This window comes from Chelonus insularis, unplaced genomic scaffold (assembly GCF_013357705.1).
Source record: "Chelonus insularis isolate UGA/USDA-ARS -01 unplaced genomic scaffold, ASM1335770v1 contig_332_pilon, whole genome shotgun sequence".
NCBI lineage: Eukaryota > Metazoa > Arthropoda > Insecta > Hymenoptera > Braconidae > Chelonus > Chelonus insularis.
The window spans coordinates 34980-162393 of NW_023276501.1; the positions used below are offsets into that span (position 1 = coordinate 34980).

A 127414-nucleotide genomic window follows, 5' to 3' on the forward strand; every position below is an offset into this window, starting at 1 on the left:
CGCCCGAACGCCCACACGGTCCAAGTAATAGGGAAGCTGTCTCACGAACTGAGCAAAAAGCACCAGGCGAGCGACACGCGACCCAGATCTGAGAGTAATAATAATAGTAGTATTATTACAAACAATAACGATTGCAACAATGAGGATCGACTTGATCATTGTCAAGATGCTATTTATTCGCGTCAATCTGAAAAGAAATTTGATCATAAAGATCGTCTTTCGTCACAATGTGTACAAATATTAAATGATAGGAATCGACAACTTGAACGTGAACGTCAGAAATTAACTGCTAATTGCGATTCTCATGGAAATTCTGGTTCACATCGTGATTCATCTGAAATCAAATCTGGTAAATATTTTTTTGTTTGCTTCAATCTACTGGCGATTTATTTTTATGACTTTATTTAATAAACATTTTTTCCAACAGATATGAGCACGGAAGATATATATTATGGAACAAGTGCTACCATTGAAATGACATCTAAAAACGTTCAACTATTAAACTTCCGAAATGCTCTTCTGCAAGAGAAACGCCACTCAACAACAGCCACTACTATGGAAGTTGAACGAGGCTCAAATGAAATACTTGATGAAAGCTGTGATAATGAATCATCTTTTGCTGAGAAATCATCATCACCACCGTCACTATCACCTCCAAAGTATTCAAAGTTCTATAAAAATGAAGATAGTGGTATATTGAGATCAAGAGGAGCTGTTCCTCGACGTTCTGGAAGTTGTTCAAGCTCCAGTTCTTCATCAACTAAATTATCTCTAGAGCAAGGACAAGTGAATTCGAGATATTCACCACCAAAAGTTTACTCCAGCAACTCACTTGGTAGAAATGATGATAAAAAATCCTTTATAGAATCCGACAATGCCAAACAAATCAACTCTTATCAAACTATCAATTCTCGGAGTAAAGTTTCAAGCCCAGCACAGACTGACAGTTCTTGGATTAAATTTGAAGAATCCAGTCAGACTGAGAATATGTTCACAAATAGACTGCAAAGAACGTGGTCTTCAGGCTCAAGATCTTCATCTCTATCAAGTGTCTCGAAAATATCAAGTTCATCATCCTCTTTGTCACCAAGATATTCGCCAGTAGAAGCTAAATCGTCTCCATGTGTCTCACCACAGCCTGGTATTGAAGGATTAACTTTAGTACAAAGAACTGAAGTTGTGCTCAGAGTAAATACAACAACGATTGATGTGGCTTCTCAAACTGAAACGTTAGACGATCAAGAGACGACTAAAGGTCATGTGGAAAGCCAACGTCTCCCCGAATCGCGGCCTAAATTACCTGAAGAAATTGAATGTGAAAAACTGAGCAGGGATTTAGCTAATCAATTAGGACCCAATGATAAACTTGTTCCTATTCTAGGTTAGTATCAATTTCGTTTTTTTAAATTTATTTAATCTTCTAAAAAAAAAGATTCATTTGAATAAATAATTAATTCAAATAAAAAAGTAACTCTTTAAAGCCGTTTAAGAAACAATCATTATTAAAGTTAAATTATTTTTCTCTTTTTAGTGCCAGCACCAGAGCATAAAAAACCAACAGACTACGTTTCAGGCCTCTTTAGAGTAGAAACAACTCTACAACCCCGTCTAAGACGACCAATATCAACAGAGAATACATCTTTATCGCCGTCGTCTCCCGAGGACGATACTGAAGAAAACAAGAAAAAGTAAGTTTAATTAGTCTATTTTTATTTAACCATTCATTTATGGAGATACAGTTAGTGACGTTGATTCACAATAATTAAATGAATACACGAATTAGCACTGATTAAACTCTCTTACGGTTGCTAAAATTAAATTTATTAATATTGGTATTGGAACAAATAGTAGTAGTTATTTATGAACTGTGTAGAATATACATATATATATGTATGTGCTATAAGTTAACGGTAAATGAAGTGTCTTTCTCTCTGACTTGATCTACTCGGATAGTCGATAATTCGTTTACGACAGACCTTCAAGGAGAGAGAAAGTACACTGCCAACAGAATTGCATAATCCACGCCATAAATGATATTATCAACTACTGCTTTGAACGAAGGTGAGAGTTTGTTCCTCATAGTCATTACACAGAGACATGAATGCATGTAGTCTATTGAATAAGTAAGTTTTGTGCAAGACACCAAGAACTTGTTAAGTCAGTCGGTCTAAATTTGCTAGATTGATCACAAGCATTAACTGTAGTTATAAATTTTAAAGAATGATTTGACAATTGGAAATATTTCTTATGGTGTGTGTAGTTGACAACATTATCTTGTTTTAGTTCTTAATTTTTTTTTTAGATATTTCTTCCGTATCATTTTTTTTAACTTCGTTCTAATCAAAAAGTTCATTATTGTTCTTTTCGAACAAATATTGAGTCAATTTTTTATTGGATAATTCAATTTATGGAATTTTTCAGGATTGAAATGCCCTCAACACAACTTATATCATCGTCTAATGTTGACTCCAACAATCCATTGTCTCCAACGTCAGCTTACTTTACTACTTCTGAAGGTAAAGCCAGATTTCTCACCCAATACTCCCAGGATATTAGTGAAAAGGATGTTGCCAACGGAACTGAAGAATCTTCTGAAAATACACGTACTGATAATATTGATCTCAAACAAAAAAAGGTGAGACTCAATTTTTACTGTTCAATTAAAGATAGCTATTCTGAACATTTAACTATTAATTCAATAATCATCTAAGTCAGTGTTATAAAAATAATAAATGATAATTTTTTATCATTATTTTTTTCAGGAAGAATTAGTTCTTAGACTAGATCGAAAAGTGATTGTTTTGAGAGCAGAACAAGAAGCTGTTAGAGAAGAGGGTGAAATGAATGAAGCATTGGGTACAAAAGTAGCATCAAGAATTAATGCTGTTGCAAGGCCAGCAGAAGCATCTAAATATCGATTGCATGTTGAAGAAGTTGGAAAAATCACAAGTCTACTATTGGGACTGAGTGGACGACTTGCTCGAGCTGAAAATGCTCTTCATGGCATGCCACCAGATCATCCAGAAAGAGTAAGTATCACATTTAGTGACAATATTTCATTATTATATTTTCTTAAAACGCTAAGGAGGATTAAGAAGACGTTAATCTTATGAAATATTATTTGAGAAATAATAAAATATGATATTTTTTGTTTAGAAAATTTTGGAAAGTAAAAGAGATAAATTGTTGGAACAACTAGAGGAAGCAAAGATTTTAAAAAGTAATATTGACAAGCGCAGTGTCAACGTTTCGGCGATACTAGCCAAATATCTGAATGATGAAGAATTTGCTGATTATCAACATTTTATTACGATGAAGACAAAATTAATCATGGACGGAAGAGAAATTCAAGATAAGGTGAAGCTTGGTGAAGAGCAACTGGCAGCCTTAAAAGAAGCAATTGGCTAGTGATATATAATATATAATGTATAATAATAATATCAATAATAAAATTACGCTGTGACAATTTTTTTATAGACAACATTCAGTCAGACTGGAAATTATCTGCTGATGTAAGTTTTCTATTCACTCTTAAATATTTAATTATATTATTCTCTATATTATATAATAATATTTTAATAACATATAACATAGGTTTAGGTAGTACAACGAAAAGATTATTTTTCTGCTTACAAGATTTTTTCAAGAAAAATGTATATCTTGAAAGAGTCTTGAGTGCCTAGTCCTTATTAAGTTCGCGTTACTTTTTTTTTATTTTAGGAAATAGCCATTTCCATTATCCTCCCTTACGGTCAAATGTGTCACCACCGATAGTACTTTTTGCATTTATTTCTGCATAACTCTTATAATAAAAAATTAGAGAAGAAAGTAAAGATGAAAATACTTTTTTTCAAGCATTCGAAGAAAAATATTTTTTTCAAAATGCTAATAATATTATTTATACATCTAGCCTTTAAAAGTATGTAAATCAAAATTTCATTGTATCATTACATGGGCTTTTTATGATTACTTCATTTTTGTAATTAATAAAAAAAATTGTATATTTATTAGATTTTTAATAAAAAAAAACATAAATAAATAAAAGACAGGAAAATAATGATAAAATAAAAAACCATTAAGTAAAATAAAAAAAGATATGATATTCTGCCATCAAAAAAGACATAAATTAAAAAAAAATATATATATATATATATTTTTTTTTTATTAACTAATAAACTTACGTTTATTTATGTATGAAAACTTACTGCCTTTCGATTTGTGAAATGTAAATTTGGTCGAAGTAAAATAAAAGTTTCTATACAATTTATGTGCATTATGTCATTGATAAATAAATTAAAATTCATCGAGTATAATAATAGAAGTTGCAGCTAAATATAGTTAAAAAAGCAAATAATATTAATTGCAGCGATAAAATCAGTGATTAATTAATAATTTAGACGATCAGGATATGCGGTAGAAATGAAGAATGGTCATGCATTTTTTTGCGAATTATTCCAGTGTGTTCCTACGTATATATATATTATTGACTATACAGCACGTTCTATACTCACAATGACGACGACAACAGCAGCAGCATAAACGATAATTGCTGTATGATTCATACAACTATGCAGCCGTTTCCGATGCATTTATATGCATCACAAATAATGGCGTCCCTGTACAGCCGTCGCGCGCCACTGACGTTATATTCACTGCATTCTCTTCCGCTTATAATATTACATACATATAAATACCCAGCATAGCTGCATATACGAACACGACGATCCCAGTTCTCTGTTTGTCCTCCATGATCGCAAGAGAATATACAGATATATGTATACATACATCTACAATACAACTACAGGACATTTTTGCATCGTAATACTAATGCGTCTGGCCGGCGGTAGTCGTATCTTTTCTACTTCCTACTTCGCTCGACTCATCCTTTATTTACTTTACTAACATTTTTTATTTTTTACTTGATTTTTTGTTGTCATTGCCGCTGTTTCATTTTTATGAAATTTCCCACTCTCGTGTTTATCGAGTCGTACGTTGGTTGTAACTTTATTTTTTACGTGAGTGTTGACTGTAAAAATTGTCTACATTATCCTCTAGGCAAAAAGAAAGCTATTCAAATTTATTCGACGAAAAAATTTTTTACGCGTTTCACGTTCTTTCCATGATGCGTCTCCTGACGCGGCTTCAACTTCCTCTTCTTCTGCTTCCAGCCCATGCTCACTACTCTGATCCTGATATATGTATATATATATGCCACTATCATGCCACAACCACACCACTACCATGATTGCTAAGAGAACTAAGCGTACTCTGCATTTTTATTGGCGTATTTACGGCGCAGTCGATCCTCTAAGCCACTCTAAGCTTACATTGAGCTCTTTGGTATATCCTCCATACTTGTTTTTTTCTTTTTTTTCGTTTTTCTTTTACCTTTCTGATTCCCACGTTTACGGTTCAGTAATTGTGCCTATTTCTCCTCTCCGTTGAAAATTTTTCAGTCATTTTGGTATTTAATTAAGGCCTTGATTAGATATCAAAATCAACTTCTAATTAAAACCATTTACTGCAATATTTGAGGAATTTTTTCAAAATATCCACTTCTTTTCTGATTATTAAGACTGTTTGATCATTTTTATTTAAAACTTTAATTAAATCAATAAATGCCTGAAAACTGTCTACTAGGATGTTTATTACTACTGATGCATTCTGTTGGCGCTTGATCGGATGTATCTCTAATTGAATTTATATGCCAAATTGTCAAACTAATGTGATGAAACTTTCCATGCATTAATCTAGACTGTAGCTGAGAGCTGAAAATTACTGGAATCTGTACATGTTATGTGCGTGTCATCTGCATCTATTGATTTTTTCGTGTTCCATAAAATTGCTGTCTCGTCACCGATGCTGATGATCAAATGTTGTTGTACCTTTATCCCCATGTACAATCTATACAAATACTACACAGATATCTCACGGCAAAACTGTAATGCTCATATCTCTTTTCCATGATCATCCATTATAAATTGATAGCAAACTGGACCAATAACTAACATTAAGCTCAAAGCTACTTTCACGTATAATATTATTATTTTAACTATCAGAAACTACGAATTTATATACACATGTGAGAGCTTAGCCGAAATATCAACAGGAATATATTCATAGAAGTAATATAGCTATCATAACACTACCACTATACCTGGTGCGAGTTCTCGCCTAGGCTTGTTCTCTCTTTCTGGTGATATCCAACCATTTTGCAAACAACACCGTTGATGTGCAGTCATTTTTATGCATGAACGCTATAGATATTCCAACTTTTTTCTACCATTTGGTCCTTTTGGATTTTTACTCGCTTTTCAAGATGGTCTATCTATTTCAAATGTGTTACATTTACATGTGTAACGATCCCAGTTGATATTACATCGTTTGCCAACGTATCCAAGAGATCGACATATGCATTGGCTTATAAATATGTAACAAAGTAATCTGAAATATCACACAGCTCGTCAAAATTCTACTTTTTATATTTTTGCATCACTGTCTCTATTTTTTTTTCATAACAATTGATTTAATTAATTTTCAAGCCGTTCTCGTTATTTTTTTTTCTTTTTTTATTTTGTTATTTCAATATTGAAAATATTTTCTTGATAAATGATTAAATTTATTTTATTCCAGATTTGTTTATGCATAAAAAAGTATTTTCGTGCTAGATGAACTGTTGAGCATTCAAGCTGGCTGCTCAATACTAATTTGTCGTTTGTAAATTGTTTATATTTTATTGTTATTATCAAAATTAATTAATTTAAAAATAAAGTATGAAACTTTTAAACACCCATAAATCTTGAATTCTTGAACAAATAAGATATTAAAGATTCTCGATATTTTGCAAGGAATAAATTGAGAACATAAAATTTCTTATGATATTATTGTCAATAAAACTTTGTTGGAGACAACTCAAATTCAATTGGGATTAATTTTTTTTCTCAACATCTTAATTTTAAATCAAGTTTTATTATTCCAAACAATGTATTTTTTTCGATCAAAGTTGAAATGATTTGTTTATATCGATAATAAAATAATAATAATAATAATAATAATTGTTATAGGCAACTTTGTGTAAAAGGATAGAAAAAAAAGGAAAAATTTTTTTACATAACGTTGTAGGAATTTTTCTTGGTGCTCTTAACACTTCCGTGTTTTTTTTTAGATATTTTTGTCCTAGAAAAAGAACCCTTTATCAAAAAAAAGACAGAGATGGAATGCGGAAGTAACTGTTGTCTTTTTCCGTTATCTTACACGATTTGTTTTTACCTTTCTACCCCTCGTGTGCTGCATCTACGTCTACACTACATCTCGTTGTCCCAGAGGTAGTGAATTCGCGTAATAATAAACGTTAGCTTTAGAACGATAAAGCAACGTCGAGGCGTACACCACTCGAAATCCGGGGGACCCGGCCAGTAGCTCCTCTCCCTCTTTTTCCCTCAGTACCTCTTCTCCCTTCCGTGATTCGTCGTCGAATATATATTACCGTCGAGAAAGTGAGATAGAGAGCAAAGGAGAGCTTGAAAGCAGCAAGAATCGATAGTCGAGTGCCGGAAACTCTGAGAGCGCTTTTACCCTTGCTTTTTTATCCTCATCGTATCACCCTTCCTCATCTAAACAGCTCGTACTCTACTTGGGTACTATCGTTTCACCAATTAGCATATTGGCCTTGATTAAAAATACTTGAAAAAATTGTTATTTTACCCTAGTAATTTTATTTTACCTGCAACACTTTGGCATTTTTTCTGGACAACATTATTTTATTATCCTTATTGCTTATATTTTAGTGAAATACAACTTAGATTTTTTAAATATCATTTTTTTTAGGATGTGAAAGCAAAATTTGTTTAATAAGCAGTAATAAATTACTGAATGGATTTTTTTGTGGAAGAAAATAAAAAAAGGTGTGATAATAATGAGAAATTGTGTTTTTTATTCAAGCGTAGTCAAATTTCAGATTTATGTAACAATCAAAATTCAAATAGGAAAGTATTGCTACATTAAAATAAACTCGTTCATAGATAATTGACAAATGAATTTTAAATATCCATCATGCTTTTACACGAAATACTCCTTTATTAAAAGCTACTAAAAGCTGCTTTTAAAAATAACTTAATCACTAAGAAAAATATTGTGAATATTAAAGAGCGAAAATAAACAAAAATTTATGCATAATTCATAGGATAATCATTTACCACTACAGTGAGGAAAAAATTTATGTTAAGAATAAATGTTTCTTTAATAGATACAGAGTAAAACTTTATCAATCTTACACTTGCATTTTAGATTTATAAATCACGAAAAAAAACATTCTTTAATGGGTGATAAAAAATGTAATTTTTGTCAAGTTTTTTAGCAACATTTTTGATAATTTTTTTTTCACAGTTATTGTTAAATAATCAACTGTTTTTAAAGTCATTAAATCGCAATCATTTTTAAAAAGACTTGAGTTTTTCATATTTTTATAAAAAGAAGTAAAGTCTTTTTATTACACAATCAATATCAGCTTGAATAAATCATCAAAAACATTATCACAAATTTGGAGAAACTTTACTCTGAAAAGTCTTTCTTTAACAAAATGACTCTTCTTTCAAAGTGTAATAGACCTAGTTATTTCCAGTGCTATCAATCGTTTAGTTCGCCATAATTAGATGTATTAACATAAAATATGAAATGAGAAATGTAATTTATCTCAAAATCTTCAGAAAATATGGTGGTAAATATTTATCGAGTCATGTCGAATCGTTGGCGTATTAAAGATATAGGATATGGGATATAGGTTCTCTAGTGGTTTGTTGACTGGTGTGCAAATGTCAGTTTGCTGTCTGTGTCCTTGTCACACATGAGTGAGTGGCGAACGGGAAGTGAGTGATATAAAGCTATATTCGGATATACGCAACATCGTCGTGTGCATCAGGTAACACGAACAGAGAGTCGCCTAGGCAAGGACGCAATGAAAAAAAGTGTGAAAAATTTGTCAGACAGTGATAAATACATCAGCACCGAAAATTGTGTGACTCACGATAATTGAATTTATTCATATAACAAGAAATATTCTTTTTATATTCTTTGTTATATTACTAAATTATCATGAAATTATATTATTACATACCATTAATGCAATCTACAACCAACTGAGATTGATCGAAAAACTCTCTAACTAATTATTATTTCATTAGTAAATAATTAAATATACAATTCTAACTTATTGGTTTAAAAAAAAGTTATCTTTGATGATAATAGTTTTAAAGTTTCTAAAAGAATTATTTAAAAAAAAACACACATTACTACTACAATGTATTAATATCAATAATGAATTATTAATGATATCACTTGATTAAGAAAAAAATTTGCTTGAATGAATAAAACATGATTAAAATCATCATATTAAATTTTTTTAGTAATTCAATAATATGACAAATCATTCTAAAATAAAATCAATTTAATAATTAATACTGATAATTAAATGAAATATTTTAATTACGTTTAATAATTATTTATGATTATTCAAATAGTGTCTATTAATATTTTTTCATTGATAATAATTTTTCTCAGTGCATAAATTAAAAACATAAGCTTTTCTGAATTTAAATCGCGTAAAAGCTTCGTGTACTAAAATGTTTTGCAGTTGTGTACTTCATAGAGTTCAGTGCCTTCAACAGTCTACAGCATAAAGCCAAGTTTAAATTAAAAAGTATTCTCGACTTATAAACAGGTGCATGATTTTTCCAGGTGTAGGTTGAGTGGAAGGAATGCAAAAAATAGATAATTCACATGACCACTTCGCATACTTGTACCGTATGATAATAAAGGTCGTTTACAGCTGGCCCACTGTCTTACATAACTCTGTGTTATGCATCGAGTGATTTTCTCTTGTGATTATACTATATTCGCAAGGACGCTTGAATGCACAGAAATATTACTGTTGCTATAGTCATGAATTATGCTATTTATCTGCTACTTGACTACCACGGCTAGTTTGGTTTCAGTTTTTTTTCGTATTATTAATATCAATTAAAAATAGTAAATAATAGTACTTTTATTGATCTTGAACAAAAAAAATTTATTTCATTTATATTTCTAAAATTAGAATCTACAATACTTTGAAAAATGAGTTCTTATGCAGAGATGCATCATATTTAAAAAAGAATCTTGGCTGTCTGCTTCATAGAGGCCATATCTATCAGGCAATTCTGATCATAAGACTCCCAGAGATCATATTTTTCAAATCTATCAGATTTCTCGAATAAAACGAATCTTGATTTTTCTTTTTTTTATATCAGAGAATATTTTCTCTTCTTTGAAACTTGATGTCCTGCATAATACTAAATTCTATTTATAAGAAATTTATCTCTATTTTTGCTGTTAAAGTGAGTTTCAAGCTTTATATAATACTGTCATTTTTCGACGATGGTCGTATTGTTAAACTTGACCCGTATTTTCATCTCGGTCATTGACCTATCAGCTGTAGCCTGTCATCACTTTTCATTTCGAGCCTGTGTCGCTTGAATGCTTATACACTCCATATATACTAGTAGGTGGGAATAAAAGTCCTCTTAGCGTACAATTAGCATTACATATACTATTACTATTATGTGACAATCGATAAATAGAGACGATTTATCAACTGTAATATATCACTATAAAGCATTTTCTCAAAATGACTTTAATTTTAGGTAAACATACTAATTGGTGACCCTGTACTTATTAGCGCCGTTTAAAAACGCATCAAACAAAAGCACCAGTATAGTCCTTGTCCTAATTATTAAATACAACAATTCGAATTTTATTTGGACGAGAATTATTTTTAATAATCATCATCAAGAATGTTGACATTATCAGTTGAATGTCAATTGCTTGGAATTTATTGTTGCTTAAAATTATCCTCAATGGCATCATTATCGTTTGGGTGAAAATTTTTTCAATAAATATAGTCTTTAGTTTATTTTTTCAATGAAATAATTTCAACATTTATTATGATAAATAATAAATTTTTCAACTCTTATTTTATAAATTAAAAAATGTCTAAGACTTTTTTACTTCTCATAAATGATTCTTTGTGTATTATCTTTCATTAAGAATTAATTTTAATCCATTAACAACTACATGAGTATGCAGAAATCAGTTTTACATTAATACACATATGTGTCATAAAAAGTAAATTAATTCTCACCGGATTAATTCCCATAAATCGTGTATGATGCATTGTAAGTGCTCTAGCTGATGAGTTAATATGGTTGAAACTGATCCCTCTAAAAAGAATTTCATGTGAATCGAAATAAAAAAATTTCTGTGTCAAACATTTAGAAAAATTTAATACTTTTCTCAACTGAATGTTTTTTTTTCATGTTATATCCTAACATGAAGTAGGTCAGGGTCTGATTAAATAGCTAATTGGACCATTTACCCTATCGACTAAAATTTTTTTATTTAATTCATTCCATTCATCTACTCGGAATAGTTCTAGAGTAATAAATTCAGAGTAGTTTGACTTGGAGATTGAGGTTTAAGACATTGTCCTTTAGAAATAAACTATCGACAAGTCGAGAAGTCTTTAATTACAGAAATGAAATGGAATAAAATGATTATATGTCTTGTTTATAGTTGGAAAGTTTGATAGAAACAGCGGATGAACTTTTTGGTAATTGTTATTGATTTAGAGGCAATGAATTAAACTATGTGTACTACGTAACTAGATATATACATATACCCTATGTTATATAGATGGGTATAGTATAGCGTAGAAGCTTTGCGTCAACCGGCTGACTCAACGAAACTTTAATTGACTCGTCGAAATTACAGTCTGAGAATGCGAATGAGAATGAGTAAGGGATAGAATAAAAGACAAGGTGAGTAGTAGATAGTTTCTCTACTCAAACTATATAGCCAACGATGTCTCTGACAAATCACGCGGGCGACATGTCGTTATCTCTAATTTCCACTCGTCCGTACACTAGTCTCTACGTTGTACATCCGAAAATGTAACCTCTCCAATGCCTCTGCACACATAAATACTACAATTAAAGCAATCATCTTTTTATTCTTTATTGTCATCAGCTCACGTGATGCATTTCTCTCAAATAATTACGTATAGCTAACCAATTGAATCTTATGTCCACATTTTTAAATTCATTACTTATGTATGAACCTGCTTTGATGTGCAGTCATTGTTAACTCATAGAGTATGACGGTCCTTTCATTTTGAATGTGATTGTGAACATTTGATAATTACTGAAAGGTCATTCTGGTCGAAATCACATAGAATTAAGTAATTTTTTTTTTTTAGAGTAGATGTTATGCACACTAATTTTCAATGGCTTTGTATTTCGTTGAACGCTTTAATGAGTTAGGAAGTTTTTCAAAAAAAAACTGGTTTTTAATTTTTTTTTTTTTATTAACGATTTTTTCATTATTTTATCTATTAAATAAATTTATTTTTAATCTAGTAAACTTAGTAGTGATAATAATGTTTAACAAACCGAGGATTTTAGTCAGTAATAATATTTAAAATCTGAAAACTAGTAAAGTATATACAGAAAAAATTATACATATTTAAAAGTTATTGTCGTTTTTAAAATTGAAATAATTTTTATTTCTATTCTATAATGAAGATAAATAGTTTACTATAAAATATAATTATAGTTAATAATAAAATGTTACTTTTGATTTATTTTTAATATAACTATGAATTGAATTATTTTTTAAAGTAAACTCAGTAAATCATCGATGAGTTAATAACTTGAAAACTATTGAACTTTCCCTTTCTCGATCTTTTTAAATATTATTCAAATCAATAATTCTTCGTTAATGGTTTTCTACGTCTTAAAAATGTATTCAATATTTTTAATAAATTATAAAAAAAGAAGAAAACATAAACAAACCAATTCATTCTCTAAAAACGCATATTCACTGATTGAGGTTGTTTCAACTGATTCATCCTACTTATTTACATTCATTAGAGAGTAAAATTACAACGCTCACAAGAAATTTCGTAACTTTTATACATTATTAAATTCCATTCTATTTACACATTTCCAGTGATAAATATCAAAATAATAAAACAAAAACAAACAAAATGCCCTATTTACGACATAAACAAAATTTTTTAATAATTCTTGAGATTCATTTCCGTTATTTGACAATTTTTCTTTTCGTCACTGACTGCCTCGGTTAGTGTTCAATTTTCCATCAAATTCCATTGCAAATGATAAAATTAAAAAAAAAAAAAAATAAATACGAAAAAAAGTAACTTGGAAATCACGAGTTTTTTTACCGTCGATGTATGCTTAATTACAATTGTGTTTGCGACTCTATAATATAAATCGATTGCATTAAAGCGTGTACTAACGATAACTCTACATAGGCAAGTTAATTGCTCGAGTAATTAGTAATTCGAATGCAAGCTTCAACTGAGAATAAGAGAGAAATGGAATCTGTAGATATATACAGTTACTACATGAGGGACTCAGATTCATGCAGCTGGAGATCTGATTCAACGGCTGCAAGTGCTTGGTTATGATGCATACACATGCTCTTCTCTCTTATTGGTATATCTATATACTGCACGATCAAGTGACTGCAGTCGACCTATTTGCAAATTGGTTTTCCTGACTACGTTGAGCCGATAACTATGCACACGTTTCTGTGTGTTGCAGTAGTACTTATATACAACACAATCTACAACGTCCGACGGATGAACGATGCTGTGCGTTTGCTATGTTGCTTGCTACATCGTCTGATTGAAACTTGAATGCCGTCGGACGTGTATCGATAAACTAGACGGAATCGGGATGGATTTATATTCTGACGTCATTTCTCATATTCTGTATCTTACCAATCACGTCTCATTCGCATAATTAATTCATACGCTTCAATCTGTATATGGAAATATCCCCTATATTCCTTATGTTATAGTCTCCACAGAGAAAGATTTCTCTCTGATAAATTTATTGAATTATCGCCGTCTATTTTCATGAGTTATATGGCCTGCTTATTTATTGACTTTATTGAAGACTATTAATTGTTTGCTAGTGGAGATAAAGCTATTGCTTTATTTGGACACATCTAATTTTATTAATTCATTATTTCACTCTGAAATAGACGAATAAAAGGGAAAAAACTTGATTTTATTGATAAATTTAATTATAGTACTTTTTATGTATGATTGATTACTATTTATTTGTGATGAGAAACAAATAAATTCATTAGTCTGCGTTATTTTAGTAATTTATAAAAATAAGTTGAGTAAGTTTCTTTAAAGATTTTCTGGTTTTCTGTGGCATAGTGCTGTTTGAAAATAGAAAAGTTAATTTTTTGATGTTGTTTGTCTGAATGTTCGTTGAAGAATATTTATAATATATTATTAGTATTATATGATAAACAACGCATTAAGCATTCATTAGATTTAAGTTTAATAGTAAAACTCATTGTTTCCAACAAGTACATCATATTCTTTCTCGTGTTTCATATTTCTTCTTACTCAGTCTGACAACGAAAGGACGCTACTACTATATGCTCTACCGGAAAATTCTAGCGGTTTGACTCAGAATTTTTTTTACTATAATTACATGAATATAATTAATTTCTAATTTAAAAAATGTTCAAAAAAAATAATGATGATAATTTTTAGAGTTGCATCAATAATACTTTATATGAAATGAAGATAAATTTTAAAGTAAACATCCAAACTAAGACAAATATTTTAATTAAATTAATGCCAAGATTTATTAATGGAATGTAATTAACTTATTTATTGAAAATAAAGTTGTTTAAATAATTTATACAAAGTACAAATGATAATTATGTCAATAAATCAATAGATAATATTCATTGAATAATCTACTTTTTATGCATTGAAAATTAAGTAATTAAATAATCGTTAATATTTAAATAATTATTTATTAATAACTGAAAAACTGGCTTCCAGGAAACTAATTAATTCGATAATTATTAATAACATTCACTATCAATTCTACAAAAATTTTTTAGTCATTTCATGTTTCACTTGTGACTAATGCGTCAAATAAAAAATAATACGTATGTTTCTATTTTACTAAAAATAAACATCTCTTCAAAAAAAAGCAATAATGATTATCCATTCTTTCTGTTGTTTCCCTATCTACCATAACATTTATGAAAAGACTATTATATGCACATATGTAATGATATAAAACATAAGAATGAATTTAAAATCGATAATGAAGAGAGAAAAACTGAAACATATGACGAAGTGACGTTTCGTATTATTTTTTTCTTTCACAATGACTTAGTCATCGTTGAGATGTGGAATTTAATCATCATTATATTGCATGTACAAGAATCTACGTCAGATACTTAAAGAGGATGTGATTCATAGGTAGCTCGTGATGATTATAAACCCTAAATGTCGTGATTACAAATACCACAATACAATTTACCCACAAGTTTTAAGATATATTCAATATTTGCACGTATGATATACCACACAGTCGTCATGCATGTTATCAATTTATCGCGTCTTATATATTTTCGAATACTTGATACCCATAATGTAAAGTCTTGTGTGTTGTATGGAGTAAACATACTCGAACATGTCACTGTAACACAATTTACTCCTTTATGAGATACGCAAGTGAAATGATAAGGATGAATAATTTTTTTTTCTCATTTCAATGTTAAGAAATTATTACTCATTACTTACTCATCAAATACTCAAACTACGGATAAGGCTTTTATTTGTATTGGTTGGTTTATATAATAATATGCAAAAGACTCAATTAATTGCTATACTTAAATGTGTGTATTTATCCAAACTGATTATTAAGTCTATTTACCGTGGGAAATTAATTCAATTGAACTGAAATCAAAGACCACATTCTTATTCTGATAATAATCAAATCCTCTAAATTGACTGAGTTGAGAAAATAATACGCATTTTATGGTTGGTTATTTATATAAGATTAATTGATAAAATTATTCCATAATAATGTTGGGAAATTAATTAAAAGTTTGAAGATGTTATTGGTAATGCCATTAAAAGTAATGGCCCATTGCTTCAAATTACCCATTTATCGGGTTTTCGTGTCTTATCAGCATCCTGTAAATAATTATTGTACACACTCGCCTCGACAATTAAAAATAAAGAATTTCTGAGGATTATGTGAGTCATAGATTTGTAATTTTTGTAAAGATTCTTTTTTAAGGTATATAATTGTTATCACTTTGAAGGAAATTTAGTTCTGGTGAATGATTAAATGTATTTAAACAAAAAATTTCAAGGTAATATTTGTTAACTGTTGATGAATTAATAAAATTATTAAACTTATCATTGAATGTAGATTAAATCATTTAAATAAATACATCAAATACTGGTAAAGTTTAATTTTCATTTAGTTTGCGGAATTTATTTTTTAGTAATAAATTTAATTTTATTCACTGAATTTTAATCACAGCATTTGTATAGAAATTGGTCTCCAAGCCACAATAATTTTATGTATGATTTCTTTCCAGAATATTTTATTTGTAAAATTAATTATTCACTATAAACAATCAGATGAATATACCTTATACTATTCAATATTATTTGAAGTAATAATGGAGATTTATATTTCACTTTGATTGCATACAATCGATTAGACTTTTTAGTTATAAATTAATGACTATTAATATGAAAAAAAATTATTTTCTGTTAAGTGGAATTGACAATGTATAAAAAGTGTAGTATTTGAATAATGACATTGTAATTCATGAAGTAAGCAATTATTCACAGATGACAAATAAATAATACTCTTAAAATATTTTTTACTTATTTCATTCTTGAAGTAACTTTGAAAATTACTTGACGAATAGCCGGCATAGTTGCGTAATCTACACATTTATGTATATAAATACGTATAGAAATAAAGTTGTAATATACTGAACTCTTCAGACATTTTTCTTTCCTCCATGCTTTTTCTGCATATACACATAAAACAGCTACCATAAGTATGACTCAATCATGAAGCACGTACCTACAATTAATATAATGGGTTAAAAGAAATCAATTCAAAATAAATGATTATCTTAATTTAAAAATTAAAAAATTCATTACTCCAATACTAATAATAATGAAATATTTAGTAGATTAATAAATACCGATAATTGAGTACGAAGTAAAATGACAAAAACGTTACTGGTGTGGTGTAAAAAACTGATGAAATAAAAAGGAAAAAATATAAATCAATTGAAGCAATGTAATGTAACGTTAAATGGTCGGTAAATGAATGAATGGAAAATATGAAAGTAAATACATGTATATATATATATATATATATTTAGCAGATCGTACATGTACTACATGTGTAGAAATACGTACACAGTCCAAACCTAGCAGCGATTATTTCATCTCATTCAGGAATGTAGTCATATCACTGGTTCCAGTATATACGTGATTTTTGCTTATTAAAGAGAAAACATGTGAATAAGTAAAAAGAGAAAAAAAAACTCGAGGTCACGAGTGTTACGGATGAATGGACGGTATAGTAAGACTCTTTTTATACCTACTACTAAATCTATTTTAGTTGTGAAATATTTTTTTTTCTCATGACGGCATAGTCTAATAACAACATACCACCATACAGAATAAATAACAGTGTAGACCTCATTTCAACCCTGCCTATTATTATTTAGTAGCTATTGAAACTATTTAACACTAATTTCTTTTGTGTTGGATGAAAAACGAATTTTTCCCATTAAGTAATTTTTTTGATGAAGTTAAAAAACATTGATAGTTATTTTGATGGCTACTTTTGATTGAGAGATTTAATTTAATTGGAATTCAAATAAAAATGGATGAAAGAAAATTCAAGAAAAATTTTCTTATTGATTTGAGATAAAAAATTTTCAAAGAGAATTTTTCAGAGTATCATCTCTTTAAAGTTGTTTGGATTTAAACTTGGTAAACTTCCTAAAGACATCTACTTAATCTAATTGATGTATTAAAACTAGAAAAAAATATGAAAACCATTAAAAGATGAAGAATCTTGTCAATGCATACATAAGGTATACTTAAATAATTTTTAGCGAAATTTTCATCACTAATAAAAGGAAAAATAAAAAGAAATCAGAACATTATTATCAACCCGCACACAGATTTTTGCAGACAAACTCTAGGGAATAGAAGCACAATACCAGGATCTGCGACACTAATTTGATTTGTGGGAGAGGAAAATGTTGGGAGACGTTTAAGTGCAAGCAAAGACACGGTTTGCTCCATTTCTATTGAAACTCAGTGAAGAAAAGCAAAGGATCGAACTGTCCCTTTTGTAGTTCTACTTCCAGTAGCAAGCGGAAGACGCGGATTAAATAATGGAAGAAGGAGAAAATCCAAGGGTGGTAGAGAAAGATAGATTGAGTTTTAGCGCAATGCTGAATTTTCCACGCCGATTCTCCAAGACAGACTATGCCACATTGGCTCTCTTTTACGTCAACAGAGAAAGCGCTATATTCCGAAGAATAGGAAATGGCACGAACAAGCAATGGACGTGCAGATCTTTCTTGGACGTAGAACTGCCGTTAAACGGCCGTGCCTTGGCGCGCATTTTATACATAAATTTGCGCTTCTAACCTAGAAAAATCTCATATGTTTTCCACTGAAATATTCGAGCTCTTGTAAAACAAATGACATGAAATCTTTATATTGAAGGATTAAAGAGGGTAAATCCTCTGTGTGGAGTAAAGAAGGATTACCTTAATGTTTTTTTAGAAATAAAGTCCATCCGTGCATTTAATTTCAGTTACTAACTGTGATAAAATGCGAGGATCTACTGAGTTTCTTATTTGTAGCTACTTTAGTCATTGAAACGATACTAATTCATGTTTAATCTAACAAAATTATTTTATGTTACATTTTTTAATATTTATAATGTAAGCGATTGATATTCAATTCTAGCAGTATTGTAGCTTACTTTGGAATATTTAAATATTCTTAAATAATTAAATTTGATAATAAATATCACTAATTGTGGATAACCTGTTCAACTTTACACTATTTCCAATTAAAGTAATTCAAATATATTAATGAACATATTAAAATAGATTAGAATCGAATGATTATATGATGATAAATGGGATACAGACTTCTTTTGTTATCTCGAGAATTTGAAAAAAAATTTTGAATCATTAGAAACCGTGGATCATTTTTTTACACGACAGTATATAAAAGATAAAAAATGATCCTTTGCTCCCTTGGCATGGGTAAATATTATTCAGTGCACACGCGAGTAGTTAACCAAGTTTGGGTGAATATGCTACTCACGTAACAGGCATGTATCCACGCTTATTCGCTTTACTCCTGTTTTCCACAGGCTGCTCGTGGAAATTTCCAAATCAGGGATTCAACTTTTGGATATTGTTAACAGGCTTCACGTTTGCCTGATGAAATAATTTTGGTATATTTATAGATAATAAAAAATGTGATAATTTTTTTTGTCATTTTAGATTTTAAACGGAATTTTATGCCATACTGAATAAAAAAATTAATTTGTATCAATGAGGATAAGAAATATATAATAGAAGAGTAAGAAAATTGTAGAAATCATTGTCAGGATTTGATAGACCCTCGAGGAATGATAAAAACGCAAGAAGTTAGTGTTTGAATGACTGTAGAAGAAAATCGTGCCCTATGAGAGTGCAATGTCATGCTCAATTCGCATAGTCCTTGGGGAATAAAATCCACTTTTTTTCCTCTTCAATTTCTGAGTCTTCTCTATTTTTCTCCTTCAACTTCTTGTTGCTTGAGCTATAATGCCTATTCTTTTTTATCCCTGGCCAATGTTATTTTAAAGTGCTTCCCTTTCCCAAGTCTTTACTCATTTTACATATTTTACTTTACGTATTTATTTCGCTCTTAACGATTCTCTTAAGCTGGCAAAAAAAATCGTAAAATCCCATTGTTCATGAACTGCAATAACTTTAATTTCTGCATTATAAAAAATTTTTTAAAATTACAATTCACATTGGATTTATACATAACTTTGATAGAAAAATGATAAAAAGTACTTACAAAAAAAAGAAAAGATACATCTATCATCAAAACTATTTTTCTATAAGTTTTCATAAATCCTACTTTTCTATATATTATTCACCTGAAACCTATAAAAAATTTCTATATATCACCTGCTATGAAACTTTGAGGATTTTATAACGTTTATGCTTTAACTACAGAAGATTAACTTTTTTTATAAAGACATTTATCGTGTTTCCTGTTGTGATGCAGTTATAATCACAGCAGTAAAAGTATATTTATGCTTTTCACCAGTGTATATACAATGTGATAAACTTTATTTTGAAATTATTTCTGTACGTAACAATTCAGGTTGAATAACACTGATCAACAACATTGTTGCTTTTTTATTTGTTTCTTTTTTGTAGCTTGGTCTAAATATTCCTGGAAAATAATAAAAAGTTTTTGCCATTTTGTATTCATAAATTCTCAACAATTGTTAATTATAATTTGGGAATTTGCACATTGGTAAAACGAATGTGATTTTAATACAAATTCTCTTATTGTAGTACTTGATATTTGGTTATTATTATTTCATATCATGGTATAAAAGTAAATCATTGAATATGTACTTTTTACAGTGATAATGAGAGAACTAATTAAACAGTTATCGTTATAAAACTAAAAATCAGTGAAAAGTTAAAAGGAATACTTTTTACAAAGATTATAAAATTAAAATAAATTCACTGCTTAGTAAATAAAAAAAGTATTCCTTAAGATGAGGACATGAAAATTCCTTACGACCACCAATATAATTTTAAACTTCACTTAAAGCATCAATAAAATTCAATATTTCCGATTTTACTCGATTATTACTCATAAACGGTTTATTATGTATAACACAACTTCTCGTGAGCCATATAAGATCATGGGGACTCCTTAATTTCTCTATATGAATCGCCATTCATAGCGCCCACTAAAAGTGACACCGAATTGACTGAATTCTATGGCATTTGACCCGAAACGTTAACCTTAGTGAAACTCAAGTAATTGTACTTATTGCTTCAGGCTGTCAGGCAAAAAAAGAATATAATAAGTTAGGCAACTCTCACTATATTGTCAGAGTGTTTAAGTGCGATTCAGGGAGTAAAAAATATTATGTCCCATTTTAAATAAATTATTATAGCTCATATATTGTTCAATATACTATCGATTAACAAAGTGATAAAAATATCTCTAATCATCATGCATATCTGGCATAAAAGCTGTATTCAATTATAATAACAATAAAACTAGTGAATTTATATTTTTCCCTCTGTGATATGTAATTTATTCTATTCATGTATGAAGGATGTGATCTGTTAGACATACCTCCATATGCGCAGCTGATGTTAAATAATATGGTTAATTATTAATTAAATTTTTAAAGTGTTAATTACGTTGGTATGTCCGACAATGTTACAATACGTATATACTTTTGTTCTCTTCATGCAAGAGTACTCATAAAATACACGATCCAGCACTAATAATGCTACACGGTGGTATTTATGTCATTGTCAACTTTTGCATCTTTAATTTAATCGCATTTTTTATATGATTGTTAAATGCATTCTTTGATTTGTTGATAAACCGGTAAAAAATACACTTAATATGGTAAAATGTTTATGTAATTGGTTTTAAAAGAATTGATTTTATCATTACAATAAAATCATTTATTAGTTTATGGAGTTAAAATAATTCTATTTTTGCGGTAAAAAACATTACTCTTACAAGTGAGAGACAAAAAAATTTATTTTACGAATAAAAAAAATTAAAAGTAGATTAAATGAGTGATTGCAATATGAATGTGGAAAATTTTTTTTCGTCATACCTGTGTAGAAAGTTGACTTTTCTATTAGAGAAGGATTGAACTTTTCACACAGGTATGACGAAAAATCATATTCATCCCTAGAGAGGACAATTAGACTAGCTTAAACCACGTGTTTACTACACTCGCCTCCGGCTCAGGTTGTAATTTTACACGTGATTTGAGCTACACTACTTTCCCTCCCTAGGTGTAAAATGTACTATTTGCCATCGCTGTTTCTTAGTTGCGGACGAAAAGCAATAAACCGTTTCAGTTGCGGACAGGGTCCATCCAGGTTGTGATCATTGTCTTAAATGTCATCTCCGCCTACTAAGTACAAAAATCTAAAAATAGGGAGGAGTAGGTAAAATAAGTAATGCTCATTGGTTCGAAGATTACTTACCAATTTCTACAATTTTGTAGAACCATCTTATTCTTCGGATGCAAATTTGCGTTATATTTACCTGTAGGGTGGGACATATTTGTTTGTAGGCGGGGCTAATTTCTTACTCTGTTTTGGTACCTGACTATTTTCTTATTGACCCCGTCCGCAATTGAGACTACTATGGTTAAGACCCCGTCCGCAACTGAGACATTTTATCACACTATTTTTGGGCCTCGTCCGCAATTGAGGTGCAGCTTTTGTCATAATCCCCCCCCTCCCCCCGAAAGTTAAAATTCGTCCCGGTTCGAAGATCCGATAGCGACCAATCTCCTCCCCAGCAGAAGTCAGAAAAATTGTCTGCACGCAAGCGCATATGCGTGCTGTCTTTCTCTGTGAGAGAGGATAGTCACTTTTCTAACCTCAAAACTGGAAAGAAACTTTAACTTATGGGGACGTTCTGACAAAAAAAGTATACTCACCTGAGGAATAAAGTGAACTATATTATACCACGTGTTTGCCACCCTCACCTTCGGCTTGAGTTGCAATTTTACACGTGGTATGATATAGCTCAGTTTCATCCCGGGGTGTGTAATGTACTATAACATACATCAATAAAAGAAATAGTAATATATATATTAGAAAACGAAGGTATAAAATTTACAAAATGGTCTGATGAAAAATGGTATTATGTAAATTTTTTAGTCTAAAGTCTGATGAAGTTTGGATAAAAACTAGAAACATTGCTAACTGATAAATGATAATACACATATGTACCTTTTTTGCGTTAATGTTTATTTTCGACATTTTTATTGATAACAATCTAATGGCTTCGTATAAAAAAAAGTATTTGTAAAAAGTCAAATATAAAAAGAAAAGCAAAAAATTGGTAAAAAGAAACAAATCCTGTGGATTAAATTCTACAAGATGAATAAGGGTTCAATTCTTTTCATGTAAATCTATATGGAAGAATGCTGATAGGATACGTGACTTGGAAAAAATTGTTTTCAATAAATAATGATACTTTTTACGTGTTTAGACATTAAGAATGAGAACACCGGCGTTGAAAAATCTCGAAAATCTTTATTAAAACTCTCACAATAAATTGGTATTGTATTCAGGGGTCTTGTTAGGAAAGTCATTTCTTTTTCCGGAAACTAAATATTATCAACCTAAATAACCAACGAAAAATCAAGTAAAATTATTTCAACAAACTTCATTGAGAAAATTTAGTTCAGCGTAAAGCTTTTCATGCAGTCACTGCAACAGTGGTGCCCATGGCATGATGTCATATACCTTTTGTGCATGACGCATACGATGATATTTGAAACGTGGTAAGCCGCATTATAAACCTCTGATGAAACTGTGTTATAAAGCAACATGTAACTATTTTATGCGAAGTGCATATTATAACGCAAGAATAAAGAACAATTGAATGAAGAATATACATATCGATAATATTAATATAAAAAGCCATCGTGTCAATAAATAATCACTTTTATATCATCAAAACCAAACAATTGACCTTCGAAATAATAGCAACAACTAAATATAGATAATATCAATTCATTATTATCTATGAAATATTTTTAAGATTTATTTTAATATATTTTTTATTTTCAATAAACAATAGCTATTGGCATTTTTGCGTAAACTTTATTGATTTTATCGGCCTACTTAATCTGTGAATAAGCTATGCTTCAGCTTTTTGCAAAGCTGAGTAAATGATGGTGAGCTCAAAGAAAGAACGATGATGAAAACGAACTTTTTTCATAAGAGCTAGAATAAAAAAGTCATTTCCGAGACAAACACGTGTAGTCATTGTGATTCGTATGCTCTTCTGCTGTCGAGATATAACCATTCCAACAAGGACCGCTTATTATAGGATAATCCGGGTATAAGATTATAGAGATCGAAGGTCCTCAGTAGTCTTTTTTGTACTTTTTCTGACGAATTATTATCCTTAGCTCCTGTCATTACACTTGAAAATGGCGAATATTAGTTTTAATATTGATCAAATTTACAGGAGTACTGAATAAATTTTTTATTGAGTTATTTGGTGAGTACAGAAACCCTTTATAGCATCCAGATGGATGTGGATGAAAAAAAACTCTTTTATATGGTTTGGAGTAAGAATCTTTTTAAATTATTAATTCCCAAGATATCTATTTGAATTTCACAAGTTTTTGGAGTATTAATTTTAATTATATCTTTCAACATTAGAAAATTTACTTAACAAATAGATTTTCTAAAGGAGAAATGACAAAGTTGACTTTAAGATAATTCATAAAAATGTATTTTTACTGGCAAACCAGTAGAGTTAATTTCATTTGAAGAAAATAAGACCAAATATAATCTCATTGAATCAATTTTTATCGTAATAGCATCAATCAACGGGGTAAAAAATTAATGTTATCATCTAGTCTTTATGTACTAAATAGCTGACATCTTGTTTCTATCTATATTATATCGACAATATGCAATATTCATGTAGTTATAATACTTAAGAGTGTATACAATTAAGCGAGTTAGTAGAGAGGCAGTAGTTGGTAGCAGTAGTTGCAATAATGGTAGTAGGAAAACCAACAGAGAAGTCTAAGCGTTGGACTTTAAGTGGAGTCTTAGATCCCAGGCTCCCCATTGATCCTATATACAGGATTATCGTAACAGTCTACGAAGGTTTAACGTACGCTTTTGGGGTCATCATTTCATGATCTCAACGACTAACATTTTCATCTTTACTTAAACTCTATCGTCACCTTTGTCGCTATAAACTCTAGTTAATCACACATGAGTCACGATCATTATTTCTGTTAATGAATTAAATCAATTTAGAATTAATTTTTAAGATTAAAATTCCTTTTTATTTCACTTAAATAATAATTAATCAAAAAATCCTAGTGGATTTCCATTAAAATTAACAACGGCAATTTTACATATTTGAAGAGATGAGTATTTTTCAAAAATAAATCATGGATCATTCGTCTTACCCCTCGGCATTCCATTTATTTGTTCAGAACACGACGGCTTCGTTACTTCCGTAGGACACGTTTCCGGGGAAAAATGGGGGATAAAAGTATTGCAAAGATCTACCACGTTTTTCCTGCATCCTCAACTATTTCTTCTCTTTTTTTATATTTTTCTCTGTCTCTCTTTTTTATTTTCTTATTCTTACTTCGTCCTTCTTATTCTTCTTTTTGTACGTCTGATACTTCCATTCTCTCACTCCTATTCTCCCTTACTTCGGTTAACATCGCAAGTCACGTCGTGTCGGAAGGGTTTTTCGAGCAACCGGATGGCTGGCTGTAGATGATACGTCGCTTTCTTGCGTGACGTCATCACGAAGGAAAAAATGAACGAGAACTACATACAGTGTGCGCTGTGAACAAGACGATTGGTTTGTCATCGTTCAAGTCCCTATGGCATATGTAACACTTATGACACATATCCATTTTATACATATATATATATATATATACATACGTTCATAAGACAATATCTTCTTCAATTACTTGGGGAATAGGATTTTTTTTTATTCTTCAAATTATATTTTTATTTAACAATTGTATATTCTGGTGTAAAGTTTTTTTTTAGGTTCAATGTAATTGAAAATGATAAATAAAATATATTCTTTAAAAATGGAATTGAAGTAAAGTGGAGTAAAACGAACTACTTAAAACATGAAATTATTGAAGACTCTAGAAGAGAGTATCTAGGTACTGTTTACTCATTTTTTTTAGGTAAAGTGATAAGAGCATGTGTTGAATATTGAATTTGTTATTGAAAGAAGTTTTTTATTTATTTACATGATATAAAGTTTTATAGAAAAACGATGAGACAGTTTTTTAAGGATATTGTGGATTTATAGGAATATTGTTCAATTTTATTGTGAATGATCTAACAATACTTTTTTTACTACCCCAATCAATGGTTTTATTTAAAAAATAAACAAAGTCACCGTACAATAACAAGTGAAACTTTTTTTTTATACATTTATCTATTTTTCGAAGAGAGTTTTTGTCAATATTATTGTTTTATTTGAATAAATATTTTAATATTATCAAATTTATAAAATCGTTTAAAATGAAAAAAATTGTAACAATTAATTTAATAAGAATATTTCAAAAAATAGTTAAAATCTGTTAATATAATTTCTTTAACTAATTTATAATTAGTGTTTGTTGATTCGAGTTATCGGAAATTTTTTTTTTCTAAATTTACAGTAATATTTTCGAGTTTATATATTATTCAATGTAAATATCATAAATAAATTGGTTAATAAAAGCTGTAAAAACATAAAATGGGAGTGGTTTTTTTTATGTGACGTCACATGTATTTAAGAAGAGAAGAATAGTTAGCGATTTTTTCATCCCCAAATGCACAGTCTAACGGAGGGAATAACACTACCATGACGACGATGTTGATGTCAACTTTACTGAGGTGTATAAGGGCCATGGGGGGTGAATAGCAAAATTAACCGTTATGGAAACATTCTGTGGAGAGATTCTCGACCCCCCAAAATGTGTTTGGCCGAAGAGAGTGAGAGAATAGCTTTTCTTGGTAATGGTTATGAGTACCGTAACATCCTATGTTATAGCATGTGCTATGTAGATGAAAAAAAATTTTTAGTTTTCATCTTTATATTGATATATTGAAAAATATTCAAATGTTCCTACGAAAATTTCTTTTTATAAAATTTAAATATTTAAACCCTGTAAACCACTTTGATTTCAAGTATCAACAGCCTAAGACCAACAAACTTTTGCTTTATTTATTCACAAAAATATTTATTCATGAAAAAACATTTTTACACTGAAGGAAAATAAAGGATAGAAAAGTAAAATAATTATCAAGTGCATAAAATTGTATTGAATTTTTTTATATCTATTTATTTTTACGTTATTTTATTTGAATAATTTGAATAAAAAAAATAACTATTATATATTTTGTAACAAAAATATTCAATTTTACATGTAAAAAGAGCATACAATTTTAATTTTATAATGTATAATGAATTAAACTATTTTCTTTTCAAATAAAAGTAAAAATAATTTTAAAAACATGATCCTAAAGTTCAATTAAAAATGATTACGAAGCAAAGTAAATCAATATTTCATTTAATTCACAAATAAAAACCAATATTTTCCAATTAAAATTATAAATTATAAACATGAACTACGTTGGTGAAGTGTATTTCCATTTTATTTTTCTTTTAATGTGTACACAGAGCAAGAGAAAGAGAGTCGAGCTCACCCTCTGAATATTTTTTTTCTCTAACGACGGAAACTGCGGGCAGAATTTTGTTAGAGAAGAAAGAGAAGGAAGGAGAATTCTGTAGGTCTTTCAAACGAGAGTCTTGAAAATGCGCCAAAAGAAAGACAAAGGGCAAAGGGGTGAAAGTCGAGGATGGCGATCGCGTTTGCATGCAAATGCCATGGCGCGGTAAATGTTTCCGCGCGATAAAAGTCTTGTACGCGGCTCGCGTGAATTTACGTGCTTTTTGGGCTGCCGCATGAGGGTTAAAGTGCACGTACGTTCATGCACACACTTGTTTTTCCCCTTCACCCTCAACTTTTTCCTTTTTCCTGGAATCATATATGTACTGCTGTGTACTTAAACACAATCATTCTTGTTATACTGCAGTTCAAGTGTATGCGTATGAATTATTAAGGAGTTTACTAAGTCACTCTACTCTTTATTACATATTCCGTCTACAGTTTTACTTGTTTCTCCCTTTACCTTTTTTTTCTTCTCTTTTATACCAAAAGTTTAACTTTATTTTTAAATAAACTCTAATTTAAACATAAACAAACATCTTAATCTGAATTTTTTTCTTCATATTTCCATGTAATATGAACCTTTTAAAAATTCATATCTCGACGACCATTGTAGAAAAATATTATTAATAAAATCTACTGACAATGTGAAAGAACAAATAAGACAAAAGAAAAGTATGAAAATGATCGTTGTTATTTTTCCGAGGTCATAAGAGCTGCGAAAATAAAAGCTTGGGTAGGGGGGTGGAGGCAAAGAAAAAAAGAAATAATGACAGAGACAGCACAAGAAGAGCTTCTATGTAAAAGTATATTAGTGTGAGGGTAACAGCGATATGAAAACTGCGAAAAAGTATAAAAAAAAAACGGAAGCAATATCGTACCGCGTGGCTGGAAACTCGTTTTGTCCATTTAAGCACGATTTCTTTCACAAGTATTCCTTTTTTTTCCTTCTTTAGTGCACACTTTTGCAATCGTAGGAAAAAGCAGAAAATGATAACTCTATATATGATATCACTTTTTGCGTCACATGCGAATATCTATCTGTATTTGATCACAATAAAACGTACATTAACACCGATAATAATAATAACAATAATGATAATCAATAATATGTATTGCATGTGTTTTAATATCTCTATTATTCTCGTCTTATCAAGTACACACGAAAAATAATAAACATGTATTTCAGTGATTTTTACGATAACATTTCACGAAATATTCCTGATCTACTATATAACTTTAGAAGCTGAAAGTCAAGAGGATGAGTTAGAGTTCTAGTGGGTAGGTTGGAAAATAGGATGTTATAGAGAATTTACGATTCGGCACAAATACTGAACTGTAAGAGCCAACATTTAGCCGTTGGCACGTGTGTATATCCAAGGATACTACTAGTAGGTATAGACGTACATGTACTTACTTAAAGGTCCAAGAACTAGGATGTTGTGCATAAATTGTACATACGAACCAACGCTACTATTTTTCTGACCTTATGCATTTCTGACTCATATGTTTTATGAGATGCTGGTAAAAAGTGCTACATCATTAAACTAAAAGTGACGCAAAATTTAACCAAATTTTAAATAAAAAAATTATACAGACATTTTAATGGAATTATTGCATCAACAAGATGAATAATTGAAATGCAGATTAATTTTGTTTTCTTGGATTATCTATATTTAATTAGGTTTATTTTTTGGAGTAATAAAATCGTCAATGAGCTTTTGGGAAATGATTTTATTTATTTATAATTAATAAAATGGCTTATTTTTAATTATATACCTCATGAATTTAGCAAAGATGTAAATAATTACATTTAAATTTCATTAAACTTTAATTAAAAATCAAAAAATTTCTACGTCGCTTGTCTCTTTAAAGAGATGTTTGAAGTAGGAAATTGAAAAAATTAACCGGAAAATCGAAAATCTCTACTGAGTGTACACTTTCCGTTCAATTATTAATATTCACAGACTTCAGAGAATATGATAATGAGACTATGTTTGTAAATTAAATTTGACTTAAATCAACATTTTTAATATTTTTATTAAAAATTTTTAATTTTTTTATGATAAAAAACTAATTTGTTATTAATCTACTATTTTCACGTATCTTGAATAAAATTTACTCCTTTTAATTAACTGTTAGTTTATTGAATAAACGATATTTTTTCAGAATAAATATTGAATTGTTATTGGAAAAAAAAATAGAAAAAATCGAATATCAAAGTAAAACTACCCTTTAATATGTCCGCTAAATAAATATTACTCGAAATTTATCTAATCAAGATCAAAATCCAGTTTGACGAACTATTTAGGTCTTCGCTTCATTTATCGAGGAAAAAGTGACGGGAAAATCAAATAAAGTTTTACGGGGCTGCGTCAAAAAATTACTCACACACGACAGGTGCATTTAAAACTCTGGGAATCCTCCTATCAAAACCGTTACATCCGTTCAAAATGATTTCCTGTATAATTTTTCATAGACAATGTTGAAAGGCCATTAATTATTATAAAACGTAAAAATAAAGTAGACATTACTTTTGAAGAATTACATGAAGAAATCGTAAAATCTCCATTTTATGTTCAACGACATTTTTAGTATGCATAGAAGGAATATAGATTTTTTCACAGTGCATCGAATGATTCGTTTCACAGATACCTGTACATATAGAAAGTACAGAAACTCGATTTTATGAGTGTGCTTAACACGGCCGTATGTAACGACATGATCGGATTATATGAGATTAAGCCATTTTGCACTAAAGTTTTTGGCTCATTCGAAATAACGATTCTTGGAAAAGCTCATGAAATTTAGATCATTCTAGAAATTTAATCATTGAATAAATAATTCTTATCCTACAAGATATAATAATTTCTCTTGATAACAGACTTTTCATGTACTTGTTTGCCTCATTTTCTTCCATTTTCTAAGATACGCATCGACCATCATATTTTTCGTTGTTTTCTTCACTGTAACATTATTTTGTAAATTTTCACCAAGGTTCAGAGCGAACTTTTCCATGTATCATTCATGGATAATGAAAATAGACGCGTAAAGTCGACTCCTCCGACCTCGTCCCACAAATTCCTGTGGCCTCAAGGATGCCAGTATACACCGCCACCACGACACAACACCAGCAACATCAGCAACAGCAAGCAGCCGAGCTCAGTTGTGTTGTCATGTGTTGTTATGTGTATTACGAAGAGCATAGAATGTGCGTTGTCGTGTATACTTGATGATGGAGCTCTGCTAGCTGGGTCGTTGGTAGAATAATAGTTGACACGAATGGTTCACACGCGCAGGCACAACTAATGTGCCAGCGTGTCAGCCCATTGCTATGGCATTATGCAACCGAAATTACGTCAGTTAAACTATACATTTCTTGTTGTCGTAAAATTCTCGTTCACACACGTTCAGTTTGATGTTAAATAAATATTTTCCATTCCATGTTGTTACTAATGAACACTGTAATAATATGTTATTACTGTTAATATTTTTATTAGGATCCTTTTAGCAGTTATCATATTCTGAGATGAAAAATCAAGGTTTTAAGTATTTATTTTTATTTTAGCAAATTGGAAATGAATTTTAAAAAAATGATTAGATTTTGAAAAATATTGTTTTATCAAATTCAAAATAATTCCTTTTTGAAAATTAATTTTTAAATAATTATTTGCTTTACCAAATCGATATTAGATAGTAATGATAAGAAGAAATTAAATGATCTGACAACAATTTTGAAATTTAATGTAAAAGTATTTCATTCAAGGAAAAAAAAATAAATGAGTAATTTAGTCTTTTTCAACGTCATCCTATGGCATGTCCTTCTTTGACTTGAAACTCTACCTCAAGAGTCCTTTTTCTCTGTGTCAATATTAGACTACACAACGATGGAATTTTCCACAAAGGATTTTTTTGAAAATTATTATCTAGAAACTATTGACTTTATAAAATCAAATATAATGAATTATTAATCTCAGATTGTGAATTAAATTTGTCTTTTTTTCTGTTTTACATGGCCGATAATTGTTTTTTAAATTTTTACTCTTGTTGTTAGTAAATGTAAAAACAATTTATGTAAAGTTTTTAAAAATAACCTGAAGAAATATCATTTACATAACAATTCCTCTAACAGCCATGAATATAAACTATTATGTTATTTTCAGCAAAACATTTTCTAATTCTCTAAACTGTAAACATTGAAATGGTTTTCGCAATTCAGGTGCCACGGACTTTGATGATTCTTGAAGAAATTTTAAACATTATTGTGCTATAAATAAACGTTCAAGGAATGACTATACAATTGATGACAGTTAACTTGAATCAATTGATGTCTGTCGAATGGTGAATTCCATCAGAGGATAAAATGTCATCCTTTTTTTCTTTATTATATACAAGATTTATTTTTTACAGCAAAAAATTTAGCTTCAACAAATTCTTTTACAATATTCATGATAATTAATAATTACTTTAAATAAATTGTTCAATCCTAACACTCGAATTATGTAATAATGATTTTAAAAAAGTAATAAAAAGGCCATTTTTGAGATAAGAATCGCAATTTAGTGTAGAAATAGTAACGATAATCTCCTGGTGAAATTTTCAACTATTAATGCATCTGTATATCTTTGTAACGATAATAAATATGTGAAACTTTTTTTATAGGCTGCTTCCTTTGACTCTTTTTCGGTGGTTCGTTCCAAAATTATACGACGTATTTTTGCATAGTACAGCATTAGTATTTTTTTGAAATGAATTTCAATACATATTTCAACGCAATGTTTCTAGAGAGGTATATTTGGCTCAAATTTCTTCAGCATGTTCTGCTTATTCGTAGATTGAGCTTGCGTTCATTGTCGAACTCTCAAAGGAGGAAAAAAAACAACAAAATAAAGCACAGAAAAAAAGTAGAGAATGGAAATTGAAAACACGTACAGTTTTCGAGCAAGCTCGGCATTGTTCCAAATGCATTTGAACACAAGAATGAAGGCAGAAAGGGTAATATTTATGGCGCCAGGCATTCTAATCCAGTTGCAATACTTACAAAAGTTAAATGAACGAGGAACATATGAAGATGTGGAATACTATTAAAAATTTCTCAGTAAATTATGTTTTTTTCTATCGTTACCTTAGATTATATTGGATATAAACTAAGCAAAAACAATATTTTTCAAAAAAGTCAATAACATATGTCGTACTTGAAAAAATTTATAACTATGTTTTTTAGTTTTCTTAACAATATTGTTTTTTAATGTACATTGGCTAAATAGTTACTACAATAGCGATAAAATTAAACGTTGAATCACTGTACTGCTATAAATTACCCGATTTCACCGACATAATGACAGATAAAATTGAAATAAGATATATTTTACGTTTTTTTTCTCAAAGGGTTAGAGTTATGTGACTATTCAATAAAATTTCAAATCAATTAAATTCTTTTAGCCTCTCAATAATTTCGCGAAGAAATAAATTTATTGAATAGCAATATAATATATGTTTAACAAGTAAAATCTTTTAAAACTATCCCATTTTGTTTTTCTTTATTCCATTATTTATATTCTTGAGAAAGTAAAGTTTGAATATATGTCAATAAAAAAACTTTACCTCTAGATATGGTTGCATTAATTTATTAACATCTGTATTGTTTTGTTTAATCATCCATCTGAAGCGGTAAATGTTTGATTATCATAACTGCACGTGGGGTTTTATTTTAGCTTGTATCCATACTAAGTATGAATCAGTTCGCTACGCTAGAAATACATACCAATGGATGTGAGTTTTTTGATTAAAAATACAAGGTAAATGTAAAATATTATTAATTAATGTTAAAATAACGTTAATATCAATTTTAAAAATAAAACAGAACAAATACATTTTATTTAAATAAATATTATTACGCGTTATCAAAATAATTTGATTGCATGAGTTATTTTTATAATGATGAATAAGATAAATAAAAAAAAAGATTAAATCAATTTCGTAATTCTGTGCATATGTCAAAGATAAGCACATGAATTATAAAGCCCGGTCAAATGTAGGAGGGAATTATCGATCTTTTAATTAGAATCAAATGACTGGATAATGCAATTTTAGAGTCTCTAAAATACGATATGATGCATTCAACATAATCTAACGGTTGATAAAAATAATGGACTAATATAAGCGTCATCATCGACACAAAAAAGAAAATTATTGACGGACAAAATGTCCTGAAGGTAAACTAACTGTAAAGGCAATAACAAAAGTGAAATTTAAACGATTTTATTTTTAAAAGGAAAAACATTTTTCCCTTAAGGAAAAGGAAATTCTTTTAATGCCTGTTGATTTTATTGTATCCAAAAATTTTCTTTGATATTGATCTTTAGCCTTGAATAGACCTATCTATTGATCAGTTCACATTAAAACAGTAACTAGTCAAGTAACCATTTAAAATCGAATTCCTCAATTATCTTTAACTTTTTTTATAATTAAAACAACCATCGATTGATTGTGTTACATCAACAAAATGTTTACGCTGTCATTAAAAAATTTTTTAATTAATAAATAATCTTCTTTGCGGACCTATCCAAGTAGAAATTGCATGACATATGAAAAAAGTCTGTAAAATGTAATTAAAAAAAATTGTCAAAGTGAAAGTATGATGTCCATATGGCTATTAATTTATTAACTGATAAATCTAAAATGAAAATAACATATGAAGGCAGTTGGATTAGTCACAGTGAACAAGATACCTTAATGAATATTTAATGTACATAGTTTAGTACAAAATATGATGATTATAAGGTGGGAATTGTTTAGAAAATGGACATTCCATAGTGGTGATTGCGACATTGAAAATATTGTGTACATCGTTAACATATCGATGGTAATTATGGTGACAATGAAGAATGAATAGGCCACATTGAGCCCTACTAGTCCTACTATACGTGTACCGTAGTGTACCGTAATATTAGTATAGTTAAGAATAACCGTGTGACAGTGTACATACAGTGAGGTATAGTGACTAAAAAATAGTGTGGAGGTAGGCAGAGACTGCTAGTAGTGTAGTGGCTGGCAGTGGCTGGCATAACAGCTATAGGAGTATAGCGGAATAACGTGAATGCGCCGGCGACGCCAGCAAACGATGTAGAATAGATAGATCGGGTGTTGTCGGGAATAGTCGGTTTCCACGAAGCGCCATATCGTCACTTGGAACGTCAGTCACTGTTCGGTGCTCGGGCAGGGAAGTTTGTAAATGAAATTTGTTAGAGGATCACCATTAGTCGTATACTTTTTACACGACATTCACACACATTTTATCCTTCTGATTGTTTGCTCGTCTATCCAAAGAATACTAATAATTAATCGAGTCACAGTAGAGTTGTTAGTGTTATTGACAAGTGAATTGAATGAATTTAACAGTTGATATAGTCGTGTTGATGTAAGAAACCACTCGATTTTTTTGGTGATGATACATATTGAAAGAAGTGAAATATTATATTTAAGCTGCAGATACTGTTACAGCTATTTATTTTCTAGAAAATATTTAAGTAATACCTGCAGTACCAGAGAGTGATAAGAGAATTTATTTTTATGAAGAATTTGAGTAAATTGAATGAGTTAAACTGATTGATACTGTGTATTAACAGTATTTGGAATTGAGAAAATCATTTATTTGAGTAATTTAAGATAAGCTTTGGTATTATTTGTATATATCTAATTTTATTATTAATGCCGAGAGCATTTTAGTGATACATATAAATATATATACATATATTTATATATATATGTATATCTATATTTCATGAATACAGTGAGTAAGCTGAAGTTGATTGAATTTGGCATTTGTTTCACGTGGTAGTACTAACAGTAAATAGTAAACAATAATACGTCAACAATTCATTCATTATGTGGAATATTTAGACTGGATTGATAAAAATTGAAACGTGTGTAATATGATGGATGCTGCTACTGTTGAGTATTGCGCGCATATGCGTCGCTACATTAGACAGACAAAACTACACTGTGGATACTATTTTGCCATCGTTCATCGACTCTGATTTATTGTGATTATTCAATCAAATAATTATATTTATATTCTACATCTGACAAGTGTGTTGTGTTGATTGTGTTAAATGTGTGTGGTATTATGCTCTGCATCAAGTCAAAAAAGAGTCAAAGATAAACAAATTATTTTTCTTTCCATTTATAACGCTGCAATAATTATTATCTCAAGTTTAAATACTTGATAAAGTAATTCACCTGTGGCCGTTTGCAATAAAATCCAAATGTCTATCATCGATCACGTGTAAATAGGGACCAGTTTCGATGATAATCATCATTACATTACCTATGCGGAGTATTACCAATCATTTTTATTGTTATTTATAACAAGTGTAAAGTCATCAGTCATCGCGGTTGTCAGTTTCAATTTAGTTTATTCACTTAAATTACCTGCAAGGAATTTTCTACCTCGTGTAAGTGAAATAAATTGTATTTTGCTCGTGCAGTAAAAGTATAAGTGATACAGCTGATTCAAGTATAATATTGTTATCATAATCTGATAACGAAATAGTGTGTGTTTCAAATTATTATTAGGTATTGTCTTATATACCTAAACCAATATTTAGATAAATAATTTTTAAAAAGTCTTACTTAAATAAGAAAGAGAAAAACAAGAGAAAAGAAAAAAACAGAACAATCATGGATATCTTACCAAGTGGGAATATATTTAGAGAATTGCAGGACATTCATGATACCGGATATTTTTCGGCTCAACCGTCGCTAGAAGATCACTGGCAACAGGTAAATAATATAATTTCCATTTATGTATAATATTAAATGCTCAATATTATGTATCCGTGGAATGCATTTTTTTCCTCTGTATGTTATTATTTTTGATATATAATCAGGACTTAGTCATTTATGTAGCTAAAAATGTGTCTGCCGTATTATATCGGTCTAGTCTACAGTGAACAAGTCACGCTACGTTACTCGTACGTGAGAGAGTTGGGATGTGCGTGGGTGCGTACGCATGCATTCATCGAGCACGCATACACTGCAGATTATAGATGATATAACCATCTATATATATATACATATATATCATGAGGGATACATTGAACCGGTCTGATACAATGTCAATGTGTGTGTGTGTGTGTGTGTGTAAGCATAGAGGGAGCAGGGGCAGAAGAGGGGTAGGGGGGATATCCTCATAATATAAGATACACACAAGTGACCGTCATAATAAAAGGTTTGGAATGCGGCTATAGGATTAATAGTTAATATCCTAATGTAGTGAGAAAATACGTATAATACTTTAAATTAAAGTATTTTTTTGGAGTACAATAATAGTTGATGTTTTATTCAATCATCTACTCACTACTTTTACTATTTTTTCTTTTATTTGAGAACTTTTTTTTCATTTCAAAGTTTACTCATATTATAACGGTATCTTGTCGTAGCGTGGAATACAAGCATTGAGCTTTAAAATATTAAAATAAATTTTAGCGCTTATAGAAATTTTGAAAAATTAAAAAATACTTTAACTCAAAAATGTTTACTTTCTACATTGAATACAAATAAAAATTTGAATATTGAATTTTAAAATAGTTGGGTTATTTGATATTGGAAAAAGACCATTCACTTAAAGTGAGTTGATTCTTCAAACTTTCCAGGATAAAAATTTCATTTTTTTTATTTTCTTAGGCTTCAAAAGGAAATGATTTGAAATAAAAATTAATTATAAATGCATAAATAACACTTTCATAACATAATAAAAATATTCATTTTAAAAAATAATAGAAAAACAAAAATATTCTTAACTTGTTTACAAGAGCATAGCTCTTAAGTAGTAACAGTACAATCTAGCAGAGCCTAGATTAGACTATCAACTGCTAAAGAATTTTTACGGAGGTCTTATTATTTATTGACAAGAAAGACACTAATATGCCACTAATATATTGCTATACCTGGCTACAGTGTCGCGACAGGAGTCTTCTTGACTTGAATTGGAATTTAATATTTATATGCAACTTGCACACATACCAATTGCCTGAACATACCACAGATTTCTCCATGCATGCCCCATATATGTGCATATACCGTACATATATGCATTGCTTGTTGTATATTCGATATGGCCGGTTTGTCGGCATGAATTTGCCAGTGTGGAAATTAAAGTTTTCATTCTGTATGTGCATAGAACAGTGATACAGTAGATCTATCTATATATATATATATATATACAGATGCATCTACTGCAAATTTCGAATAACAAAGAATAAAAAAAAAAACAAGTGAGATGATAGCACTCTTGTGCAATTCCATATGCAATTTTCCAGATTTAATCCATACCGTGTCAGATCTATACTCAACACTATACCATTTCTATTTCTATATACTCACTTCAATGCTATACTGTAAATTATCTCGTTGAAAGACAAACGTAATTTTTCGATTTTCTTTCAAACACGTTTTTATTCACTTGCAATTATCTATGTCCTTAAATTGTTCAACTATTTCTCACGCCAAAGCATCAAATTGTTAATGTGTGGACGTTTATTCTGCTCAAAAGGCGTAAATTACTAAACAAACGCTTTGATGATGAGATAATCTAAATGATGATGAGCCTTACGTAACCTTTATTGTAATATGTATCCTTGTAGAATTAGCACAAAAAATTGGTCTACAAGAATAACCGTTAGCTCTATTAAAGTACATTATTATAAAAAACTATCTAACTTTCATTTTCATTGTGATTTGTAAAGATAATTAAAACTTTTCTATTTCCTTTTTTAAATTGATTTTTTTAAATAATACTATGGTATTTGAATCAATAAAAAAAAATTTACCTTACTAATAAATTAATTAATTATCATTGAATGAAATGGGTTGACTAATGAATGAAAAGGAAGCTTTTTTTTGGCGAATGTTCATTTGAATCAGGTAGGATTTCATGAAACTATCAACTACTTTAAGCTCACCTACTCTTCACTGGCTTTACATATAGATATATACTTTTATTTTTCTTGTATCGGTGTAGTTTATTTTCCTAGAAACACCATTCACTCCTTGTGTCCCTTTCATACCTATAGCACTACTATATGTATAACTAATGGAATGCGATAAAACAATGGCAATGGTGTACAATAGACCACAATGTGAGCGACGTAAAAGATGCACCTGTGTTTCCTCCTTTCCCTCACGCTCATCCGGAAATACACACACATATACATACGTACATAGTCTGTCTTCCTTTTATTTTTCTCTCTAAATATATGTCCTTGAGTTACATTGTATTTATTCTCTTGTTTCATTCCTCACATAGCCACATATACATGGGTATAAGGTATATACTTGATGTATAGGCATGTGGAAAAGTGGTGTTGCTGCTCTATATGATTTCGATTACTCGAATTTCCGTGTTATTCAAAATCTATCAGATATCTATAAAGTTTCATATGACGGAATTATTTTTTAGTCAACTGAAAATTGATTTATAAATGTTTTTGCAACAACAGCAGAAATTCACCGGTGGACATACACCAAGGCTACAATGACATTCAAAACGACCGCAAAATTTGCTCGAGCAACAATCAAATTACGGATAGCCATCCATGTTAGTCGAAACGTTTGTCGAGTTTGTTTTATCGGTCCTCTATGCTTTCTCCTACTACGCTTGGTTTCTGCTCATCATGAACCACCTAACCAGTCTATTGTTTCTCTTTCGATCTTCTCTATCGTTAGTTCCCATTCAAACCATTGGTCATCAAATTGTCAGTTATATTTATATATATATATATATATATATCTATATATTTCATGTTGATCTGTTAAATTTTAGAAAAATTATACCATTTGACTTAAATCTTCAAATAATTTTTATCCAAAAAGTATTTTCACAAATGATTATTTGATTTTTAGCTCACTTCTCATTAAATCTAAAATTACTACTACATTTTTCATGAGGAGAAAATTATATTAAAATTGCCTCTGACATGAACTTTACCGTATAAATTCAACTATAATGATGGGTAAATTCTCAACCTACTTCAGCATTATATGTCAGCCATTTGGAGTATTATTTATCTTGCTGATTTGTTCTATTTTGTTAATTACATAGTTAAATAATAAAAAGGTACCATTTTTAATAATATATTTTTTAAATCATCAACTTTTAATGTAATATTATATTAAAAACTAACGTCACTTTATTCGTTTCTATATGAAGTTTAATTAATTTATATATTAGTCACTACGTTAGATAATAACAGAAAAGTATAATGTAAGATGGTATTGAAGAAAAAAGCATACTTACTCTTCGCTTGATAACGTGTCTGCTACGTCAAGGTGGATTAAATTGCACTTCGTTAAGGCAGTCCTCTTTTGCACATATTTCACTTCTCTCTCTCTCTCTCTTTTTCTTGTTCGTTAGTATTTTGAATATTTATAATAATCCTCACTACGATAGATTTTCGTGATAATTTTCATTTTAATGATAATATTAATTTTTATGCTTATTATACGAGAGTTGAAAGTTTTGAAAGCTGTAGTACATTTGGAAGTAGTTGAAAGATAAAAAGATGATTCTTGGAAGCTGCTATATTGCCTTAAATGCTGATAAAAAAAATTTATCTTCGCATTTATAATCATATATGAATGTTGCTAACTTCTGGCATCTAAAAGCAAATACAATTCATCAATCAATTCTTCTATTAATAGATCGGAACAGACGGTTTATTGTTGGTCGCAACTTTTCGCGCAGGCTCACCCACGCACACCATTGATCTCACTTGACTTTTCCAGCTCTTGTATATATATATATATATAAATGCTATATTTTTTTTATCTTAAATACAACGTCGAAAGCAACAAGAATGTTGAAGAATCTTTAATAAATTGGCGAGTAAAAAATTGGTGAAAAGTTTGAAAGTATTTGTTTTCGGAGAGATTAGTTTTATATCGAAATTTATGAAAGTCTCTATGATACACATATTGATCAAAATGGTTGTTTTGATAATATTAAAATTCAACATCATAGAAGAATGATCTGTATAAGTGAATATAATGTAGATTCCACTTGAATTTCTAGTGCGCATTCAGTTATAGATTATTTCTTTGAACAGTCTACCGAGTAATTGAATTTCAATTAAAAATCTTATTCCATTTCTCTCGTCAATCAATTCAATTTTCCATTGATACATACTTGGAATAACTTTGATGAACATTCCATTAGAATAACTCTAGTTTAATAAAATTATGGAATTAGCCATGGGTTCAAAATTCAGATCAAGCTACTTTATGACAAAATATTGGAGGTTTCACAGTCTTCCATAATTTTATGGAATTTCAAATGCACCCTACTTTTCAAATTACATCTTTGTAATTGATGCTCTCACATGACCCGATATAAATAATTTTTTTATTATTTATAAAGAATAGTTGAATTCATTATTATTATTGTTGGTAGTGGATTCATGATATGGTTAACTTTAACATTGCAACATAATTGTATTAACTATGTTAAAATAGATAATTTTAGTGTTGTAAAAGCACTCCACACAATGTTATTACACATAGTTGATACTATTCTACATAGTTGAAATTGATATTAACTCATTTCAGTCTATTACTATGTTGTTAATACAACTAAAGGATAACAAATTTTTCAAAATATTCAGTTAAATAGGATTTTTTTGTAATAAAAAACAATCTCTCATCTATTTTATTTGGATTTTCAAATAAAAACTACAGTGTTTTTAACAACTACGGCCAAAATGCTGAATTATTTGTCAAGGTTCAAATATTTGTTTATAAAATAAATATTTGAAATATCAAAATTATTTTTTTTCTAAGTTTATCCTCTAACAAAAAAAAAAAAATGTTTATTATTTTTTAGAAAGTTTTAAAGAAATTTTCACTTTTATTTAAGAAAAATCGTGCACAGCAAAATGAATAGCAAATTTATCAAGTAAATCTTGAAAAAATAAATAAATAAATAAATAAAAATATATGAAAATGACTTTTCCGTGTAGTGGAGTAAAAATTAAAAAGTAAAATATCGTAAATAAAAGCAAGAAATTACGGTGTGTATTTATCGTGATAAAACATCTTGCAGTAATGTTTTTTATGAAGAAAAAAATGATATTAAAATCAATCTATACTATAGTATGGTGTGTGCATATACTGTACGTTACGTTGAGCTGAAAGAAACGTGTTTAGCTGGTTGTATGTGATGAACAGTAAGCCATTCAAGGGATTCGATGGAGTCACGCCAAAGTTGGTATTGTAGAGACTGCTGCACGCAACGGGTTTCAAGGTGGAAGTTGAGTATAGTGAAGGAAGAAGAGGATGAAGATGATGATGGAGAAGAGAAAGAAGTTGGAGAAACGGAATACAAGAGTACTTGAGTGAAGTAAAAGGATCGTGAGGGGTAACGGAGAAGGGGCGTCGAGGGGGATAAAAGTCTGGGACGCAAGTCTTTGCGGCTGGCTGGAATCGAAACGGTGCAACTCGGAAAACTGATATTGATCGCCGTCCGGCCGGCCGGCTGACTGGCATTGCCGGCAAGTATACTAGCCGACTAGCGGCCTGGTTTCGTTCCCTCTTCTTGCTACACCTACTTTTCTTCTCCCCGTTTTATTCTACTCACTGCCTCATCACTCGTGCAGTAAACGAATGAATGCACACACACTCTATCACACAACTTACAATACTTTTACACATCATGTATATAGACATATCTGTTGAAACGTTCATTCTCGTAAATGACTCATACACAACACATGTGCAGTATACAGTATGGGGGGAGAGGGGAACTGTAGCATAAAAATCATGTACAAATATAGTTTGTAGAGTATATATATATATATATATATATATATATAAACATGTTATTTCTACAATAGCAAAATGTTTGTTGTTTAATTGTTTATTATTTTCAATTAAGGATTACAATGAGTTGTAAAAATTCATTGATATTCACGTCTAATTTATTAGTAAATTGTGATTAAATTTTTTGGTTGAATTAATGAAATCTAGGCTAGACTCGTAATCATGAATAAAATAAATAAACGGGTTTCCGATTACCCAACTTGCGCTGTTTGCACGGTATTGTTAATTCATCAAAATTACTACTAATTTGGCTTTAATTTTTTCTCTCATGCATTTATCAACACACTTGTGTCAACTATACGAACCATGTCATGTCAACAATACTCATACCCATATTAACAAACTATGTCTATATTTACTCAATCATTTATTATAGTTTTTTTTTTCTCTGATATTTGTTAATTATGTATTTTTTTTCTATTCTACTCCAGTTTGTTGTCAAATTCGAGATTTATTTAACTTTAGCATAAATGTTCTATTTTTCTTCTGCATTTTTCATTGCAGCGTAATTTCAGCTTTTTCCACTACACTTTTTCGCCTTCAATTCACGGCTTTCTCTGATTCGTCGGTTGTGCTAGTTTGGAGGAAATAAATCCGTAGAACCGTAAAGACCATTCTTTCGATTCTCTCTTTTTTCCTTGGAATTTTTTTATTTTTTTGTTACTCTCCCTTCGTCTCTTTATCTTCACGATTCTTTTTCATTCCATCTGAATCGTCCAAGCGAGCGATAATAAAATAATTCTCTACCACAATGGGCAGTGCTTGGGTGATAGTAATTCAAAGTGGTTGACGCTAAGAAAGAAATGAGGCAGTTATCTATGCTCTTATTTTTAGCATCTTTCTCATTAAATGTATACATGCAAGGTTTATCTTGATATTATGCATAACATTTTAATTCCTAAACCAACAGAAAAATAAAAAAAAATTTAATGAAAACGTTTAATCATCTAATTTATTAATTTTTTGCATGTATATCTCGAAAAATTATTTTTTCCCTACCACGTTTGTATTATTATTATTAGATAATTGTCTTGATTTATCCTTAAGATGAGAGTGGAAGAATAAGTCGTTACGTGCAAGATACACTCGGCACATTGGATAGAAAAAACATTGGGGATGCAGACTTAAGTAGAAAGCTAGAGAGAGGTAAGATGAAGAGTAGATGAGCAAGTAGGGTGGTTGTGCTAATGCACTTCCTTCCTGTCTAGAGTTTGTAACAACTGCACGCTAAAAAGTCTACTCTCTAACGCCCTTCAGGAAACACCAAACTTCTTTCTTTTTAAATCTATTTACCCTATTTCCCGTTATGATCGATAGTATATCCTTTCGTCAATTTGCGTATTTTGTATTTCGAGCCTAAGTGCTACAACATGCAAATAAAAACTAAAGGTGAAAGTATATTCATCACTTCTCTATATATACCTTATCATTTCTTGAATGTATATTTTTTTTTAATTTGCCAAAAATAAATTTCCGTTGTGATAAATTTATACAAAAGAATATTACTGTTTTTTTATCAATTATCAAATTTCCGGGAATTTATAAATAAAAAAAGAATTCTGTCAAATCGACTTAATAAGTAATGGGGTGAAAAAAATACAGTTGTTTTATTAAATGTGAGTTTTTAGCATCAAACTTCCTGTTGTTATTAATAAGGAAAATTGACAAAATGAATTGCTACCAACTTTTCTACTAAATGCTGCTACTACGAACGACTTTCTCTCTTTAAACGATTCGTGAATGTTAAGGAATGAATGTGAACGGCCGCGTCTACTCTACGAGGAGGGGGCGGATTCACTTTAATTTTAGCTTACCCATACCTCTTTCTGTCCAAGACACACATATACGTTGCAGCCCCTTGTAGTCTTTACTAGCGGCCTTGGCATCGTAGACACATTATTCATACTTTAACAAATTCTTCACCCTATACACCCTCGTTTTGATCTCTCTCTCTCTCTCTCTCTCTCTTTCTTTCTCTAGAAATCTAAACACACATCTACTCATATCCTCTTTAAAAATATCTTTTATAAACGTTGTACTCCAAAAAAAAAGAAGATTACGGAGTGTAGAAACGATCAGAGAAACAAAGAGAACATTCGGAAATTTGATTAATACAAGAGAGAGTTTGTAGTGAGGTACATGAGCTGATTAGTTAGTCAGCCTCGTGTGTTGCATATTAAAAATATTCAAATGCCAAGAACTCCGTTATACGAAGCTGTAGCTACCCTCTTTCTGGTCTTATTGCTCGTTCGTTGATTATCGTGATCGTCCAACTACAGTTTCAAAACTGTACTACGGAAAAAAATTGTAGGAAAATTACTTCCAAAGTACTATTTAAACTATTTAGAGTGATATTGGTATTTATATTTTTTTATAATGAAATGGAGTTAGAAATACTTGAGGAAAGTTTTTCTTACAGATAAAATCATTCATTTGTCAATAATTCTTTGCAATTATTCACTTTCTTTATGTCTGAATTACTTGCTATAATAGTTATATTATAATTAAAAATTAATATTACTTAAATTGTTATATTAATAAAAATAAAAATGATTTATTTCATTGAATAGGCGAAAGATTAGTTTTGAAATTCATTAACATTCCTTAGTGATTATCAATTACTTTCGTATTAGGAAAATTGGCTCTAATAATTAATTAAAAATATAAAATATCACTCTTCTATCCTTCTAAAAAGAAAAGTAAAATATTAATATTTACTATTAATCATTTCATTTCAATAAATATTCAAACTTTATATAATCTAATAAATATTTTTGAATCAATAAATTCAATTTCTAATTATAAAAAGTCAAAAAAACTTGTTATTAAATGAATATATATATTTTATTCCTACAGATAACAGTATATTATTTCTAAAGAGGTATTTTGTAATGAAAAATATTAAACATCAATTGAAAAATACAACAAAAACTTCTTAATGGACTTTTAAAAAACAACCTTTTAATTAGTAAATATATGATTTGTAATAAATGGAGCTCATTAACTTGAAAAAAATGACCTCTAGCATAACTTGAATGATAATTTGAAATATGAATAATACATCCTTCAAATATTATTTTTACTTTTTCATATATATTTATTTTCCAATCAATACTCATTAATATTCCTTATTCTCAGTCATTTTTCTTCTTTTATCTTTACTGAACTATCCTTCGGTTTCATCTATTTTCTTTGAATTTCCTTCACCACCCCTTAAACCCTGCCTCTGCGTCGTCAAGTCGCGTCGGACAATGTCTGCATTTCAACACGCCAGACTACGTTAGAATGCATTTATATAGCCAAACGAATCGATAAGGAATGAGAAGATGGTCTCTATATCTATATATCTAGCTTCATATCATACTCTAATAAACAGCCTTCTTGTCCAAGTTGGAATTGCGAAAAAAATATAAGTGGATTAGAGACGATATCTCTGTAGATTCGTATAGTAATATAATTGTGTACTTTATTCATCCGTTATTTACGCTTAAAATTTCTCTTGAAACTATAACCGTAAAAAAAAGATCAATCTTTACATTCAATATGAAAGTAATAAAAACATGCAAAAATGTCGAGATATGTAACACAAACATTTTTAACATGATAAATATATATGTGTAAGTAAAAAAAAATAAAAACGATGTAACTTGTCAACCTTGGCCAAGTTTGCTCATCGACTTTCTAAAGTTCGCTCATCGATATGTTTATTCGATAAATCCACATACATTGTTATATTTATTGTTTCAATATTCTATTTTATTGCTTTATTTCTTAGCATCACTGCTATGAAAATATCGTACAACAATTCTCGTTTATCTACGAGCATTAATAATTGCTATTACCATGTTGATATAATTCAACAGAGGTACATGTGGTGAATGCCATTGAATCGCAGATTCACCGTTACACACGCTTATACAATTCTCTCTTGTCTCTGCAAGGATACATAGAATGTGTATTGGCTCATGAACCGTTAGTGTTTCGCTGTCTTTTATGCTTGCTTATAACTACCTGCTTCATGGCTGGATAGCTATCTAAAGTAAAAGGAAGAGTGATTGGGAAAAAAACTTGGAAGCGTCAAGTAAAATGAAAGATTAAATTAATAACAGACTAGAGATGGTAAATTAATGTAATCAACGAATCATAATAGAAGAGAAAAAAGAAAGGTTTTTTTTGGAACGTTTAATAAAATGTAATATTCATGAATCGATTTAATAAAATTATTAAAAGAAAGAAAAATATTGAGCATACTTTTCTAATTAAAATTTATTTAGTTTACTATTAAATAATGGAGAAAAAAAAATGTTAAATTTGTGTTTGAGAGTTATTCAACTGAACATGTTCAAAGCTTATATTTGCTTTCGATTAAATATTTTTTCTTCTTGGTATTTCTTTTTCATCTGCAAGAAATTTTACATTGGCAAAATTTCGATGATGAACGAGTAGTCTAGAGACGAATCATGTTCGTTTGATGGATAACCTTAGGCGAACGGTGAATACCAAAGTACTTTTACCTCATCAGGGTTCGACAGAGTGGGATATGCTATGGATTGAGTAGTCTAGAGTCTCAAGTATTGCAAGAATACAACCATCTTCTTTGGAGTAAAAATAGAAAGACAGGATATAAGTCTTCGAAGTAGCATGTAGCTTCACGAGCAAATACAAGAAACTCGTCAAAACAGAAGCTCATATCGATCTTCAACTCGCTACAAATGCTGCTTTCGCTCCAAGGAACCCTTTTACTAGCATAAATCTCATTTCCATAAAATAAATAAACGAATTTAGAGGTGCAGTTCTACAACTATTTACTTATCATTTGAATCTTAAAAATATCACTCGGCATCTTTAATTATAATATATTGAGATATTATTATATTTGTTGTCTTTATGAATATATTTCACTTTTCTTTTATCATAATCATTCCACTTCAAGCTTTTTATCTTTTATTTTAATCAATTGGATTATTTATTAATACTTTTCCCCAAATCGTTACTCATTATTAGATGATTAACAATCATATATTTTAATATTGATATTATTTATAATTATCAATTAATAAAGATTAATTATGAATTATATCAACATTTTTAATAGAATTGTATATGTTAAAAAATTTGCTACTAACTCAGGATAAAATGTAATAATTGTGACAATTACAAGTAGAAAAGGGTTGACGGAAACCCTGGAGTAAGAACTACTGTCAAGTTCAGGTTGCATAAATATAATGGAAACACAAAATAGAGCTGTCAAAATGTTTATACGTTGAGAAAAACATTTGTTTCAAAAAAAAAAATTCATTCAAGTTTTTTTTTATTTAAAAAACAAAATTTATATGTCCTGAACATTGAAAATGAAAATAAAATTGATAACGATGATAAATAAATTGTTAAAAAATGGATTACCCACAAGGATTACATAATTTGAAAAAAAAAAAAAATAACATTTAATCTACTTCACGTTAAGCCACATAAAGTGTTGACGTGACTATTTCTGGTAAGTATACTGATTATATATCAAACTCTACTTTAGTTGACCTCGTTTTCACTGTTCTACGTATGTACAGTTTTATCACCATAAAAAATTCTTTTAAATCTTTGTTAACTTTTCTTCCACTACCAAAGTCCCCCATAATCTTTACAACCTTTTTATATGTGCAACTAACTACACCATTCTATACTCATTTATCACTGAATTCAATCAAACTTCATTATAGTATATTACCGTAGCACACAATAATTCAACTTTAGTTTCTATGAAACAACAAGTATCAATTAATGAGAAAAGAAAACATTTTCTTTTCCTCCTGTCGTACATTTTTCTCAGTTTATTTTCATATGAGGTTGATAAGATGAAAAAAGAAAGAAAAAAAGGAGCCAGAGGAATGTTTGGTGATGGTTGAATAAGGAGTTGGGTGGGAATATAAGGGTCGACAAAGGGTAAACGAGAGTAAAAGAAGTGAAGTACGTATTGCTCATGTGGATATTAACACCTTGAAGCGAGTAAAACGAATTACTCGTGGACTACTCTCGTAAGGGGTGGCAGTGGTGTGTTACCCTCGGGGGTAAAATGAAAGAGGGTTGTGTGAGAGTTGTGAAACGGGTGAGGGATGAGAAATGAGTGTCGACTGGTAGAAAAAGTGTCACACAACGTTGAAAAGTGCGCGACATTGAGGTTGAAACGTGGAAATGTGCAGGAAAGTAATAAGAACAAAGAAAAATATAGTAGAGACTAAACGGAAGTCTATTGTTCCCTAATCACCCTATAATATAAAAATATTTTTGCTTGCTTTTTATGTTTGTATTTAGGTATTTTCTGCTTTACACCCATCAGCATTTATTATTACGGCTTTTTTAAAGTTTTTTTTCTTCTGCTTGCAACAATTGCCACTGTATTGATCTTAGTTTCAGTATTATTTTTATCAGTTATAATTTTGTAAAGGGTCAATTTTCTTTGCTCTAGATCTCCATCATAAAGATCATCGCAGAAGTGTTATTTCTGCTAGTTTATCTTGATTCTGTGCTCTTTCACTGCAGAAGTAGCTTAGTATTTTTATATATGTACCGACGAATATAGTACTGAGACGTTTCTCACTTAGTACCATGTATTATGAATATATATGTATATAAGTGATATATACATAGACACGAGTACACTTAGTACGCGTTATTTTTTAAAGGAATAGTAGTGAACTTGGGATGAGATAAAGCGAAAAATGAATGTGCTTCTTCCTTATAAACGTAAAAATAGTCTCTCTAATTCCAAAATGTATTATGAAATCTCTACGTTGATTTTAAACTCTACTATTTGTAAATACTTATCTTTATCCCTTTTTTATTTTTGAATTATTATTTTATTTTTTCCCCTTCTCCCTCTATTGCTCATTTGGTAAAATAACAATTTATATATACACTTTGTACCGATACATACGGTGTATCCTGGATACTACGCATAAAGAATACACAGTTGAATAATGTACACCTGACAGTGTCGTATAAATATAACAACATTTATGATTTATATAATCTTTCCGTTTGAGATATTTTCAAATTTATGTTTTACGTGAATTATTTTTTTTATTTTTTCATCTTGCATATGTAAAAGTTATTTTATGACTTATGTTTAAATAAAAATATTATTATTGAGGTTTTAACACTACTAAAATAGTTGCTTAGTCGCAAAGTTAGATAATGGATTCTTTAAATTTAAGTAAATACGAATACTGTCCAATAGTAATGGTTACTTTTTATGAATTATTCATTTAAAATTGAGAAGAAAGGTCAAACAGTCAACAACGAATAGCCTTTATTCTCTTTTTTAATTGACGAAATGATAAAAAAATTCCTTTCAAATTTTTATTAATAATAACCCTGTAAAGTTCAAATAATAAATGAAAATTAAAAAATTCTTCTTTTATTTACCTTTATGAATACTACTTTAAATTTGATTTTTTATGAAAGATCAGTTTTCGATCAATTTTAACCCCCTGACTAATTTTCAAAAATTTTGAATTATTTACCGAATGTTCATTGATGAAAAACTTCAATTAATGATCTGTCCTTCATTTCCATTCAAAATCGATATTGGATGCTGAAAAAAATTCAAGCATTACTAAAAATTTTTTCTAGACATTAGATAATCTTTTTGTTAATTAAGTAAATTTAAAAAAAAAAACAATTTAATTGATACATATAGGATAATACAGAAGTCATTGTGATATTTTCAAAAGCATAAGAAATCCTTCAACACACAAATTTTTTTAATATAAAAAAAGGTTTTTCTGTCATCATGTCATTAAAGTACTCTTTTTTACTTTTTCTTAATAAAACTCAAAAAAGTGTGAAAGCAATATATTTTTTTCAAAGTAAATACCTCTGACATAAAATCCTAACAATCCAAATGTAATAGCTCCTATAATAATGGTAACTTTATGTTATATAATCCGGGTTACCGACTATCAGTGATCCTCAGATTGCAGAATTATTCCTTTATATCTCCATGTCATGTTAAATGTTCAAGCTTTAGACACTCACAAGCAAAGATCAAAAACTTGATTAAACTTGATGAAGATTTTTTTTGTTTTCAAGCTGTAGCTACAGTTAATTGAGTTAAATTAAGTAATAATCACTACGATAGTTATATATTCCATCTTGCAAACTTCTCTATATACTAAGCTCTCAAACAGTATCTTGCGTAAATACAGTCTGACTGTAAGTCAAATCAATTAATCGTCTATAGATGAATCGTTCATACAATCAGAGAACATATATTTAAATGTCAAAGGATCATAAACTTTCGATTTGACACACAAGAGAGGTAAAGTCGATTCATCACAACTCTAAATCATTCATTTAACGCTAAAAAATGTTAAAATACTTCTTTTAACGAGTTGGTAATTAATTAATTATTTTACTATAATCAGTCGGCATCTATGTTATTATTTACGGCAAAAAATAAATAGTACAATTTTAGTGTTTTTTGGTCAAATGCATCTACTGTAAAATTATGTCAAATGCAGTTTAAAATAAAAAAAGAAATTTCTCTTATGATTGTTCAGCAGTTAATTAAATATTCAACAAAATACTACGAAAATTTTTAAATAATACGCGAATTATTTTGATAAAATTAGAGCAATTTAAATGAAAATTAAACATTTGAATATATAGGTATATTTATAGATACACCAATTTAAAAATGAATAGTTAAACTTCAAAGAGGGATACAAACGAAGGGAGTTGTTATTTGTTGAATTAAAGATTAAATAATAACAGAATAATTTAAGAAGTTTATTTTTACACTTGACTGTCTACAAACTCAATACGCGAAAAAATAAAATAAAAAATACAATCCCAAATAACTGCAGCTCACAAGAAAGAATATAAGAATGGAGAAGGGGAGAACTATAAAGCAAACGCTTATCGGTCACAGCCTAGATTCATACATACCTGTTTTATAATACATCCGTGGCGTTCGTGCCTTTTGTACTTATTTTCTCTCAGCAGGTATATCGACACTTGTCTAACTCAACACATAAACTTTCTCTCTTTCTCGCTTGCTCTCTGTTTTTTTAACACGTACAATACTGAATTTCTCTCCCTTGGTAAACATATGTCAGTTATTCAGTCATCCTTATCTCAAGTACTTACATATCGTGTTCATCTTATATTAACGGTTCGTGACGTAATGGTATGTGTGTGTACCATCTTTACGTAAGAAATAATACGACAATCTACCTTATCATCTTTACTTGTGTTTCATCCATTTTTTTTTTAGTATTACCTTTCCAATGAATTAAGACGTAGGTCGGCCTCTTTTCTTATAAAAAATTATTTATTTATTCTAGATAACTATACCTGCGAGACTGCAAAAAATATGCCGTACAATATTTACTCCGATTAGCGTCGGTTTATTACGTCATTTGTATCAAGTACAAATCACGAAAGCTTATTTTTATTGTAGATTTAATAAATAAGAAACCACATTTATTAAACTAATTGCGATTAATACTAAAAATTTATATTTTATAAATAAAAATGTAATTAATAAAGTACAATTCATATCTCCAATCATACTTAATATTTTTTTTATTTATGAATCACTGTGACTTGCTATTTTTATACTGTGGTTTGTATCTATTCAATTATAATTTATTTATATTGCTAAATATCAATAGAAATTAAATGAAATTAATGGAGAAATCAGTTAATGTCATCACCAGAAGCGTTATGGTCCATGTTTTTAACAATAACTTAGCCTAGAATATAAATTACATTAAAATCATAATTATTAAGTCACAAGTGCAGGACCTTGAGTACTACAAAAGTTAATATCACTCGTTGCAATAAAAATGATATCATAACAATGATAATAAATTTCTGTATAATTCGCATTGTAAATTGACAATCATTTTACCGATGCATAAATTTTATTTCTGACGCAGACACTCACTGTAGATAAAATTAATTGTTTTTGTAAAAAAATTTTCAATACCACAAATCAAATTTATCTATTGTTAATCGTCACTTTTCACTCAAAATCATATTTATTAATTATTAATATTCATTTTATACGATCAATGAATTTTATTCACTAACAATAGTATTAAATAAAATATTTTTATTATGATGATACTGTTAATGTTATTTTTTTACTAATACAATCGAAAATTCAATTTCTTTTCAACAGTGTATCTATTTTGATTAAAAAACTGATTATTTCCTTGAAAATGTGATCTCACAGATGATTATTTGTCATCTGCAGTACTTACAATATGGTATTCCCGGTAAATAAGTTGATATTTGCTGTTCTTTTTTTAGGACAGGAATCTCTAGAATTGTCGAACGAATGTGGAGGATATAAAATTGATTGGTCCGAAAGATAATGACGAGTCAGCTGTTCGGTGGTCACATTCTGTTCAAAACTTAACCAATAGTTTTTTCGTTTCATTATCTGATTTTCTGTTGCTTTTCTTTTTCTTTTTGCGTAACAAACTTGTACTTTTATTTGTAGAATACAAATAGCATTTTATCAATCAAAAAGACAATTTGTAAGATAATAAAATACCATATTTTTATCGATAATATAATAAAAAGTAGTCACGTTCATCAATAGACCGTTTATTATTAAAAATAATTGGGCTCAAGAAAATCCATTACCTTCAAAATTCATTTACGTTGAAGTTTTATTTTTTTTTTATATTTTTACTTTTATTTTTTCTCAATTTAAAACCATTTGAATCTGTCAATACAGTTTTAATGTTTAATTATTGCATAAATAACAAAGTTACAGGATAACGAAAAATTTATTTTCCATGTATTTGAACGCATATATTGAGAAGTTTTTTGTTATTTGAGTAGCAGATGAATTTGCAAAATTACAGAATATTTTTACGTTTCAAAGCATTTAACTTTTTCATCATTTTTTCATGAGTTGTGCCGACTTAGCGTAATGCCAATAAAGAATTTGCTTCACAAGGTTTTCTTTTCAACAGTACAGCATAAATAGCTTTCTTTTATGTACTTGAAAAAACACAAACTGTTGTGGAAACTCTTATTTTGAAGAAATATAAATTTTGAAACAGAAAATTGTCTGAAGAATGGAATGCAAAAAAAAATCCAACTTGAAAATGAGTAAAGGAATAAGAGAAAAAGTAAACAAATTTTCTTGGACTTCGGAGAGTAGCTTACTTGAAAACTACTAGAGATAAGAGTACTGTTGACTTTTCAATGGTTCGATCTTTCGATTCTTTTCTACTTACTTTTTATCGGTTCATTCGTTTCTTCACACTTGATTTCACAGACTGGTCCTTGAACAATCGAGACTTAGAAATTGTCGTTGAATTTATTGACTGCATTGACAAATAAATTATTTCTCATTCAATAAATATACCACTCCAAGTCATCTCATAGCAAGCATGACGATTGTTTTTTTCTTTTTTTTCCCCCCAAATACTAACCGATGCAAAAGAGTAAGTTTACTAGAGTACAAGGACCGTAACCTTTTGTGTCAAAGGCACTAACTGTGAATCCGGTGGTTATCTCTCTATATGCATCCGGGACCCACCTTTTCCTGCTCTCAGGTTGCCCAGACATACATCATAGACACATCCATATAAATAGATATTCATAAAAAAAGACACCCATATGTATATAACAGTTTTTTTTCTTTAAAAAGAACACTAAAAATAAACTCCATCAAATTATTCAGTACTTTGACATGAAAAAAGAGGAGAACAGAAATTGTCTATTCATTCAGACATTATGAAATTTCCAGTTAATGTATTATTTTTAGTCAAACAATGAGTATACATGTGAATAGAGAGGTATAGTAGCAGGTGCACAATTTCCATATTAAAGATCCTGAGTCGGAGTTGTCGCCAAGAGGGGATATATATATACAGTTGTCCATAATGCGTTGCATTAGCATAACATTTAAAGAGTCGTTCTATGGAGTAGATGAATTTTACTTATCTTCAGTGTACAGAGAACGGAACAGAAAGTTTTATATCTGCAGCATAATATACACCCATAGTTTACATGAGTTTTCATATTAGTACACATGTCAGAATATAATAGGATTAAACTTTAGGTCTGGAGCTGTAGACAGTAAATTTAATATTTCTCTATTATGCACAATGTATATGCTTTTTTGGAACTTTATCTATTTAAAACTTTACATAAGAAGATAATTAAGATGTTATTGTAAATTTTTTTCATATTTGTAGACAGATGTGATAATTTATTTCAACTTGGTATTATTTTAGTAGTGATTTGATAATTTGTGGCTTGATAAATTTGCAGGAAAAGTATACAAATTAACTAGAAAAACCACTGTCGTTTTTCCTCTTTTTTTTCTTTTTTTAATAGAAGTGTAAAAGTCACCTTGAGCGAGTAGTTAGTGAGTTAACACTAATAAAACAATAGAAGTCACAAATAATGGCTGCTCAAACAAAAAGTGCAAATTCCTAAATATCAAAAGTTATAGGCAATAAACCTTCTCTACTATGTTTTACTTTAGCTACCTCTATTTAACCTTAAAATAAATAAAGTTCATAAAAGAATATTGTTCCCTCTAAGGATAAAATATTTTCTAAATATATATCAAAATTACACCTTGTGTTTGATTAATTTAATTAGTAGATCAATATTTTTGGAGTAGACTATAGTATACACAGATTTATTTATCGACAATATTAAGATGAATATTTCTATTTTTTTTCTTTGAACCTTTACAAATTTTTATAGTTTTTTTTTCTATTTTTATACTTTCATTCATTAATTATCTACAGACACGCTCACATTGCAATTCTCTCGATAACATCTCCCGTAAAAAATACTCTTTTTCCAAAATCATTAAACATCAGTACCGATACAAATCTCAAATCGAAATTGATCAATACATACAATAAAAATAACAATTTCGATATTTCCTCATAGGTTTTGTGCTTTTTGAATTTCTCTCTACTCCACTAACATCATTTTACTGGTAAAAAAAGAATCTAACAAATTGTATTATTTTACAAAAATCCAACCGATACTGTATTATTTTTTTTTTAAATTAAGCAAATGAAGAAAAAAACCATGGAATGTCGTGAAAATTTTCCTATACTCTTGACAAATTTCTTTAATACATTTTTTTTTTCGACATAATTTTTTTTTGTTTTTTTTTTACTGTTCATAAAAAGTATTTAAGTATAATTTTTGAGGAATATTGCTGCTATAGTGAGTCAGCCGGTAAATTGCGTGAGCTATACGTGCGCTTGCGTGTGAGAATACAGAGTTGAATGTGGAGGTTTCCAAGGGGTAGTTATGGAACGAGAGAAAGAAGAAGAGAGTGATATAGAAAGAGATAGTAACACTTAGGAGGGTGGGTGTAAAGACAGAGAGGGCAAGTAGGAAAAGGTGTGTGGGAAATGTTAGAGCTTGGCAAAAGTGCGTGTTAGAGAAACAGAGATAACGGGAGAAGCGAGAACGTATTAGTGCATGTCGGTGCGTGCACACGTGTTATTGATCGTCCAGACCCGGTTCGTTGGCTCGGCTCTCTCTTCCTCTCTTCATCCTATACCGTTGCAGGGGTGCTAACCGCATTCTCACTAACTCTATTCTCTTAGGTACCACAGCGTCGATTTTACTGCTGCACGCACAGGTAGCATGTATACATATATATAAAAGAAACTAAAGACACTAGATTCTACTGTATTATACCTTCTTTTATACATACAAATGTCTATATGAATATGTTGATCAATGCATACGTACATATAATACGACTTACGATGCAAGATATAAAAGGATATAAATTTTATTTTGTGCTTACGTGGATAAATCAGCAATATTTCATTTTTTTCAACAACGATTGAAAATTATTGAATAAGCAGTTAAATGAGAATAAATCATCAGACAATGTATTTATAGGAAATAAAACTTACTTGGTTATTTCATCATTTTATTGTGAAACTACAGAAAAGCTTTTTTTTATTTCATCTTCTAAATTATTTTATCAATAGAAAAAAGGTTGAAATATTTTTTATTTACAAGAATTTTTAATTCTCACACAATTAAACGCTTTTTCTCTATTGTACGTTTCTTTTTTGTCTCGAAATTTCCGTTTCAATTAAAAAATCAAAAATTAGTCTGGGCTTACTTTGTACTCTGACGACGAACTTCCCATTAATTGAAATCCCCAGTTTTGTCATCTTTTAGTTTTTTTGTTTATAACAAATTGCTATTGTTATAAAATTATAAAATTGCTTTATCACATCAAGTTATTTATAACACAATTTTATTGATATTTATGAAATATGATCATAATTATAATAATTCAATAAATTAAAACCATCTTTAATTATTTACAATAAATTTAAATTTTTCAAAACAATATATCATTGTTTGAAGTCATGTAATTAGCAACCATATTTTATTGACATTGGCTTTAGTTATCAATAATGTTAATCATCTAATTAGTAAAATCTATTCCAAATGTCTTCTTCATCCAACTTATTTTTTACTTTTTTTATTATAAAAAAAAAACAACTGCACCGAATTTGTTCAAACTCCTTTCAAATCTTCTTTACTGTATTATTTTTGAAATGAAACCCGTTTGGCGTTGATATCTTTAATAGTTCTCGAGATATCAAAAACAGAAAAAAACTTGACATACACACGCGTGTACGCACATACATACATTAATTTTTAAACCTTCTAGCTTGTTATTAAACGTCTCGAAACGTAAAAATTTGATAAAATGACGAATTTAAAAAATCGACCCCATTACAATGACTTCCTAATGGGAAGTTAATAAAAGCTCTCAAATTTGACAAATATTTAATTCAAGTGTGTTGCTGAACAATTCAGAATTTAATTGAGACAATTGTCGAAAATCAAACCGTGGCATTGATTTAATAACATGAAATGAATTAAAAAATTAGATAATTCATTAATTTGTGTAAAAAACATGGAGTTGTGTAATGAAAAATAATTTTTATGAGTGTTATCAAATTAATAAGTATCTCTTTTTATTGAGAATTCTTCTCACGCTCGAAATGAGCTCAATATTTATTTATCGGTTAATAATCATCGTTTATCACATTCTACATCTATACTTTTTCCCATCTAGTTATCGACAAGCCTATTAATCAAGATTAAAAAACTTCTTTTTATTATTTAGCAATAATTCAAGCCATTTATACTCAGTTTTAATTACATTATCACTTCAATACATTATTATTTTTGTCAAATATTTTTGGTCCAATTAATATCAGTTTAACGTTTAGACATTTATAATTGAACAATTAAGAAAATTGAACATTTTCTAATTCAGATTAATAATTCATTTTATTAGAAATAATTAATTATTAATATGAAATAAGTAACAATAAATTATTCTGATTAAGAAAATTTTAGTATTTTTAATAAAATAAATATTTATTATCAAGAATAGAATAATGATCATTTATCATATCCTCTAGTTCTCTCAAATTATCTATTAGCCGATTAATCACAACAATCATTATCAATAATTAAAGTTATTTATTAGTGTTAACAAGTAATTGAGTACTGTATTTGACCAATTTTTTGTCAATGTTATTCGTATAAAAAATATCGTTGGACCTACTTTATGAGTGTACCATTACAAGACTCCAATAACATGGCGCACAATAAAGTGCACATGATGGCCATAATACTATCACGAGTATGTAGCAACATCCCTGTTCACATACGAATTATTGCTCACACTACGTTGAATAGAATAGTACCCTGGTTAGCACACGCACGTGTACATATATTTGCACACACATTTACAGTTATATATGGTGCATAAGATCGTAGTATGCGTTATAACAAATACATGAGTCACAGAGTCTTTCAGTGATGTGTGCAGTCCTAGTACGTGGTTCATGTGTGTACGTTCAGTAACAGTAGCACATTCATGTTGCTATCAGTACCGATGGGGATTGGTTCGCATATATGGGTTTGGTCTCAAAGGGACTTATATCGTATGGTATAAGTATACACTCCAAAGCTATAAGTACTATATACAGTACGTTTATTTACCGAGACTCCACAAGGTATGGGACATATATGTACCTGCTGCTGGAAGACAGGACAACATGTACCACATCTAGATAGTTGGGGTGAATGTGCATATATTCCACTTTCTAACCCGGAGAAATTCGAATCAGTAGCGACATATATCTTACTATTCTCGCCACTGAGACATCCCGCCTGTTGTAAGCTAATCATCTTTTTTATCAATATTAACGAGGTGTTATCATAGTTACTTTATATAGAGTATCAGACTGTGCAACAACTTTCATAATTAATTATCATCTTGTGGATTTTATGATTTTCGTCTCTGATTATTTATCCATTTAAGTGGCTGTGTATGAGAGACAGCTGCTTCATATGGGAATAAATTTAGATGCATATTTTTTTATTATAAGAAATTCATTAAGAATCATTAATTAATCATTTCGGCACTTGAAAGAAAATTTTGATCAATGAAAAAATAATTTATTATTTTGTATCTATTCAAAAACTCTAATTAATTTTTTATAAACTTAATTTAATTATAATAATCAAAAGATTTTTTTTAATATCACTTTGAAAATTTTCGATTAAAATATGTCTAACGAAACGATATCTTCAAAGTTTCTTCAAAATTATAAAGTTGAATTAAAATTTCAATTAAAATAACTCATGGCTAATTGACTCTCAAATAGTAGGCGAAAAGTATGCATTAATTATCTATAATCATTGTTAATTAAATTATTTAGTTTTTAGTAAGGTGTCACAGTGAATTTTCACTAATTAGTTATTATGGTTACATATTTACTGATATATAACATAATAATGTGTCTGTGAGAAAGTTGCCGAATTATATATACTGCAGGAAAGCTGATGATGAAAGAAACAAGTAAATAAGAAACAGAGGAGAAAGCCAGAAGAGTTATAGCCCATACTACGTTGCTGCAAGAGATGATGGTTTTTGCCAAGTTTCGCGGATACGATGAAGCTGTCGTATAATTACAACCAGCTCGTTAGGCCATCAACCAGCTTCCCCTCTAGCGCTGGCTCTGCAATTCTGGTCGATCTACAATGTGTATTATGTAAATAAACGATCTGTCTGATAGATCCCAATGGGAATACCATCACCGGTACGTTATTAGAATTATGTGTTGGAAAGGTAGACGTATCGAATGTGTTGTGTTCCACTTACTGGGAACCGGTTTAACTCAAAATGAGCTTCTATCATCCAATCAGTCTATCCATTACCTTAAACCTTTTTTTTTATCTTTAAAGTTGCTTAATTATCATTTTACAGTTGCTAATACTGTGCATCTTGTAATTATAATAAGGATTGTGATTATTAGATACCATTCAATTAACCATCTTATCAAAAGTTGTATGGATTAATTATCACTTGTACATTTTTAATGGATGTATTTCAAGTGATGTTTTAATGCTCAGTGCAATTTTAACTTCAATATTTCTTAATAAATATTAAAAAATTAAACTTGTTCTATGCTAATTTCAGTAATTAATTACATAATTATTTCTATTAATTTTAGATACTTGGATAATTTATTGTTTAAATATGAATTAATATTAAAAAGATTTTTATTTATAAAATACTTATTGGTGATTAAATTTTAATGGAATATTTTAAAAGATTTTCTTGAATAAAATTGACTGTATCAACATTACATAATTTTTTTCTCGATTATTTAATCGTTGAGAATGATTTTAAAAATAAATAATGAAAGTTATGAGAATAGATAATTTGGAAAAATAAAGTTATTTTTATCATTCGTATCTTTAGTGTTATTAATTGTTATTCCATAGATATCTTCATCATTTTGAAGAAAAGATAAAATACTATCATTTGTATGAAAGATAAATCATTTTTCTCAAACAATTTATTTTTCTTTTCTAAAATTTTTTCTTGATATGGGTCCGTAATTTTTTTTTCTTTTCTCAAGTCACTATATCTATATACTTATATTAAATAACAGAGCGTAAAAGCAAAATTTATGTGGAAGAAACTTGCTGGATCCAAAAAGATACGTGACTAGCGCGGCTTTCCGCCAACTGGTTCACCGATTTCCGATGTGTAGCTGTTGGGTGGGCACTTTGAACTGGGTTACGAGCGATTTCACATAACATATACCCTTTCTTGTACGTATATGTATACAATTTTTTATTCGACCTGCAAAGACTTATCGCACATTATTCAGGGATTACTGCACCAAAATTTCAAACCATTTTTAAACCTTTCAGATTGCTCTCTTGTACTTTTTTCTCTGTTATTGTTTTTTGCTTCTTCATTTTTTTCTTCTTTTCATACCCTTTATTTATAATTCAATAACATTGAGTTAATTCTTGTAAAATTGATTCACAGATTTAACCTACTTAGATACATAAATTGTTCAGTTTTTGATGTGATAATAATTTTAAATTTTTTATCTTATCAACGTAAATGCAATATTATGAAACATTAACCTGATAATTTTTGACACGTATTTATAAAATTATGTGGTTTATATAAATTTAACAACAATTTTTAAATAAATAATCGTTTTAAAACTTCATGTACATTTTTAAAATAATTCAAATGACAACACATTATAGTTAAATGTAATGTTTAGATAACTGAATGCCTGTAAAAATGAAGATAAGATAATTTTTTCAAATTCAAGTAGTAAATATGAGTTAAATTAAATAATTACTTTACTGTTATAGTTTATCTTATATGTAATAAAGATAAACAGCTGATATAAGTGCACTTTTGTCAGATTTTTTGATGAATCGTTAATGTATTTAATTATCAAAAATTATAAGTTTAAAATTTTTATTTCAAAATACTTAACTATTTTGAAACCCGTCTCTCTCTCTCTCTCTCTCTCTCTCTCATAATAACTTATTCAATTTGTTCCTCTTATTCTATTAACATAATTATATGGCAATCATTTCTCTTGAGCTTTATTGGAATAATTGTTAGACAATCTTTTTATGAAACATCATATTATAAATTCCACAACAGATCCGTTTTTTAAATTAAATTTTAAGTCATGATTTTTAATTTATTTCATTTAAGTAATAAATAAAGTTATTTTTTCGTTAAAACATACGATTTGACCTTTTAAATAATAAAAAAAATCTAACATGTAGTAAACGATAATTTATCAAACTGATAATTAATGAAATTGAAAAATTTCTTTTATGTATAAAATATTCTAAATAATTAGATAAAATAAATATTTGATAAAATTATGAAATAAAATCCACAATATATTTTATAAATGATGAAAAGAAAAAGAAGCGAAAATAATCGTCTAGACGATATTAGTGTATTTTCCCTTAATATTTGTCAAGATAATGAAAATGGTTTCTATACGATAACATTTGATCCAAGTTATGGAACGTGCACTTAAGCAATGTTTACACGATTTAGCGTCATTTCGACTGCAAGAGGGCGATTTTGGAGAGTTTAAGGAATAGGGTACTAGTAATGTACGTGAACACGTGAGAATTCTCAGAAATGTACAGCCAAGAGAAAGTTCTCATCTTATTTTGAGGCAGTTTGTTCACAGTGTAGCTAGTTCGAGTCCAAGAAGCTTTCATAAGACGTTTATACACTCAGTGGCAGGAAGTGTCGTTGTAGTGACTACTGTACGAAGTTTACTTAACTGATTTTCTGTCTCTGTTGGTATTCTCATACATCCTACAAGCGTCTCGTGTCCCTATGTCTTGAGTGAGCATGTACCAACTATATATATATCTCACTATAACTATATTCACGAAGCCTAGTGCAGCTCTTCTTCATGGGATTCGTCTCTATGGAAACCCCGACAAGTAAACGAGAGCCAAGTGTCTCCCGATCGAAGTTAAAGGGTCGCTAGAAAGAATTTTTTTTTCTAATAATAAGAATGAATGGCACTGAAAAAATGAAATTAACACTCAGGAACTTTTGTTTTGCATTTTTATTATTTTTAATTGAATTCTACTTTCATCAGATTGCTTATATTTGGAATTTTCATTTTACTTAGTCAGTCGAAAATCTTTTATGACAATTAATAATATTACATCTACTTTTAGCCTTCATTTTGATATTAATCTGAACGTTAGTTATTATAAATGATTTTTATTTTATACGGAAATTGTGCGAAAAAATAATTCATCATTCTAGGACTTGGCATTTCAAGGAAAAAAGATGAAAAATATTTCATATAAATTAGAAGACCTGCTCATGTGATCATATATTTGTTTTATAGCTCTATAAAAAAAAATAGTATTTAAAAAATCGAAAAAAAATTGAGAAAAAATTAATTCATTAAAAAATATTTGCAAATGAAGATATAAATAAAGTTATATTTTTTTAAATTTAATTAATAGAGAGAAAAAAACATATCTGAAGAAAAAACGTTGCAAATGAAATTAAATAGTATGAATATAGACTGTATGCAACATATACATAAAGTATAGAGAGCTGGTGATGAGTGGTCGTGAATATGTGAACCAGGGGTCAAAGTATTTTCTAATGACCGGCAAAGGGACGGTTGATAGTAGGGTAAGTGCATTTAGAGATTGGAAGACGATGGAGGACGGTCAATATACATGTACGTCGACATACTAATGACTCGTACAGATATAGGATAGGATAGGTCCGATAGGAGTTGAACTAAACGCTCAGTGAACAGACTGTTGGCTAGACGTTGTGGCACCACACTCTGATGTCGGCCAGTTTTCCCTCAATTATAAATTGAATTACTCAGTCAGCGTTATATGACTATATTCCGATGGTCTTCACCCTTTTGGGTGCTACAGATATAAACTGACAGCTTGAGTGTTAAAATAAATTTTAATATTATTAGTTTTCTCCAAATCGTTGATTGTTTGTACTCACCTTTTAACTTTTTAAATGATTAAAAAAAAAATTAATTTTTTTCTTCAATTAATTCAATAAGTAAGTTTGAATAATTTTCTTTATCTCCATAAATTAACGTTTTTTTTTTTCTCAATTCTAGAAACCAAAAGCCTCCAAAGAAAAAGATTTTTCACCGTATTAAAACGTGATAACATTGTTTAACTCTATCCCAACTGATAAAATTATTATCCAGCTCAACTTGATTAATTATCTATTTTTATTCTGAAAGAATAATTAAATAAAACCATATAAAAATAAAATGAGTATCAGTTTTCAGCAGGCTATTAATTAATCAAGAAATTAATCATCATCTGTAGGAAATTATTGTTGCATAATTAAATATACGAATATATTGAAATAAAAAAGTGATAATTTTACTCATTTATTTGATTAGTTAATATCACCAAGCCTCTAACGTTACCGGCAATATCGTAATATTACATTTTAGAAGGGTTATTATCAGCATTGTAATTAATTATATCATTAATTATTAATTGAAAAGATTGATAAAGTCATCATCAAACACACATACTCGATAATAATCTGAATATTCTCTTTCAAATTACGAAAAAAAAAACACCAACACTATGTTTTATTTTTAAACACAATTTTGTAAATGAAAATTAACTTAAATATAATTCACTAGAATCTATTTAAATAATTGATTAATTACTCTGTCCACTACTGAAATAAAATGAAATATGTATTCTTTTTGTTTATATAACTTCAAAAATATTTTATGAAGTATATTCCACAAGTAATTGACTGCGTTGTTAATTTTTTAAAAATCAATTTTCACATTAGCTGATGTATAATATGGAGGTATATATAAGACGATCATTATTAACTACTTAGTCATCTCACCAATATTCACGCGTACATCGTTACATTTACCGCAACGAAATCGATACACAAGTTTTCCACTCTCTATTCCACGTTTTTTTTCTGATTATATTTGTGTATATAATATAAGAATCATTATTTCTCTCTGCATTGCCAATATGTATCAATATACCAACGACGACTATATTAAGCTAAAAAAGAAATAAAACATATTTCTTATTCAATTACTGCAGTTGCATAAAAGAAAAAGAGAGAAAAAATATTTTTCACTAATAATAAAAGTAGGTATTCGATACTTCAACTATATTCTTCTTCTTCTATTACTTCTTCTTCTTCTTCTTCTTCTTCTTCAAGATTGTGAAAAGATTTTCTTGTGGTATACGAACCCGCAATATATACTGATACAATATATATACATATTCCCAAGAAAAACGAGTCGTCGCTCATATAGAAGTGGAAAAAAAAGAAGTTTCCCCTGAGACTATAGGGTAAATATATAACAAAAAAAAATGTTTTTTTTTCTTGATGGTGATTCTATTGTTAAGAGAAGAAAAAAATGCTTGAAAATAAAGGGTAAAAAAGCGATAGAAACGAAAATGCTGCAGATGGAGAGAATATAAGAGAATTGTTCAAGCACTGCAAGGCAAATTTCTCGTCCAATTTCTACCGCGCATCTACCGCGCACAGCTGTTGCTGAAGTCTTAAATCAATTGCTGTCGGGGCTAAGGTTGCATTCAACTCTATAATTAGTTGGAAAGATGACTTTCCGAATACCCCTGTGTGCATCAGAGCTTTTTACTTTCTTTTATATCTCAAATTTCATATTTTAAGATTCATTCAATTATTCGTACTTTTAACTTTAGTTATCTTTTATCGTCTCATCATCGCGAATTTAATAGCACAGCAATTTTTTCTATGTACCGTCAAAGATATTTTCTCACCTTTAAATGTCATTTTTACTCATTTAAGATAAAAGTTGTAGAAAAGTACTCTGAGTATATCTCAAGGAGGAGAACAGAAGTCAAGCCATTGAATTCAATTTTTTTTCATCAACACTTTTTAATAACAAGAAAATTTATTTTTTATTAGCAATGAATTTTACATTTTTTTCGGAAAAATCATTTAAAAGATAATCATATCGTTGTGTTTACCTGAAAAAAAAAGAAAATATTAAAATATTAATCGAATATTAATTTCTTCTACACTTTTATTATAAATATCTAAAAATTTTTTCAACATTTTGTAGAATTTTTGTAGAATAAAATATATTTTTATTTTCATATTTAGTATTATCTCTGAAACTAATCTTTTTTTTAAGATAAATTATAATTTCTTCTATTAATAATATAAATAATTCAATTAATCGTTTTTTTAATCCAACCAAGTATAAGAAACTCAAAATTATTCGCAATTAAGGCAAGTGCATCTCTTGAGAGATTCCTGGAGAACAATCAAGACAACCCAAATAACTGCACGATTATATGTAAGCTGTGAAATGTAATTTATCTACATTCCTATTGTTCAGTATAAAAAGGTTCGAAATATCTAATAAGATAAAGCAATCGGTTATATGTATATTAAAGATTGAGAGGAAATCAATGGGGAAGGGAATTTGGCTTTGATAAACGAAATTTATTACAAGCCAAACCAAAGCCTGTACGTGACTATCTGAACTAGATTGAAATTGTATAATTTATCTACTCAAGATAGTAATATACCGATTTATATCTAGAAGGCATTATTTGCAAGTGTTTTCATAAAGGTTTTGTTGCATAGCTATATTCTACTATTTCCCAGAAATCAGCTTGTTTCCCCTCAATTGTATTGAAATATTAAATAGAAGAAAATCTATTAATGCTTCAGAAAGCAAATTAAGTAACGAAAAGACAAATAGATGTTTATCGTGAACGGAAAAATAAGAGGGACAGAAAATTTTATGAGAATTAATTATTCCCCTTCACAAAGCCAGGTTGGGATCATATCAGTCTTGATCGGTGTCCAGTAATTCTATCTCTTCTTGTCTCATTCGTTTTGGTCTTGTCAAAGTTCTGTAAGATAATTCCTTCTTAAGTTAAATGCACCGTTTCACATTCCACCATTGTAAACGGTCTCTCTTTCTAGCCTACATCACTTTAACTAACTTTGCCATTGTTGAAAAAATAAATCTCTTGTAAAGAATTTGTATCAGCCAATTTGAGTGATGCACAGGTATTTTTTTTTTATATAATCATTTTTACTATTGATCAATATCATTATACTCATATTCCTTTATTTTGACACTTTTTTGCCATTCCGTTAAATAATATATGGAAAAAAAGAATTTTCTACAATAACTGCCCAGTAAAAAATTACTAGAGGAGAAAATAGGATTATGATTCAGTCTTTAATATGGTCCATTCGTTAATTATGCGAGGACGGTACGTCTTCCATCAGCTAACCCACAAATATATAAAAAAAATAACTTTTTGGCACTAAGCGAAAACTTCGAAAAGTGACAATTGATGATAAATTAACAGAATAAAATGTAATTGAATAAAAAAAAGTGACCCATAATCTTACCTTTTTCTTCACGGCTTTTACTAAATGAATCTTTATACTTCCAATCATATTTGTAGTTTTAAATTTAATATAATAAAAAAATTTTTAATCCATAAAATCATTGTACCATCGCTGTCGTAACCATGAACAATTAAAAAAAGAATTAAAACCTACATCTCGTGTTTTGTTTAATGAAAATAAATATGCAATTATTTCAGTGGTAAAACATTCGAAAACAAATACATTTAAAAGTGCTTTTATAAAATATTATTATAGTGGTAATATTTATGAATATATTTTAATTGAAAATGATAAAAAAAACACTTAAAATTCATGAAACATCCTTAATGCTGTTCAATATTATTTCTCACTCGTTATACATCAATTAAGAAGCAAGTTTAAAGAGCTTCACTTCGATTTTTGACGTATTACATTTATGTATTAGTTAAGAGCAGATCTTGTTGGCAATTTATGCACGCTGCACTCTCTGTTCTCTTGTCTCACAAGCGTGCCGAGAGTTGCATTATAAGATTAATGAACAAACAGTTCTCTCATTGTTAGTTTGTGTATTGTATCTTATATTGCAGTGCGCTCATGTTGCTCTTCACGTCCGCAGTATCAAGAGGGTTCGCCGACGGAACGACAACTAAATATGGCGGCATCGTATACTCCTCCTGTTTCTATTCTGTTTCTCCTGTTACTAGCATTATTTAGCTTCTGCGGTCACATATCCAACCCCACAATATTTGCATGATATGCAATAAGCGAATATTTAGGATTTACAATTAGAATTATATTATGCGTCCTACACAGTTAATATAAGCGCTACAAGTTGTAACACCTACACTATCATAATGTGAACCGTATGTGTTTGGATCCTTATTCAAATCAGTGCTGTACTGAGGTTATTTAAGTATCTTTAATAATATATCATAGTTACCAACATTACAATTTATCAAGACTCAATAATAACTTCACTGCTTTAATGCTTTCAAACGATAAATGTTCATTCAAAAAATTTCATAATACTTTAGTAATTCAAATAAATTACCATCAATCAATCGTTTGAATTCAAATATATATTATTATAAATAAAAAAGCACACAAAAAAATCGATGAAAAAATATTAAAAAATTCTTAGGTTTTATAATATATCATAAAAACTGATGTAAAAAGTAAAAATTGTTGAAACTTTTTTTAAAGCAATAATTTATCTCTAGTTTATTACGATCAATGCCTACATTCTTTTTAATTTTTTCCTTCCACTTATACGATCCGAATTCACCCCAATATAAATTATTTATACAAAATAAATGGTCTGTAAATAAATAGTATTTTTCCTACTTGTCTTACTATCTATCCATAGTTAGTAACTTTACCCTAGAGATTTCTGCATTGGTGAAGGAGCCATATTGGCCCAGATGGTCTTGCCCTATCCACCCTCCATCCTACTACAATAGATCGTTTTTAATAAATAAAATTACTACGAGTAAAATATTAAAAAAGTCATGGTGGAAAAGAGACATCTAGTTAATAAAGAGAGATTAGTTTAGAATCCTTGGAAATTTCCTTATATACATTTCTGGAGAGAAAAATCCAATATTCACAGGATTGTAGAAGAATTTTCCGGTTAATTTGAGCCCTCACTCAAACGCTTAGCAGGATTTTTTACTGAGATATTAAATTTTAAGGTTGACGGAGTAATCCCTTGATTTTTAAAACAATTGTGAGAAATGCTGGAGATGAAGTTGATGCATAGAATGTCCATAATTTATATAAATATATATCACAATTAATCATACATTGTTAAGAAAAATTATTATTACTTCATATGATAATAAAAAACTACATATTATCTTCTTCATGACAATAATGAAAGATATATTATTACAGTAAAATTCAAAATAATAGAAGCACTGATACATAAATAATAATGAACATAAATTTATTTGTATCACGAAAACAGAAATCATTATTATGATAATGAATATTGTAGTAATTTATTTATAATAATATTCACAATAGAGAAGTTGAGAGCACAATTATCTCTTTTTAAATACAGAAAATAGTAAAAAAACATATAGTCATTTATTACGATATAATAAATAATTATGATAATAATAGATAGATAGATAATAATTCAACATTATTACATTCTATAACAATTTACATAATTAATGAAACATTGTCTTGTTTGTACAATATAAACGTCAAAATAATCATAACAATTACATTATTTCTACTGTAAAGTCATAACGCGTCATCGGCTTGTACTCTTGTTTATCCCCCCACTCTCCTTGCGGTTAGGTATCTTTCTTACATATGTTACATATATACATATATATATATATATATATATATATATATGTATGTATGTATAGTATAAGCCATTGTAAATGAGAATCTGCACGCAACTGCGCTAAAGTTTGTCGAATTACTCGTAGTTGGAGACTCGCGTGAACGATCAACTCAACAGACATGGCTAACACAATTGTCCGGACTAAATCCTACCGGTAATTCAATGCCACTCGCTACTCTACGGCTTTATATATTGGCACGTACAAGTGTTTGTATGTACATACAGTCAGAGTAAAATAGCTGGATGTCGACAAAAGGGAGAAAGAAGAGATGCACGTTGGATAGAGTGAGAGGGAAATTTTTAAAATGATATTATAACAAAGATAAAAGACACTTTGACAAGATTTAAAGTGAGAATCGACCTTCTGATCGATTATGAAATCATTGAACGTTTAAAGTAGGAAATCGTGGAATTAATATTCTCAGGGGCGAATAAGAAACTGAAATTTCCGACTCCATGATTTCACCGGACTAATTTCCCTAAGGAAATTTCTCGCGAATCGATATAATAAGCCACGCCTTTGACTTTATCGAAGAAAAAAAAGATAAATATTTTGTTCTGCAATTTTTTATGGACGTACTTGTCGTATTTATAAATCATGATTTCATCAAATTTACTGAATAACGCAGTATCAATTGCTTTAAAAAATTTCATGAAATATCAACAGTTATTTGAATACATTTCAATTTGTTGTAATTTCAGATATAATTATTAAATAAAATGATTTGACATTTGGAGTAGATGAATAATAATAATAATTGTAGTGAAATTGTAAAGGGAAAAATATATCAAGTTTATTATTTCTGTTAAAAGGTTCCTAAATTAGGTCTCGGTTAATTTCATTTGAAAAACCACGACGATCAAAAGTCTTAAAATAATCGTGCTTGTAATTTTTATTTATTTTATTGGTTCAATCGTGTCGATTTGACGTATAGACTTCCAAGAACTTAAGCACTAGAACGTGCGTAAACATTTAAATGAAATTCATTTCATCAATGAGTTATTGAATTTTTCTACATCGTTACAGCTGATTTGGGTTAGTGATCTTGTGCACTATTTAGTCGTTTAATTCAGGCAAAGAATTTCAATCTAAAATATAATTTTTTTCTACAATTATATACAATTGAAATTTTTCTGCTTGAATATCTATTGATTTTTTAAATAATTAGAATAATACAATCATATATTAATAAAATTAATAAAAATACAAATTTTTTAATAATTAAATTTTAGTCAAATAAAAAGATGGAGTAGTTTTAAATCTGACAAGACGTGGTTCTGGTTGTTTAAACTTGAATAACATACTCAATAAACTATTACAGTAAATTAATTATTTTATTTATAATCTATTTATATAGTACGTAGTATACAGTAAAATCAATAATTATGAAAACTGTTAGTCAACACAAAAAAAATATACGATAAATTAGTTTTTCTTTTTTAATCGATGAAAAAAAATTTATCTTTTCTCTTGATCAGTGATGTGAGTAAACAATTTTTTTACTTAATTTCACGGTCAGTAATAACTGAAAGCAATAATTATTATATCTGCGTCGTTTTCATCGTAAAGAAAAAGAATTTCTTATTAGCACGGAATAATTTTTCAATAATTAAATATCATCAAGAAAAATACATAGAATTTAATTTATCATAGATTGTATAAAAATGATTTTCTCTACGATCATGTCCTTTGTGTAAAATATATAGCATCTATAATCACATCCGTCCCTGCAGTGGGAGCATGTTAATTCTATAATATATATTGCAGTATTCGCGAGTGTGCTTGACGCAAATTCCCCACATATATATGCCACAGTGCTCGTGTACTAGCGAACATCAACGCACATCGGCGTATACTCTCATTTGCAGGTTTGCATATATGTAATTAACAAGCCGGAGAATAAGGTACATAGAACTACATTAAAATGCCACAGTCCCGAATTTCATGGTCTAGTCGAACTACATTTCTATCCTTTTCTTGCATGCAACAGTGCATAAGCCACATTGATTATGTGTACCATCTTAGATATTATATTTTATCAAGAACATCGCTTTTTGATGTTAACTCAATAATGTACTAAAGTTTAACTGGCTGTCATGACGTTGATTTTCAGGGTCCATTAAACCTTGAGTGTTCATCTATTCAATCCATATTCATCAAAACAATTTTATTTACGTCGATTATCAATACAAAAACTCTTTCAATTTTATACAAATAACAGAGAGATGTAATGTTTTTTATGTAGTACAAGATGTAGAGATTGATTTAAAAGAAAATGAAAACCAGATTGTGAAATTTTCATTCTGATTTTCTTTTTAAAATCAAAACAACGAATTCTATTCAACAATAATTGATTTTTAACTTCTGCAGAATTGTTCTCAAAAATTTTTAATATGAAGAAAAAACTTGAATATTATTTTCATTATATTAAGAAATAATCATTTAGTAATAAAATATTTTTTTGTCGAGATGTATTATTGAATACCTTAATAAAAAAAAATATATTGGTATTTGAATGAATTGAAAAAAACTTTTTTATGTCGATTAAGAATATAATAAGCTCACCAAATTAATAAAAAAATAATCTACACCAATATCCGGATCATTTTTCAAATTTAGGTCAACAATAAAAATCCCTATTAGAGTTTGAAAAAAATGCCATTATCATTCTCGTAATGATATTTTAATATGTTCATCTGAATCAAATGACTTCCGGAGGGTATGAAAGTGGTACTAAAACATCGAAAGCTTGGGGAAAACTTGCTCCAAATAATCGAAGAGACGTCCAACCGAATTAGATAAACAAGTCATGGTTGGCCATCTTTCCTCGACAGATATTCAATATAAGCATTTTCCCATCTTCTATATTAACCTGTCAGTAGTTAGGAAATGAATGTTATGTTATATTTATACATTAATACAATTTCAAAGCATTGATAATATCGTCCTGTTTTCATTTTTGGTGGTTCTCTATGCGGTAAAGGCGATTGGTATCTGTTCTCGCTGCCTCCAATCCTTATTAGTCTCGATTACTTTTCCGACCGAACCGTCAGTCTGTGGTTTCCTGGTTAACCCGAATCTCTACGAATGTAAAGGGGTTTACGATCCCTTCTTAGTTTCCCCCTACATCCGTTTATATCATTCTACTATACGAGCATTTAATCAGACCTGATAAACCAAATTCTATGCCAACTATGCGTCTATTTCCCTCTCCCTCTCTCATCTCTAGCTTCTTTCTCTTTTTCTCTCCCTCTCTTCCTCTTGTGAATTATCACAGCATAGTTTATCTGATTTGCACGCTTGTTATATGTATCAAAGATGTGTATTTTACAATCCTGTGATATAATGCATCACTGCCGCGCAATATATATGTACACATTGATTATACCAGGATACACAATACATAACTATGGACAGACAGATCGATTTCCAGTGGTGTAAGCAAAGCCGAGAGGAAATGAACCAACGACATCATTTCGATACATCTGTATGTTGTGAAGATACACAAATAATATATCCATAAGTTTCTTACAGACGTTCTCCATAGTGCATTCATTGGATATTTCAGTGAATGAAAAATGTAGATGAGGAAGAAACAAACTCGACGAAACATAAGAGAATACTCTACACGCTACATCATCTGTGTTCATCTTACACATACTACAGTTTTTTTTATGGTCGTACATTCATGTACATGGATATTTATAAATGCGTCTATAAATCAGAATGATGGGAATGTTAAAAACAATCTCGAGCATCAGTCTACTCAAGACTGGCATTCAGTGTCGTGAATTCGTCAAGTCGCTACCTATCTATCAACAATCTATCATCCAACAAATATATTGAATGCCGTTGGTCACCTCTACATACCGGTCATTTATGAAGGAATGTGGCTTGTATTCAAGGTTAAATCGATATACATTTTTTCTTATTTCTTTTTTTCTTTCATTATTGGGAAAATGTCGAAATGAAATAGGGTTATTTTCACTTTTGGAATGTTTTTGTGAAAATAAAATTAGTGAGAAACTAAAAGAAGAAAATAAGTTTAGAAATAATAAAGACTAAAAATCTAAAAATGATTGGGAAAAATATTGAACAATTGAACCATTATTTTAACAAATGTAAATATTAATACTAAAAAAAATTATTTTAGTTTCAATTAAATTGAATGCTAATTAAATTATAAAAATGAATATCAATAATATAATCAGTATCTCTTTAATGTGTAAGAGAAATGATTTAAATGAATATCAACTTTTGATTCTATAACTCCTCACCTATTCAATATCATTAAAAAAAAAATAACATGCCTCTATATACTTTTTATTCAATTCGCACATGAAATCAAATAGCCGAATATGAAAATTATGTCATGAAATGCATGGCAGGGAGTCCAATAAATGTTTCACTGAATCGTCAATTAAAAAAACAAAAATAAATAACTTTAGTTTTGTTTAATTTCTAGAATAATTGAGATTTATTTCAACCTCTATCAATCATTGATTACTGGAACAATTGAACATTGAATGATTACTAGAGTGGAGATTCAAGCAATTTTAAGTGCACCTGAAATGTGGTGCATGCATGGTTAACTTGGAGATCTAAGCCCTCCTTTATTCATTCAATTGATGCTTTACACTGGCAGTCAAGTCCCATGTTCGTACGTACATACATAGATCTACGGAAATTAAACACCTTATCCCTTTCAAGCAACTTCCTGCTCCCAAAGGTATACGTCTAGTCCAGAATATGTCAGATGAGTATATTGCAATCCAGTGGGATTCTATTCACCAAATCATTCTAACTCTTTTATTCTCCTAATAAAACATTTATTGTAATTAATTATTTGCTTTAAATTTTTATAAAGTAACATTTATGTTAACACACAGAATAGACTGATACTGAGTCAAGAAAATCACAATTATAAAGAAACCAAGTGTCTTGATAAAAAAAGCAATTATCCCATACAAACTTGTATTTCCTTTTTTTTATCAATAAGAATTCTAGTCTTCTATCAATTAATAAAACATCCAATTATTTAAAGAAAAATTATTAATAAATTATTGTATAACTGTAATAATAATAAAGATTCGTCATTACTTTCTATTGTTTAGTTGAATTTCTTTTATTTATTGTTTATTATAATTAAATTAATTGATTGTTGAGTGTTTATTTATTCATTCAAGAGTAAACAAAATATTTAATAGTTTTAACATTTTAATCTATACATGTAATAAGTTTGCCACTGATTTATATTCTTATTAATTTTCTATTATTTTTTTAAATTAAAAACGAAAAAATACCAAACTGACCCAGAATGTAAATTTTAAACGACTAATAATTTATCTGATTGCACCGTTGTAAGCAGAGTCAAATAACTGCAGAGTCATCGGAGTTATATGTTGCCCCGCAGTATATCACATACGGTCCTGTCAGAACTTCAGTATGTCATCAGCAATCCAGTCTAGGATCTGCTTTGTCCTCTCGTCTCTGATTTTCTCTATTCCCTCCGTTCATGCCCTATGGCCTATCATCTGCCTAGTAATCGCAATTCACTGTGTATCTCTGCTTGCACACCAGGCTTGCTGGATGAGTTAGAGCAAGAGACAAGTGCATTATTCGCTACGCTGAATAACCAATCGAACTGCACACTGTACTGTCTGTCACACACAGTAGACTGTTTATCGTTAATTTTCTCCATCCGCTTCTCAACTTACAGTTTTCCATCACATTTCACTAAATCCACCGATTTATCCCATTTAATCATGGACTTAAATTTAACTCTCAATGTCCAATCCATAGCCTTTTCCGTTTTATGACTACTCATTTATTATTTAGTATAGTTATATATTCGTTAAATCAGGGAAATATTTGTTTTTAAATTTGATATCATTTTTTTATGAATTATCTATGATATCCCAAAAAATTCATTATTTATAAATTTTATTCTTTAACTGAAAAAAAATTCTGCAACCTTAAGAGTATTATTCATAAGACCATTTCACCGAAATACTTTTTTTTTACCATTTTTTATTTTATTTATGATAATTTTATGATATTTGAGAATTATTTTATTTCATGGAAGTTGTAATTCGGTGTGTTAATAAGGCTACTTATATTATTTACAATTTTATGGAAATAAAATTATAAAGTTGAAAAAATACGTTAGGAAATTTAATTAAAAAATATATGGAGAACTATTTTGTTGATTTTTCATCTTGTTCAAACTTTTTTATTAGTTGTTTCTGAAAAAAACTAATATTTGATCACAGTTTGAAAAATATCCTGCGCTCTTTAGATTTTCCAAAATTGCGTTAAAATCTTTCTAAATGAAATTGTAACATGACTCACTAATTTCCATAACCTCATCATTACCTTAAGGTCAATTGATTCTATATTAACCCGAGATGTAATAAAAATAAAATGAAAAATTTAATATTTTACATGGAATCTCAAGCGATATGATATTTGTTTTAAAAACAAATATAACATACAATTTTTTTAAATTTTAATTAAAAAAGTTTCATCCCTCTTTCGTGTACTTTTAAATAAATATGGCACATAGATTTCGAAAATAATTTATACATCTTTGAAATGATTAAATAAATATAACCATAGCAGATGCAAAAATTCAAGAAATGTGAATTTTATTTCTATCTTCACTTGGTGTAGTTGTTCACAGACCACCACGCATTGACAACAACTTTTGGCTTACGGCCAAGGTCTTCTTGTAACTTTCTCTTCTCATCTCAACGATTCATTTACATCCTACAACTGTGTGCTTTTATTCCATTCTCTACTCTTTTTTTTTGGCTTTTATTTAATTAAATTCTTAATATGTGTGATGGTAAAAATAAAACTAATTAGAATTGTCATTCAATTATGTATACTAAACAATTTACATACAATTAATTTCATTAATTCATTGAATAAAAGATAAACAATTTTATTTGACAAAAGTGTATCCTTTCTCTACGTATATCCATGTGTATATTGAATTAGATTTTTACTTTTCATTCTTTAACTCTCCATATATTTATGCTTTTAATATTTTTTACTGTCATTTTTCAGTCTCTGATGTTTGAGTTTCTCATCCCTGAAGCACTGTTAAGCGTGCATGAGCATGCTTTGTATACGAAGGTGAAAAAAAAAACAAATATAACGAAGTAGAAAGAAAGAAAAATTGAAGAGATATTTCGTCGCGAATTTAGGAAAAAATGAAAACTTTAGAAAGCCCATGGCTGTCTTGACAAATAAAAATTCTTTGAACTTTATTTTCCTACTTTTGAAAAAAAATTTTTAAAAAAGAATTTTTTATTGTGAAATTCAAAATTCTAAGTAGAGCAAATTTTTCAAAATTTGTTCATCTACTAAGTGGTGTTCATCTAGTGGTTTGTTTACTCCAAATCCTTTCTTAAAAAAGGCATGGCTGGTGGTCGTCATAATGTCGTCATATCGGTCATCGTTTTATTTGGGTGTTGATTAGTTGTTAGAAGTAATGGCGAGAGAGATGTTTGATTTCAAAATAAAATATAATGTTTTTTTTCTTATTTACGTATATAATACGCCACGCGCCTGAACCCTTCTAGTATTTAAAAAATCAACTGGTGAAAAAAAGATTAAAAACGTTTTCTTTTTTCTTCAATAATTGATAAGATAATTATCAAAGTCCATTAAATTAATATTTATTGGCGTAAATGGTATCGAGTTTGTTAATTTGACACACGAACTGGCATCATAAAATTTTAAATGAACCATACGCTATGTTCAATTGTATTGAAGAACACCATAATATACATAGACAGTAATTTGAGAAATGTAGTTAGCCAAACCACATTAATTCTCATGCATGCATCAACTCATTCTCCTAGTGAAATCTCAATCGGGACTTAAACGATTGTGAAAGGATTTTAATGTTATTACGTACAAATTTGTGCGGTAATTCGTGTATGTGCTTTTAACAAAATGGACCATATCTGTAATGACATTCGGAAAATGAGCAGAATGGTGATTTCCCACTTTATTTCCTTTCTCTAATAGACCTAGCACTAATTAAAATAAACTGCTTTTAACCTGCATAATCTTACCTCATTATAATCTTAGTATTCTCTAAATCCATCATTCGAATAGCTGCTTATAAATTTTTTCTAATTTACCATAAATATGATAATCACTAAAAATACTAATAATGAAGAAATATTAAAAATTTTATGTCTTTAAATTTGAAGCATCAATCGTATTTCTTTTTCATTCTCGTTTGAATCAAAAACTGTATTGTTTACTAAATTATATTTAAAAACTATACATCATTATTAGAGTAATATTTAGATATTTTTAATATTTATAAATAAAATTTGAATGAAACCCAACTGTATAAAATATGCACAATTTTAACATCTCTAAATAATATGAGTAATTACTTATTCCTGAAGAATTACAACTAAATTATACTGACTGTATCAATAAAGCTATCATATCCAACATTAAATACAAAAATGATGATAAAGTGAATAACAGCAACACTAAAAGGCAATTTTCATGAAAATTATATAAGCTATAAAAGAGCTATTGAATTTACCAATTTGCCAATTGGTGGAGCCATATTATCCGGAAAGTGTAAAATGGGTATGAGTGAAAGCTCCTAAGAGTATATAGGAAGCAATGAATATGCTGAGAAAATCAATATCCATTCCTAATTCACCCAAGTAAAGCTGCAGCAAGAGTAGATCGGAATTTAAATACTTGGGCGCGTATTTTCATTCACCCTCGTTTGTCGATAGTACCTAAAGGGAGAGGGGGTGAATATTGTGCCTTGATAACGGATCAACTTCCAGGTCATAGAAAGTACACTATATCACATACTACAGACATGCGATCAATTGATGCTGTAAATATTTTTTTTAATGTTTGAGTTTGAATTTTCTGTAATTTCCATGTTGACATGAACTAATGGATTAATTAAAATTTGTTGTTATTATGATGAGTTTATAAAGTATTACATAAAATACTGAAGGCGGAAATGAATTAAGTGAATGAAAGCTCTTAAATTTCTATATATTATCAGAAATTTCTCTGTGTAGTGTCTCCAGTTTTGTGTACGTTAATATATCCATTAGTTACAGCAGCATTGTTGACGAAGCATGGTATTTCCCTTGTGTACCACGTCTGGCTTTCCTCACTGCTCTCTAAGTTTATTCTATATCCAGCTCTTTGCTGAATATCTCCCCCGTGAATTGTGTCATATATGTGTGTTATATACGACGTACCTTTTGTATGCCCACACAAGTATAATATTTTTTTAAAAATAAAGACATTTCTGGTCGAATGACATTTGTAATAAAATCGGATGGATCACTTTAATGCTTCAATCAATCCCATACGGCAATTGCAAGGAATAAATGCATTCTAAATTCAAAATCAATCGTACATGAAGTGAATTTCCTGATATTTCTTGCGATTACTTCTTTTTATTATTGTGATGCTGTAGCTGGTGAATAAATTTTTTATAGAAAAAAATCATACTTTTTCTATATAATTTGTCATAAATTGTTAAAATTGACTGCAATAAATATTTTATCGTTGATTTTTTTGTATTAATTAATTTTATAAATCAATTTTACATCACTTTTTTTAAATAAATTATTACTTTGAACTTTTGGAATGATATTATTCATATGTTAAAAATTAATTTCTTTCTACAAAATAAACTTGATCTCATCGTGATTAAATCACTATAAATGTTTTTATTCCTAATTGTTATTGTTTTATCAATTAATTAAAATCTTAGGTACATTAAAAATGAATATGAGTTATAATAACATTAATAGTATAATAAATAATAATCAGTTTGTCAATAAAAAAGGAATTTTTTTTACTCATGCACATAATAAAATATGTGGTGTAAAAAGCTGAAAAATGATAGTTAAATGAGAACGAAGGTGGAGGCATGTAATAATGTACATGTACATGGTCACAGCGGTAATGGTGACGCTGGTGCTGGTGGTTGACGATGTCTGGCTAAAATTATTGTTGATTAAAGGCATTGTCGGCTGCTATTCTATTCTGGAAGGATACGTGCTCGAGAGCAACCCATCCTCTATTTCACTTCTACATAACTCCTCGGCAAGTCTACATCTCTCTCTCTCTCTCTCTCTCTTTTTCTCTATATAACTCGTCGCGTTCTCTTTGTCTTAATACATCTCTTCACACATATACAAACGAAATGGTAGTGAATGAATTTGAATTTGATAATTAATTTATCCACCTACAATAATTCCTTTTAAGTAAAAAAAGACAAAATACAATTATCCGGATAATTGGAATGTTATTTTACGCGTTTTTAACTCTGTCTTACGTTATACTGAGTGATAAAAGGGCTGAGCGATAAGAGGATGATAGTTTAATGATTGATAATATGTGTCGTTGTCGAGTAGCTGGCTTGAGAGACCGTATGTTACGATGATAAAATTAGAGGAAACCGACCACCGACTACTCTCTGACAGCTTTCAATTTCACGGCTTAGGCACTTGCTCTAACGATGCATGTTGGACCGGTGTCCAGTCTCTTTCACTGGTTAACATCATCCACACATTTCTATCCGCAGGTAGCCATGGAGATCCACGATTCAGTAGATTTAAGGTCGTAAGGGTCAAATGGAATAATTAACTCAGTGCTGATTCTTTTTTTCTGTTCAAAAGTGAATAACTAAATTTTGCATCTCCTCTATGCCGAGAGAAAACGATTTATTTATTCTTCGTGGTATTTATGAATTATTAATAACAAGTAAAAGTTAAATATAGTTAGATATATTCGTCAATTTCTTTTGAAAATTATGGTTTGATAAAATATCAATGTAAATTTGAATATTGAAAAAATATTTTTGAATAAAAAATTAATTTTTATGTAAGAATATAAATTATTAATGTTATGAATTAACTGCTTGCATTAAAATACGTGTAGAGTTTACTTATAGACATTTGTCATTTTTTCCACTTTTTTTTCTTTTCTTAATCTTTAGAGTTTATCGAAGCTGACATAAATTTGTCTTGGGATGCCAGTCAGTTTCTTTTCCAAACATTTTATCGACTGAAAATTCCCCATGTTGAGCCTATTTTCCTTAATGTATTTTCTATTTTATATTATCGTATCTTTCAACGCATTTGTTCGCTAACGTAAAGTATAACAATCAAAATAATCTAGAAATATTTGCTATCCTTACCACATTTACTATTGAAAAATACTTTATGAAAAGTCAAAATGTTTTAAAAATATACATAAATACAATTATTAATAAATTTACCACTGCAAATCCAAGTGTTTAAAAACTAAACACTTAAAGTGTTTATAATGTTAAACACCACAAACAAACTACAGCAATTTTGTAGATAAATGTTTAACACTTTTTGCCGTTTACTGAAATGCTATAATTTGTTTATTGTGCTTAATATCGTATACACTTAGGTGTTTTATTATTAAATACTTTAAGCGTTTTATTACTAAACGTTTAAATTTTTCCAGATTTGCAGTGACTAATCAATTGAATTAATTGAACTTACAATTATTACACTAATTATCATTTCGAAAACACTCTCGAAAATTTTCGATTAATTTTGCATGCTCATTAAAAGTCTAATAATAACATACTAATTTTACGAAGGAAATTAAAATTGCACTTTAAGAAGATTTTGTTGATAGTCAATTAACTCTGTTAATTGTAAACAAACAATTGATTCATATAGTTTAATTGCTAAAAATTTTTTAGTGACTCTATACATTCCCTCCAGGTACCAAAAACTACATTCCACTAATGATTTTAAAATTAATTACTTCAATTAATCATGATAATTAATTTAGATAAAAATATCAAAATTATTAGAAAATGAAAAGCAATATTGTCTAATCAATAAAATCTGTGTGTCTACAGCAAATCAATTATTAATATCGACCTATTGACGATATTCCTAATATCATCAACTTTTATTATCAGTTAATCGAGAATCCGATGATATATAAAAGGTCAAAGCTATTAATAGTGGAGACAAATAGACTGAATTATTGTTAAACCGGTAGCTTAGGATCGATTGGAATTCCAAAATTGAGGAGCTGAAACAGCGGTCGCATTCCGTGGACACCCTGTTGTCTACATTCTGTCCTTGTTTATATACACATACTCAATTTATATAATATATAATCTATACATTGCAAAATATCATTTATAATTATTACATAAGGCCACATTATAATGTTTTCACGTAATATGTATACATACAGAGATATATTAAAACGAAACTTACTCTGTGTAGCACCTTTAAAGTTCCTTTAACGAGGAATATCATCTATTATAAAAACTCGCAAAGTGCCTCATTAAAATAGCTCGGGGATGCGTCTTTCATGAATGATAAACCTCGTTTGCCTCTTCTTTTTTTTTATTCTCTTTGTTCTTTTGTATCTCACCAATCTCTTCAACATAACACAATATGAATCGCCTAGCAATTTTTTCATATGCTTCACATATATAATTATTGTTGTATTAAACTATCATTTACTTCATTATTACTCTAATTATTATAATAACAATCATTAGTTTTCTTCGTATTTAATTTAAAGATTCAACCAATTTTCACATTTATCACTACCTAGATTCTCTTAACATCTATTTAACATTTTTTTTTCATTCTATGAATTAAAAAAATAATAAAAATTTTAATTAAAATAGCTAATTTTAGTTCCGTTTATCAATTGAATTACACCTCAGGAAGTAATTAAAGAACAATATCTATTAATTATAACAATTACTTCTTATAAACAATAATATTCGTATTCACAATAAATATAAAAGAATACACAATTATGCTAATGAAATTTTAGAGCCAAGTATCCAACCTAAAAGATAATTTATATAATTATATAAAATCGTTGGAAAATTTTCGCGATAGAGGATAATAATATCACGATGCACGTCGCGGTCGAGATAAATTCACGAATTTACGGCGTCCTTAAAGTTGTGAGAATCTTTTTAACTGTCTGGCAGAATGCCATCACATTTCCCGTATCGGCCTCTCTCCTTTTCCTATTCTCTGGTATCATCATATCCTGCACTGCACAAGGGCATTGACGCTGATAAGCTGCGCAGATAAAAAGGATAAAAGTAGGGAAAGTATAGGAGAGTGACTGAGAAAAAGGCAAACTACGAGTAAGAATGGCGAAAAGAAATGACCGTGGAGCAGTTGAATAAGTGCAGTGTAATAGAGAAAGAAAAATAAAGACGAAGAAGAAGAGTGGCGGTTATCATTCATTTTCTCTTAAGCTGCAGAGAGCCGCGAGAAAGCTCTGTTAATGACAGTCGCTTGGAATTACGGCTGAACTTGTCATTTGTAAACTCGAGTAGAATAGAGAGAAAGAGAGAGAGAGAGAGAGAGAGAGAGACAAGTGCAGCAGCACGCTGCTGCAGTACTTGAAGATTATCTTCAGCTTCAAGAGCTGCAGCTTAACCCTCCGATTTTTTCCGCCTACTTTATGTTCCCGTTTTATTATTTATTCCTATTTGTTATTCAGCTGTTTTTATATCTTTTATCTGCATGTATTTTAAAAACCCACTTGTTCATTTTATCCTTCGTTTTTCCCTCCCAATTTCGAATATTACATTTTGATTGTAATTCTTTGAATATTCCGTCAAATTTATATTAATTTAAATATTTTATAAAAATTTAAATGTGCATATAAAATACCAATTACATATGTATTTATGCTGGCCCTTGGCCAGAACTCTCACTTCCTCTAAATAAAAATTTTTTTGCGGTTTTGTGTGATTTAACTATGACGATAATATTCACACTTTGTCGAAATATTTTTATAGAAAAACCAGTTACTAAATGATAATGTAATTGAATATTTTTTTAATATCTCTTCTGGGAAATTAATTAACCCTATTTTATAATTCTAGACATGCTACGAAATGGAGAGGTACCTGAAAGATGAACCGAAGCTACAATCGTACAAAAAGCTACCTACAGAACTTGATACAGCACCGTGGAATCTATTTAGAGCACCGCCAATTTCATGGACAGCAACAACTTGCACAACTAGCACACAGTATGAACCTGAGATTAAAATGGAGGTAAACATAAGCATTTAAATTTTGATTAGTAACCTTTTGAACCCTGTATTAAATATTTGCATGCAATACTTTTATTTTTGTTTCTCAACAAACTATCTATAAAAATCAACCTCAAATGATAAAAATAAATGACAATCTCGTGGTTTTCAGTGGCCCAGAATTTCTATTGATCTATTTATTTGATTCATTCTTGATATTTTCTAAAAATTAATTACTTACAAAACAATATTTTTATCACTAAAAATAAAATATTTAAAGTGTAGCTATTATACTTTGAGTTCAAAGAACTAAATATTCTGTAGAAAATATAGAGTTTTGTCTAACGATATCAATACATTCATTTAGGATACCATATAATTTTTTTACTATTATTAGAAATAATTGAATTTAAAATATTTTTTAATATCTTACTTGATTTAATGCTCTTTCATATAAAATAATGATAAAATTGCCCACAGGTGACTTCATCATCAGACGATGTAGATCCTCTATGCCTGGATGATATAAAATTTAGTCCAGGTGACGACAATCACAATGGCCGGGATAGGGATTTACTAGATCGTAATCTTGATTCTCTGTCAATGTCATCTTCTAGTTCGGCGTGTTCTGCCCTATCTTGGGATAGTTCGCCGACATTTTCTTACAGAGCACTTATTGTAAAAAAAGAACCAAGTGAAGACTTGGAAGAAGATGAGGAACATGAGGTAAAGTGCCTATTAAACTGTTACTTCTATTAATCTCATGTTAGCTATTATTACTGAGTCATCAATTCCACTATGATCTTTTTTTGATTCTATTTTTATTTTCAGGAAATTGAAGAGGAAGAAGACAGTGGTTGTGAGGGCGAAGGGCAAATTTTAACACCCCCTTCAAGTCCAGAATCGACTCAAGGGCATTCAAATTCAAGTCATTCATCAAGTGGGAGTTCTATGTTGGACGTTCACAATCTAAATCTTCATAATACGGGTGGTAGGAATGCTGTTGTTAGACTTACAACGACTAACGGCCAAAGTGTTGCCAGGTACATACAGCCAACATCAATATAAGCTGTGCTAAATGTCAACATTTTATTTATTTTTTCTCTTATAAACGTTTCTTTCATCTTGCAGACTAATTTCCGTCGCGACAAATGATTTCCCGACTACTCCAAGCACACAACATCAACACACAAGTCCAACATCTATAACCACAAGTATTGCAACTAACAGGCATCATGCCAGAAGTCATGAGCACAGTCCTCAAGATACAAAACGTAGAATACACAAGTGTACGTTTCCAGGATGCAAAAAAGTCTATACAAAAAGTTCCCATCTCAAAGCTCACCAACGAACTCATACAGGTGAGTGATATTGAATGATACTATGCATTGACAAGCAATTTTATAAATAAATAATAAACCACAGCAGCTACTCTAAAAACACTTGATAATCTCTTTATTCAAAATAAAAAAGTAGAAATTGATTTCTATTCAATCTGGTGTACATCGTCACCAGGTCGTCGCTCCAGGATTGTCATTTTGATTAAAAGCTATACAATGTCCATGGAATATGATACTACAGCATCGAGTTCTCATGCATCAGACAACAGAAAGCTCTGAAAAAGGCTTGATGATAGCTAAAGATGGGTAGTTAGGGTTATAACAAACATGGTTACAAAGATAACAACATCACGACTATAATTATTCAACTCAACTTCCTTTCAATTATACCTTTTTATATTATCATTATTTTTCTTACTTATCAATGATCTTAAAGTATAGTTCTCATTCTTGATTCACTTTGGAGATGATTATTCTTCCATATTATAATCAAATTATTATGATGAGAAAATAATTTTTTTCCAATATAAAAATATTACTTTCAGTATTTAAAATATTATCTTCAATAAAATGTCGATAATTCTTTCATTCAAATGCATTGGCACGAGAAAAACTTGAAAATTTACATTCTAATAATTATTCAACGTTTTTTATAGTCATATATATGAGTTCTTACATTTTAATAAATTGAATTATTACTCAAATAAAATAAAAAAATTATTATTGTCTATGCTGATCCTTTAAATTATCATACTTTCAAGTTGGACGTAATTCTTTGCCATGAAGAACCTAGCTCAAAGCATTATCAATCAATATCGTTCTCTTTTCCATGGTGGATAGGTAGAGTAAATAAGGAAGAATGAGAGAAAGAAACTGCTGTGATGCAACAAACACAAATGTAAATGAAAGAAGGCTACAGTTAAAGGAAATAGAGGTTGAAGAAGGCTCTTTTATCTCTCACGCGTCGTCATCCGGAAAGTTGCTAGGAATTTCAGTTCTATTTGTATTAGGTTCGAGATGAGGGTGCAAACATGCACAAGCTGAGTGAGATAAAGTTAGTTTACGCTCAAGAAATTCAAGGAAGATTAGGATCCTTTTTGTATTTATTAATTTAACTCAGACATTTTCAATTTCGTGCTTTGATTTCTGAGATTGTAATTTATTACATTTATTTGTTTCAGGAGAAAAGCCATATAAATGCAGCTGGGAAGGATGCGAATGGCGATTTGCTCGTTCTGATGAACTTACACGTCACTACCGCAAGCACACAGGAGCAAAACCGTTTAAATGTCGACATTGCGATCGTTGTTTTTCACGTAGCGATCACTTAGCTCTTCATATGAAAAGACATGTTTAATTATTTAATCATTTTATTTCACACGAACTCGACATGGTCAGAAATGAAAAATTCATCTTCTGATCTACAGTTTCCAAGTTGCTAATTCTTTCCATCAGCAACTTAGATCATTTTCACAATATCTTATCCCAACCCACCCACCTCCTGTCATTATTCTCGACGTAATGGAAGAAAATCTACATTGAATTTATAATAAACAAGAATATCTCAATATAATTCGAATAAAAGAACATCATTAAGAGATTTATTTAATAAAAAAAAAAAGTTCTCTCGTTTCTAAATAGAATGTTTATGGATTTTCTGATGCTACCTTGCTTCCAAGTTCATCTTACGCTTCTCCTTCAATGTCGTCATAATATAATTGTATTGCATATGTGTGTATTACTGTGGGACCCCGAAATATATATTATATAAAAATAATTAATAAAAAAAATGATGGCTTAAATAATAAAAAATATTTGTGATAAGTGCTACGAACAAATATCCATCTCTCTTTGTTCTTGTTATTCATTCATTTATTTATAAACTTTTTTAATAAAAAACAATTGCATGGTTTTTTAAATTGAGAGATGTTGAATCACTGCCAGTAATTATGTTAATGTAAAGCATTTTTATAAATATAAATGGATAAGTAAAAAAAAAATTTTTGAGAAAATAAAGAGTAAAAAAATAAAAGGAGAAGTATCGATGACACAACGAGGAATGCAACGAGAATATTAGAGAAAAATTAGGATGAAATTAGGAAAATTTTATTAGAAGAAAATACTTGCGTCGTTTCTTTAATATATTAACAAGTAAACGCATACCATAAAAATTTTCAACGACATTATTAATATTAATAATACTGTTATAAATTATTATTATCATCATTACTCTTACTCTTATTTTTATATAGTATCTATAATTATTATTAATAATCATAGGATCCTCGGTGCTAAATAAACTAAATTCACATTAACATGGCTTAAAAATGTCATGTGGAATTAACTTTTTCTATGCGTTTTACGAGTTGATTGAACGGCGCAATTGTTTAGAAAATTGTATCTAGTATTAATTCAACGTATATATTTACAAAAAAATTAGTAATTATAAATAGACGAAAAACAAAAAAAAAACTAATAACAATTAAAGAAAAACAAGGAACAAGATATGCAGCAGATTCCATTTAACATCAAAATACGAGAGATCTTTATGTATTATTATTATTATGATTATTATTATTCTTCCATTTTAATCAATAAAAGCAAGAATCCTCTTGGTTTCTTTTGAAATATATGATATATTTCCAAGGACAGTCAAGAGGGCTTCAATTTTAAATGTTCAGTGGCCAAATAAATTATTAAATAATACATTAATATATATAACATAAGCGTTATATAATTAGTTAGATGATAAACGAATGAATGAGTAGTAAAAGCTAGATAAAAACAATTTATCAAAGAATAAAAAAAAAATGTTATTGCTTTAAATCATCAAGGAATAATCAATGAATGAAGTGAATGAGATAGTGACGAAATATAAATAATGCAAAACAATACAAATTAATAGATTAAAATTAATGTGAGAATGACTGAAGATTAGAAATTACAAAATGAATAAATAAATCATTAAATGAACATACAGATAAATAAGAAAAATTCAAAGTAATAATTATTGAGTTTGAATATTGTGCAATTTCTTTCAATACTTCATTATCTGTTACCAGAATTTTTTAGTTATATATAAATATATATTATATTAATTCCTATAATTTTATTATTACTTATTATTATTAATTATTATAGCATTTAAAAATTTGTATACTGCGAACGAGTTTATCTGAAACAAAAACAAACGCATGAACAAATAAAAAAAGACAACAATAATAAGAACAAAACCATTAAATAAGTATGTAACGCAATGACTTAATAACCCATGCATATTGAGGAAAAGTTTTTTGATAAAAATATTTCAAATCATCATAATATAACAATGCTGGGCGTCAAAATCCGTCATTAACTATTATTGAAAAACGAAAAATATTGCCACATAAAAAGAAAAAAAAATATTAAAAATATTTAAAAAATAATAATAAAAAAAAATGCTTCTGCTTGATAAACTCAACTCTAACATTATCATATCATATATATATAATAATGTTATGAATTATTGAAAGCACGCACATACTATCTTTCGCCGAAAATGAGATTGGCGTGTTAAATCACAAAGCTTAAAAGTACATAACATGAACATTTCTGTAAATTTTAACATCATGGAATAGTAATACAGATTGGCGAAAAATCTACATTCATTCTTTCGGACCGTCAACGAAAACTTTTGTACGTATTTTCATTCTTTTCATATGGAAAATGATGCATATATAAGAGTATAGTTATTAAAAATAAATGAGAATAACAAAACTGTTTACATGAACTACATTAACTGTGCAATATGTATTACAATTCATACATAAAGTGGATCAGTTTGTATAAAATTTGTATGTAACCCGTAACTGGACAAATAAATATTAAGCTATTATTAACTTTTAACAAAAACCAAGAGAGAATTAAGTTTAATTAATTTCAGTTATTCTTTTATTTGCAAGTTTTTTTGTTTAATTTTAAATAAAATAAATTTTATTCCATTGAATCTAAGTCGTAATTAATTTCCTAGATTATTACCTTTTATTACTATTATATTATTTTTATCATTTTCAATATTTAACAAATTATTATAATTTTCACACCATCATGCAATAATAAAACAAACTCGTAAACTTGAAATAAATATATCTACTATCAATAAACTCTAAGTAAGTTTATTTTTTTATTTATACATTTGGAAGAAAATTCATACAAATTGTAAACACTTTAGCAGTAAAACTTTGTCAATCACTACCAAGTTGATTATTTTTTTTTCATTATATTTTGACTTTTCTTTCTCTCAAGTCTTCTTCTTATTCTTGAGAATAACATTTCGCAATACTCGGATCAAATTTCTTGGCAATTTTTTGTTCAAGAGCCGAGTTGGTCGTTTCAAGAAAGACTTTGAAATCCGCTTCTAAGAAATTGACTCTTCACATTCGACCACATCATGTCGGCTAGACGGTTAACTTGAAGCTTCGTAATTCAATCTCTACCATCTTAAATTTTTATTAAATGTTCTGTCGGCCGTCCGATAATTTTTTATTTATATTAATTGCAATACTCTAAACAAAATAAAATTCTTTGCTAATATTTTTTATTAATAAATTTTGATTATCATTTTTATGTTATGTATATATGATATGATAGAATGCTTAGCTCTAAAAAATAATTTCAATCTTTATATCAAATGAATTTTAATAAAATTATTTATCAACAATAAATTAATATCAGCTTATGAATACGTTAATTACAGTCATATTTTAACTAATTTCCGTTATAAAATTATTATTATTGTTATTATTATCATAAAGCGAATATGAATTTATTAAGATCAAACAAAACATTTGATCATTAAATTAATAAAATAATCAGTGGAGTATTTACAACTATAAAAAAAATTGATAAAATCTTTTGATGCGTGCAAAAAAAGTATAATGGAGTAGTTGCTGAGTATGTCTATTAAATGATATTGAATGTTTTTAGAAATGATAAACCAAAAAAATTAATATATAATTACAAAAATAGAGCAACAATAAAATGCAGAATCTAAATCAATGATTATTTTAAAAATACAGTTTAAATGACGTATAAAAAAAGATAAAATGAATACTAACGTTTATTATTGATAATAATTATAATAGAGCGAAAAAAATTACCACATTTTAAAAATAGCTCTACTTATAATTGTAACTAATGACATAAGTTATGAATGTCTTATGATTATTGAATAATCATTATTTACATCTACATTCTTAATAATAAGAATAAAGTAAGTAAGAATTTATTGATAAATCAATAACAAAAAATCTACTGGAAATTATTGATAACAATAAATGAATAGGTTGACAACAATTTTATCGATTTGTAATATTTAAAAAGTAGACATTTAAGCCCTGTACTTTTAAAAAGTGACCTTTGGTATTCAAAGACTTGCAAAAAAGTGCAACGAGATTAATGAAAAATAACAACTCACACTTTTATGTGAATGTTATGTCATGACGTATTATAAAAATATTAATAATGATAATAATAACAATAATAATCTTTGATGATAATAATAATAATAGTTTTTTAAAATACCTTCATTAAAGTTTTTGTGCATTATTACTAATGAAATTAAATTTAAAAAATATTTACACCTAAAAATATTGATAAAAACATATATAGACACCAAGGTAAAGTCTAAAAATAAATATTTTTAGTTTAATTAGTGCTTATCAAAGATTCTAAGCTTTAAAAAATTAGTATAGGTAAATTGTATCTGCATAAATATATATAAACTACTCAGTAAATCATCAGCAGAGTATCAAAACAAAAATTTGTAGGAATGTGTGTTTACGAAGTAATTACGAATAGGTATACGAATCGTATAAGAACAATAGATAGTAATAAATAATGAGAAAAATGAAGAAAATTAATTCTTCTTTAACAATAATAACAAATAAAAAAATCGAAATCAAGATTAACAAAAGAAAAGTGTCCTAATCATTAATTAATGAACGCTAAAAATCGACTTTGCTTATTCTCAATGCGTATAAGTATTAGAAAGCAAAACATAAGACTTGTATTCTGTGCTTGCTTTATAATCATTATAAGATAAAAATTGATATAGATAAATTTCAAAAGAACAATTTGATTGATAAAGAAATTATTTTATATTAAATGATAATTTTTAATTTTCCTAAAATAAACATTGAATATTTACATTTTAAAATTATTGCCAATTGTATTTTTCTTGAAATAGGCCGAAAATGTATACACTAAAGATATCATTTAATGCCATTGTAATTAACGGTAGAATATATTCAGGAATTTTAGATATTTTATACTGACATTGTGTATATTTATTATAAATGATGATTAAAATGATATAAAAACTAAAACGAATAATATACGTAATGAGATTAACAAGCGTTACAAGGAACAAAAACCGTGCATACATTTAATTAAAATATTATCTATTGATCTTAGGAATTTTATTTTTTCGTCATTGGTGATATAAATGAGAAGCTTGAAAGTAAATTTAAGTATTAAAAATTATGAATATCTCTATTTGTATAATTATAACTGATTAGATAATATTTGAAAAATAAAGTAAGGAGAGATTATCATATATGTAATTAAAAAAGCTATAATTCTCGTATGAATCATTTCATTGTCTCATGATATGTATGTTCAGAGTGTTGATATATTCATGATTAATTATATGAATACATCATCATTATTATCATTATTATTATTATTATTATTATTATTATTATTATTATTATCTTTGAAAATTCATTTTAAAATTTTATTTCATTAAATATTAGATAAAGAAACAGTTATTTACTGCACGTATACGCTATTTCTGTTGATGAAAAAATTATTTAATAAACTAAAATCGTTTGGACTAAAGTAAATACCACAAATAGCGTAATGATGAACTAGGAATCTTGATAACTATTATCAATTTATAATAACAAAGAAAAAAAATCAACTAATAAAAATAAAATAATCATTTGGTGACACCATAATTAGCTGGTAATTGAGTATGTTACTATTAATCCAAAAAAATCAAACTAATGTAAAAAGAAGTAAATGATGTATGTATTAGGGAAATAATTATAATTCCATTACTTGCAGCTTATTTTTTAATATTTATAAATTTTTATGTAATTCATAAACACGTATCAATTGTAAAACAATTAAACTCCAATTAATTAACTAAATTGCAATCATTTTTATGGTAATTGTTATTTGGATTTTTCGTTGTTACTATTATTTATTAGTATTATAAAAAAAAAAAAAAGTGAATGAATGCAAAAAAAATACATTTACTCTAGTTTGTAAGCAAATGAAATTCTAAAGGGAAATTCAAAAGTTAATGTATTTGTCGTGATTGTATATTAAAATGGTGAATGATAATATATTAATTGTTATTAAATGAGTACCTTAGAAAGCTTATTAGATAAATTATTATGAAATATAAAAACAATAATTGTAAAAAAAGGAAAACCATACTTTTGTTTTTTAATTAAATAATATATAGTTTCAGAGAAAATACTCGTTTTATTATTAAAGAATACTTGAGTATTAGCAACAAGGATTTATATAGATTTTATAATAAATATAGGTATATTTTTTTCTATTACCATTTTTGAGGAATACTCCATTGTATTTCGGTTTTATATATATTATATGCATATACTTCCATACTTAACACAATCATGTAAAATTATTTTTTGGATCTCAAATGATGACATTAAAAATGTATATATAATTATGTGTATACATAAACTATCATCTCAATTTATTTTTAAACTAATTGAACTATTAATTTTATTTACCGTAGCTAACAAGTACAAATTAAGTTTTATTTACTAAAAACTTAAAATAATATTTACATTTGAAAAAAGCTATTAATGTAAATCTTAAAAAAATAGTAACATCAATGATTCTTCTCTGTTGTTATGTATACATGTAAATATATATTCTCGTATTGAATTGAATATATTACTTATCTTTTTACATTAACTTTTATATATCATAAAATTGATAGATAAATGTATTATGTAATAATATAAAGAAAAATTCATACTGGTACGAATTTAATGATAATTTACTTTATATAGTATCATACATGTATGTACGATTTTTTGAAGCTTCTATAAATATGTAACATTATAATGTGAGTATGTATTATGAATGATTGAGTTAATATTAAAGAAAAAAATTAAGAATAAGAGATGTCGAAAAAAACATAATTAAAAAAATTTAATAAATAAAACATTTTAGCTCATCTAGTTATATTAAATTTTTACAAATAATCCTGTATTACTAATGGCTATAAATATCCTGACTTAATCATGTTAATTAAAAACAATTGATACTCATCAAAATGTTCAATTTATATATTAATATAGCTTAACATGGTGTTGGTAAATCCTATTACAGGTATATCGTACAATAAAATCAGATAAGATGCATTGATTTGTTATCACCGTCCACTGGACTTTGTAATAATACCGAAGAATATGTGTTCAAACTATTATAAATAAATAAATAAATAAAAAAAGTAGTGTAACTAACCGATAAAGGATCACACAAAAAATTGTAGATTTTACTTATCAATGGAAAAAAAGTCACTTGAAATAATTGATTTTTTATAAACATTTGTATATCAGATCAATTATTATAATTGAATTTCAAGTGAAAATGAAAAAATGACCTTATTTTAAAAAAGAAATAATTCAACAAACCAATCAAATATCAAAGGAGATTTGAAACGTATCTTATCTTAAGAATTATTAAATAATCGATTGATTCAACAAACGGTATAAAAGCATTCATTTCAGCAGAAAATGAATATCGATTGTGAGTTGTCTCCATCACAGTAAGTATTTAAGGCAGTTAGATCTAAAGTAACACAATTATTTTTTAAGTAAAAAAAATAAAAATATTAAATAGATAATCAATTTTTTAGATGAAAGCACCAGTGGTATTGCTATTAGTCATTGGACTAACATTTTACAGCACTACACAAGTAAATAGCAACCCTGTACCTGCAACACGTGCTCTTCATGATGACTTGATCGATTTTCTAAACTTATTGCCTCAGGATAAAATAATCGAAATATTTTTCGAATACTTGGCAAATGATGATGAAGTCAAATTCGTTGTCGAATATGTCCAAACAGCGGAATTCCATGAATTAGTGAAGGCTATTGAAGCTGTTCCTGAAGTAGTGAACTTCGTTAACTACCTAGAAGAATCAGGTCTAAGAGTTTATGATTTCGTGAATAAAATACATGATGCAATTGGATTACCACCAATCTATCATTCACATCTATTGAGAGGAAAATCTTACAATAGACAAATAACTGGAGGTGTTGCTGGTCTTATCTTTGATATCAAAGCTATACTACCAATGGAAGATATCAAGGCTATGTATTATCACAAATTAGAAAATTCAGTAGAATTCAAAGAACTTATTGACCGTCTTCAGTCACCAAAACTTCAAGAACTTATCAACCAATTATACACTAATGACGAATTCTTAGCCATCCTTGAAACTCTTAGAAGCTTTGGTGTTGATCTTCAAGCATTTGCTGATCTGCTTTATACTATATTAGGTCTTGAATTCCCTTACAATGTCGCAATTGCTCGAAATCATAATGAGCCATCAGCTTATGTTGATTTTAATGATTTTTATGCAGCTATATCGCATGAAAAAATTTCATTCGTAATCCAAAGGTATATAGAACATGACAGTGAAATCAAGGCAATCATGGCGTACATGAAAACTGATAATTTTAAAGACGTCGTGAAGATTGTTCACAAACTCCAAAGTGTCAACGATCTTTATCACTATCTTGATCAATCTGGATTAAATATTTACCCAGTCGTCAACGCCATACACAACAAGTTGATAGAAAGCCGTGTGTTGTCAAACCATGCATTAGAGACGAAACAATCTTCTGCAGTACCTCCTACAAGTGGACTTCTCGGTTTGATTGATGAACTCTTATTCTCACTTCCATTGATGGAATGGTACAATATATACCAAGACAAAATGGTCAATGATAAAGCTTTCCAAAATTTTGTAAAAAGAGTATCATCTCATGATTTTAAAATGGTTGTTAAAACTATCTTTGAAGACAAAACATTTAAACAAGCTGTTGATAGAATAGCAATGAATGGTTTTGATATTACTCCTATTATCGATTTCATTTCTACAGCTCTTCATATTGATAGCCGCAGTGTTTCATTTAGTACCCGAAGCGAAAATCTTCATGAAGATTTCAAGGATTTCATTGAATTATTACCTAAAGATGAAATGATAAAAATTGCTATCCAATACTATTTAACTGATCCTGATGTCAAAAAAGCTGTTGCTTATCTCCAATCAGAAGAATTTAGAGAGCTTGCACTGAAATTTCAACATGATAAAGAATTTCATGAACTTATCTTATACTTCAGAGAATCTGGTGCTGATGTTGTAGTATTAATCAACATGGTTAATGAATTATTAGGACTTCCTGATTTCCCTGATATCCATGCTCGAGCTTTGAAAAGCTATTTGACTATTACAACTTTTCATACCCAACAAACATTGAGTTCTGTTGATAATAAAAGTGGAGGCATGCAAGCTATGTTGAATGAAATCCGTAGTATTATACCATATGACGATATTCAAGCTATGTATAATTTAAAAATGGAAAATTCAGTACACTTCCAATACTTTGTCGAACGAATGAAGGCAGCAGAGCATCAAGAACTAATTGATAGATTGGTACAGAATGAAAACGTTTTAGCATTAGCATACCAAGCTCACATTCACGGAATTAATATCGAACATATTGGTCAAATATTGTTTGAATTATTTGGACTTGAATTCCCAAAAAATCCATTCGGTTATTAATTTAAAATATTAAACCTGCCAACGCTGCTATTGTGATTATATAATAATGAAAAATTTTAAATAAATTGATGCAAACCTTTTTAAAGAAGCATGAATTTTTGTTCATTATTTTCCTTTTTATTAGTCAATCCAAACATCAATATCATCAATAAAGAAATTTATATTTTTATTAATTAACTGTGTTATCTAGTAATGTTAAGGATATTATACTAAGATAAAAAGGAAATTATTGTTACCGATTTGATTGTGTGTGCAGTAGTTTGTACTTATCTAGTGACAGCAGCAAAACACGACAAAACTTATGTCGTATTTGTGTTGTTTATTAATACTGGTTGTTATTTTTAGAATAAACGTTTTAAAATTTTTTGTACATAATTATTTAATAAATAAGTAAAATGTCTCGTGAATCGATAAATTTATATGTAAAACAACCGATTAAACGATTGGAAATACCAATAAGTAAATTTGACGTAGCAATTTCTCATCATTTAGATTTATTACAAAGACATAAAAACAATATTAAAAAGGTAAGATCATGAATTTATGCTATAGTGAAAAATAATAATAATAACTGCTATTATTATACTTATTTAAATACTAGTTGTAATTCTTAAAAATATAATATATTAAAGAATGTGATTAATTATGAAATAATTATTATTCATTTTGATAGTTTGAAAAGATAAAAGATTGGAATAAGGTTCACAAAGAACAAATAAATGCATCAAGACTAGTGAAGCAACTTGAACAACTTGTATATGAAATGGATACGTTGCGAGGTCAAGTTAAGAATGAGGATATAGAAAAGTTCGATAAGCTAACGTGGCAATCAAGGTGTTCAACAATAAATGCTATCCAAGAATATTTAGGTAATTTTTTATATGACTAAAAATTTGTGTTTATTTCTGAAAAAACAATAACCATATTTTTTCTTGATTTTTTACAGAAATGGAATTAGCATCTGATCCTCCAGAGACAACAGAGAAAAAATTCAAAGATGAATCTCAAATAAATGAGCCAACAGATGATGATGATTCATCAAATAATGATCAAGATAATCAACTCTTACAGGTAGAAAAAGAACTGGAAGAATTAGAGAGAAAAAAATCTTGCCTGAATACGTGGAATTTATTACAAAATGATCTACACCAATTACGTCAACTATTTATTGATTTAAATCGATTAATTAATGTGAGTTGACTCATAATTTGCATAATGATTCTCATAAAAATTATAATAATAAATTTAAAATAAAAATGTTGAATATTAATAAAAAAGGTACATTGAATTGAATTACAGGATCAAAAAGAAGATGTCAATAAAGTAGAAGATCACGTTATTATAGCTGATGAAAATGTAAATGAGGGAAACAAAAACCTAGAGAAAGCATTGAAGCTAAAAGCAACGGCCTATCCACTTGCTGGAGCCCTTTTAGGAACTTGTATTGGTGGGCCGGTTGGTTTAATTGCTGGATTAAAATTAGGAGGATTAACAGCCTTTGGCTGTGGAATTTTAGGTAAAAATTCCGGTAAAAATAAATATAGTATTATTATGATAAGTAGTCAGTTTTTAAATTCTCATTTATTTTTTATAGGATATGCTGGCGCCACAATTCTTAAAAAAAACCAACTTCAAAAAACTAAGAATGTCGATACTCACGAAATGACGACTTCAAAAACAAATTTTAATTCAGTTTCTTCAAAAGAACCAAAAAAGCAACTATGACAAACAAATAGATTAAAATTAAAAACGAAATGTGATATACTCTAGTTTTTTAATTTATTACTTAAATTCTAATAATAAAAGGTTTAAAAAATTTGTACATATACTCATGCATTTATACATACTCATGTATACTCATCTTGCTAATGACTCTGTGATAAACATTTGAATCCAATCATGGGCATGATTATAGTTTGCGCAGAAGCCGTAATCTCCCTCATTTTCCATTTCTTTTTATTGTTCTTAAATACATAGTTATATTTTACGGTCAAATAACATAAAAAAAGATTTTATGTGATACTTTAATGCGAGGCAAAAGAAGAGTTCATTTCATTCGAAGATGACTGCGAAAATGGCGTCTAAAAATTACACAGCTAGGGTCACTTATTTGTCGGTGCAACAGAACTTGCCTTCAATATCAACGAATGATTGAAATTCTGATATTTTAGTTCTTTCTTTGAACTTTTGAGTTCTATGTCATGTAATTCCCTATACACTCGGCTTCATTAATGCCTGGTGTATCCTTAGAGAGCAATTACTGACTGCGGGTATAATTTTTTTACATTGAGTTTCTAATCTAGAATTTTTTAAGCTCAGGCTAAACTCAAAAAACTGTAAAATTCGTGATTACATTCCAAATATGATGTTTTAGAGTGTAAAATATTTTTTTCAATTATTAAAAAGGTCGAAAGGTCTGCCGTAAATAATAATAACCAACAAAAATTTCTTAAGAAATTAATAAATTATAAATTTCTAATGTCATGTTTGCACGGCCATCTTAATTTCCAGACATGCAAAATAAATAACTAACTACTCTCTTTTTAAGGAATTTATGCTAATTGTTGTTGATTACGACATAACTTTGTACCTTACTAATACGAAAAAAAATTATACTATGTACTAAAACATCATATTTTTAATGTTATCTTAATTTCTATACTTTTTTCAGTTTAGCCGAAGTAAAAAAAAATTGTAGATTGGGAACTCAATGTAAAAACAATCATACCCGCAGTCAGTAATTGCTCTCTAAGTGTACACTCGGCGTCATTAATGCCTGGTCCATCAAAAACTTTGATACCATCCGAGCAATTATCGATGGAGTAGTTTTTTTTTTTAAATACTCTTTTAGATAGTCCCTACAACAATAGAATATCCCGACTAAAAAATTTCTAAACCTTAATTTAAATAATAACAAGAAAATTTAAGTAATGATAATTATAATTTAATTATAAACTCAAGTTTATAATTACTATAATCAAACTATCATTAATGGTCACGATTATTTCATAATAACTGGAGAAGTAAGTTTAAGTTTCCCGTCTCTCTTCTCTGGTTATACTGACAGCTGATTTCAAATACAGTCAAAGCCCGATGTAGTCAACCCCGTTGTAAGCAACATTTCATTCTAATCAACTAAATGCTTTCATTACAGTCAACTTCCCCATCTCCCACCAAAAACATTTTTAACCAATGAGAACCTTTTGTATTTTAAATTGAGACATGGTCACTTATTAATTTTCAGGCTATTCATTTATTTCTTATCAAATAAAATATATTTAATAACAATATTATTAAATTAATATAATAAATTAATTATTCATTTACTTGTTATAAAATAAAATCTATTCAAATACATATCACATTTCGGAGGTTATACATTACACATACTATTTATCTATATTTAATTCATTGCGCATCTTAATGCGCAGAGAAGAACATCTGATAGACAGAGATAGATATATTTGTAATGAGAGTGGGGTTAAAAAGCATTGGAGGAGAATGGTAACTACATTGAAAGTGACAAGATTTTTTGGGTTGACTACATCGAGCTTTGACTGTAGGACTTTTTATACGTTCGGGATTTTCCGTACGTATTCGGATCTGTTTTAAGCGCCTTCGAGCAGAAACCAAATACGTGAAAAGTCATTTTCAATCATAATCCTCAGGTAGAAAATAGTTAACTGAAAGATAACTCTATTATTAAGTAAGAACGATCTCTTTCTCCGCAAGATGTTTAAAAAATTACTTTTGGGTTTCGAAATAAATGAATTTTTGGTAAGATAAAATTGAATCGATTAAAGTTTTTAATTATTTTATTGATACAGTTGTTTCATTAAAAATTAAATTGCTCAAGGTACAAAAATTCAAGTGATTAATCCAAACATCAATATCATCAATAAAGAAATTTATTTTTTTATTAATTAAGTGTGTTATCTAGTAATGTTAAGGATATTATACTATATTATACAAAAATTTAAGTGATTAATTCTCTAATTATTTGAATTGTACAAAGTCCAGAAGATAGCGTAGTATACGCTTAAAAGTTGTGCTTTCCCTCGGAGGCTCAAAAGTTCGGATAAACGTCTTCAGATCTACGATGGTCAAGTAATCCAACACTTTGTCGATACACTCATGAGGAAGTTCTTGATTAATATTTGAACTAAAGTATTCCCTAGCAGATTTCTTTAGTTTATATTGTCTATATCGAATTTGTGCATCTCGAAGTCGGAATCTTATAATACCTATATATAATGGAAACTTTTCATCATAAATGGATGGTTTTAAAATTTCTTGGATTTTCTTATTTTCCATTAATATACCGAGAAGATGAATGTGATGTGTTAACAAATCATATAAAAACATGTTATTAATGCCAACACTTTCCATCTTCATTCTTTCAATTTCCTCTTCACACTTGAGTGTATCTTCTGAATCATTTAAAACTGTATTGGATTTTAATCCGTCTATTGCAGAATATTTTACTCCATTAGTAGTTATGAACTCACATACACTTACATTGTGTCTAGCAGTCTTTAATTTAATTATATGTGACACTAGCATTTGGATTATCGTATGAATATTCGAATTTACGGAGGAAGTTGATAACATCTTATCAACAGCACATTGAAGCAGAGATTGATTTTTTTTGTCTGAAATATTAACATTAGCACCATATCGTAGAAGGCATTTAACTGCTTTATCATTTCCGCGAATACAAGCTACAAAAAGAGGTGTCCGGCCGTTCTCATCTACAGCTTCAATATCTGCATTTTGCTTCAGCAAGAACTGCATTACTTGGGGAGTTGTTTCAAATTTCCGTAAACAAAATAGGTGCAGAACTGTGTAACCACGCTGATTAGAAGCATTTGGATTAGCATGATTTTCCAAAAGAACTTTAGCTGCTTCAATATTTCCAGTTCGACAAGCTTCGAAAAGAGGAGTCCAACCTTTCGCATCTACAGCTTCAATATCTGCATTATGTTTTAGCAATAACTGTATTATTTGGCGAGTTGAATTAGATTTCGATGAACAAATAGAATGAAGAGCTGTTTGACCTTCCCGATCCCTTACATTTGGATTAGCATGTTTTTCCAAAAGAAATTTAACTGTTTTGTCATTTCCGTTGTAACAAGCGTCAGAGAGAGGCGTCCAACCTTTCGCATCTACAGCTTCTATATCTGCATTATGCTTCAGCAATAACTGTATTATTTGGAGAGTTGTTTCAGATTCCGATGAACAAATAAAGTGAAGAACTGTTTGACCTTCCCGATCCCTTACATTTGGGTTCGCATGATTTTCTAAAAGACTTTCCACTGCTGCAATATTTTCAGAGATACAAGCTACAAAAAGTGATGACCAACCTATATTGTTCACAGCATTAATATCTGCATTATGTTTTAACAATAACTGCATTATTGTGAGCTTTTTTTCAAATTTCGATAAACAAAGACGGTGAAGAGGTGTTTCACCATCCTGATCCGTTAAATTCGGATTCGCATGATTTTCTAAAAGACTTTTAACTGCGGCAATGTTGTCAGAGATACAAGCTACAAAAAGTGGTGACCAACCTATATTGTTCACAGCATTAATATCTGCATTATGTTTTAACAATAACTGTATTATTTGAAGAGTTGTTGCAGATTTCCGTGAACAAATGAGGTGAAGAGCTGTTTCACCATGCTGATTAGTAGCATTTGGATTATCATGATTTTCCAGAAGAAATTTAACTGCTAAAATATTTCCAGTTCTACAAGCTTCAAAAAGAGGAGTCCAACCTTTCGCATTTATATTTTCACTGTCTGTAAATATCACTGTATGTCCAAGGACAGCTTGATGTAACATGGTTTGTTGACTTTTGATAAAATTATGTAAGTTTTCTTTAAATTTTCTTTTTGACACAGAAGTAAACACAAACACGTATTTATGAACATATACATATATTGTCACTGAAGTGTAATTCACGCTAAAAGAAGTCAATGTAAAAGTTTTTCTTTTATTATTAAACTTTTTGCACTACTAGAATACACTAAGTATTATATACTTCAATATTATACGATTTCACTGAAACAATTTAGGCACCGACAGTTGGTCGGAACAAGAAGTTTCTCATCCGCTTTTGTGGGCAAACTGAAGAACTTCACTCTCTGGTAGTCTCCACCAACGTCAGTTTTACAAATGTGCTTTTTCTAAGAAATAAATACGCCGAGAGTCACCCGAAGGGATAAGACCCCTAATTTTCCCTCGTTCTACCTGCAACTTACCATGCGTCCTAAAATATGATGTCATCCTAATTGCAAGCGAAATATGTAGTATTGTTAATTTCAACAATGATGATAATCTAAAAATTTCAATTACATTACTAAAACAAGTTCTTTAAATTACTCGCGTTTTTGTACTATCTACCTAAAGTAAAATTTACGGCATTCATTTTTTTACGTGTATTACAGCATAAGGGTATTCACCAATCAAAAACTTAAGTCGTAAGACGTACAATTTCAGACGTACGTCTTACGGCTTACGTTTTTGTAGAGAAAATTGACCTGCATAGAAGTTCAATGCTGTGTTCTGTTTAGGGATCGTCCTAGGCTACCCCAACCGTGTTAAACTCCTACCTGACTCCATAAGAACCCATACTAAATTTTTTGAACACATCGGTCCATTTGAAATAAACTTTTATTCCCGTCTCTCTTTTCTGGTTTTTGGTTGTGTGAACGGTCTATAAGCCGTAAAACGTACAATGGGTGGGAATTGTATTTGCTCACGAACTGTAAATTATCATTTTTCAAACGATTTCCTTGTTACCTACTCAATTCCAGTTGACATCGAGCTTTCGTCTTCCGCCGCACAACGCGAGGCCGTAAAGTCAACTTAGGGAAATTTTCTTTGACTTCAGCCCAGTCCAGAGCTAGACTTATCCTATTCATATCGCGTAGTACAGTACCGGGCATAAATGCTGTGTGATTTTCTATAAGACGGTATAGGGAAATCACTTATATAACCTTTAAAAAATTAAACAGCATTTATGTCCGGTACTGTATACAATTGTTCTCTGTCATTTTTGTATAGTATGTATTTAATCTACAGTACCAGCCATGCAGCTGTCTTCCGATTTTTTTCTCTTATAAAATACAACATAGTAATAATATAAGAACATAGCTATATAATGATTTACTAGTCACAGTGACTTGAAGTGTATACAATTTCATATCAATTTATTTCATAAAAATTGTATTTTTCAACTTTTAATCTGTGTGAACTTTTAACAATTTATAACTCGCCTTTTGTATTTTTGCATGAGCTCAATATTGTGCATGAATTTGTAATTGTCATATTTTCTACAGTATTCTTCAAAAATTTTCATAGTTAAAGTGGAATTTATGAATAAATAAATATTTATTTAGCATTAATAATAATTGATTATAATAATACTCACAAATTTTGGTGATTTCTAAGATTATTCATGAATCGTTGAGTGAAGTTTGATATTGGATTAATCAATATAATGTTATCTACCGGTAATACGTGTATACAATTATTCTACAGTGTGAAAATTATGAAAATATAATCTTAAAAGTAAATAAAGCATTACAATTGAATAAAAATGAATTGTATTTTCTGGATCTTACTTTTAACGAGCACCATTGTCGAAGGAAGAATTCATAAGCTTGAAATAAAAGTATATAACATATTATTCTTTACATAAATTGTATCATTTTAATGCTATTAATATTCCAATCATAGTATTAAGAATGTTTTCCCTATGACGTATGTGTTTTTATTTTTCAGAATGATGCCAGACGTTATATTACGCTTACAACATTTGGCTTTTATAAAGGCGGTATTCTTACCGTAAATTTAACTAACTTTAGAGTTAAACCTTTTAACGATAACGCTATAGTAAGCTTATTTGTTTATTAAACTTTCATACCTCTTTAACATTCACATAAATTGATTTTATGTTTTATTTCTAGTACGGATTCAGTTTAGACAAGAGCAAAAGCGATACTGTAAATCCTTACTTGGACAATTATCAAGAAAGATGTTTATTAAATAAAAATCATAATTTTAAAAATGATCTTGAATCTAAAGGGGATGATGCTATTATCTATTTTATCATGGATTTTAAAAACCTCCAGTAAGTAATACTATAATAAGTATCATAATTTAAGTATACCTTGATAATAATGCATTTTTTAATTTACTGAGTATTTCGTTTCTTTTAGAATAAAAGTAAGCTGTAGTTCCAATGTCAAATCTCTCCACATTCATAATCACATACCTAAGCTCAACAGTTTTCGAAAGAAGCGAGGAGGATTTGCATTCAGTAAAATTAATAGCGATAGTCAATTGTTACATTCTCGCTATAATAATCACAATGCTCATCACGAATTATCGAATGGTATGAGTTACAAATAAATTCATCAGAAAATTTATATGAAATTTAAATAAATTTTTTCAGATAAAACTATTGCCAGAAATAAACGAAGTAACAGTGAAGATGGAGACAATGCCGAAAAACCTGCTGAAGGTTGCTTAGATAAGCAATTAAATATGTCAGCAGTAATTATTGATGGGGAACAATATTTTAATGCTGAATTTGCTATGTATATAACAAATGAAGATGAAGAAGGACTGTATAATTTATATTTTCATAACTGTGCTAATTTTGACTACAACACTAGATCAACTGTTAATTTTGAAGTATGTAAATGAGATCACATTTTCATATTAATGTTATAACATTATGTATTCATATTTATAATGCTTTTTTTTTATTTAATATAGATGCATATTGCGGAAATAAACAATGGGAATTTTCTAAGCGCGGGTGAAATGCCTTTACCATCATTATACTTTCTAATGTCATCAACATTCTTTATTTCGGGCTGTCTCTGGGTCTATATATTGAAAAAAAGCCAGTAAGCTATTAACATCATTGAGTTATGAGCTAATAATTATCATGAATAATATTAATAATTTAAAATTTTTTAACAGAAATCCCGTTTTTAAAATCCATTACTTAATGGCAGTTTTGATATATTTGAAATCTTTTTCGTTACTATTTCATGGAATCAACTATCACTTTATTCAAACAAAAGGCGAACATGTGGCAGCTTGGGCAATTTTGTATTATATAACACATTTATTAAAAGGCGCTGTTCTATTCATCACAATTGTTCTTATTGGAACAGGATGGGACTTTATTAAACATATACTCGCTGACAAAGATAAAAAACTTTTTATGATAGTTATACCTCTGCAGGTATTTACCAAAATGATAGAACAATAAAAATATATTTTTGATATTTCTTAGTATTTATTATTTGCAGGTTCTTGCAAACGTCGCAGAAATAATCATAGAAGAAAGTGAAGAAGGTGATGTAGAGTATAAAACATGGCGTGACATATTTATTCTCGTAGATCTTCTTTGCTGTGGTGCTATTCTATTCCCAGTTGTATGGAGTATAAAACATTTACGAGAGTCTACTACCAGTGGAAAGGCTGCAATCAATCTACGGAAACTTAAACTCTTTAGACATTTTTATATCATGATTGTTTGTTACATTTATTTTACAAGGATTATTATGTATCTACTTAAGGTAATTTATTCAAAAACATTTTTCTTTTATATAATTTATAAGGGAAAACGTATATGTACTAATGAATCTTTTTTGTTTTGTTCACTCTTATTCATGGACCCTAATAGATGACAGTACCATATCAATACGAGTGGCTGGACCAACTTTTTAAAGAAATGGCCACCTACATTTTCTTCGTTCTCACAGGCTATAAATTCCGACCAGCATCAGCAAATCCATATTTTACATTGAATGATGATATCTCTCCGGGTGATGATGATGAAATGGATGTCGTGTGAGTATATTTTTTTTGTCAATATTTTTTTTTTGTGATGATAGATTAATGATTTTACAGATATGCTTTCACGGTTTATAATTCATAAATCTAGCATACAATGTTTCTTATTTTAATATTATTACCATAGTCTTTTTTCTAGTGTTACTGCAAATAGAGGATTACCAGAAGGTCTTGGAAAGGTATCCAGAGCTAAAAAAAATTTAAGATTAACAACAGAAGTCATCCTTGGGGATGAAGAAAGTCAGGATTTAATTAACAAAAGAGAAGCATCTCATGAATATGATTAATTAAATAAAGAATAAATTAATTCAACAAAATGTAGCTATTGATTTTTCATTTTACCATTTCTTATAATTAAGTTCTGTTTAATTCATCTCAATAAAAACGTTAGTTTTGATAACAAAAAGTATCTTAATATTTTTTAAAATTTTTTATAATCTACATTTTCATAGATTTCTTTGATAATCACAGTTGTTATGGTAGTTTTCGAAAATTTTTACCTTCAGATATATAGAAATTACTTTTTACAGGTTACATTACTCATCTATAATTTTTTTTCTCTATGATTGAAGAACATTATTTTGGAACATTAGCGTATTCAATTGAGTGCTCGTACATGATCGAAATTACATTATTACTATTATTTAAGTTATAGTTTGTTTTTCAACATTAACATATAAGTGTTGAAAAAAATATTCACCAAATTGACGGTAGTCTTTTTAAATAAACATATTCAACAAAGTTTTTATAGGTTTTTACTAGGTTTATTTATATATTGAACCGTTTCAAAATTCTTCTCCACAGCGAATGTTACTTTTGAGCAGTAAACTCTAAATAAATGTACAAATATTAGTCTAAGAAGATATCATTATAAAATATTTTATCTCAAATATGTCTGTGGAGCAGAAAGGATTAACTGTCACTGTGCATTTCGGGTAAAATATTCAAATACACTTTACAAAGTTAAATGTTTTTATCACACAACAATTTGTTTAATTATCATACAGAGGTGGAGCTGAAAATTTATTCGGTAAAAAGAAAGATCATAAAGTCTGTTTACCTGATGCGCAGAATGAATGTAACTTTTCTCTTAATCAATTCCTTATAAATAATATAATTTAATGGTAGAAATAAGAATAATTATTGTTGCAGGGACATTAGAAAAATTAATTTTTTGGATTAGAGATAATTTATTAACAGAACGAGAAGAATTATTCCTTCAAAATAATACAGTGTAAGTTAATCTTTTTTTGTATAAACTTATGAAAATATTATGAAAAAAAATTAATTAAGTACATTGTAATTATTGAGAATATATATTTTCAGACGACCAGGAATTCTAGTAGTAGTAAATGAAACAGATTGGGAATTATTGGTAAGATTAAAATATGCTTTATTTTATTATATTTTTATTTATAATTTACAAACGATAAAAGCGTGACAATTAAATTAAACGCCTTATTCAAATTTTGGTAGTCAAAAAGATTCTCTTACATCTAGATTAATTTAGATTATTTTAATGAATATTCAAATATTATGTTTTGTTCTTAAACTTTATCCACAAAGATTATAAAAGCGATCACTGAAATCTCCATGGCCTCCGTTTGCCATTCCCACAAGTCCTACTATCATTTAGAATTTTTAAAATACTCGAGTCATCTTGGCGGCTATTGAGATAGGGAAGTAGTATCTTGGGAAAATGTACATAGAAGTTCAGATGAAGAGTAAAGTTATGAAAATGGAAAAACTAAGTGAAATCAGACAGTAAAAAATCCGTAGACATTATTGTAATGAAACAATTTTATTTTTTTTCAAACTAATTAACTTATACATTTTATTTTATTTGTACTCTTAATACGATAGATTAAAGTAAATACACCAACACATGAACAGTTAACTCTAAAATATGGACAAAATATAAAAAATCATTAAGACGACAAAATCCATTTTTATTGAAAGAATTCCATTTTTTTTGTATACAGAGAATTTTTTCACTAAATGCAAATACAAAAAGTGACGAGTCCACGTTTCGAAATTTAGAAATAGAAATATTTCTGTACAATAGTGAATTTTTGGTTGTCTAAAGTAAATTTGATACTTAAAAGGTGTTTTAGTAAAATAATTACTTAAGATAACTCAAAAATTACTTACGACAATGAAAATTCACTGTTAATTAGAAATATTTTTACTTATAAATTTCGAACGGTGCACTTGTCACTTTTTGCACTTACATTTAGTGACAAAATTCTCTCCGTGCAGTTCAATCAGACCATGTTTAAGAAGACAAAAGATATTTTATTGCATTTTATTTTTTAAAATTTTAATAATTTATTCATCCTTTCGGTAATGTCCATCTATTGACCCAGTCACCCTACACCTCATCTAGAAACATAAGCATTATTTAAAAAAGATGAATTTTGATTTATTCATTTTTCTAGGGCAACGAAAAGTATAAACTGTGTCCTGACGATCAGATCTATTTTATTTCAACACTACATGGTGGTTAATAATAAAATACTAATTCATTATTAATACCTTAAATTTATTGTAATCTAAATTTAAACATTTTTTATAATATTTTTGTATAAATAAAAGAACGATCTCGTTATTCACATGAAATCAGAATTTATTTGCTCTATATTAATACAAAATTAAACAATTATATTTACATATAGATGTACATAAATCATGTAAACATTAGCTGCACACATTAATTTACCATTTTACTTGTAGTCACTTCTATTTGTAAAGAGTTGTGAGATAATTTACGCACCCAATAGATCAATTGCATATCCTAATAAATTAAATTATGCTTTACAACTTTATGCTAATTTATTATACTAAAAATACTATTGTTTATCCTGCGTTAATATCAAATTGTTCATCAATCGTTACTTCTAAATGATTTAAAATATCATTTCTATTTTATTAAATTAAAAATAGTGTCATTTAATGCTTTGTTGAGAATGAAATGAAACATTAAGAAAGTGAATTGCAACTGTGAAATTGAAGAATACAGATATTTTCGAAAATAGTGTAATCAATGGAATAAAATATGAACCAAGTTACACAAAACTAGCTGTTGATTTAAAGTATTGTTGTTATGAATAAATATTTAACGTTGCTTCGTGCCCCAAGCGCTGATGTCCCCACACAATTCTTGATTTCATTTTATTTATACAAGAATTGCGTTTGGACAATCATAGCCTGGCACAACGATTTAATTTTCCAAATCTACTTGATTTCCTTCGATAATTTGTAATCATAGTCCCTTGAAACAGAGATAATAGAAACGATTCAAATTATAAAAATGTTCTTGTCTATCTAAATATGCATTCTGTTATTTTCCATCTCGAGACCATGCGTATTCGTATGTATATTTTATATTATACATAAGCCAAACAGTATGTGTATTGAGGAAAGCCTGAGGGAAATCTTTTCATGTCACAGGACGCAAGAGTCCTATTTATTCTGAAACCCTTATCGTTGCATACATATATGTATATTTATATTACACAGATACATAAAATCAGGATTGTCTCTGGTCAACCGTCTTTCTTTATATTTTAAAAATACTTTCATTTTATCACATCAAATTCTTTTGCACTCACACCTTAATAAAGTAACCCTATTTAAAAAACAAAATAAACGACAGACTAGTGGATATAAGAATTTTCTTTATGATAAAATTATCAATTTCGAATTTAATTAATATTCAAAACTAAAATTTTTCATTACTATTTATTTAGAGTCTTTTAAAAATAAATGAATGATTAATTTTTGAATTCTTAATAAGATAATTATATAAACACGTTTACATTTATCTTCCTATTAAATTCCCACTAAAGTATCCAGCTCTTCATACGGCTGTATCAAACATATTATCACGTTTCCAATAAACGTGGTTGGTCTATTATTAGTTCATTTACTTTTAATTAATTGTAATAGTGATTACAATTTAACCACCAGTAGAAATGAAACTTTTCAACTTATACAATAAGAATTTATGTATATATAAAATTACTCGAATTGTATAGAATTTCGAGTAACATTTCAATATTGAATTATAGCTAATATTAAAGAAATGTTCATTTATATCAAATGCTGCGAAATCGCGATAGTTACTAACACAGTCAAATAGATGAATCAATTGTTTTCTACTTTTGGGGGTAGGAAACAAGTAGCCGTAACTTGGTAACTCGTGACCCCTGTGATAGTGCGGTTTGGACTTGCTTTCTCGCACGAGTACTGCCACGTGCTGAACGCACACGGTAGCGTAAAGAGAAGAAAAGTAAGAGAGAGAGAGCGAGAGAGAGAAAGAGAGAGATAGATAGAGAAAGAGCACAAGAGAGGGGGAGGGAGAGAATGTACCACACCCTTCAAAATGGATCGATAGTCAACCTCTCTGAACTAAAAAAGAAAGAAAAAACCACCCTAAAACATCGATTGCGGAATCATAATAAATTGTAAAAGGAAAAATGATAAAAACGTTGTTATCAATGATAATAAAACAACAACAGACACGTACGCAATTTAACACACGTATCAGCAAAGCCGAAAAATTGAGCAATAATATTCACCAGCCAAATAATTTAACGTATGTGGAATTTAAATTAACTATAATTCAGGAATAAAATAATTGTCTAAACAAAGCAATTTCATTCCCGGGTTGAATCTTTAGCCATATTACTGCATTGCGACAATTGGACAACTACTAGTGTCCAACGATTGTCCATAATGAATAATTTATAACAAATCAAAAAAACCCAATTGACTTTATAAGTAAACACTGACGATAAATAAATTTTTAGACTATTGGATTTCATTTAACTTGGTGTGATGAGTTTTGTTTCTATTCTGTTATATTAATTAAGATCAGTTTTATCGAGTTTCAGTAAAGTGATTAGATATGATGTCGAGTGTCCAGAGTTTGAAAAAGTCAAAACAAATGATAAATCATCAAATAAATGAAATAATAAATAAACAAAATTGAAAGTAATAAAATGTAATGTAGTGTTAATTTCATTTTAGCCTCATTAACGTAATTATAAGTTGAAATTTATATTCTCCTGTTAATTATATAAACTGACTCACTGCAATGTTACATGAATGCAAAATCATATTGCATTTCTCATCAGAGATAATACAATTTAAGTTTTTTTAATTAATCAACTATGTAAATGAATGAAAAAATTATAATTATAATTCTCATTCTTTTTGCAAGAAAATTACATCCAGTTTTTATAAAGGTATTAGTGTATTACCAAAAAAAAATACAAAGAACATTAATAGAAATTTAATTATTTATTTTGTAATTTACTGTTAAATTTTGGATGTTAAAGTTTAATGAAGTATTAAGTATTTATAATAAAAGATTTTTCCTTGAATTATGCTTGTTCTAGCATGCCATCATTTGCTTTATCAACAAACTCAATATTTATTGTATTTTTTTGCCATTTATTATTAGAGAATATCCATGGCGTCAAAGAATATGTGCAAAAGTAGTTATATCCTTCTTCTTATTATATCATTCTCGTTGTCTTTTCTCTTGTGGGAATTTTTCGTTGTCCCAAAGTGGAATTTAAGCTGTGATCGCGCATGACAATTTAATAAATCACAAGTCTCTGTTGACCTATTCAATCCTGAAAAAAACTCAAACGCTTTGACAATGTTTCACTTTCATTCTCTTCGTGTTCCAATTGTTTATACATAACCATGGTAAATTATTTTCATTTTATATTCAAATATGTTGTTAATTGAACAAAAAATTTGAATACATATTGAGGGAACTATCAAAAGTTATTCTTTGATTATTATTTGTTCTTATTAATTAAATATCACTAAAGAATAATAATTAATTATTTACTTATCCAATAAATGTAATATTCGATACTAAATTGATACCATTTTTCAAATTTCCATAATTTTATTGAATCATTAATTGCCATTTATTATTATGCTATGTATTTTGTCTCTTTCGGGGTTCAGTAATGAGCTCATATTATTATGTAAACAAACAAATGATGTAATTTTATGATTCATTAAAAATATTAATGAAAAAATACATTTTTAATCATTTAAAATAATACTTTCTAATACTTGTTTTATTTAATTTTTAAAAATACTTTTTTGTTAGTCAAATTTACTTACCATTCTGTAGAGAAATGGACCAATTTTTATTCTGTCTTTCGTGGCTGTTTTTATTGTATCAAATAAATTCAAATATAGATATAATATAAAAACACTCACAAATGTTTCAGTAATAAAAATGAAATAAAAAAATTTTTTTTTACCTAACAAAAATGATAAAAAACGAAAAAAATTTCACGTCATGCGTTTCTGTTACGCGCAGTAGATAGAGTAAATATCAGTCAGACAATCGATAATCTGATCTAAATTTTCTTCTCTACTGTTTCAATTATTATCCTAACTTTTGAAATATTCAGCATTCCACTATCATCAAACTTAATAATCATTATTTCTGAGTTATGAGTGATTGAGAATGATAAAAAATTATTTCAAGTAATAATTGCATCAATTTAATTGTGTGAGTTGTTTTAAAATATGTTCAATAAAATAAGAGTTTAGGTAAAAAGAATAATGTGATAAATAATGAAGAAATAGATGAATATACAAACAATTCCAGCGAAGTTTCGATTGAGTGTAAATTTCAATGTTCAGACAGTTCAGTAAGATTTGAAATCCCGTATCAAACTGCAGGGTGTCACCCTTGGTTGTATCCTCGAAACGACTTTCATCCCTCCTAACTCCCCTACTGCCCCTCCATTTTATAATAATCATTAGCGCCTGCGCATATACTAATCTTATACCCTCTTACTCTTTACCTACGATTATCTTTTTCCAAAATTTTACTCGTAATTTTGACTAGTGTCTGTCACACATAGGCACATGATTGGCATATGGAGAACAAGAGATTTCAAGTAGGGTTTAACCCATGAATTCTATTCATTATAACTACCCTCAAACAAATACCATTTTTCATTCAAATATAAATATTTTTATGGATATTTAATGTAAAAAATTTTTATTGTTAAACAATAAATTTTTCTATTTTGTATAATACCTAATAATTGAAACCACATTAAATGAATAATAAAAATCATATAAACACATAGTTTAATTCAATACATCATGCCAATTGATTTTATCACTTCATTATATCTTAAGTATACACCAGAAGTGAGTGTGAACGGGTATACGTTATGATAAATTTTCAATGAACACATTAAAGACAATGACGATGAATTTAAATTTGTATTTCAATTATTCATACTGAACTTGTTTATTTCATGTTCTTGAGACTATTGAGATTTTTGATTGGAGCTTTAAAGATTAAAAAGAAGTAATTCAAAACCTTTAATGAAAAATTTTGTTTTTATTGCTTTACCATTTTTAACGATATTTCTTTTTTATTGATTAATATTGTAAAGAAATCCTTTTATCAAACTATCCCAGTTATTTAGGGTAATTTATTCAAATATAATTCTTTTTTTCATCATCATCTAGGGATTATGAACAAATATTTAAAACCATTAGTCTTCTAACAAATGGTACTGTAAAATATTGGAATAAATTTTTTCAAGTAAAAAAAATTTTCAAAAAGTTTTTTATTTAATTGAAATGTTAATTTTAAATAATTGTGCAAAAATGAAAGCTTTTATTTAAATTTACCTTTTTTTTTTTTTTTTGGTTAAAAGCAAATTAAGTACAATGTGCATAATATGCTCAGTCTCATCCTTATCACATTTACGAGCTTCAACAAAAACGAATTTATTAAAGTGCCAATTATCTAAGCCTATACCTTATTCTCCACAACCAAAGTACCACAATTTCGTGTATATACATAATTACATACCGTAATAATGGTATGTACTTATATCACGTCGCGAATGTAAGAGTCTTTGCCATACATCCAGTAGTTATCATTTGGCAACAAACTTAACGTAGGTATTTTGATAAAATGGTTGCTACAAACTCAAACTCATTTAATGCTTTGTCCACTAACACATGCAATAAAGGAATATAAAAGTTTAAAATAAAATGCAATATTCTTCGACGTAATTCATGTGTATGGAGAAGAATAAAAGAGATTTAAAAAAAAATAACATTATAAGAATATTAAAAGTAGAATAAAAAACAAATATATATGTACCGACTCACGTACATGTGACGAAGAGGTCATAATAATCTTTCTTCTTTTCACGATGAATCATTTCAAGGTGTTGCGGAAGTGCACTTACTTTTATCTTTCTCTTATTTCTGGCTTTAAAGTACTCATCTTTTTGCACATTTTCTCATTCAGATATTGTATATGTAATGGTTTTCCAACAATTCAGAAGCTTAATGATTTTATTCATTAACTATTCGTTTGAAAATACGTGAAAGAAAATATAACAATGAATGTATAATAATGCATTTTATCAGTAAAAAATATATACATATATTTCGTATCACAAAATTAATTATCAAATTTTTTACAAAAAATAATTTCTTAAAAAATATTTGTAAAAATACTTCAGTACAATTTTAATGAACATTCAGAGAGTATTTATTATTTAAAAACCTCCAGTTTCATGAAGATATTAAATTTAATTAAAAAAATTATTTTTGTTTTATTTGTATTTTTTTCAAACATCAACTTAGTATTCTGTTCTTTGTTCATAGAATAATTTATTTAAAAATAAATTTAATTAAAGATAACAATTCTACTCGCGACTATTTTATCAAAAATAAAATATTATTCTATTAAAACTAATTTTTTTGTTATACATTAAATGGATTAATAACTGAATTAAGTTCTACAAAGTCATACATTAAACTTAATTACCCAAAAGTTGATCTAATGCCTAGAAAATATTCAAACTATATTTACATATTTAAAAAAAATAAAATAAAAAATCACACGAAAATATCTATGTGTCGTTTGGAGCTTAACTTACTCAGAGCGATAAAATTAATCCTTTAAGACTTTGTAAGATCTACAGTTCAGTGTATGAAGATAAAAGATGAACGAAAACTACGAAGAAGTGTTAAAAGTGACAATTAACTGAGCTGCAATGAAAGAATAAATACTTAATGTTATACAAAACAAACATTTTACATCAAATTAATTCAATTTACCTAAGTACAATAAAAAATTACCATCTCTACCATTTTCAAGTGAATAAAATAAAAATTTGATGCTTGTAAATAAGATCTGAACTTATATCTATTGTAGATTAACCATTCCCACAAAATTAAAGATGACTACAGTCGCTGGGTATTATATGTATACAGGAATCTCGGTGGATTATCTGCTTATTTATGTATAGAATCAACCTTAATGCTACTTGTATTAGTATAAAGCTGTTAAAGATATTAGTGTGTTGGAATAAAAAGTTCCTTTTTTACGATAACACAATTTTTTTTTCTTTTTACAATAATTTATATGCAAAAAAAAAATAGAGAGTATATATGTATATACTGTCTTAAAATGAATTGGTGGATATTTACTATTCACAGTTATAACTAACAAAACAGTGAAAATACACTATTTTGCAGTAATTTTCACTCTTTCATTTTTAGAGAGATAACAACATAAAATTGTTAATAAGTAGTAGCCAAATAACATAAATTATTAATAGATAGTAAGTCAGTAAATATATACACATTATTTTACTTACTTAACTGTTTAAAATATGATATGTAAATATAATAAAATATAATTTATTTTTATTTAATAGTTAATAAGCAAATCATTATTGGCATCCATTTATATTATTAAGATGAAATATTTGATAGCTTAAAATAATTTTTCTGATTAAAATTAAAATGAATAATTAAATACAATTAAGAAAAGAAAAAGAAAATAAAATGAATAATTAAATTAAAAATAAAGAGATTTTTAACGCTATGATACGGTGTATAAAAAAAGCTAACTAGTAATAGAGTGTGGGAGTATTTCGTGCGAAATTTATAAATTTTTGTTCACACGACACTTCTACACATATCACACATATATGCAGCCACAAATCTTTGATGACGCACAGCTTGAATCTCTTGAATCGTCCCGCAACTCATACTACAGCTTGGAATGTTTTTCTTAAGCGTACAATGTGCTGTAGTCTTTATCACTGGTCTACTGTGTATAGAATAGTAATCAGCTTAATTAACGAAAAGGAAAAGTCTTTCACGACTTTCTATTCTTTCCACTATCAGCGCTAGTTGTTTAGAAATTAAATAATAAAAGTGTTGATTTATTTTCCGGTTAAATATTTCGCATTTATAAAGATTAATTTTAGATATTAGTAATACAAAATACGTGGTGCGTTAATAAACAATCATTGGTGTATTAACCTTCAAGCAAACAACACGATGAAGAATATACAGCTTCAAGTAAGTTAGAAGAATCTTTTATTTGAAATTGATTTATTAAAAAAATAAAATGTTCAATTAGAATTAAAATAATATTAAATTACAGTAAATATAGAAGTACACAAATATTAAGCTAAGTGAATGTGAAAGATAAAAAAAGACCCAAGAAATACTGTTATCACATGTGCTGGGTGATGATCTCTTGGAACTTTGAGTGTTGCAAATATTATTTCTGATTATTTAGCTCTCATTAATGTCTTCATTCAGTATAATTAGAGTTGTAGTTTATTAACCTGATGAGGCAATCTAAAAATCGGTAGCATCTTTTGAAAGAGAGCTCTCGAAATAACTGTGGCCTTTAACATTTTCTTCTTTGACTACGTAATATAAATCTTAAAACTTATTTAACCTACTTCAATTAAATAATACTCTATAAACTATATAATTTTAATTTAATGAAAACAAACAAAAAACAATTTAGTATCGCTATTCAATCAATAATTGTATTTTTTTTTTATTTTATAATGCTGCATATTATATAATGATACAATTATTATTTATTACTAATAGTTTAATTTTTTTTAGCTAGAAAAAAATGGTTTTGTTGTTCTCGAAGATTTTTTCCTTCCGGAAGAAATTGATGAAATGAAATCCAGTGGAGAAAGCTTGACAAGCAATTTACCGCCAGAAAATGAACGAAAGATCTTCAATACAGTCGATCAGCAACAAGTAAATAAAAGAATAATATTGTACAAGCTAAATATAAGCAATCACTTAATTTTTATTTAAATATTTTCAGAATAAAGATGAATATTTTTTAGACAGTGCTCACAAAATCAGTTATTTTTTTGAATCAGAAGCTTTGGGAGATAATGGTGAACTTAAAATTGACTCAAAAATATCATTGAATAAGGTAAAATTTTATTTAAATTAAAAAAAAAAAGAAACTATCCATTAATATTATTACTACAAAACTCATCATAAAATTAAAAATTTAATAACACTAATATATAGGTTGGACATGCTTTGCATTGGCTCCATCCAACATTTAAAAAATATACTTTTGATGAAAGAATCAAGGAAGTAGCGTTTCAATTAAATTTTCAAGAACCTGCAGTTTGTCAATCGATGTATATTTATAAAAATCCTGGATTAGGATCTGAAGGTATCATCTCAATAACAAATTATTATAAGTATTTTGAATCTTTATCAATAATATTTTCAAAATATGATTAATTGTAGTGATAGCTCATCAAGATGCTACTTATCTTTACGTTGATCCACCAAAACTTGTTGGAATCTGGGTAGCTCTCGATGATGCAACCCTCGAAAATGGTTGTCTATGGATAGCACCAGGATCACATAAAAGTGGAGTCCATCGTAGGTACTTGAGGAACAAAGATTCTGGATCTTCAGAGCTTTTAGTCTATGACAGACCGATGCCACGTTATCCAGCAAGTAATTTTCATGCTGTACCTGTCCGTAAAGGCTCTTGTATCGTTATCGATGGATTAGTTGTACATTATTCCAAACCAAACCATAGTGAAAAATCACGACATGCGTACACATTTCACATCATCGAGACCAAACAAACGACTTATTCTAAAGAAAACTGGCTTCAACCACCCATAAGAGGATTCCCATTACTTTATAGAAATTAGTCTTTTATTTTTACACTGTATGTACATTTTTCTTTTTCATACAAAACAAATACAACTGTATAAAAATATTTACTAGCTTTACTGTACAGCTCTGGACTACTTTGTTAATATTTGGTTCTCCCGGTTAATCGACGATTTACGCATGTACACTAAGATGTATGTAATATATTTTTAGAGTACGATAATATACAAATAAAGAAGAATCGAAAAACGAGTAAGAAAATTAAATTTAATTCCACTTTTAATTAGTAACTAAATAATGATCATAAAAGAAATAATTTATTGTATTGAATTAGATCGAGCTATAGCAGCAAAATGATTGCTCAATTCTAGGAATTGTTCAAATCCTAATTTCAAATTTGCTTCTTTATATTTGAGGCAATAATAAATGTCTTCTGGAAGTATTTGATCAGAGATCGATTCATCTGTAATTGTTCCAAGAAAAGTTGTAATAAGTTCATAGAGCTCAATTAAATTTATATGATTTATGCGCAATTCACTGATATTTTCTAAAATATTACTTAATGCTCGTATGATTTGGTTTAAATTGCCAACAATATTGGGACAGTTTCTTTTTATGAATTCATCATTTAAATCTTCTTTGTTAAATTGAAATGAACAAGGAAGACCAGCAATTTCTAATGCAGAACCACAAAAATTTCGAGTAAATCGATAAATGTTTTCAAAACATTTAAAAGCTTTAGTTGCTTTCATTTCTTGTTCTTCTTTAGTTAAATTTATTTCAGCGTTACGATTTTCAACATCTGCTTGCTGTTTCAATCTTTCCATGCATTTATTCCTAAGCTCTTGAATAGCTGCAATACTTCTTCGCAATATATGCTGATACTTATTAACATCATTCACATACTGTATTAAATCATTGAAGAGTTCGATAATGTGCTGAATTTCTTTCAATTGTTTACGTACGTTATTTTCTAACTTGGTAATTAGTTGAAGTAATGTCTTAAGAATTGGTTCAGCTTTTGTCGAAAATGATTCACTAACAACAACTATGAAATATTTTGTAGCACATTTTAAAACGGTAATAGCTGTCCAAGGTGGTTTCAAAGTAGTATATTTTTCCCACTCATCACCAAATGTATTTTTCAGTTCACTAGAAACTATGACAGTCAAAAATGCAGTTAACATATCTTTCGTTTCTTCATATATATCTTCAATATTAAATGGAGACTTTTCAATTTCATTTAATGCGTCAAGATTATTTAATATTTTTATTTCATCTTCAGTTTTTATTTCTTCCTTAATAGCAACATTTTCTTTTTTCACTCGACCTCTTCTACTCGGATTATTAATTTTTTGTAATGTCTTATTAATTTTTTCAATTGAATCTTCTTTTCCTAAAACTGTGAGATCGTGAATCATAGCTTTATTACAAAGATTCTTGTCAAATGAAAGTAAAAAGACCAAAGAATTCGATGATCGAATTTGTAAACAAGTTTGAAGAATTTCATCATCAGGACATTCAAGAGCGAAATTCGTTCTGTTATTTACAGAATCTTGATATTTCTGTCCTTTAATCTGTGGATGTTTTTTTGAAAAATGATAATAAAGGAAATTAACTGCTCGTCTAGCATTGCTTTTAAGGCGTTCAGTACTAGTATTCTTCTTGTCATCCTTGATATAATCAAGTTCACGAATTACTGTCCATGGAATTATAATTGTTGGCTTGCCACGAATTCCAAATGAAGTATTACAAAGGTTTCCTATAGTTTCAATACTTGATAATAATACATTGGTATCAACCACTATATAAATTACAGCATGGTCTATATTGACGGTTAATTCATTACTATTTTTATCAGAAAGCTCCTTCATTTGAATGTCATTTTCGCCAATTCCCAGTTGTGCTCGAATTGCTTGAACCTGAAATAAAGAATTTTTTATTTTATTTATAAATTAAATAAAAATTTAATATTGAATTTTTAATACAATACCTCACAGATTACTTGTTCTTCTTCAATAGGTTCCCACTCCATTTCTTCATAAAAACTATCTACCTTATTTTCATTTGACACATTTTTGGATGCCGTTGCTACTCGGGCTTTATTTATTTCAATTTCAGCACTAAGTCGGCTTCGTAATGCTTTCATCCGTTCTTCTGCATTCTTATAATATTGTACTTCCATTTTAGGGTTGCTTGGAGCAGATGATAATCTATTTTGTTGACCATCGTGATTGAGTTTATTTTCTTGATTGCTATTAATATCAGTTTTAAAATTTTTTTTGATTTTTGGAATTACATATTTAGATGATTCCATAAGAGATTTCGAATCAGCTGATATTTCATTTGATACAGATGTAGTATTTTTCTTAAATTTACCAATTGTTGATTTATTATCAGGAACAAAATTGTTTTGATCTATTTTTTTAATTACATTTTTTAATTTACATATTTTGTCAAAATCTTTATCACCATTTGATTGATTATCAATGTCAATGAGTTCTTGTTTAATTTTTCGTGAAATCAATTCAGAATTATCTTCAATTGTTCTCAATTTTTCATTATTTGATTTTTTACTTTTTTTTCTATGCATTGTCGGTGAAGGTTCCTTCTTTATTTCAATTTCTTTTATTATTTTTGATTTTTTTGGAGCATTACCTTGAGCTTGTCTTAATTTAATTTTTTCTCTAAGAAGTTTCATTTGCATAGTCTCCGTTGAGTCTTTCTCTTCCTTAACAACTACTATTTTTTGTTGCTTCTTCTTTTCTACTATAGGTTCTTTTTGCTTGAGCTCTTTTGAAGTACATTGTCTTTTAGCTCTAAGTTGCATGCGTGGTTTACTTTTGTGTAATACTTGTACAATTTCAGAAGATGATGATGACGTTACACTTTTTTTATCCGTAACTTTTTCAATTGCTAATTTTGGTTTTCCCTCACACTCTGAATCAGCCTGAAAATGTATTTCAATAAACGTAACGATTATTGAAGAATAATTCAAAATATTATCATGAATTACTAAGATAATAACAGATGGGTGTACAAAATAAATAAATATTTACCTTTTCTATTTTAATAACAAACTCATCGATATCATGAATTGGGGATTTCTTGGTTGTGTTTGATACAGATTTTGTATTTAATTTATCACCATTATTGTCATCATCAAGGTTAATTATTGATGATGATGGTGATAATGAAGTTTTTGGTATCTTTGATACCATTGTATCTTGCTGACTTTTTCTTTTCATTGTTTTGAAATTTTTATCTGTTCATATTAACAGAATTCAACAATAGAGTGTACACATAATTTAGATTAACTTAATAGATTGTTTACCTCTACAGAAGTCAAATTTTATAATAATTATTTATATTTATCGTCATTTATTTTACTTCAATAACAAAAAAATATTCGTTACACATAAAAAGAAAGTAAAACGACATTTTTGAGGTTATTCAGTCATACGCAAAGAAAACATTGTCAGAGAAAAGAGACCAGTATAGAAGTCCAATGCTGTGTTAAAAATCCGGACGAAGTTTCGATCAACATGTTGGTAATCTCAGGTCACAACATAAAAGTTTCTGTGAACCCATCGAGCGATGGCGCTGCAACGGTTTATTTCAGCCACGCCCCTTAATCTAAGAGAGAAAAGAGATAAGATTTGTGTTCTCTTTTACTCTCATTACAAGAATCCTAAGCCAGTTTATTTTCAAGCACAAATTTTTAAATAGAAAACCCCCCGAGTCAGAATTTTACTGTTATTTTTGCCGCTGAATCCGCTTACTATACTTTATTTAAAATAAAAATTTTTTTCTTCATCCAGAATATCTACGCGTTTTCCATAATTATTATGAATTTATTAATGAAATCTATATTATTAAATTAGTTTTATCAACATTCGACGATTAAAAATTATTTGTAATGATTTGAAATAATTTCTAATAGTGAGTAATGGTGAGGAAATATTTTCTATAAAATTTGATTGTTTATAACAATACATTATTATAGTTAATATGATTATTTTATTACTACCGAGTACAGAATGTTTTTATAAACTATTTTTAATAGTATTCAGTTCTTTTGATTAATATTTATTAAAAAAAAAAATTATTAAGTTACTTTTAGTAATCAGTGATTATTAATTGCAACTTTTAAATATTTTTTTTATTATTTTGTATATTTTAATTAATTTTTCATTATGAGATTGAGTTACCATTAATAGTATTTCATTTATAATATTAATTGTGTACAGAACTTGGATGGGTGACCGCCGGGAACACCAACGATTTTTCTCTACTTCCTGCTAGACCCCCTGAATGAAAAAATCCCACTGAACCTCCTGAATTTTTTTTTTACGTTAAACCCCTTGAAATTTTTTTCCCGCTGATGCTCATGACTTTCAGGAGGTTCAGCAGCAAAATAATAGTAAAATTCTGACTCGGGTATATTTATAAGTTGTTCATTGTTGTTATTAAAATTAAATAAAAAATAATAAAAAAAATTTGGGATTTTTATCCATTACCCAGAAAAGAAAAAGGGTACTAGTACTGCTACAAAAAAAATGTAATAAATTTTATTTAATTAATGAATTAAAAAAAAAAGTAACTGGCGGAGATTCGAACCAGTCACCAATAGATTTGCAGACAAAGAATTTACCCCTCAGCTATCGTCTCATTTATTTAAGTGGAAGGTAAAGTAATATTTAAAGTCTCAAGTGGGGTGGGCTTGCCCTACGGAACACAGAAGGAAGACTATTTTTTTATTTGTCTCATTTCTATCTACTCAGTAGAGACAATAAGGGTTTTATTGCCCGAGAAAAATTTTTAAAAAACTATGTTTTTTTTGCTCCCTATTATCAGAGAACGAAACTAAGCTCCGCCCTCCGGGAGCGTGACATCCGTCCCCAATAAGATGTCAGTCAAAGGCATTTTTACAATCTTTTAAATTTAAATCTTTAAATGTATAATCTTACTGATTGTTAATCAAATTCTATGATGCCCAGATTTTTTATCTAATGATCATTTTAAAAATAAGCTTTATTCTTTTAATCTTTTAAAATTGGTTTTTTTTATTTTCAATCATTTAATATTCAATCAAATTATAAAAATTTTCCTTTTTTTAATGTTTATCATTTCGTTGAACAGTCAACTTAAGAAATTAGGACTGGTAAGTTATCTTGCGTCGGTATAGTAGAAAAAAAAATTCAACTAGTGTCACTGTTTTCTAATAGATGACAGTAATCACACTGTTTTTAATCAAAAATTAAAAATGCTTATATGATTTTAAATTTTGAATTGTTTAATACACTGACAGAAAAAATGTGATAGCTAGAAAGTATACTAGCGGCAAACACAAAATATACTCAATTTGAGTATAATTATTTTTTGATGCAAGTACATTTTATATCAAAATGAAGTTTAACGTGTACTGTACAATCATAATAACATTAACTTGATTTTAAATTTTTCATCACTCAATCCTAATATAATATTAATTTATACCAAGAATAGCGATTACTGCATTTTTGTAAATATTTTGCTTATCTCAAGTAGGTAGATAATAGAAGAAGATTACAAAGTTTACTTCAGTTGATAATATAGTTTTCTTACACTGAGAATCTTCCTTACTTACCACAAGTGTATTTTATACGGAGATCCCGTATAAAGCGTACTTATGCTAAGTATAATGCTGTTTTACACTTTAAACACCATGTTCTCACATTATGAATCCTTTTTTATTAATAAAAAAATACTTGTTACTTGATTCAAGTATATCAATTCTTCACTGCAAGTATATTATATACTTAAATTAAGTATACGAAGTACTCATGCTAAAATTTTTTTCTTATTAAATTTAAAAATTTCAAAATATAAATAATTATATTAATAATAAAAAAGTTACTGTTATACCCATTGGTATTGGTCAATTTAAATTAGTGACCATTACTAATAAAGTAATTTAATGATTAAATATTCAGTAATTAATAAATAGATGAAAAGTAATCTTATAATAATTACAACAATTACTGTTGTACTTTTAAATACGTGGAGCTGCTACACTTACCAAATATTTATACCTGTATAACTTTTAACAGGTGCAAAATAATAAAAAACTTTGCATGGATGAAATGTTCCATTTTTAATTCTGCACATTTTGAGCCCAAAATCGGGCTGATCGGTGCATTTGAACCAAAATGGGAATGATTTAAATAATTCATTGTTTATAAAAATAATGAAAAATCAATGAAAAAAAAAAATTTTTCTCTAAAAATGAAATTCAATATCTCCTTTTTCTAAATAAATCGCCAAAAAGTAATATTTCTAACATTTAGTATTTTTTATTAATTTCCTTAGACGCGACTGAAGCTTTTGTCAATAGTGAAGCTTCAGTCGCGAATAACTTTTTATCTATCTTAGATATGTTCAGTGCTTTTTTTTTATTAAAATTACATTCTGAACAACTTTTATTTAAAACATTTTTTCATATCTATCATAGAAATCGAGAAATTCGCGAGGGGGGGCGGTTTTTCGCGATTTACTCCCCCCCCTATGTGTGCCAAACAATTTTAACCTACACCATTGTGTTTCTCGCAAAATTTCCGATCCAGTCATCTATAAATCATTAATTTGGCCGCAGCAAACCAAAATTATCTCATTTCCCTCGTTTGATTGGACTATACAATTATCCTAAGGACACAGAAATATGACATTTTGCGTTTGTTAATGTATTCATAGCCTCTCATCCTCAATGAGTCTAAACCTCTTTGACCTTGACTCAAGCCACCCCACAAAATAAAGAAATTCATAAAAATTGATAAACGACTTAAAATGATTTTTTTTGTCATTGATTACGTGTGAGACTAAATAATTTGTGGCTTAGCGCTACGTTACGAAAAGAAATTCTTTCGATCGTATTATAACTAAAGCACGTGCAACATAGGCGTCAAACGCCATAGTTGTAGACAGTATTTTGTTTTTGTAATTCGAACTAAATCACGGTTATTTTTGATCATTAATTATTGTACAATAAATAATGTATTCATCATAATTAAATACATAATATTAAATAATTTATTGCTGAGCGCTGAGTTTGGAGATGAACTTTTAACAGTAAAAGAGTCTGACTGCAGAAGCTCGAGATATTGAAATATGCAACAATAATTGTTGTAATTATAAGAAAATTATAATTACCTCTATGGATTTTTTATTGTTCAATTAATAATTTATCTATCATCATCAAAGATATGATATTAGATAGTTTATAGCTAATAGTCCAGTCAAACGAGGGAAATGAGATAATTTTGGTTTGCTGCGGCCAAATTAATGATTTATAGATGACTGGATCGGAAATTTTGCGAGAAACACAATGGTGTAGGTTAAAATTGTTTGGCACACATAGGGGGGGAGTAAATCGCGAAAAACCGCCCCCCCTCGCGAATTTCTCGATTTCTATGATAGATATGAAAAAATGTTTTAAATAAAAGTTGTTCAGAATGTAATTTTAATAAAAAAAAAGCACTGAACATATCTAAGATAGATAAAAAGTTATTCGCGACTGAAGCTTCACTATTGACAAAAGCTTCAGTCGCGTCTAAGGAAATTAATAAAAAATACTAAATGTTAGAAATATTACTTTTTGGCGATTTATTTAGAAAAAGGAGATATTGAATTTCATTTTTAGAGAAAAATTTTTTTTTTTCATTGATTTTTTCATTATTTTTATAAACAATGAATTATTTAAATCATTCCCATTTTGGTTCAAATGCACCGATCAGCCCGATTTTGGGCTCAAAATGTGCAGAATTAAAATGGAACATTTCATCCATGCAAAGTTTTTTATTATTTTGCACCTGTTAAAAGTTATACAGGTATAAATATTTGGTAAGTGTAGCAGCTCCACGTATTTAAAAGTACAACAGTAATTGTTGTAATTATTATAAGATTACTTTTCATCTATTTATTAATTACTGAATATTTAATCATTAAATTACTTCATTAGTAATGGTCACTAATTTAAATTGACCAATACCAATGGGTATAACAGTAACTTTTTTATTATTAATATAATTATTTATATTTTGAAATTTTTAAATTTAATAAGAAAAAAATTTTAGCATGAGTACTTCGTATACTTAATTTAAGTATATAATATACTTGCAGTGAAGAATTGATATACTTGAATCAAGTAACAAGTATTTTTTTATTAATAAAAAAGGATTCATAATGTGAGAACATGGTGTTTAAAGTGTAAAACAGCATTATACTTAGCATAAGTACGCTTTATACGGGATCTCCGTATAAAATACACTTGTGGTAAGTAAGGAAGATTCTCAGTGTAAGAAAACTATATTATCAACTGAAGTAAACTTTGTAATCTTCTTCTATTATCTACCTACTTGAGATAAACAAAATACATTGGCTCACATTATACTGATTCCAAGTAGAAAGACTACTTAAATACAAGTACTTTATTTTCATAAAACTTGTATACTTTTTACTTCTTCAACCGCTTGTAGTCTACTCAGGAGTGGTATATTCTGTATTTAGACTAAGTTTTTTTTTTATTCATTTTAAAACGAAGTTTTACTGATTCCAGGTACTTTCTTTACCTGCCTTCCGAAACTTTTTTACCTATCACTTTTATACTGGGGACAAGTAAATTGTATAATTCGCCACCGGAAAAAATTTCTGTCAGTGTAGCAACTTTACTTACCAAGAATAAATATTAGATTGATCTTCTTGAAATGGAGCATAATTTTCTTCAAAACCAATTACTTATATCGATATTTTTCATCGTTAGAGATATACCACATCAAGTTATATTGAGTTAATTTCTTTACAATATCAATTACACAATTCAAAATAATAAAAAAATACTTTACTTTTAAATTGAATTTGTCTTCAATATATTTCCTTTTTTTGTTTCATCAATCATTTAAGTTACTGAATTACTTGCTATTTCTTCAGTTAGTTTGTGTTTTAATTGACTATCAGTAAGACAGTCTTCTAGTATTATCGTAATTATAAATAAAATAAAATATATTATTTGTATCATTAATTTACGCTTAGTTTAACTTTTCTAATAAAGTTAGTTTCTTCCATTGTGTAATGAAATTTTTTAAACAGGTTTTTTTTTCAATATAATTTTTATTTCAAACTCTTTTTTCATTAATGACATATTTTTTAAAAAACAAAATAAATTTTCACACAAATAAATTATATATTAAAGAGAAATAAAATTAAGATCATATTAAATTTTTATTATTACTCAATTTAGTTCACACGACAATTAGTTTTAACACAAAAAAGTAATTTTTTGGGTAAATATTAAAACACATTTAATATATATATTTATACATATTCATAATTCTGTATTGAATTAAATTTCATTTTTCAGATCGATTAATAAACATAATTTGTGACAGTGACATTGAATATTGTAGAATAATGAATGAAACTACCACGACAAAATCATTCTCGAGCAATTCAACATACAATTGACTTGTACATTAATAATTTACAAGAGTCCTTGAGAAATGGAAGGTACTTATATAATTTGGTTAATTTATTCAATCATTTTATATTAAATTTTAATAATTTGTGATAATATCAATTTATATATAGGATGACATTGTCAGAATATTTGTAGGCAGTAGTTGAACGCACAAATATTCGACGGGAGCTGAGACAACGTGGCTCATAATTTGGAAGTGTAGAAAACCAAAGTTAAAGAGATACCAGCAAATGTAAACTTTCTTAAATATAAATAAAAGTTATACTTATAACTTCAGGAATGATTTTTGAATTCTTTAATTGACCCTAATTATTTTATTTTAAAATAATTGAATTAAGTAGTGATTTATATTAAAATTTATTAATAAATTTATATTCATATTATATTTATATTTAAATTCAGTTAAATTAAGGTATTCATTAAAAATACTGATTTATTTTTATAAAAACTTAAGTAATAAAACTTTTTTTTTTCGTTGCACGAAAATCGTTTATGTTTATTAAGAAGAGAATAATACTGACAGACATTATTTTTGAAGTTTTTCAACTTTTTAATAATTCAGTTTTCAAATTTTTTTCACTTGGATTACGTTATTACGCTAACATTAAGATGAAAATGTTATTATCATTAGATTATAAGCCTAAATATACTTATTTATGTAGTGGGAATTACATGACATTACATGAGCCAGAAAGAAGACTTTTTT

General features: G+C 28.5%; 9 protein-coding genes and 1 long non-coding RNA gene across 13 annotated transcripts in view; 8 read left to right on the forward strand and 2 right to left on the reverse strand.

The window, feature by feature from the left end:
* Positions 1-4099, forward strand: part of Shrm (Shroom) — an 18021-nt gene extending 13922 nt beyond the window's left edge. Inside the window, exons 7-12 of the mRNA XM_035081993.1 lie at positions 1-349; positions 428-1381; positions 1532-1688; positions 2422-2635; positions 2763-3029; positions 3157-4099. The exon at positions 1-349 is cut by the window's left edge and continues 247 nt beyond it. Of these exons, the coding sequence (XP_034937884.1) occupies positions 1-349; positions 428-1381; positions 1532-1688; positions 2422-2635; positions 2763-3029; positions 3157-3408 (2193 nt within the window). The 3' untranslated portion in view covers positions 3409-4099. The remainder of the gene's footprint in view (positions 350-427; positions 1382-1531; positions 1689-2421; positions 2636-2762; positions 3030-3156) is intronic.
* A 30435-nt stretch (positions 4100-34534) lies between these two features.
* Positions 34535-88327, forward strand: LOC118066168 (Krueppel-like factor 6). Its single transcript, XM_035081994.1, has 6 exons — positions 34535-36248; positions 82945-83118; positions 83577-83822; positions 83928-84139; positions 84228-84457; positions 85618-88327. Exons 1-6 carry the CDS (start codon positions 36147-36149, stop codon positions 85791-85793), a joined length of 1140 nt encoding a protein of 379 aa, XP_034937885.1. The 5' UTR covers positions 34535-36146; the 3' UTR covers positions 85794-88327.
* Positions 88328-93162: 4835 nt separating this feature from the next.
* On the forward strand, positions 93163-95412 carry LOC118066164 (uncharacterized). Its single transcript, XM_035081991.1, has 2 exons — positions 93163-93293; positions 93384-95412. Exon 2 carries the CDS (start codon positions 93384-93386, stop codon positions 95319-95321), a length of 1938 nt encoding a protein of 645 aa, XP_034937882.1. The 5' UTR covers positions 93163-93293; the 3' UTR covers positions 95322-95412.
* A 145-nt stretch (positions 95413-95557) lies between these two features.
* Syx17 (syntaxin 17) lies at positions 95558-97126 on the forward strand. Its single transcript, XM_035081992.1, has 5 exons — positions 95558-95848; positions 95995-96190; positions 96268-96512; positions 96621-96837; positions 96916-97126. The coding sequence occupies exons 1-5, from the start codon at positions 95717-95719 to the stop codon at positions 97044-97046; spliced, it is 921 nt and encodes a 306-aa protein (XP_034937883.1). The 5' UTR covers positions 95558-95716; the 3' UTR covers positions 97047-97126.
* Positions 97127-99317: 2191 nt separating this feature from the next.
* LOC118066174 (ankyrin-1-like) lies at positions 99318-101165 on the reverse strand. The gene has a single exon (XM_035082003.1). The coding sequence runs from the start codon at positions 101163-101165 to the stop codon at positions 99318-99320; it is 1848 nt and encodes a 615-aa protein (XP_034937894.1).
* A 1208-nt stretch (positions 101166-102373) lies between these two features.
* Positions 102374-105521, forward strand: LOC118066172 (protein GPR107). 3 transcript variants are annotated; one of them, XM_035082001.1, is made up of 11 exons: positions 102374-102388; positions 102777-102999; positions 103110-103220; positions 103295-103458; positions 103547-103722; positions 103783-104024; positions 104109-104242; positions 104319-104586; positions 104654-104923; positions 105031-105197; positions 105328-105521. In XM_035082001.1, exons 2-11 carry the CDS (start codon positions 102925-102927, stop codon positions 105485-105487), a joined length of 1767 nt encoding a protein of 588 aa, XP_034937892.1. In that variant the 5' UTR covers positions 102374-102388; positions 102777-102924; the 3' UTR covers positions 105488-105521. The 3 variants fall into 3 exon arrangements, with proteins under 3 accessions (XP_034937892.1, XP_034937891.1, XP_034937893.1); XM_035082000.1 differs by lacking the exon at positions 102374-102388 and having other exon boundaries at positions 102401-102999; XM_035082002.1 differs by lacking the exon at positions 102374-102388 and having other exon boundaries at positions 102402-102999; positions 105340-105521.
* A 255-nt stretch (positions 105522-105776) lies between these two features.
* On the forward strand, positions 105777-107799 carry Urm1 (Ubiquitin-related modifier 1). Of its 2 annotated transcripts, XM_035081999.1 has the most exons (6): positions 105777-105910; positions 106005-106135; positions 106208-106278; positions 106353-106434; positions 106527-106575; positions 107639-107799. In XM_035081999.1, the coding sequence occupies exons 2-6, from the start codon at positions 106092-106094 to the stop codon at positions 107705-107707; spliced, it is 315 nt and encodes a 104-aa protein (XP_034937890.1). In that variant the 5' UTR covers positions 105777-105910; positions 106005-106091; the 3' UTR covers positions 107708-107799. The 2 variants fall into 2 exon arrangements, with proteins under 2 accessions (XP_034937890.1, XP_034937889.1); XM_035081998.1 differs by having other exon boundaries at positions 105798-106135.
* A 7469-nt stretch (positions 107800-115268) lies between these two features.
* On the forward strand, positions 115269-117458 carry LOC118066170 (Phytanoyl-CoA dioxygenase domain containing 1). The gene is made up of 5 exons (XM_035081997.1): positions 115269-115595; positions 116160-116303; positions 116374-116487; positions 116589-116739; positions 116817-117458. Exons 1-5 carry the CDS (start codon positions 115575-115577, stop codon positions 117233-117235), a joined length of 849 nt encoding a protein of 282 aa, XP_034937888.1. The 5' UTR covers positions 115269-115574; the 3' UTR covers positions 117236-117458.
* Positions 116762-120713, reverse strand: Swt1 (Swt1 RNA endoribonuclease). The gene is made up of 3 exons (XM_035081995.1): positions 120257-120713; positions 119191-120147; positions 116762-119119 (listed from the first exon to the last, which is right to left on the reverse strand). The coding sequence occupies exons 1-3, from the start codon at positions 120443-120445 to the stop codon at positions 117515-117517; spliced, it is 2751 nt and encodes a 916-aa protein (XP_034937886.1). The 5' UTR covers positions 120446-120713; the 3' UTR covers positions 116762-117514.
* A 5945-nt stretch (positions 120714-126658) lies between these two features.
* Positions 126659-126983, forward strand: LOC118066173 (uncharacterized). The gene is made up of 2 exons (XR_004690224.1): positions 126659-126737; positions 126819-126983. It is a non-coding gene; the product is annotated as an uncharacterized lncRNA (long non-coding RNA).
* Positions 126984-127414: the final 431 nt, after the last annotated feature.

Coding starts and splice junctions, on each gene's coding strand:
- Urm1 (XM_035081999.1), top strand. CDS start 106,092: ATGTCTGTGGAGCAGAAAGGATTAACTGTCACTGTGCATTTCGG. Junction 106,279..106,352: donor ACCTGATGCGCAGAATGAAT/GTAACTTTTCTC, acceptor TTATTGTTGCAG/GGACATTAGAAAAATTAATT. Junction 106,435..106,526: donor TTCCTTCAAAATAATACAGT/GTAAGTTAATCT, acceptor ATATATTTTCAG/ACGACCAGGAATTCTAGTAG.
- LOC118066172 (XM_035082001.1), top strand. CDS start 102,925: ATGAATTGTATTTTCTGGATCTTACTTTTAACGAGCACCATTGTCGAA. Junction 104,587..104,653: donor TGATAGTTATACCTCTGCAG/GTATTTACCAAA, acceptor TATTATTTGCAG/GTTCTTGCAAACGTCGCAGA. Junction 104,924..105,030: donor TTATTATGTATCTACTTAAG/GTAATTTATTCA, acceptor GGACCCTAATAG/ATGACAGTACCATATCAATA.
- LOC118066170 (XM_035081997.1), top strand. CDS start 115,575: ATGAAGAATATACAGCTTCAA. Junction 115,596..116,159: donor TGAAGAATATACAGCTTCAA/GTAAGTTAGAAG, acceptor AATTTTTTTTAG/CTAGAAAAAAATGGTTTTGT. Junction 116,488..116,588: donor CAAAAATATCATTGAATAAG/GTAAAATTTTAT, acceptor ACTAATATATAG/GTTGGACATGCTTTGCATTG.
- LOC118066164 (XM_035081991.1), top strand. CDS start 93,384: ATGAAAGCACCAGTGGTATTGCTATTAGTCATTGGACTAACATTTTAC.
- Syx17 (XM_035081992.1), top strand. CDS start 95,717: ATGTCTCGTGAATCGATAAATTTATATGTAAAACAACCGATTAAACGA. Junction 95,849..95,994: donor ATAAAAACAATATTAAAAAG/GTAAGATCATGA, acceptor TCATTTTGATAG/TTTGAAAAGATAAAAGATTG. Junction 96,838..96,915: donor CTTTGGCTGTGGAATTTTAG/GTAAAAATTCCG, acceptor TATTTTTTATAG/GATATGCTGGCGCCACAATT.
- LOC118066168 (XM_035081994.1), top strand. CDS start 36,147: ATGGATATCTTACCAAGTGGGAATATATTTAGAGAATTGCAGGACATT. Junction 36,249..82,944: donor TAGAAGATCACTGGCAACAG/GTAAATAATATA, acceptor TTATAATTCTAG/ACATGCTACGAAATGGAGAG. Junction 83,823..83,927: donor AAGAAGATGAGGAACATGAG/GTAAAGTGCCTA, acceptor TTTTATTTTCAG/GAAATTGAAGAGGAAGAAGA.
- Swt1 (XM_035081995.1), bottom strand. CDS start 120,445: ATGAAAAGAAAAAGTCAGCAAGATACAATGGTATCAAAGATACCAAAA. Junction 120,148..120,256: donor TTGTTATTAAAATAGAAAAG/GTAAATATTTAT, acceptor ATACATTTTCAG/GCTGATTCAGAGTGTGAGGG. Junction 119,120..119,190: donor AAGAACAAGTAATCTGTGAG/GTATTGTATTAA, acceptor TCTTTATTTCAG/GTTCAAGCAATTCGAGCACA.
- LOC118066174 (XM_035082003.1), bottom strand. CDS start 101,165: ATGTTACATCAAGCTGTCCTTGGACATACAGTGATATTTACAGACAGT.